General features: G+C 40.0%; 1 long non-coding RNA gene across 4 annotated transcripts; it reads left to right on the top strand.

Annotated features, from left to right (window-relative positions):
• Positions 1 to 28744: 28744 nt before the first annotated feature.
• Positions 28745 to 128197, top strand: LOC147830255 (uncharacterized). Of its 4 annotated transcripts, none has more exons than XR_015441403.1 (6): positions 28745 to 29110; positions 30293 to 30338; positions 109054 to 109369; positions 118381 to 118470; positions 119877 to 119949; positions 120036 to 128197. It is a non-coding gene; the product is annotated as an uncharacterized LOC147830255 (long non-coding RNA). The 4 variants fall into 4 exon arrangements; XR_015441401.1 differs by having other exon boundaries at positions 30271 to 30338; XR_015441404.1 differs by lacking the exon at positions 109054 to 109369.
• Positions 128198 to 144179: the final 15982 nt, after the last annotated feature.

The raw sequence follows: 144179 nt of genomic DNA, 5'->3' as shown, positions 1-144179 counted from the left end.
TTCAGCAAACAAAGTAACAAATAAACAAAAGTGGGGGAGGTGCTGATAGGTGAACCCTGATACTGCCAAAATATTAACTACTGTTAAAGCTGAGGGACCAGCAATGAGGGTTGGTGAGAGTATTCTTTCTAACCTTTTTAATGTTATAAAACCTCTATAATAAAAGAACTACAAAAATTGCCATGTAAGAGGATGAAGTCATTTCTGGGGTGTGGAGGAGCATCAGGAACGTCCTGGTGAACAAAGAGTACTTTTGGACCCTTCTCAGAGGCAGTTGCTGCCAAGAGGGGGTGGCTGCCCTTTACTCTGCAGCTATTGCTTTTGGGAGTGTAATGAGGAAAAATGAAATCCAGTCCTGTGATCATAGCAGAAGAAAAATACAGTCATTGTGTTAGGAAAATACAGTCATTTCTAATACACAGATGAGGAAGTAGGGGAAAATGATGAGAAGCAGACATTGGTCTTCAATTGCCAAAAATTATTTGAAACTCAAGCTTTGCTCTGTCCCCTCTCTCCTTTATATTCTATTCTGGCCTCCATCAATGTCTCTTGAATGTGTCAATCTTCTGTAGACCCATTTCTTTAACTAAATGTAAATATATCCATGTGTATGCTTGACCCACAAATATTCTTTTTGTTTTTGGAAATACAGATGAATGGCTCATCCAAAGCTGTGAAAAAAATCTAGATTATAGAAATCACAAACAGAGCTCTCAAAAGTGTATTAGTGATCACTGATATACTCTCAAAATTTGAGTTGTGGTATGTACCAGGCACTATGCTAGGCTCTGGGACTCTCCTCGAAAACCATGCATAGAGTTTGCAGTTTGACGATATAGTGATGGCATATCTTGTTATCAAAGAGGACCTGGAGGACCAAAGAGGGAAAATGATGACACTGTACATGTGCATCTGGAATCACATGTTTGGGAAAAGCAGATATTTACAATGCAACCGCAGAAACCAAATATTTTAGTCTCATCTCTAAACACTCGGCTCTCTTTGTTCTTTCTCTCACCTAACAGAATATACAGATGCTTACTACCTTTCAAGCAGACTGTTTCTACTTTCTGAATGCGTCACCCAGTCTGCTGTCTATGTCTTGTCTCCTTGCCTGGATGGGTTTCCCTCCTCCATACTCAAGAAGACCAACTCTTCTTCATCCTTCAAAGCCTACAGTCCAGGTCACAGCCTCTCTATCTGTCTGTGATGCACACCTTCCTGCTCCCCACAGGAATAAAACACTCTCTTGTCTATTCTCATAGTACTCCCTGCACACATGTGTCATAGCACTCATGATTTGTGCTGTCATTTTTTGTTTATATGCCTGGCTTTCTTGCTGAACTCTGAAATTCTCAAAGGCAGATTCTATGTGTCTCAGTACCGTCAGTGCCTAAGATGATGCCTGACTCACAGCAGATGATCAATAAATGTATATTAAAGAGATGAATGGATGCACGAATGAATCATACCTAATGAACCTCTCTGATGTAAAGGTTTAGTTCTTTTGTCCCCTGAGAGCAAAACACAACTGTTCTTTCTGTCAGAGTCATAGGATTTCAAAGTTAGAAGAGACCTTGGGATCATCTATTCTGTCACTAAGCTTTGGAGTACATATTATGGTGAACTGCGTTTTCTTGGTTGGCACCAAATGAATTGCCTTGTTATGCTTTGATTAAGAGAGAAAATAGGAGAGTCGGAAGCTATGATAAGGTGGGGCAGAGAGAAGCTTAGGAAAACTCAAAACTGAAACAAAGAGCCTTATCCTCCTAGGCAAAATGGCTACTCTCCTAATGACCTTGGAGTTACACTGCATATCCCTGAAACTCAGCTCCTGCTTCCTTTCCCCTACTCTTTATATTCATGGTACTTTCTAACTTCCGGATCATCTATCCAGTGCTCGTGCCCATTCTTTATTATCTTCTGGCTCCTGAGTGAGTGTTCCTTCCTCTACATATATTTTGGCCTTACTGGTTTGTTATAGTCATGGCAAGCATTGATTTTTTTGGCCAGGACATACATGTTTGAAAGCAGTGCTCATCAAACTCTTTGTCTCTGGTGAAGGACTTGGTTTTAAATTTCCAACAACTCATGGACCTACATGATGCCCTGGTGTGCATGGCCGGCGTGTGGCTGGTACCCCGCTTTCTCCATTGTTCGGGTTTCACTGGACCCAACTGCTCTGGATTCTGCTCACTGATGACTCTGCTGATGACCTGCTAGGATGCCTGCCCAAGAGCGAGTGGCCATCATCATTTCCTAGCACTTATTCCCCCCTGCTGTTCCGACCTCATTACGCAGTGGTGACACACAGGTCCTGGGCTGCTGCCTTTCTCTCAACAACCACTAAGGTTGAGGATTGACCTCAGAGTCCAGGGGCCCAGGGTTAAATTCTACTCCTCTCTTTCCTAATGGAGCAACTTTGAACTACTTCTCTTAACCTTCTGCCTCTCAGTTTCGTTCTCCGTGGAATGGGGATAATCATCCCAGCCCTTGCTGAGAGTGGCAGCGAAGAGAAGGTGAGATTCTGCATGTGAATGGCTGAGAGGCTTCCAGGCACAGATGGAGCACTCAGTAAATGTCAGCTCTTGTGTTACCACTTGACCTTTTCTCAGAGCAGAGCACTCTCTTCATCTCCGGGCTGTGGGGTTTCACAGCCAACTGTCGCTGGAGAACCCTAGACAGTGCAAGGGAGGCTTGGGGAGGCCTGGGGTGCCTCAGTCTAGGGCTCTAGCCTGCGCTCACTTTCCTTCCTCTTTTTCTCCAAATAAAGAGGTGACTGTTTTCTGCCTTCGGGAGGGAACAAGGAAAAAGGAAATTCAGTCTTAAATTTGAATAGCTAAAAATGAAAGAGTATGTTTTTTATGGCTTGTAAATTTCTGTTTATTCTCACCATCCATCTCGTAACAAAGTTTACACTTCCGGGTGAACCTCAGCTTGGCCTGGAAGAGGTAAGGTTGTGAATGAGATGGACCCACATCACTTTCCTGGGAACTCGAACTCCAGCTGTCCCCCTCATGTCCTGGGCATGGCTGTCTCTCCCCTGTGGGGTAGGCGTTGTTTCAGTTGCTGTTAATGTGCCAGGTGGATGGAAATGCAGTACCCTAAGCGATAAAAATCCAGTCTTTTCCAGCCTCCATAAAAATCTCTTGTTTAGTGGATTGTGTGTACAAACCCAGCCCATTTCCTAAATATCTGATAAATATACCACTTTGACACATTGGATGTGTAAAACATATACAACAATCAAGTAATAAAAAGGAAATACATTTTGTTTAAGGTTAATTATCTGAATTCATCTAATATTTGAGGGGTGATTGAACTAAAACTATATGCACACATATTCATACATTTACTACCAATGCATATAACACATACCATGTTCTAGCCATTTTCTAAGGTATTTTTTATGTTTTTAATAATTCAATCCCCTTAAAAGCACAGAAGTACCAAGGTCTTTTCCATTTTGAGGTGAAGCAACTGAAATGCTTATATGTAAAGTAATTCTCCAAGGTCACTCAGGTCATAAGGAGCAGAACTGGAATTTGAATGCAGATATTCTGATGCTAACACCCTTATTGTTAACTACTTTTGTCCTACAGGACTGTTAAAGCTCTGTGTAAGGTGAGGCATAACCCCCACCCCCAATAATCATTTTATAGCCAGGCAAAAGGGTGAGCCATTTGGAAGTGTGATTTACCTGCCTGGTAAGTGGTGTGATTTGGTGAGAATCTTCCTGGTCTCTTCCTGTTGTCTTCCTTCTAGTCATCACCATGGCTTCCTTCTCAGGATCTCTGTTCTATTTCGCCATTTCTCCTTTTCCTGGCATCCTCTACTTTTCCTAGTTGGTCCTATTTATTGCCCTACTCCTGCTGAAACTGACTGGAAGCAATATACTACGATATTTCTGCACAAGTGTGAGTAAATCCAGCATGCACAATGCTGGGTCAGATCAGTAAGGGTCCGGGTTGCTAAATGGAAAAAAAAAATAAAGGACAGACATGCCCTCACTGTGTCAGCTTTGTAGTATTAAGGTACAGTGACTCTCAGGACCCTATCCCCATACAGCTGTCATAGGAAAGTCCAGAGTCAGAGAATAATGCATGATGATGAAAGGGTGACCCTAAACTTTAGTCCTCCCAAACACTGGGACTGTGTCGTGCCACATGCTGACACAGCCCCAGTGCTCAGTGTAGTACCTGCTACATTCCCAGTGCTGAATATTTGCAGAATGAAGGATGCCTTGCTTCATCTTTTTGCTATGCATATCACAGGTTGTCAATACACAAATATACAATATACTGTACAGTTTAAAAGCCCCTTCATCAGTTATCTCATTTAATTCTTCCTTGGCTCTAGTGCACCAAGATAAACTCTTGCTTCCTATTTTTAAAGAGGATTTTCATGGGCAGCAGTAAAAACCCCTTCTGTTTTCCTCTTCCTTCTTTGAAGCAGGTTTGAGCTTCAATTTTAGATATGATTTTCTGAGTGAGTATCAAGTGTTAGAAGTTCTCCCCAGATGCTAAAATGTAAAGAGCAGAACATCCAGCAACTTCAGTGGATAGCAGGGACTAGAAGGGCAGGGAAAGGAAGAGAATGGGTGGATTTCTTGCTTTTTCTTGGCCAACACAACACTCAGGCAATCTGCAGAAGTGGATGTGACTCACAGACAGATTATCCACAAGACTGAGGGGACCCACAGATGGCCTTGCTGTATATCAATGGTAGAAGAAAAGGAACTTGGATATTTCCTATAACACAAATTGGAAATACACAGCTTGGTTTATTCATGAAAACATTAGTCATTGTTCTCCCTTCCACTAACTGTGGATGACAGTGGAAAACTATGATTGCTGAAACAAGTGCAGAACGTTTCCTCTTTTTGATTTTGTATAATTAGCTATGAGTACTTACTTATTATAAGTCTTACTTTGGAGTGGCTTCCTTACCCTTCAGTACCTGAAGTTTGATTAATTAGAAATGAGTTAATCTCTAAAAATTGTATATCCCCGTCTTAAAATAGATACTTTGATTGGTAATTTCAGTTGGCAGCTGGGGACTTGATTGGATCTTTTGTTCCTTGGAAGATGGAGAGTGGATCTAGTGCTATCATATGTTGGTGTGAAGTTTTCAATTCTGTCCTTATTCATCTAAGATAAATGGAAGATTGAGACTATTTTGGAAAGAATCACCTCAAATTTCCAAGGCTTAATCAAATGGGTAGAGACCTTTTTTTCCCCAGTGAATTTTTCTGCCATAACAACAACAAAAACTCAACTATAAAGAAGTAATTCCTTAACTTTAGGATCCTCTGGGTCCAGTTTTACAAATGTATCGATTTCCTTGTGATATGGTGATAAAGGAAAGAGGAACTGGAATTTTCTGATGCTTACTCTGAACCAGGAGCTATATAGGTATAAGCTTATTGAATGGTTAAAATTCTTTTGCAAATAATGAAGCAGGTATTACATAATGAGCAGAGAGTATATTTCTTGCTCTAGGGTTAAGCAGCTAAACATCTCTGATGGCATCAGCACTGGACTTCTAAGATTGCTGTGTAGTTTCATCGTACCACACTGTCTTCCCAGTACCTCCACATGACTGAGCTTGTGTCTCTCCCCTTTACCTTGTAAAAATACGAAATTATGTAAAAGTGGAATGACAAGAAGGGAGGCTGAAAATATTCTGTTCCTCTGCCTGCTCACTCAGCACAGTACCACCAGCCTTGAAAGCACGTTACAAGGTGAACTCTCAGCTCCCAGAGCTGGAGACAGCACCAGTCCCAGCCCTCCCAGCCTCTGCATCCCCCCCAGCTCTTTGCCTGCTCTTTCTCTTTCCCTTCAGCAAATCCTTTAAGCTTTATCACTCTTTCTCAGCACCTCCCTAACCTCTTCTCAGAGCACCTCAACCCTGAGCATCTCTATTCTCATCTACTTCTAGTCGTCCTGCATTTCTCAGTCTCGGAATGTGAGGTCTCACTCCTCATGTTCATGGCTAACTTTTCCCTATGTGCAACTGCTCCAACTCGTCTACCTGCAGTTCTGGGAAGCTGTTGCGTTGACTGTTCCTTCTCTCTTTTAGATTCCCAAATTTTCCTTTCAGATGCTTTCTACTATTCCACCTTTTGGCCTTCTCAAGACTCAGCCATCATAAAAATACTTGTCCCTCTCATCCCCTGTCCAACTCTAACTCATTCACCTTTACCTCACCTTTAATTCATTTGCTCTCTACCTTACCTAGAATCCATTCTCTATTTCACCTCTAACACATTCACTCTACTGACTTCAACTTGCCATTTACTTCCTCTACTTTTTCTTAGAACTGCTCTCAATAAAATGTCTAATAATTTCCTGAAATATTTTTTATTTCCAAAATATAACACATATTTTTTAGTTTTTAGCCCCAAGTCATATTTAAACCACTGGCCATTTTTTCAACAAAAATTCTGTTCTTGTGTATGTCTGAGATCTTTTCCTTCTTGAACTCCCATTCCCTTGTCCACCCTTGAATTTTAAAATTTTATTAGTACATATTTGCAGTAAATATTAATTACTCTCAAATTGATATTTCTGTCCCACTAGGCTTACAGCATCAGCGGGGACCTACATGTGGATCACTTCCTCGTCTATGGACTATCTATGTGGATGTTCTTGACATTTTCTTTTTTGATTAGCAAACCAACCTTTCACAACCTGGACTCCTAAGCTATTATCCTAAGGGTCAGCCTGGTCTTTTTTTTTAATCTTCTCCCCATTTCCTGTTCAGATTCACGGATGAAATCCAAAGTTTTACTTTATAAATATTTCTGGAAACTTTCCCTTCATCTCTCCCCCCGTCTCCAGCTAAGGAATTCTAACTATTTTACCTCAACTTCTTTACTTGCCTTCAGACTGACCTCTCAGTTTTCAGGTTTGCTCTCTTTAAATCCATTCTCCTACATTATCCTTGAAAGTTAGCTTTTCCACATAGTTACATTCTTCTTCCAATTTTCTTTTCTTTTCTAATTGCATGATAAAATACACCTCTAAATCTTAGCTATCTTAAATGAACAGTTTAGTGAAATTAAATTCATTCACGATGCTGTGCAAAAAACTCATTCATTCCTTCAATGTCTTCATCTTCTAAAATGGAAATTCTGAATGCCTGAAACCGTAGCTCTCCACTTTCCTCTTCCGTCTATCCATGCCCGCTTTTATTTTACACTTTGTCTATATAATTTTAAACTCTCTAAGTACTTTCTACAAATGGGCCCATCCAATATCTGTCTTTTGTGTGACTGCCTTATTCCACCTAACATACACTCTTGAATGCTCAATCGTATTGCAGCATGTGTCAGAATTTCTTTCCTTTTTAAGACTGAGTAATATTCCATTGGGTACATATGTTACATGTTGCTTATCCATTCATCCATCTGTTGACAGGCCTTTGGGTTGCTTTTATGTTTTGTCTCTTGTGAATATTGTTGCTATTTTTTGAGACACTGCTTTCAAATCATTTGAGGATATACCTAGAAGTGGAATTGCTAGACCCTTTGGTAATTCTATTTTGGATTTTAACAAACTATTATATTGTTTGCCACAGCAGCTGTACCATTTTACCCTCAACCTAGTAATGCACATGATCCAATTCCCCACATCCTCACCATCATTTGTTATGTCTTTTTTTTAATAGCATCCATCTTAATGACTGTGACCTATTTCATTCATCTAGTGCAAATGTTAAAAGCTCTTGTGTGACACAATGCTCTACAGGATTTGTAATAGAAGACTTGAAATATTCCAGCTGACTAGAACAGGACTTGGCAGATAGTATGCATTCAATTATGTTACTCTCCTTGAGGAGAGTACTTAGATGAAGATGAGGACAGGGATGAGGATGGTGCTCTAGTACTCCATCTACTGCCTCAGCTTCATTCCTGCCATTCTCTTGCAAGCAAGTCCAAGTGCCTCATGCTTTTCTTCAAACAACAAACCCATACTTGAGACTCCTTTCCTCACTTGCTGTGAATTTTGTTGTTGGATGGGCTGTTTACTAGAGCCTGTTTGCCCTCTGTACTGTGTTTTCAGGGCTGAGATGGTCACCGTCAGTGATTAATCCAGGTGCCTTCACTGTGCCTGACAGAGTGACTGCACATCAGATGTCAGTCACCTGAATGGGACACAGTGAAAACTCTAGGAATAAAGTCACAGACTGGGAAAGTGACAGCACTCTGAAGACAAGAGGCAAGGATGTACCTCAGGACTCCCTTCAGGTATGAAAAGACTTGGCATTGCAACTTGAAATCACTCCAATACTTTTAGGTTCTGTGACTTTTCTGTCTGCTTCAAGGACATTTTTAATTGAAACTCACTTTATGTAACTTTCATTCCTTATGTTTTTTTTTTTAATTTATTAGGAATCAAGCACCCTCAGAAAGACACATACTAAACTATTGTTAGGCACAAACACCCAAAAGGAAATAGGAATTAAAGGAATCAAGAGCTTGTTTGGAAATATATATGGACAAATCGCAGAAGAGCTGTAATCTTCAGAGGAGGGAGGCTATTAGCCAAGGAGTAGACTGCTTCCTTCCGATCCTTGGCCAGTGGGAAACTGACTTCCTTATAACTTTGCTGAGGATTGGCCTTGACACTGCCTGTGCCTTAAATTGTCCTCAAATTGAAGGGCAATAGCAACTCTCTAGGCATGATTAAGAACCGTTCAGAGGAGCAAAGTTCAGAGGGAAAATGGTTTGCGCAATACCATAAACAGTTATGGTCTTTTCGGCCTTTTTTATTTGAGATTGCTAATCAAGTCCTTGCCCTTGGATGGAACACATGATATTTGTGTTCATGCTAATCAAACTGTGCTAAATGTTATGCTCACAAGAGACTTATCCTTCTGCCAAGTAAATAGGAGTCCTTATTGGTTATCACTTCCACTACAAAGAGCTCTAAGCCAAGTACTATTGATCCAGGGAGAAAAGATAAAACCTGAAGGACTTAGTGTGCATGTTCTTTTGCTTGAGGCAACTTCTGTCCCTCCAACTGCACACTTCACAGCACCATCAAATGAACTATGCCATAGCCCAGATGACCGTAGCTGTTTCTCACGTTGCCAATAATAACCGCCGCTGAGGGTGGAGGGGGAGAAGCAGGCACTGTCTCCGCGTTGTGCAAGGAGCAGGGCCTGGAGAGCCAGACAGGTCAATTTCCACAAACACTATTAGAGTGTTTCCTCCTCTTTTCTGCTCTGATGCCTGGATATTGACCTTATCGTTGCGTATTTTGAAGCCACGTTAATAGGTGTTCACAGACTTAGGATTGTTACGTTTTCCTGTTGAATTAAACTTTTTATTGTAATAAAATGGCTTCTTAGAGAATGTATCTACTACTTCTTGCTTTAAAGTCAACTCCATATTTGAAACTATAAAGGTCACATCAAGTTTATGTTGCCACACATATAGTATAGTTTTTCCTGTCTTTTAATTTTCAAATTCCAACATCTTTGTATGTGTGTTACATAAACAATATATCACCATATCTTCTTTTTTTCTCCTTTTTAAAAATCTGGGTTACTGATTTTTGTCATTGAAATGAAATGAATAGTCCATTTACATGCAACATAGTTATTAATAAAGTTGGCCTTATTCTTATCTCTTGATATTTACTGTATTTTCTATTTGTCCTATATGTTTGCCTTTTATTCCTCCTCTCTTGCCATCTTCTGGATGAGCCAAGTATAATCTACAACTGGATTCTTTTCATTATCTTTGAAGGACTTGTCTCTACCTCTCCAGTGTCTGAGATGAACTCTCTAGACTTCTACTACAGGCAGCATCTAAATAAAGCAAATGTCTTGAGAGAAAAACTTGTTTTACGCTTTGTGCCTGTGTGGTTTTTATTTAGTGATTGTCCTAAGATGGCAGAAAACTTGTCTGTCTTTTCATTTTGGTCAGAGCCTACACAGAGCCCGAGCCTTAGCTTGCAGTCAGATTGGCAAATGTCCTCAGGGAAGAAAATGAGAGATGCCCAGTTGACTTTAGAAGCTCTTCCCTCTCTAAACTTCTAGTTTGTCCAGACCTTTTTGCCTCTGCAGCTTGCCAGTGTTTTTAAAATTATAATTTCTTGTAACTTACTGCTTTTTTCTTTTTCTACCCATAGAAAGCAATAGGAGCATAGGAGCATAGGAGCAATGCCAGCTACTACCTTCCTAGAAAGAGGTTGAAATTTTATACCTCTGGGCTACAGACACCCATCTGGGGTCAGAGGCAGGGCTTGAGTGCCTGGTTTGCATTTCTATTGGGCCCAGGGCTCAATTCAACCACAGAGATGTTCTTTCAACTCCTGTAAAATAAGATGAATGATGGAGCCCAGCTTTAGGGGCTTTGTGAGGATGATAGCATGGTGAATATGAAATATTTCATATGTGCCTTGTACACAGTGGATGCTGAAATAACCGTTGGCTACTGCAATGGCTTGGATATGGTTTGAGTTTGTCTCCCAAGGATTTATGTGTTGGGAGCTTGGTCCTCAGTGTGAGGTGTTGGGAGGAGGCAGAGCCTAGTGGGAGTCCTTACTGGCCCCTTCCTGCACTTGGCTCCCTGTGTAATGATATGATCTCCTCCTGCCACATGCACTCCCGCCATGATGTCACCTGCCTGGAAACCCTCACCGGATCTGAGCTGATGCTGGTGCCGCCTCCTTGGAATTCAAGAACTGTGAACTCAATAAGCCTCTTTCCCTCCAAGGTATCCTTCCCTAGCTATTTCAATAGAGTAACCAAAAATACATTAATATGCCTATTATTAGATAGTATTTACTATGGAAGTTAGGCCCCCAGACATCAGATACCGCTTAGAAATGGTGTGACTTTGAACGGGTTATTTAACCTCTTCTTAGCATCTTACCTCAAGGTGAAGCACTGAATCAGTAAAAATAACTCAAATGCTTTGTTTTTACTTTTGTAGAGACTAAAGTCTGAACCACGGAGCTTGTAGATGGGAACAAAGTGATTCCAAATCTTGGTCTGTAAAACAGTATCATTCACGACCAAAGCCTGTGTCATGGGTATGAAGCTGAGTTAAAGTCTCAGATAAGTCTGTAATTTAAGTGAACAAATGTATTCAGGACACTGTTCTCATTTCCATCACACGAAAACAGCTTTCCAGCAATAGCATGCCAGATGAAGTTGGATATTTTAATTCTAGTTAATATGGTAGTGCCTAATATTCAAGTATCAAAAATACATACTCTTTAATACCATCATAGATTAGTACATTTTGGACTGTCCTGCATTTGTGTATTTGTGTTGGTTTTACCGACGGTCCTTTCTTGGAAAAGCACTACCTTTTATCATTTCTTATGAATTAAGAGATCTTGTTTTATGTAATGAATCTAGGTGGTAGTTGTGGGTGTTTTGTTTTAAATGATACTATTTAGCTAAAATAAAGTCCTAGAGAACTTCTAATAGGTTCTTCATTAAAAATGCACAAATAAACCTTTTTACTCATTCAGGAAATATGAAAGTCTGGGTATATCATAAATCTTGCCTTCTTCTAAGGTTTATTTTTCTCATTGCAATTTCTTATATGTTGTAATATTTGTCATGTATCTACACATTGTGGATTTCAGTTTTTCATTTGTACTTCACTGCATTTTTGGAAGAAATTATCTGAGAATGGCACTCAAAAATTCAGGAATTTTCAAAAAAATCTTAGAAGTATTAATGCATAACATTATTGACATTTTATGTCCCTTTATTACAAATGGGAGAAACTGGGGGATAGAGTTTTAAATGACTTGCCTAACATCTCACAATCAACCTTAGGCTCTGAAGTAAACAACAACATAATGTCTTTCTTCTATTCTCTCGGCAGGGCAAATGTGGAACAAGCGTATACACCTCTTCCCCTCTCTGTAACACTTCTTTGCCCCAAATGCTGTCTCACAAAATTTCTCTTTTCCTGGTTGAAGCCTGTATCCGCATTCTGCTCTGCTTTGTCTGTCTCCTGGCCTGGGGGACCAAGCGGCTCCTTGATTTCTTTGGATGCTGTCCCCTGCAGGTCCAGATAACGACCTCCAGTTCTGGTGGGCAGTTTCAGAAGATGCACAAAAGTACCCCTCTGGTGTGCCCCGTGCCTCAGTGGCCTCCTGTGTTTTCTGTCCTTGGCAGACTGTTTATCTAGTTGGAGAGCACTTTGTGGGTTTTCCCTGTGGAATTTGAAGCCATAGCAATAAAGTCCGTTTTCAAGGGATGAGTGGATTCAATATGACTCTTTCAATGAAGTTCAGACACACAGCACTTTCTTGTCTCTTGATGTTGACAGCTGTGCTTTTCTGGAAGGACTCTCGCTTGCATGTGTTTCATTTATGTGGGCCTCACACGATGACATAGTTTTGATCACTGGAAATCAACTACCACGCTCTAGGTCCTAGAAGGTCCTGTTCTCAGCATACATGAATTTAGAGAACTGTTGATTTTCAAGCAGGAATGTCAACATGTATTTGGCTCAACCTCTTGTCCTTGAGGCTGTAAGCTATAACTAAGCCGGGTGGTGATGAGTCAGCTGAGGTTGGCCGACAGAGATTCTCCACAAGATCCAACTAAGTGGGGAGAATAAGGAGGTGAGGGTTTCTTATATTTAAATATCTTTAGCAATGAGCTTTTTTCTCCGACAAAATCTTATGTGGAAACCCAATTAAGCCCATGAAAGCAATTGACATGACAATATGGCAGAAATTGTAATTTATCACATTTATTTTACTATCAATAAATGAAAAACTCCTGAGGCTGTTTTGATTAAATAAACATGTGAAGTTGATGATCTGAGATAAAAATTATTCCAGACCAGCATCAGTGTTCAATATACTTTTAGATGTTTTTTCTTGTTTTGTTTTTCTGCATTAAGTAACTCTCCACCACCTGGAAAAACTGATGTTAAAGTTACAGTTAGGTAAAGGCTTATCTCGCAAACTCCACATTCTTTGGTTAAATTGACTAAAAGATTCCAAAAGCATTGTGTCTTTTCTAATTTGAGTCACTGAAAACATCTAGCTACTGTACATAATGCTTACCACAAATTTAACAGTCCTGGGATCCAAAACCTACAAGTACTGAAATAAAAATGTGTTACTCTGGAGCTCTATATATGCAGTTCTTATTGGATCTTTTACCCTACACTATGGGCAAAGTACAGATGGAGCTCAGCCAACCCTTCTTGGAATTTGAGTATAGTATACACAGACAATAGTGATGCATTCATTTGTACAATTTTAGACAAGCAGGTGCCTAGAGTCCTGAATTTCAAGAGGAAAAAATACCAATAAAAAACCTTTATAACTATGGATATATTGCTATGAATTTTAACTGTAGCCATAGGGATGGGAAGGGAAACTTTATTCTATGTTCTACACAAAGCTTAGCACAAGATACAACATTAAAGGGCCTTTGAGATTTTAAATTATAAATAACATATTTGTGTGTGCATTTTGTTATAGTTTTAAAAGTGGTGAATATATATTTATTTATATATCATTGGATATTTGAGTCCACCAAATATGTATATTTGAGTCAATATTGTGACACTTCTGAAGAATCCCACGGTCTTTTCCTCTCTGTATGTTCTAGACCACCTCTGCTTTCCCACCTACATCTTCTGTAATGTTCTCCTTTCTACATCCTCTGCATCACAAGCCCTTTCTCCCAAAATCCTTTGCATTAGCTCTTTTGTCCACTTGATTACTTCCCTCCTAATCTTTGGTTCTCTACTGACATGTGGTTTCCCCAGGGGAGAAACTTCCCATTAAACACTTTTTCTAAGGCTACTCTTCTTCTTTCAGCCACCAGCTATTACACCCCCTATTATTTTCTAAGATTCATCCCATACTTTTGACTTTTTATTGTTTGCCTTCTCTCATTTAAAAAAAAATAGTTTTAAGTACAGTGGTTAACTATGTGCTTCATCTTACCTGGAGATTCTTGGTACATGCCTGTTTTTCTGCATAATTATTGTTGTTATTGCCCCTTTCATTCTCAAAATTATCCCTTCAGAAGGTACTCAGAATTGAGTACAATTCTTTCAAGGCCTCAGTGTGCTCATCTACAAATCATGAATCCTTGTATACACCTCTCTGAGTAAAGGCATCAGTGATAAGTGGCCTATCATCTCCACTGTGACTAAGTCAAAAATTCATATAATTTATCTGTAATAAGACTAAATAAAATCTTTAAAAAATTTATTTAATTCTTAAAAAAATTTTGTAAATAACACTTCTGAACTTTAAACAATATTTAATTTAGACAGTCATATATGGGGTGTAAAGTAATCCCTATTTACATTTAACATCTAAGTCCCACCCCTTAGTGTATTTGTAGATAACAATTTCATGTACAATGTTTAGGAAAAGTGCAGTGTATATAAATGCACATACATGCACACAAATGTGTGTATAATCATCTTTTTAAATAAATGTTGTCATTTAATATAAACTATTATCCAATTTTTCAGTTATTCATTACTGGGGTTTATTTTATCCATTAGTATGAACTTACCTCATTCTTTTAATAGGTACATGCTATTCTGTAATTTAATTCATCCTTTACTGAATAACATACATATTATTTTACAAAAATTAGCAGTAATGTTTAGTGTGTATCTTTGAGGCAAGTGTGCTGGTTTTAGGAACAGAGAAGCTCTAGCTGATGTTCGGAATAAACTGCTAACGGAAAGAACTTGAACTTTCTAAGCTTCAACTTTCTATCTGTGTACTCGGGACAAACCTAGTTGCCTCAGAGAATCGTAAGGATTACATTAAGTAGATTGCAATAGAGTGAATTTGTGCATCTATCTCAAATTCGTACATTGACATCTAATCCCCAAAGTGTTAATATTGGAGGGAGAGCATTTGGAAGGTGATAAGACCTTGAGAGTAGAGCTGTCACAATGGCATCAATGTCCCTATAAAGAGGCCCCAACGGCGTCTTTGTCCCCCTGCCTGGTAAGGACTCATCCGGAAGATGACCCCAGAGGTGAGCATTCACCAGACACCAAATCTGGCAGTGTAGCAATCTTGGTCTTCCCAACTTCCAGAAGTAGGAAAAATAAACTTTTTCTTGTCTAGGAGTCACCCAGTCCATGGAATTCTGTTTTAATAACCTGAATGGACTAACACAAGGGTCTATTACATAATCAGCTATGGTTGGTTTCTAAACAATCCTACTAATGACGATTGCTGCTAATTTAAAGACAGCATTTCCTTGATGATGGACACAGGAAGGCAGCAGGTGTCAGTGACTTGTGCAGGGGTTGTTGCTGCTGTCGTTTTGGTGGTCAGAGGGAGCAGGCTGGGGGAGTGAACCACAGCTCTTCACCCTCCGAGAAGATCTGCCCACAGATATGTTCTGAGATCATTAGTCACACTGGAGTTTTCACTGGATACCAATTACTGCTGCTCTGCTAGTGTCCTGGAGGTAAGAGGGATGGTGCTTTGTAATTCACCTGCTGGGGAGGGAGAAACATTGCATTAGAATCTTGGCCTGGATGGTAGTGATAGAGCAACAAGAAATTGTAGCAGGAGAAGATAATATTGACTGAGAGCCTAATCAGTCCTGAGGAGTTTACCCGAAAGAGCTATTTAATACCTACATTCTGAGGTAGCGAGAGTACAAGCTTTGGCATATTCCCTCCTGGTGTGTGTCTTATTTCTACCTGCATAAAACGAGGTTTCTCTGCAGAATTTCTTCAGAGCATGAAAAAATCTTTGCAGGGCATTGGCCATGGTAAACACTCAGGGGCCTTCTCAGGGTAAGCAAAACGAGGCTCTGGAGGGCTTAGAGGTGGCTGCAGGTGTGGACATCGTAGTCCACTTCAGAGGCTCTGTTCCTCACTGCTGAGCCTCCTCACTTCCCTAGGCTTTTAGCAAATGTGAGTTGAGTGAATCACTTTCAAACTCTGCCTTTGCAGAGAAAAGAGATTAGGAAAGAAGAGTCCCCAGCTGCACGTGATGCTGGGAAACTGCAGTGTCCTCTGGGGTCCTGGGATCCGGGTGCCCATGGCCACATAAGCAGATCCTCTTCGATGCTGAGTTGGTGCAGGCCTCCTGCACTTGCCCTGTTAGCACAGATACGTGAGCGGCTGGAGAGCAGAGGAAGGAGGAGTCCACATTCCACCACTGTCGCTGTTTGGACCTGGGTATCTCCCAAGAGCCTGGTGCTCGCAGAGGCAGGCATTTTAGGAGGTGACTGGAGCGAGGGGCACCATGGCCGACTTGCTGTTGGGGTTGGGGTCTTGTCAGAACAGCAGGTCCCTGGACGCATGGCCTGGATGTGTATATGTTGCTCCCAGTACTTTCTGCTTCCTGACTTAAGCAACTTTCCTCCTCCCAGGCCCCATTGCCATGCTGTTTCTGTGGCAAAATAAACCTCTCCTCCTTTGATGTGTGTTGGGCATTTTATACCAGAAATGAGGAAAGTGCCCAATATGAGCACTTACCTTGTGTGATGATAAAATACTCAATTGAACGTTTGTGCCTCAGTTACCTTGTCTGTAAAATTGAGATGTTTTTGTGATCTCCAAATCCCCTACCAAGGTTACTTAGCTTTGTTTCAGGAGTCATCCGTATCTTACTTTTTACCCAGTGGAAGAAAAAACCCATACACCTCACTTTCTCCCATACCTCACTGACCAGTTCTGCAGTAACTCCGGAGCTGGTTTATGTATTCAGGTTAATTTGAATACAGGTAGCCGTGATGTTAACTGGAACTCCTTCTCCTCAGGGGCCTCAGATTGGAAAAGTGTTTGGAAAACATGTCTTTAGTGTGTGATACCTTAATATGGGACAGACAGGAAGTTACCCAGGCCCCTTGCAGTGAGCAGTCTCAGGGCAGTCTGTCCCAGGGATATCAACCTCGTGTTTTGGTACTGTGATGCTGCCATCTTTAAATGGTTTGCACCTTTTGTTACTATACACGTGGCTAAGGCTTCGTTACTTTGGCATCAAAACAAGAATGGTTGCTAGGAGATAGGACAAAGATGTGGTATTCATGGACACTTGTGTTAGTATGACAGGATGCTCAGCAGCACATCTACTCAAACAGCTTATGGGCATATTAGACAACTGAATGAAATGCAGATGCCAAAATGCACTGAAATGGAATGACACAGACTCCCACAGCCAAGAGACTTCAGTATGATCAGCCATTCCACCTACCAAATGTGATACTTGGATGTTCTCTTTTAGCTGAGGAGGTGTCAGCTCCTGTTGAAAGCAGCCCCTTGATAGAAGCCTTGCTCCTCATGAGAGGCTTCTGGATAATTCTGTCTTCTAGAATGAGTATTCTTGTACTGATCTGAATAATATTTCCCATATAACATTTCCCATTTATGCAGCACCCAAATCCAATCAGTTTCCACATAGGGGCTCTCAGTTCTTCCCAACTATCATCCTTGCCTGCAGACATTTCCTCCTTGATCTAAATATATTTTTCAATATTTCTCATAAGAACAAGTTTCAAATCTTGTCTTATTTAGAGAAGAGACTATATACTAAGTCCTATATATAGTACTTGTTCAGTAATTCAGCCAGCCACTAAACATAAATATCCTCATTGCCAGCTGTAAACAGGCCTTTGGGAGGATAAGGAAACAAATCAGATCTGCTGTCTCCCTGTAAGTGGCCCCAGTTTTGGATGCTTTTACTGGCTGTGTAAGTTTGGGTGAGTTATCTGAACTTTCCCAGTCTCGATTTTCTCATCTGTAAAATGCAGATCAATTTCTGCAACCCCATAGTGTTGTTGTGAGGATCCAACACAGCAACCTGCATGATACTCTTTGGAAACTGTGAAGCACCCCCAAAATATTGGGCATCTTTATTAGGGGAGAAAAGAAGATCACAAACTGTCACATGAGATAGAAAGTAATTAATATCACACAAGAATTACCAACAAGGTGATAAGATTGATGCACTGAATGCTGAGCACAGGAGGCCTCACTGGCAAATCTATGTTAGGAATGTGATATGTGAACGTCCATAAAGACAGATAACCCACAGCAGAAAGAATAATGAGGCCTCCACAGGAGTCAAACAGAAATACAGGGATCTAAGTGGAGAAATAACTTTATTAAAAATTTCATGAGGATAATTAAATCAAAATACTTTGAGGATTGCTTAAAAATAACTGCACATGTGTGCTGTCCCTGTCCCCCTGTACCCGTGCATGCTTTTCTGGTGGCATTCATGATACCCTACCCTCCATCCAACATGCACCATGTGACATCCAGTGACCTTACAAGAACTCTACAAAGTATTTTGTGCCATTGATGTTTGCCCCATCAGAATGGCCCTGGCTCTATAGTAAAACTCCTGACTATGGTTGATAACCACAAGTTGTATTTGTTTTTATGACAGGCTCCAAAGCTCTCTCCATGGAGACAGAAGCTTATAGACAGATCATCGGAGAATTTATTAGCTAAAACTGGACATGTATGAGGGTACAAAGGATGATTTTTGATAGTTCTGCTAGGAAAAATACTTGTACTTGGGCCGCCCAGACCAACTGGGATGTGGGATGTGTGGGCAGTGTGGGTGTAAGGAAACGAGCTTCAGAGTCACTGCAGACCAAGTTCTCCATTAGCCCTTAGTTTTATCACCTTGAGCAAGTTTACTGACACTTTCTAACATTTTTTATTTGCAAAATGGAGTCAGGTAACACCAACTTTAAAGTTGTGTTATGATCACTGAATAACTAGTGTGTCTAGAAGTAAGTCCCCAATTCAGTCATGACACATGTTAGGCTTGTGAAATTTATTGATTTCCTCCTTGTATCTTCTTTCTCTTATTTCCTTCCCGCCCTTCTCTGGTCTTTTGCTGGTGAAGCCAAGATAAGAGTGAGCAGACCGATGCTGAATGCTTCGGGGCCATCATTGCAATGATTTGGAGCTTCAGGCAGGTAACAAGGAAGAACCCATGAGAGAAAGTTAGTGTGGGTCAGGCCACTTTGTTTATTGAGATGTGGGCATTCTGGGAGGTACAAAATGGGAGAAGGAAAGAGAAACATAAAATTCTGGGATTAATTTAATCATCCATCCCTTCATTAAAAGCACTGCATGCACTTTAGACCTTCAACTCTGTGAAGTGTGAGAACTGTGGTAAATGCAGAAATTAGATGTGAATTCTGCCCTCGTGAGAGGCATAGACAAGTCTCAAGAATGCTAAAAGATCTTAAAATGCTTCATAAATCCATACCAGAAATGTTTTAAAAATAGTATTTCACCAAGAGTGTTTAAAGCATTTAATTATACCGAGATTTCTGCATTTGCTGACATAATTGTAGATGGACATATGCCTTTTACTCTGTTCTGTAGGACAGGAATTTCATGACAAAACATCATTATAGTAAGCTTTATCAGCTAGAGTTTATTTTCTTATCCTGGGATACTTTTATTAATGAATTTTTTTAGGAGCAAAACCACAATAGTTTATCTGCATATGGTCAGTGGCCTCCTTTGCACGGTAAAATTGAATAGTTAGGATGGAGAGCTTAAGGTCTACTCTGTATAATAGTTACTAACTAGTGCCCTAAGGAAAATTGGCTGATCTCCTACTCTCATGCTCTTTACATACTAAACACTCTGAGAAGTTTTATACTCAAGAGATATTTTGATTGTTTAACCCAGAATTGCTGTCTAGGTAGTTTCTGAGACCAGTTGCTACAATTCCTACTTCTTGCTAGTCACACCTTCTACAGGCCTCTCCTATGAGTACAGATGCATGTAATGATTTGATATTTGAGGAATAGAATGTGGAGATGTGATGGGATATCACTTTGGGTGTTTGGTTATCAGAAGGCTGTTTCTGTCTGGGGCGTGCCCTGGTTCTTTCTCATTCTAGGATCACCTGTTACTGTGTTGTGAACATATTCAGGAAACTTCTAGTAAAATCTAGACCTGCAAACAATTGCATCTACACAGTTAGAAGTGGATCTCCCAAGGCTGCCAGTAGCTATGGAAGGAAGTTTGGAAACACATTTTCCGGAACCAGTTGAGATGGTGACAGCCGATACTGACAGCCACACTGCCTCTCACCATAGACCCCGAGCCAGAGGCTCAGAGCTAAGCTGATGCCAGATCCCTGAGCCCCAGAAACTGTGAGGCAATAAGTGTTTATGACTTTAAGTTGCTTAGCACTGGACTAGTTGGTTATACAGTAACAGGTAATTACTACCGCTTTCAACGATATGCAGCCACTGAAATAGCTATTCTATATTTCCCACTTTACAGCTTTCCCCAATGGGTTACCCATTGCCTTGTCTCAAATTGCAACCCTTCAATCAACATGGCTTAGAAAATGATGGCATGAAGTCTTAAATAACTGAATCTGCCAAAACTTTCAAATTAAATGAGAAAAAAGGGAAAATTTGTTTCTATCTTGATTTTGAATTAAAACCCCAGAGAGGGTGATTTATTGTCATGTATTTGATGTAGTACTAAAGTGCTTTATTTGGGTCAAGCTTCAACACTATCATCAAAAAGAAATGCAATTCTGAAAACTCACCAGAAATAACTGGATCAGAAAAAAGTCTACCACTCTTTGTCTTGAAAGCTGTATTCCAGATTGTGGAAGAAATTGAGAGGCATGCAAAAGAGACCCATGTTAATAAGTATAATGTCTTCCCCAGATTCTTACACAAAGACATAAGATCATACATCATTATTGCTTATTAGCTTTGGAAAATATCTTTGTTCTCCTGGAGCCTGCTTTGCCTTCTTATTTAGCCCACTGCTGACTCACAGTTTTATAAAATTGGTTTTGTCTACTCATTAATCACATGGGTTAGTGCTGTATTTTTCATCTTAAATGGCCATAAAGCCTTTTGAGTTGAGTTGATGTAGAGCAGAAGGGCAGTGGCTCAGAGTAAATGATTTCTGTAGAGTTTATATATTCATCTCCACCTCTCATTGGTGCTAGAAGTTGAATAAAGTGGCCATCAATTCAATGTTATTTTTAATAAACTTATCCTGAGTACCTACACTATCCTCAGAGCTGGGAATGAGTAAGAGCTAGTGTGTGTATCAGTGAGGGAAGTTAGCCTATTCCTGGGTGGGCCCCTTGGCAAATCAAAAGAATTTGTACTTTGGAATCTAGACAACACCGGCTTTGAAAGCGAATTTTACTACTTGTTGGTTTACGAATTTAGGCAAGATACAAGTAATCTATGGCTGTTTCCACATCAATAAGAGGTGTAAAATCACGGTTTGAGAATTAAGAAATACATAAAATATACTGCACAATGATGGGCTCATAAAAGGCACTTAGAATGGTCTTTCCTTTCCTTGCTTCACTTCCTTGGTGTTACTATGCCCAGCCCTGCTTGTATGGGAGTAGCCTCCTACTTTGGCATCTTTTGGGCTCTGGTGTGACTTTTTTTTAACCTTCTAGTTGATATCAGTTGTCTTTTAAATGAAGATACAAAAGTTGATTATTTGCTGTCAGTGACTGATATACCTGACCATTAATAAAAATCCTAACTTTGAAGACTTTTACTAGTCAGGAGATAACCAAAAGCAACTTAAATTTAAAGTAGGGTTAGCAGACCTGGTCCTCACCAGTTGTTGTAAACAAATTTTCCTGGGAACTAGTCACACCCATTTGTTTATATATTGACTGCGACTGTTTTTCAAACACAATGACAACATTTAGTCATTGCAGCAGAGTCTGTGTGGCCCCAAGCCTAACATGTTTACCATATGGACAGTAACAGAACATATTTGCTTTCTCCTGGTCTAAGGAGTTGATCTATGGAAGGAACTATAGAAGCTGAACCTCTGAAGGTCTGAACTCATATAAACTTTGTATACAAATAAATTAGACTTGAGAAAACAACCAAGTACTGTTTCCCATCAGAATACGGGAAGGAGTAGTCTACCTTTTAACAGGCTTATCCACCCTGTGGCCCATGGGCCTCTTGCCCTCTTTTTGAAAAATGTTACTATGAAAATATACCAAAAAGAAAGTTTTGTTGCTTGTACATTAGCTATAAGATGTATTTTGTATGTGGCCCAAAACAATTCCTTTTCTTTCAGTGTGGCGCAGGCAAGCAAAATGCTGGGCACCGCTAAGGTGCAATTCCAGTGAAAGGAATTAGCTGAGACATGGAGGAGCAGACAGACATGAATTCAAGGACTTCGAGTCAAAGCGATGAATTTATTTCCCAGCTCCATCGCTTTCAAGGAGCATGACCTTAAACAAATGACCTTACTCTTGAAGAACTGATTCCTTAATCTGTGAAACAATAATTGCAATAATTCCTCCTTAAGAAAGTTTTGAAATTTTTGTAAAAGTTAATGAGATAAGGTACTCCAAAACTAAAGCTTCATACCAATATTATTTTTGTGATTATTGACTCATAATCGACACTCAAAATATGTTTATTGAAAGAAGCAAAGATTACATCCCTTAAGTTTTTGGCAAGTTTCTAGGCTTATCCACCATAGATGTTATTTTAAGAGTGAAGTATGGGTTAAATTCATTCTTACCTAAGACTCAATTATATTTTCTTTTCTACTCAAATGGCGTTTTAGGCTTTTAAACTTCAGGTGTACTGACAACACAGACATTTTTTTAAATCCTTGTAGACAATGTTCTACGTTTAGAAGGTTGCAGTCATGAAATGCCATTGAACTCACTCTGTCCTACATCAATGGCAACAGAACTGCTCTCCTGCAGGGATCATTCTGTCATTGATCTTGGGACAACAGCCTACCTTAGAAACCACTAGGGCCATGTTGATTAAAAGCCTTTCTAGTCTTCTCCAGCCCTGTGTGCCTGCGTCTCTGGCACCTCAGGTAAAGTCTGCCCTCCTACCTCCTGAGTCTTCTTTTGGCCTCTGGTAAGTACATATACAGTGCTCACCCACAGACATGTAGGTGCCTACAAATCCATCCATAGGAAGGCCCAGGAAGAGTCTGGTCTTTCTGCCAGGGGACTGGGAAGAGATGAAAAGTTACCCAGTTAAGATGATGACACAGAAGCAGGTCTGCCTAAGAGGGAATGTTGGGGTGAATTTGAATGAAAAAAAATGACTATTCTGGGAAGAGGCTGGCAGGATTCCCAGATTTCCCTTCTTGTGAGTGGCATTCAGTTCAATCAGGTTTCCAGCCTGTGATGTGCTCCAGCTGTGATTTGTGCCTGCTATGTCTGTGATTTACTCTGTGCCACTTCCAATCCACACATTTTCAGGGATGGTGACAAAACGTACTGGCACCTAATTTGCAGTGACTGGTGTCATTCTGACATAAAAACATCACAAAACAGAACATGCTTATGGTGAAAATTCCCTGTGTGAAAGGAGCTTGGAGGAGCTAGGGTGTCCAGGGACAGACAGTTAAGGAGACCTTCATCCAGGATCCAAGGCATGCACATCCCCTCCTTTTTGCCTCCTGCATGGACTTCACATACAGTGCATAAGTGAATATGACTGTGACCATTTCGCAGATGAGGACGCCGAGATTTGGGTGCGCAGCTTGTGCACAGTCACTTGGTAACAAGTGTTAAACCTGGTCAGAGAGCTCAGCTGTGTTCACGTGTTTCTTTCCTGTCAGATTCATCTCATGAGTCCTGGGTTGCTCTTTGAGTATCAGGAGTGTTTATTGCTTCATTCTCTTCCCAGTTAGGATTATCTGAGTTCCATCTGACAATTAGCCAATGCCAATTAAGTCATTTTCTCTTGGTGATATCAGGATTCACAATGGGAAGGAGGAAAAACACTGATCCAGTCATGACCAGCCGCAAAGCCAAGCTCTCTTTCACAGCAACTTGCTCAAACGACTCACACACCTGATTTTCAAAGCAAAGTTTATTAGGCAGGGTTTGGTTAACATTTTTCTCTAAGGGGCAGATAGTAAATGTTTTAGGTCATACAGTCTGTTGCAAACACTCAAATCTGCAATAGTGGGAAAGCACCTGCTGACTATCCACAAATGATTGTGCAAGGCCATATTCCAATAAAACTTTATTTACAAATACAACCAGCAGGCCAGAGTCAGTTTGTGGGCCAAGATTACTGACTTATCTGCTAAACTCTAGAGTGACACCAATTTTCTGTCCTGAACCCGGGAAATCTTTGTAGCTGTGGCAATTAGGATGTAAGCAAGGAGATTGCCTAAGGAAATATTTGAGTGGCACTTGGGGAAACATCTGATTGGCATCAGAACCATCAGAATGTCCTGATTCTTTGGACTTTTTGTTATGTGAAAGGGATGGTCATTGGGAGCACACAGCTAAAGCCAAGAGCAACTGCTCTTGTGAAACTAAATCTAGAGAGCACACAAGTGACAGACCTGGGCCATCAGGGCCAGGGCCCAGTTTGAACCAGAATAAAGTGCTGAAGAAATTTCTAGGAGAATCTAGAGTAAACAGAAGACTACAGTAGTGGTTGTGGTGTGGGCTTGAGTGCTCAATTTAGGGGTAGAAGTCAAACCATCTTAATTGTCTGCATGAACACCAATGTCCAACTGACTTTGAAACATGGTCTGCACTTTATTCCAAGAACGAGGGACACATTCGTTCATGTATCCAATCACCCGCATCCTCACTCCTGACTTACGCATTCACACTGCTCATATTGTTTGCTTGGGTTAGAGTCCTGCGTTACAGGTTTCTGCCCTCCGGGCACGTCGAGTCTAATGACAGGTTTAACAGTTCCCAGGTGCAGTGACATCTGACAAGTTCCCTGAAAGAAGTTCACACAAGGTGCACAGAGGATGCACAGCAGAGGGAAGTGTCACCAGCTGGGTTAGCTCAGAATGGGGGCTGATTCACATCCCAGACCTGGGTAATGATGGGACTCAGATGCAGTTCAGGTTGCTCCTCCTGTAGTTCATCCGTGAACCAGTCAACAGTCCAGGTAAACAAATGCTTGCATTTTGTATCCACTCTGTGGTAGCAAGTTCAGAGATCAGTGTAGTCTGCTCCACCAGGGTGGAAAAATGCACACAGGACTCGTTGCCTTCTTCACCCTCAGATTGCAGGGTTAGACTTTCATCTGCTCTATCCTCAGCAAGGGGGTCGCAATTTCCTGTCACTTCATGCATTTGTCAAGAAGAATAAAGAAAACTTATTTGGGGGCTTTTGCTAGATATATATCAGTATTCACATGTTTATTACCAATGTTAACATTAATTATTGACACAGTTAATGTATGCATATGGGGTCATCACTTTTAAATATTTTTATAGCTGTCATCTTTTTTCTGATCCTCATAGCAATCTTAGGAAACTGGATGAAGAAAAGGGCCAAGAGATACCTGGTGCCTTAACCAAGTTCACAGAGCTCCTTAGTGATTGGAACGCAATCTAAACCTGGCTCCCCATTTCAGACTCCTGGTTTAGAATTCTTGAGAACCTGTTATGCTCATTTCAGCCCTATTGTGCCCTCTGTGTCAGCTATTAGACGGTGTTAAGGAGGTACTCTTTTGTAAGACAATGCCAGGGTAAGGTAGGTAGAACATTGTGGACTTGAAATTGGGAAGGAATTCAACTGCTAGGGATTTACTTTGTTAGTTTCCTCTTTTCAAATAAGCAGAGTACATTAGTGGTCATAAATAAAACTTAATTCCCTCTTATACCTTGTGAAGCTATAGGAAGCTTTTGAAATTTCTGGGGAGACAGAGTGGATCTAGCAATTTTACTATTCAGGGCTGGAGATGAGCACCACAATCAGGTATACAGAATATCAGGATATCAGCATATCGGCTCCATGGATGTTGCTTTCTGTGCTAGTAACAGGAGAAAAGAAAAGGCGACGTAAGCAGAAAAAAAGTGTTCGCCTTTCCTTATGCGCCAACAAATCTTTTCTCATTGATTATGTTACTGAGACCTTGCAAACATTTCTCAAAGTATTATTTTAAGTACAGTAGTGTTATCACTGCTTTTGGACAGTAGAGGGGAAAATAGGCTTCTTGAGATGCACAGAACATTCCTATTCTCATAGTAAGTGGCAGACCTGGAAACTACAAAAGCCATTAACGGAAGTATGGATTTAGGATGAGCCAGGGACTACTTCATCTGAAGGCTTTTGGAAAAGTTCCCAAGCAAATGAAATCAATCTGTATATCTTTTTAAAATTAAGGATATGTCTGTTTTGAAAATCAAACTTTATAAGTAATGGTCTTTATTTGCTATTTCTACTTCTTTGTCTGAGAAATGTCTGTTCATTTCAGATGCCCATTTTCGGATTGGGTCTTTAAATTTGGGAGGTCTGATCTTTTTAAGTTCTCTAGAGAATCGAGATAGTAGACCTTTGTCTGAGGAAGAGCAGGTGAAGATTTTTTCCCACATTGTGGGTTGTCTCTTCACACTGCTGGTGGTTTCTCTTGCTGTGCAGAAGCCTTTTAATAAGAAGAGATCCCACTTGTTGGTTGTTTGTGCTAGTTCACGGGCAACTGAGGTTTTGTTCATAAAATCTTTTCCTACACTGATGTCGTCAAGTGTTCTACCTAACCTCTGTTCCAACTGGTTCAGAGTTTCTATTTTAATATTTAGATCTTTAATCCATTTTGATTTTAGTTTAGTACATGGTGAGAGATACAGGTCTAGTTTGAATCTTTGGCAAGTTGAAGCCCAATTTTTCCAGCACCATTTATTAAAGAGGCTATCTTTCCTCCAGTGAGGGTGTTTGGCTCCTTTATCAGAGATGAGATGGCTGAGTGTGTCTGGCGTTGTTCCTGCATCTTCTAATCTGTTCCACTGGTTCTCAAGTCTGTTTCTTTGCCAGTACCATGCAAATAAATACATGAAAAAATGTTCAACATCACTAGTCATTCGAGAGATGCAAATGAAAACAATGCTGAGATTTCACTTCACTCCAGAAAAAATGACTGTTATCATGAAATCAGCCAATAACAACTGCTGGCGGGGCTGTGGGGAAAGAGGAACCCTGCTCCACTGCTGGTGGGAGTGTAGACTGATCCAACCACTGTGGAAATCAGTATGGAGATACCTCAAAGAACTAGGACTGGAAGTCCCATTTGACCCTGCTATTCCACTGCTGGGGATCTTCCCCAAAGAATTAAAAGTATCACACCACAGTGATATATGTGCACCCATGTTCATAGCAGCACAGTTTGCAATAGCTAAAACTTGGAAACAGCCCAAATGCCCCTCAACTGGAGACTGAATAAAGAAAATGTGTTTTTTTATAAAATGGAGTACTACTCAGCCATAAAAAATGAGAAATTAGAGACATTTATAGCTAAGTGGATGCACATTGAGGTGATACTCTTAAGTGAAATAAATAGGACACACATGTGTAAATACCGAATAGTTTCTCCGGTGTGAGAAACTGAAAGTGTAAATAAGGACTAAATGTATAATAGGTAATGTGAAATAGGAAGAAAAGGGGCAAAGGGGAAGGAAGTGGGAGGCTAGGGAAAAGGATAGAAGGGAATGGGATTAATATGAGAAAATGGAAAAATAGGAACAAAATCTTTGTAAATAGGGAGGACTGGAGGGGTTGAAGGGAGGGCTGGGCAAGGGTGAAAAGTAAGAACCAAGAGAGACTATGTAAAGGTGCAAATTTCCAATGATGAATGTCATTATATTGTGTACCTAAAATGTACCAATGATTAGAATGAATAATCGATAATGTAAAATAGGAAGAAAAGGTCTAAAGGGGTAGGGGTCGTGGGAGGGGCAGGGGAAAAGAAAGAAGGGAAAGGAAAAATGATGAGAAATGGAAAAAATGGAAATAAAGTCTTTGTAAATAGGGAAGGGTGGAGGGTGTGAAGGGAGGGCTAGGAATGGGGAAAAAATAAGAACCAAGATGCATCATGTAAAGGTACAATTCCCAATGAGAAATGTAATTGTGCTGTATACCTACAATGTACCAATAAAAGAATTTAATTAAAAAAAATAAGTAATGGTCACTGTGTCCATGAGGTCTAACGGAGCGGGCCTGGGAGTGTAAAGTGGCAGAGCAGGTTCTACTGTCCCTGTGGGTTCCTGACTGAGTGACTTTGGGACTCTTAGAGAGTGTATCTGTTAGACACTCTCTAAGACTCAGTTTACTTTTTTGTAAAATGGAAACAATAATATTTATCCCCAGAGCTTACACTGTGAGAAAAACTAGTCTGTAAAGTATTATTGGACCATGGTTTGATTTCAACCTGGGCCTGAAGCTTGTTGCAATTGGACTTCAACTGAATGGACCTTGGACAAGTATAATAATGAGCAGACGACTACGTGTTGAACTCTAGTTCCTACACTTGTGTTCTGGGAAGCTTGGACGAGTGATTTCTGAGAGTCCTTCAGATGATTTAAGTCTATGCAAATTATTTTACATATCTTACGTTGGTATCTATATACCTATTATATACATATATAGTCCATAAATACACGTGATCTACCTTAATACTCACCATGCTCGAATTAGAATGTATTATCTCTGATAACAGAAGGAAGAGGTAGGGCTGGGGAAAAACAAAAAAGCAGTCAAGGTCCCAGTGCTGAAAAACATTGTTACTGGGACGTGAGCTCACCTGGGAGATCATCAGGATCCCCACACGGCCCCATGCTGCCATACTGACATCTCTGAGGCAGCCGAATGGAGGCTGGAATGCTGCCCACTCCTGAAACACCTTGGATTCTGTGCCACCTCCTCAATGATTCCGAGTCCTCTCAAGCCACGCCTTCTGGAATCTAGACAAACACAGACAATAAATAAATAATCCACAGTGATTTCCTTCTTATTCATGTAAATCAATAACTAAATATGAATTGGCTATAGGTCCTCCTGGGAGGAAATTATTGCTGGACTTTGTGCTACTCCACATTCTTCACCCCCACTGGACACCTGCGGGGCTCCATGTGCCCTACCTTGATTTGAGCCGGCCTTTTACTTCATCCACCTTTTTTTTCCGGCATCCTTCCTAACTCTTGACCTTGCAGTCTTTGTCCTGATGTTAAGCCTAACTTTTTGGAATTTTCGAGACTCTTAAGTCAAGGAGTATAAGAAGCATGTATTTTGGCGCTTCCCTGTTAAAGGAAGAGAAGCCGGTGATCACAAGGTTCATGAGGTGATCAGGAGGTAGCAGAAGTACCGGTGTAAGATTCTTCGGGCCTCAGTCCCTTCTTCTGGTAAGGCTACCCTTCCTTACTCTTCTCCTGAAGCACCTTCTCAGGGTTATGATCTGCAGGTGGCGTGCAGCAAGGAGCATGTCTGCCCTAGAGCATTAGTCAGTTGATTGACTTCGGCCTTTTACCAGAAGTGCAGTACGCTACCAGGCCAGTGGTTCCACACTTTATTTAGAAGGATTCTTGATTCTGGATTTATATTGAAAGTTCTCCAGCCAGAATCCACAGTAACAAAACTCAACATAGCGAGAAATGTTCCCGGAAGCAGAAGCAGAGGAGAACCTTGAAGAAATGGAAGGGAAAGGAGAGTGAAGTGAGGGGGAAATGTGTGGGTTAATACCTCATTCATTTGCCTCCAGTGAAAACCCTCAGAGGGCTGTGCCATATTCCAGCAAGACAAGTTTGGTTCTGAGATATCTGTCAATTTTAGAAAGAGGAAAAAATATTTTTATCCTTACTAAGATTGGGCTTTGTCCAATGCTGCATAGCTGGGGTACCCCAAGACAGAGGCATGGAAAGAAACCAACTGGTAGAGCTTCCATTCCAAGGGTACCAGAAATGAGGTCACTTTGGGAGGAGGAAGAAGAAGATTTATTAAGCACCTACTAACTCTCCTGGTCTGGATGGTCTGGGTGGCAGACTAACAAGCCTGTATGTGTAGTATTCTTACTCTCCATTGTACAGCTTAACCATTTATTTAACCTCCCAGTGCATCATAAAATGTTTACAAGGATTATATGCAGTGAGCCAAACAAAGTCATTAAATACTTCCTAGCAGCATTAGCTGGTTTGATCTCTGATAATGATGGGGCTTCTCACAGTGTGTGTGGGGGCACTTAGGGCTGCCCTATTGACCGGGGGTGCAATGTTGGCATTTAGAATTTAGCTTCCAGAAATATTTAATGTCTTTAAATACATGCAACAGATTTTCATAAAGGGAAATTCTCCATCCTATATGTCCATAGTACCCCTTTTGGGGAACAAAGCTAGGTCTTGCACCATGGGTTGTATAATTTTTATAATTACCAAGATGCTGAAGGTCAGTTATTATTAGCTCTAATCATAGATGAGGAATCTGAGATTTTTCAGTCACTTGTCCAAAGTCACTGGCACTGTAATTAAAAATGGTTCATGCCTTTCTAAAGTCCATGCTCTTCTTACAGTTCTCTGCTTGCTTGATTACAGACATCTGGGTATCAGTGTTAAAGTCCCGCAAAATGGACAAGTGGGGGTAAGTCGGTCCATTCCTATCATAATTTCAGTAGAAATATTCTAATTGGGCAGGAAAGATAGCTCATTTACAGGGAAATTATTGAAAACAAGCAGCTTCAGCCATGTGAGAATCATGTGAGCCGTGTGAGCTTCAGCCATAGCTTGGAGGGAGGGAGCTCCTAGTGATAATAACCTGTCTCTCCTCTACTGGGACCTTCTTCTCTCGGAATCACTGTGAACTCATAAAAGAGAGAACACCCCAAGAGCACTGCAAGATTCTCATGTTAGTATGCACCATCCAACTGATTTGATCTGTTTACACACATGTATTCATTTATCAAATATTTCTTAACTCTACTCAAGAGCAAGACATTGTACTAGGTATGAATACGAAGATGGATGTAACATGTTGTTTTCTTCAATGAAGTCCCATTTAAAGAGAGGGACATCTGTGAGAAAAATTGCAGCCCACTGTAAGAAGGATGATGATGAGAAGGTTTACATGATACAAATAGAGAACAAAAGCAGGAGAGGCTTGCTCTCTGGCAGGGAGTCCAAGCAGGATTTCCTGTTTCACCATTGTTTGGGACATTTTTCAGGTAAGCACCAGTGAGGGAAATGGGGAACCAGTAGTAGTGTAGGAATAAAATTGTGTGTGTTGTTAGGATGCACCATAGAATTTGGTACAAAAAAAATCTATCAAGAGCTGCCTTTTCTCCCTATGACATCTCTGTCAATATCTAATGAGTTGCTAAACCTATACAATTATTTTTAGGGTCATGGCTTGAGTTTATTTCTTTTCTTGAATCTTATATGTGGTTTCCTAAATCAGCCTCCCACTTTTTATAAATTGCATCACTAGGATGGCTTTAAAGTTATTCTCTCCCTTCTTCATTCCATCCATCACTTACAGACTTTTCTAAAATCAGAAACACCAAGGAAAAAGTACAAATTACAAGAATTGATCTCAACATACATTTCCTAAAGAATAAGAAATGACCATTAAAATTGATATAGGAGTTTATGACTCACAAGCGTTTCTTCAGATGCCTGAAAATTGATAGCCATGTCTTGAATTCTCCAAGGACTAAAGATTATAAGAAAGACAAAGGACGAATGTGATAGGAATACAAAGTGAAGAGTTCAAGATTCCAGGGAGGAGTACCAGGAGGTAAGAAGTTGAATGAGGACACTGGAAGTAGCTTACTGAATTGGGCTTTAATACTTTTTTAAATGGAAGAATATTGCTATAGGTTGAATTACACACCCTTAACATTTGCATGTTGAAGAACTAGTACCACAGAATGTGACTTTGCTTGGAAATGGTGTCACTGCAGACGTAATGAGCTGAGATGAGTCACACACTCTAATAGGGTGGCCCCCTTATAAATGCCATGGTGTCCTTGTAAAAAGAGAAAATAAGAACACAGCGGTGGTCTTCACTGAGGAAGGTGCTGTGAAGAGAGCCATGAAGAGAGGGCCACTTTCACCCTTAGGAGAGACACCTGGGCACAACTGTTCCCTCATAGCCATCAAGAGAAACCAACCCTGCTGTCACAATGACGGTGGACTCTGGCATTCAGAACCGTGAGCAATAAGCTGGTGTTTCATTCACGCAGTTGGCGCAGTATTAATTATGATTGCTCTCTCAAACTACTACAAATGTCAATAAATTACAGCACTAGGCTTTGGTTGGCTCATCAAGTTGACTGCTCTAGTGGACAGTGTTGGTATTTCACCCTAAACCCCTCTGGATTTGTTTCCTTTCTCAAGAGCCCAGCTCCTGGAGCGGCTTTGCTCCAGCTTGCAGACTGTCCTTGCAAGTTTGCCTTCTCCCTTCCCTAGTTTAGTGGCCTTTGACTGAGGACTGAAGGATGTAGGAATGGAAACCACCCAGCTCCTCTGCTTCTTAGGTGGAACCTACGCTGCAGGGATCCCATATGCTTCAAGGAGAAAGCTCCCTTCCAGGACCTCACTGAAGATTCCTTGCAGGTCTGCCCCACCCTTTTACCAGTGTTCCCGGGAATATTGCCTTGACATGTCAGGAGCACCTGTGTCCTCGTCTCTGTATCTGTGCCTGGGGATTCCAGGCTATGACTTCGCACTCCATCCGAGCACTTGTATTGCCTAAAGGTGGAGTTGAAATCAAGTCTGTGATTTCTTCATGATGAAAGGAAGTGAGGTTGGTAAATGCCAGCCAAAGGGATGGTTGAAAGGCAGAATGCAAAGATGGCATTTCCCTTAGAAAACAAAGAGTTTTTGCACAAGGCTAGAAAAATAACAAGGACAGAAGAGGCCAAGAGGACTTAGGAGAAGGTCGACACAGCCTCTGGGTCCTTGGTATACAAGAAGCCATTTGTTGTGATGAATAACATGGCTACGATCACAAGCAGGATGCAACATACATTGCAGCGACAGGTTTTATAGTTCACATACCCTGCTTCTTAGCGTGTGTTTTTATGCTTTGCACTGTGTTTCAAGAGTTGTGGCTAGGTATAACCTGTAGCGAGGAAGTGACTTTTTCACCTGAGAAATTTGGCTCGGTGTTAGTTAAATGCTTTGGAATTTAAAGTGATTTTTTTTCTTTCTTTAAAATGCCTCAATGCTGTGTTGATAAATGTCACATAGAATAGCACATGTGATGGAATGTGCAGAGGATAATGGGAGTTACTTTCTAGTTCACCTGAACCATGACTTGTCTACATTTAGCAAGAATAATGAACGTAATTTAATACAGCACCTTTGCAGAGCAGTGACTCAAAACACTCTTCCAAGTGAATATTAAAATGCTGAATTATGCAATAAAGACACAGATTTAAGCAGATAATAATAGATGGCATACAAAAGCCCACAAAGCAGCAGAGGGTACATTTAAAAAGTATGCATTATATAGTTATTAGGTTAAATGATGAAGATAGAAAGAAAAGCTGACATAGAAGGAAGGAAAACAAAGGTCAGACAGGGATTAAACAACTATTTGAAATAACAGAGGCCGGGACTGCAAAGGACGTAGACCCGGGGGCAGATGGAACAGATCTTGCTGCAGCAGTGACTCCCACATGGCTTTGAAAAGTCAACATGGCCTGTGTGAGCTTTAGTTTTCCTGCATTTGTAGAATATGACAACATGAACTGTTTTGCAGTTTTTCCAAGGAGGGTTCAGGAGATAATATGTGATTTAGCAGATCCCCAGTAAAAGTAGTTTTATTAATATAACCCTATTATCAGGGAGAAGTTGCCACAGCTGCCCTCTACTCACTCACCTGCATTCCAGATTAACGGGCCTCAGTGACATGTCCTGCCTCTCTCTCCCATGGGTTACAGTCACAAGTCATAGTAGAGCTTAGAGAAAATAAAAGTCGGCGATCATATAATCCGGTCACCTTATGTTTACGCGTTAGTTGAAGCCTGATGAGGTGAAGCAATTTGCTCACCATCACACATGGTTGGAGATGCTGCTCTGCTCTGAGGGCTCTGCCCTGCACTTTGCATGGACTATTTAATGACTCTGATGGTTTATGGGGGCCTGGTCTTACTTGCCCCTCAGCAGACTGAGATACAGGGAGTATAAAGAGAGGAAGTAGTGTGGAGTAAGTCACACAGCTGTCTCCACACCTAGGCCTGGGTGATTCCTTAGTGGAATCCTACTTCCAATCCTACTTTACCACCACTGTACTTGCTGAACTTCCGTAGGGCCAGGAAGTCGCTCAGACCTTACTTCTGGCTGCTTTTATAGGTGGGTTGCTGGTTACTACAGTAGGTCTCCTTTCCTAGGGGTTTTCTGTCCCTGTGGGGGTGGGAAAGTTGGAAGAATGCTGCAGTCAGCACCATCTCTTGTTTTGGGCTATATAGGCAGTTCTGCCTTCTTGTTTTTTTTTTTTTTTTTCAATTTCATTTACTCTCCTTCAACCCTGCACCAAGGGTTTGTCAGAAAATCTAGATTTTAATCTGTGTCATTAGGCAAGATGTAAAGGCATCCTGTGATTCAGCTTCTTCATATGAAATAGGGAGGTGTAATAATACCAGTTCTATGCAGCTTTTACAAATGCCCAATGACACATGTGAAAATGTTTTGAAAATCAAAAAGTATTGTGTACTACTCATTTTTGAGGCCTATAATGAGTTTACAAACGATCCACATGTTATGAGTGAGATGTATTTGCTAGTCCACTGACGACAGTACATTAATCCACAAAACTGATTACTTTTCTGTATTCTTAGAAGCCACTGTGGCTATGTAGGTTTTTGAATGCAAGCCAGATGTAAAATTTTGGTTGCTTTGAAATGATGGCTAAGGAAATGTTGGTTAAGAACACAGAACTTTCACATCAGGTCATCAATGTGACTTTACAAGCCAACAAAACCCTTGGCAACAGGTTCTGCCAATAAATCTACATGTCACAAAGAAACACTGACTCTTTCCGTGGAACAAGAACAAAACCACTGAACTTTCCAAGGTGGATTTGGGGCTGAAATCTCCAGGACAACCTCAATACATCTTACTCCTGTCCTATTCATTGAGGGCAAATACATTCCTTCAACTCAGCCAGTTAAGAGGCTCACCAGTCCAGAACGACCATCAGAAAGCCCGATAAGAGAGTGAATGAACTGCCCATTATAAATGTGGTCATCCCTCAGGCAACCCACCCAACATTATTCTCTCATGCAAGATGTATGAAGAATTTCTTATCTGGATTGAAAACTAGGAAGCAAATAAAAGACATAATAGATCTTTCCAGCTTCCTAGTTTCCTGACAACAATTGGGGTCGATGATTTACTATCAGAAATCCAAGGGAAACCAGATCAACTTTGGGCTGTTGTTTTCAATTTTACAGATTTCAGAGATAAAAGGCAATGTACGCATCATGTTGTCCAGTCTGCTTCTTTTACCCAGTCAATCCCAGAGGTGAGGCAAGTTGTCCAAGGGCGTGCAGTTAATCATGGCAGACCAGAATCCAGTTGCTGCTCTCCTTACTCTTTTTTTTAGTGGTCTTTCACAAACACAACATGCCTTTCTATGGATAGATCTGCATTGATGACCTAATATTTCGTCCTCAAACATGTATTTATTGAATGCTTACTGTGTGCTCAGCTGTGTTTCCAGAACTAGCTCTAGAGAAAGAATGGATTAATAGAGCAACGAAGAGCCTTTTATTTCTGCACACTACCTCATTTAATCCTTGAAGCAGCATTGGAAGTCTGAAGTAATTATCCTTACTACAAATGAGGAAATGAAAACTTGCTGAAGGTCACACAGCTAATTGAGAGCAGAGCTGTGATTGCAGTTCATGCAGACTGACTATGCATTCTAGGTCTATCACTCTACAACATGCTGACCTCCTCAATCTACATTCTTTTCCTCCCTTTTGACCCTCCTCACATATTTATTTCTATGGGGACTTATTCCAATTTGGCTGTAAGGGATGGACAACATAATAGGAATTTAAAAGGCCCTGTATCTTCTGGAGCTGACAGGCTGACACTCACAGATAGAAGACCAGAAACACATTTATGTCTACCTTTTATCTGTTTGAATAAGCGCTAAAGAAAAAAAGCAAAAGAGAAAGCCTGGCATGAGGTGGCGCTATTTTCAGTGGGGTAGAAAGGAACTCCTTTCTGAGAGAGGAAATATTGGAGAGAGACTGAACATAGAAGAGTCTACAGATAGAGGTGGGAAGCTGGGCAGAGGCCCTGGTGCTTGGACCTCATAGCACAAACATCGAGAGAGACCAAGTATAGAAGGCAGCACGCCACAGCAGATGTGCAGCCATGGGGAACACCAGTGTGCCTGGCAGGAAGTAACTACTGGGCTGTTTATTGGCTGATTTGAACAAATGTCCTCAAATTCTCTGGAACTCAGTTCCTTCCTCTGTAAAATGGGGCTAATCATAGTAGTCACTTTAAGGTCAAACAAGGATTTATAATAGGAAACAGTGCCTGGCACACAGTAAACAACAAATTAGCCCCTTTGGCATTAAGTAAAGGGTCCATCATGCCTTTAGCTTAACATCATTGCCCTAGATTCTGTTTTATATCCTCTTTTCTCTTGAAAAACAGCAGGACCTTTTACACTTTTATTTTTTCAATAAAATATGAGGAAAGCCAATAAAATGAAATCAATAAAAGTGAAGCTGTTCTGGCAGACTTGAGGGAGTAGCAGGCATGTGAGCCATCTGGTCAGCTCCACCGGGGCCCGTGGTGTTCCTGAGCTGGCTCTGGGCTTCAGAGAACACAGTTACCAGTTTCCCTATCACACAGAGCTCCTGACACAGCGATCAGTGTGAAATGGGGCTGCATATGTGATTGTTAAAGAAATGCTGAAAATTGCAAAGCAGAGCCTCTTGGCTCTTTCATTCTTTTGAGAAAAGAGATTACTAGGCCATACCACATGGAGCCATCATCCTCCTTGAGGTGGGGGCTGGGGTTGCTTATTTAGCTCAGGCTTAGTCACTAGTTCAGAACATTCTGTGGGTTTTACTGGAACTCAATATCATGGCTCATCCCAGCTCTATCACTCTAGTGGAGGCTGCCAGTGGCTCCCCAGGGGCTGCCTTAGATTTCCAGGCTCCAGAAGAGAAACATGGGCCTTATGCTTCTCCTTCGGCCTGGGTCTGCTGAGCAGGCAGTCTGTGTGCAGGCCGCCCTCAGGACTCCTTCCATCTCACAGAGCCTGGAGGGTCTGCTACTCTGTGATGCCAGAGACACCTCCATCCCTGGGAGGTCAACAAGTCACATTGTTGTTCCTTCTGTGTCCTTTAAGCTGCTGTGAAGCTGGGTGTGGTTAGCCCAAATATGGGTCTGTTGTTGATGGTTTGCTGCTCTCTGTGTGTTTACTTCAATTCTCCTCACCACAGCACTTGCCAAAACCCCATCTTTCAAAGTTCCTGAACTTCACCATGCTCAGGGAGGATTATCTTCTTACATCCCCTCCTGTGTGCCAGGCAGGGCACAAGCCTGTTCCCCTCAAGGACCTCTAATCCTGTTAATGGGCCCAGAAGGAAGAGGTCATCTTCTTTAGAAGAGACAAATGTGACCCAGAGATAGTACATAAGTCACCTAAAGTCTCACAGTGAATGAATGGCAATGTCCATTCAAACCGATTTAAACCAGTTAGAAGCAAATTCTCTCCTTTTTCCACATGATATACTCTCCTAAGACTGTGCATCCAATAAATATTTGGTGTAGAGTTTAATCCTCTGAGAAATTGTCTCATTTTAATAATTTAGGTTTACTTAAGCAAATGAATTTTTAGAGGTAGTAGTATAATTCAGCTCGTGTGTGTTTATGTGCATGTCCGTATGTGCGTGTACATGTGTATGAGAGAGAAAAAACATTTGAGTGTGTGTGCGTGTGTGCGCATGCGTGCACAAATGTGTAGGTCAGAGAAAAAGGCAAACAAAAAAGTAGACATCAAGGGTTACTCTCTTGCATGGCCTCAGCTTCCACAACTATAAAATGAAGAGTTTGAATAGAGCATTTCCAGTGTTCCTTCCAGTTCTTAGCACCATTTCTCCTTTGTGTAAGGAGAAGAACAGTGTTTTGTATGGGTTTGTCTTTTGTATCCTTCACTTATAATTAAAGACCTTTGTTTCTCCTGGACTCAAATCCCATCTTAAAGAAATATCAGAGGGGCTCCTATAAGACAGACCAGGCTTCTGGGCATGCAACCCAGGAGAGAAAGCTGTGGACTTCTGAGGAGGCACCTTTGTGTTGAGCTGGTTTCCTGTGCTGTGTTTCCTGAGGGGCAGGAGGGTTGGGGTAACTCTGGATCGTTGGTTGTTAACCCCTCCAACTCAGGCGCTGTGATTTGGGTCTCTTGGATGGATGAAGAATAACAATGGTGGGGGAATGAGACCAGACTCGATGTGACGCAGGGAAGCTGTCTGGAAGAAAGCTGGGGCTATGGCCAGGGCGGACTCTGGCTGAGGAAAACTTAGGCACCAACTGCTGAGCATGGTGGGGACTCTGAGCAGGGCCCACACTGTGCTGAACAGCATAGGCACAGATTAGAGGTGGGTCAGGAAAAGAGAAGAGAAGCCATGTAAACAGATTCAGGGAATAGAAGTCTGAGGAAGGAGCCCTGAGCCTGGACCATGAGGTCTTCGCTGTGCAGACGGAGCGAGAGCAACAGTCATCGGCGGTTCAGGGAACTGGTTCATAGCTCATGCCACACCGAATATGGCCAAAACAGGCTTGTTCCTTGCCTAATATTTTAGGTATAAACAAGATTTTAGACTTGGAAGGGATTTTAGAAACTACCACGTGTAACTGCCTTTATAAGGCAGAAATTACTTACACAAAAACCTCAAAAAATGGTGACTATTCCACTTTTTTTTCCCAGGACTTTCAAATCCTTTAAAGAAGAGTGGCCAGAGCCAGGATAGATTAACACAGGAGGGCTCGGAATGTCAGCAATGGCACTTAGTCATTTATGGCCTTGGGAAAAAAAGAACCCTGTAATTTTTATGAACCTTAATTTCTTTAAAAGAAATTGTGGTATTTTGTATTTTAGAGAGGGTGTTTGAGAATTAAATAAGGCATTTATAAAGTGGTTAGCACATGCTGCCACAAAAGAAAGTGCTTAATAAAATTTAACTTATAATATCTAAACATATCTCATTTTAATTCTGTGATTATCCTACATGGTAGTTATTCTTACCCCCATTTTATGCACCAGCAGATTGAGCCTAGGAGAATTTAAATTATGTTGATCATGGTAAGAAAACTAATGCATGCCAGAGCTGGGAAATAAATCTAGATTTATCTGGCTAGAAAGCCAAATTGTTTTTCAATTAAATCATGATGCCTTCATGTTGAGCAAAATTCTGCCTTTCAGCAACTGAGAAGGAACACAATATACTTTTAAGGACATAATCTAATATGGTCTTTGAAATGCTGTGAAAGTTAAGTGAGATAATAAATATAAACACATTACACACGGAGCATATACTATTCACTTGTACTGGCACAGAGAAAGTGTTCAGCCAATGATTGTTGAATAATTGATGGCACATTCTTTGCATTTCTGAAACATCACACAAGAAGTTGATTTCCACCCCAGCTCAGTACAGATAGGGGAGGATGTTTACCCTGTCTTCTTCCAATCTCTCTTCCCCTTTCTCCCCTTCCATCCAGCTGTTTCTCAGGTCTTTAGACTCAGGTCACTCGGGACACTGGTGGGAGAAACCACAAGGGGAAACTCACAGGCTTCTTCCAAACCCAAATTTCCCCCACCTCTGGTCACCTAGCCTCACCTCCGTCTCCCAAACAAGGCAAGTTTTGTGAGACATAACCTTAATTTTCTGCTCTCTTTCAAGAAGAGACAACTTAAAAGCATAGCTGAAGAACTTAACCCAGGTAAGGCCCACGGCAGGGAGACATTTGATGAGCTGGCAGCACATAAAGGCCACCTGAGTACCACACATGGGCAATGAGAAGTGGTTTTTCAAATGTCTCAGAAGAGCTGCCTCCTTTAAGTCTTTGTTCTGAATCAGGTATTAACCTGCTTTTTCCACTTCTTTAGTTCATTAGCCTGAGACTTGTTAACCCAAATTGCTCATTTTCTCCCCATCTTGGAAAAGATGACACTGTGATTAAGCAGCATGCATACTACATGGGGGTAATAATAGTATCAGAGGAGGGTGGCCTGTAACTGCCTGTGCAATTCTAGTATACTGACAAGGTAGAGGGTTGAAGAAAGTGGTTTCCCGGTAAAGGTGTGGAGAGAAACCAGGAAAGGCTGCCTGGATACCAAGGCCAGGCAACTTGACTTCCATCTGGAGAAAAATCTGCTCTCCAGAATCTGGGAGGCACACCTATAAATATGTTAATTGCTGAGCTTCTTTCATTTATCAGTATACATACTCAACTATCACATTCCCTAACAATACTGACTAGAATTTATTGAAAGTTTTTCTGTTGTTTTTTAAAGTTCCTTTCTTTTTGCTACATATCTGACACCATGCTGGGGTATTTTTTGTTATTGATTTTATTTCATCTGTTTAAAACTACTTCTATTTTTAGATGTGAAAATTGGAACACAGAGTGTTTTTGACTAATTAGTATTCCTAATTGAAAGACGGAGAAAACTTTCCAATATCCGTGATTATCACCAAATTAACAAAAAGCTGATCTATAAGGCATTCAGTCTTTGGAGTAATATAGATGGATGGATAATTGGATAAGAGAGATATACTTTGAACTTTAACTGAATAATATGAAAAACAAAGCCCAGCAGTGCACCGTCACATCATGAACATATAACTATATACACCTTAAATACTTTAAAAACATATATGGACAAGCTAAAGAGAAAGTCTCCAAGTTATCAAACTTACAAAATTCAAGCTGATCATGAACTGACATCATAGCAACTATGTATGGACACTAGATGCAGGCATAGGCTATTATGATTAATGGCTGAATTATTGATATAGGAATATAAAAAAACTAGATATCACAGGGGAGGAAATACAAAGTTTATAACTCAGCTTGAGTGATTCCCAACAGCAAAAGAAACAACTTCCACTGAAGATGAGTTCACAATCACCAATTACAAACCACCTGAAGAAATGGTAATCCACAGGGCAAACCACAGCCTCAACTCGATGGGCTTATAGTACATGAAGAAGTCAATATCTCAGGGCAGTGGGAGAAAGGCTGTACATTCTTTAAAATGCTTACACTTATTGAAGTGAAATATAAAAAATAATAACTGGAATTAAAGAACAATATACTATAAAGAAACACACTGGTGCATTTTGTAAAAACAAAGCAGAAGAGAAAATCTCAAGATAAATCATATGTAACTGGAAGAAGAAAACACACTGTGAAATCACATTAATTAGACACAGCAGAGGAAATATTAGTGGCTGTAGATCTGAAGAAATTACACAGAATGTGGTTCAGCAAAAATAAAAGACATAGAAAGTGTGGAAGAAAGGTTGGGAGACACGGAGGACAGAGTAAGTTTATTTGATGTGTATATGGCAAGTTACTCAAAATAGTGAATAAAGAGACTGGGGAGAAAATAACATTTTAAAAGATCATGGTTTAGCACTTTTTCAACTAGAAACATTATATGAATCTTCAGAATAAAAAGAGGCATACTGAATTCTGTGAATAATAAAACAGAAAATAAATAAACAAGTAAATGCCACCTCACACAATAGAGACACACAATGGAGAAACACAGAACACCAAACACAAAGATGTAATTGCAAATGCAAGCAAAAAGAAAAGACAGATTACCTATAAGCATGGAGCAATTAGACCGACAGAGCAATGAATGCTGGAAATTAGTGAAATAATATATATTTGGAAAATGCTGAAAGATGAACAAGAGGAATGCAAGAAGGAATAATGAACAAATAAATTAGAAAGTGTGTATGTGATTTGAACAAGGCACATTGCAGGGAACAGCAAGGTGTTCACCAATGGGAGCATGATTACAAACACAGTGGAAGTAAAATACTAATTTTAAAACCATGCAAGACGAAACACAGCAAAAAGTGTTAAGTGTGCTAAAATGCTTATATTTCCTGGGGTATAGGTAAATCCATTATTAACTCTGACACTGTTAACTCAAGATTAAATATAGTGATGCTGAAGATAATTCTGAAGAACAGAACATAGAAATTGTAGCTTTAAAATCAGTGGAACATGAGGAAAAGAACAGGAATAAAGACAACCTGGTAGATATGGAAGGAGGGTTAGGAAGGAGGAAAAGAATCACAGAAAAAGCAAGGATGTTCTAAAGCACAAAATGCTGTTAGTGGACAGAATACTGAGACCAGAGCCCACTCATTTATGGAAACTTATTGCTTAAAAAAACCACTGGGTGGGGTGGGGGAGACCACTGGGAATCAGCCAACAAATAGTGCTAGAGAAACTGAACAGCCAAATAGCAATAAATAAGTAAATAAATGAGGTCTTTATCTTACATTATCCATACTAATTTCAGGTGATTTAATGACCTAGAGGTGAATAACAAAAATTTTAAAAGTGCAGATGAAAATATAGAAAATTGTTTTCATTATCTTTGGGTAGAAAAGGAGCTTTTCAGTAAGGTACCAAAAGACCAAGCCATAAGGAAAGCATTGGTAACTTTAAATACCATGAAATTCAAAATATCGGTATGCAAAATCCAGCAACATAGAAGTGGAGAGACTCAGAATGATAAAAATTATTAGCAAAAAACCAATGGAGATAAAGATGGATTGTAAAAGACACAGCTGAAAAGTAACCTAATTATAGAAGAGGCAAACTAAACTAGGAATTTATGAGAAAAAAAGACAAGAATGGTCCATAAATATTAAGATTCCATTTCACATATCTCAACGTTTACAATAGTAAGTTTCAAAAAAATAACCAAGTGCTGCTGAGAATGTGGAGAAACGTTGGCCTTATTTATTGATGAAAGTTTTATTGAAGCTCAATTTGTCCAGCAATTTTTTGGTAACTGTAAATCTGAAAGGTGGACATGATGCCTTCACGTGATCTCTGAGGCAAAACACGTATTTTAGGAAAGTTGACCTTGTCCTTGGATCTAGAGGTGGGCTACTTGGCTCAAACATAACCTTTCAACATCCGTGTTTCTGTCTGCCCAAAGAATAGCTGCCAGAGTAGCTAGTGGAGTGATCATGTGGAATTAAAGCACTTGCTATTGCTGCCCACGAACCAGGAGGCACGGATTCTCGGTAGTCTGTGGCAATCATTTTGGGAACAGTAAGACAGGAGCTTGGTAGAGGAATTCAGTACTGAGCAACAGAATCTGAGAAATCAAGGGAAAGCAATTTTTTTTTTTTTGGTACCGGGGATCAAACTTGGTACCTTGCACTTGCAAGGCAGGCGGTGGAACCACTGAGCTAAATCCCCGGCAAGAAAGCAATTCTTGATCCTATTGTGAGTCTCAATGAGGAAGTTTCTCCTAACATTAGTTATCCCTACACTTTTTAGTCATATGAATACCCTCCTTCCCCTAAAAGACATATCTGATGGTACTTAAATCATGCTGAGTTTTGTTTATCATTTTCTGTAATTATACCCAATGCCATCCTAAGATGGGAAGGATCAATCAAGACATAAGGAAAAGAAGGTGAGATGAATATTGTGTTACGTGTATGTTGTGCTTCACTTTGAACGTGTTCCACAGTACCCGTACATCCTAAACTTCTCCCTTTTCACATTTGTTACTTCTTTTTTTTAGGCGTCATGTATTTCTTATTGTTGTAGCCATAAAACCCAGCTGAGTACCTGGCATATGGGAGGTACTTGAAAAATATTTGTTGAATGAATGTTGAGTGAGAAGGGTAATGCTGAGCTGGTAGGTATGATGAGATCAACATTTGGCAATACCCACACAAGAGAAGAAGTGACTGGGTATGACAGTCCATGCTCCCTGAGGCAGATTCTGGGAAATGGAAGTGTAAAGGGCCAGAAGAAGAGACAGAGCTCAACAATGTCATAAGAAAAGTGACTTTGGAAATGTACTCACATGTTCGAGAGGAAATAAAGTCGCGGAGTCACATAAGCATGGCTTACTTATCAGGGGCTAGGCACTATACTAAAGACTTGATTTGTACCTTACTGAATTCTCATAGTATCCTTTCAAGATACTGTGATAGAGTTGTGCACTCAGTAGGTGCTAAAGGTAGTCGGATGAACGAATAAACCCAAAGTCCCTACTCTTTTAACCTATTGCGTTACTTCACGTGAGCACAGACGGGGAGTCTCTCCCAAGTCAGAAGAGTGGAAAGCAACTGCTGAAGCAGTAAGAGCAGTCTATGCAGATGGTGCCCCACTGGTCGGGAACATCTTTCTCATAGTTCGATGTACAAAATGCTTTCCAAGTGCCACTTGATACTCCTCACAATGTTTAAATCATGAGGAGAATGATAAACATGACCTTGATAGACACACGGAGGCTTTGACTTGAAAAGTACAGAGAGCAAAGATTTTGAAAGATAATATTAATAGGCAAGAGGAAGGCAGAGGTGATGGACCTAATTAAATATAAAATACTTAGCTACTAGTAGTTAACATCATTTATTTACTGGGGGCAGGGTTAGTTGTTGCCTAGGAAGTATGTGTTTCTGTAACCACATTGTTGAGAATCTATTCTGGGGCTTGGCACCAGGGCTGAGGAAGCAGCAAATACAAGCCTAGAGCCTCCGCACAAGGAATGCAACAAGGAGCAGGACAGTACTTAAGGGAAGGGAATGTGACGGCAAAGTTAGGCTGCTAGATTCTTACTCTGTCTACAGTCTGTGAAGTGGGGATTGCCCTGGGACTGGCCTCATGCACTGAGAGCAGAAGGAAGGCCTGCCTGAGACATGACCAATGCCAGACAAACATCAGCAGTTACTCTTTTTCAGAGAGTCTAAGCAAGAGGATATACGAACAAGGACAGAACAATTTGAACACGAACGATTGGGAAGAGTAGTAAAAACAGGAAGAATTTGGGTGACAGTAGCGTTCAGTAGAAGAGGATCTGCTTGTTTTTGGGTGTGAAGAGTCTAAATGAAGCGCATATTTACATGTGCAGTGTGCTTAACTCACCTATGCCTGACTCAGGGAACTTGGGATGGGAGATTTTCCTGGACTGCAGTTTTCATAGGCATTTTCACTACAGGCTGACAGCATTGGCTTTGGAGTGAGACCATGTAGTTTTGCCTCCCTGTCCTACCAGTCAATAGAATTTGATTTTTCCCTCCCAACTTTAGCCTTGTTTTCTAAAAAATAAAAGTGGGGAGGGTAGTGGTGGTGGTGAAACAAACCCTTTGGGTTCTTGAGAGTTTTAAGGATGAAATTTTAAAAGTATTTACTAAAATGCCTGCCACATACTAAGGTATTTGTAAGAGTAGTAATAATAGTACTGTGAACATAAATGGCAGCTGCCATAGTAAAGATACTAATGTTATGTAAACATAGGAGAGTTCACACGGAAGTCTAAGTGGAGCCATCATCTTGAACAGTTTTCCATGTGGAGGGGAGTAGAGTACAGAGCGCTGGGGTTAGAGGAAAGAGGAAAAGAAGCCAGTAAGGACAGAGAATTAGCTAACAGGAGACTGGAGTGCATGATGTCTGAGAATGGAGGAGACAGGATGTTTCTCAAACAAGGAGCAGAGGAAACTTACTGTTGCTTAGCATCCAGAGAGAGGGGGACCCGAGGTCAGCTCTGGGAGAAGTTTCTAAAGAACAGGGAGGGGAGATTCAGAGGAGCAGGTGCCAGATGACAGATGCTTAGAGCAGGCTATGCACCAACACGGAAGTTCAACGGAGGGGAATGGACAGGAGCAGACAAGGACGGGGCTTGTCGGGAGGGTGGCAGTGTGGCTCTGCCTGTGCTCTCAGACCCGCTCAGCTTAGCCCGGCAGCTGGGCCCTCATGCTGTGGCCGCAGAGTGCGGACTGGCCTGCATGATGCCAGGCTCCCAGCCTCCCTGTAGCTGGGTGTGGTGGGGACCGAGGGCTGTGGCCCTGGGATGTGAGCTGAAGGAGCTGCACCAAGTTCAGGCCTGGCCCGTGACTTCCCAGCCTCCAGCTTTTTCTCTAGTTCCAGCTGGAAAAAGGACTCCAAGAAGACAAGGAAAGGGATCCACGAAAAGACGGTGCCACAGTACCTGAGTGCATGCTGCCATCACCCAGATGTCACTGTGCTGGGACTTAAGTGAACACACACTTTACTATACTAGGGGACTCGTATTCTACAGTCCTCTGCCACAGTGGTTAATCTATCCGGCCTAATATAAGTTAAGCATTGCTCTGAGCCTCTGCTCCTCCGTTTGTAAAATGGGACTGGTAATAAATACCTACCTGACAGATACCCCTTCCCTTGCTAAGGGGACCTGAACCAGGGCAGGTTAATTGGCATTGTTTTGCTTTACAGCAGCCTAGGGTCCTCGGACCCAGCCATGGAATGGTGTGTGGGTGTGTGTGTGTGTGTGTGTGTGTACACAAGACCGCCAATTTAAGCCAGCTATGGTCATCTTCCCCCTGGCTTGTGAATGGCTCAAGATTGGGCATTGGGTCAGTGAGACAGAAGGAAGTTCTGTAAGAAGTTCTTGGGACATTCACTGCCTTTTCCTAAGTGTGTGTATTAGTCTGTGCTCATTAGGAGAAGAATCTGAAGATGAAAGCTGAGAGGCTGAAGATGGCAGAATTGCAACATATGGTGCCAATCCTGGAAGCATCCTATCCCTAGAAATGTCTTAGGTGAGATGAAACCACTGTTTTTTATTTATACTATTCTTAATTGGTTCTTGTGTTACTTATACTGACTGCATCCTAATGAGTGTTCTGGTTTACACTAAGTCAGTTATGACATTCAAACTCTGAGCCAGTGGGGTAAGTCCAGAGGCTCAACCTTGAAGTGACCGTGATGATCACCATGAAAGCATAGACTGCCTGTCCCTAGCCCAATACCACAAACTTCCTTACCCTTGATCTCTGAAGGAAAATATGCATTGCTTTGGTTGTTACACACTGTGCTCCAAGAGGTTGAATAACAGACTGGGAAGGACAGCCAGACTTTCATCATTTGGAAACTCAGGCTCTCAAGGAGACTATGGATGGCACTGGCATATTTCTTTCAGAGGATGGGATATTTGTAGGATAAAGCAAAGCCTTGGGGTAGTAGTTGTCCAGCACAAATAAAGGAATTACTAGCCAGATAATAGTTAACCAGCACTCCCTCCTTATCACTAGTAATTCAAGGCAATAGGATGGAATATTTCTGTGCACGGTAAGCAGCAGGTGGGGAAGCATAGAGTCCTTCCATGATTTCTACCAGCTGGTAAACAGGGAAAGACCCGAGCTTCCTACTACCCTGCCTCCATTCAGTTCGTTCAGAAAGATGACTGTTGCTTTCAGAAAGATAATGCCAACATGAGACCATCTTTACTCTTTTCATCCTTGGAGAACCCAATAAAGAGAATTAGTGGATATGTATGATGAAGATCTAGGGAACACAAGAGGCCATTTTCTTGCCATTGAATGATGATATAAGATGTGAGAATGCCAATAACATTGTCCACATGAAGAAGTGGGCATAGGAAAGAGAAAGAACAGCACCGGCTTCTATGCTGATTTCTCCTTATCAGACTCTTTCAGGTATGATTTCTCTTTAAAATTTGCCACTCAAACAAACTAGCAAGGTAGCCTCCACTATCCACATTTAACAAACAAGGAACTTGGTGCTTCATGAAGCTGAGTGATGGATCTGAGATTCCTTCCATGTTGCTTTTGCAGCATTGGCTTTCCTTCCTCTCCCTCTCTCAGGGATCCCTGAGAACTTTGGGTGGCCTGAAGTTAAGACTCAAATAACAGTCATCCTACTTTCTGAAGAGCTGACTGAGGCACAGGAAGGTGCATTCAGGAGGAACCTTGCTATGTGCCTGAGAATACCATGCTTGGAAGGGTAACCTTGGCTCGAGGTTCTGGTTAAACTGTCCACATTTTATAAGCAGAATAAGGCAACTAAACCTCTCTCTGCTTCTGTTTTTTAAGTTTGAAAAGTAAAGAGCCTTTACAAGTGGTGGAGCAGATTGCTATGATAGCAAAATGCATATTTTCTCTTTTGTTTCATTCTGATTGACCCTTGTTTGAAAAATCAAAACAAAAAGAAATTAGCACTCTTCGCTACCTGTGTTTGTCCAGTGTACATGGTTTCATGATGATGTACAAACGTAGACAGAGGTGCCTGTGAAATATATATGCCACAAGTTCTAATCTTGCGGAACAGATTCTTTTATCCATGAGGACTTCTCTGTCTCACAAAGCCAGAAACCAGGAAACGTCAGTTCTCATAGATCACAGATCACCTTCATTCCAGAACCAAGTCAGCGATAGTTGGATGCACAACACACTGTTCTAAGCTCTCCTGGTCATGTCCTTTTAAGGAAAAATAAAACTGTTAAGATCCTTCTTGTGCTCGGAAGGGCACCCCAACAAGACTTTTGAAGTTTTCCTTAAGATGATTTCAGTTTCCTTCTGACAATATGCCCAGATTCCCTGGGTAAAAGTTCTTCTGGAACTACCCTGCCCATACACTCTAGGTTACCACAGAATCCCTCCTCCTTCCCCCAGAATGGCAGTTCTCCCTGGCTCTGGGTAGCATCCATGCACATCACGAGCCATATATGCTTTGCAGGTACTTGGGTTCCTCATTTATCCTGCAGAACAATCATGTCAGGCAGGGACTCACAGTCCCATTTTATGAATGGAGGAGCTGATTCAGAGGGTTTGGGTTAGGTGTCAATGACAATGGTACATGATCGTGTCAATGGTGAGAGTGGATTAGGTTAACCTAATCTCTCTGTCATTATCTCCTCTTTCTGATCTAACATATCCCTAAAATTATTTCAGTGTATTTCTGATTACAAGTTGATTGTTAAAAGCTTTGCAGTAAAGCTTCTTTTTACTACTTTGCATGATCTATTAAATATCCCTGCCTCAGTTTCCCCATTCAGTAAAGAAACAAAATGTAATGGGACTGAATTACCTGTGTTGGGTTGGTTGAAGTATTAATTCTTCTCTTAATCAGGATGAATGCAAATTTCCTTGTTATTTCACTAATTAATAACATCTGCTTTGAAATGCAACTGTTACTGAGTAATAAACAATAAGGCTTATAATTATGGATGACAGTAGCTGCTTCTGTTTTGCCCTTACCTCCATCCCGGTTTATCTTCCTGAGGTATAGCTACCCCTGTAGGGATTTGCAAAACATATTAGCAAAAGCTAAACAATGAGTTCCTTTCCCAAGGGTTTGGAAATTGATAACTCACCCCCACTCTGATGGCAGCACTCATACTAACTGTGCGCCTAACACCCAGGAGGAAAGGTGGGCCCTGTGAGATGCCAGCTGAGTGCAGATCATGCCAGCTGTGGCCACGTGACCGGCTCCACTCCTGGACCAACCTCCTGTGCCCAATGTCACCTGGAGCCTGAATCGGGAAGCACAAAGCCCTTGACTGGAGTCAGTGCAGAGAAAATCATCACCTGCTTGAGCGCAAACATGCAAGGCGTCTGCGTCACTGTTTGCTAAGTGGGATCAGCTAATAGTTGCTCAGCGGGTCTTCAAAGACCAGAGTGAGGCTGACGAGGTTCCTGCAGAGGCCTCTGTGTGCGGAGGCCTTGGACTTTCGATCTGAAGGGCACCGGGAGCATTTTGAGTCTGCTGCCTGCCTCTTTCTTAGACTCTGGTTAAACTGAAGCAGAAAATTTATTTTCCAGCTAGCATGAGCTGTCCAGCTCCCTGGGCCCGCCACTCCCTGGTAACTGTCGGCAGGGCTTCCCCTCTGCTTCACAAGTGACTTCCCCATAGATCACTTCCTTTGGGACCTGGCAGCTTGATCTGTCTCCTGATCCGGACTCCCAGTTTTCCGCAGCACTGATACTGTGTGACACTTGCTTGGTTAGTAGTCTGTGGTTGTCTTTCCCGAGAACGTAAGTTCCCTGAGGACAAGAGCCACATCGGTTTTGTCCACTGCAATGTTCTCCGTGTCCACAGTAGTAGACCCTCGAGGAATAGTTTTAGAGTAAGTGAACAAATGAAGGAGCGATGAAATGATTTCCCCTCATCCTACAAGGGAAATAATGGAAAACTGAATGGAATATGAAGTTACTTGAGTTCTACAGCCATTTAGTGTAGGGCAGTGTTAACATTCTGACTTTCTAACTCACAATCCAGGTTTTTTCCAAATAACACTATTTTCCAGAAATTTGGCAATTAAGACAGCCCTGGCCTCAGCTTTTCCCCAGGTTTTAAGCAGTTTATTTCTTTGGGGAACTTTATAGAGAATAAATGATATCACCTTAGTTCCCACTGATTTTATCTGTCTTTTGTGTCGCTGTCAGAGGCATGGGTGCCTGAACATTAGCTGTGCCAGCACGTTTAAAAAGCATTGATGAATATAAATGACTTTGGACATTTGCTGTTTACATCTGGAGACATATATATATATATATATATATGTAATATATAGTAAAATATTAATTATTAGAATCCCCTACAGATTCCTTGATAGGTTCTTTTGGGTATATTTTACATATATTTAGGAATTGACAGCATGATGTATGCAGCTTTCTAATCTTTGTTTTACATATACTCTAGAAACTTTCTGATGTTGCTAAAACTAAGTTTTAGGGGTTGCATACATGAGATGTGTTACAATTTTACTTAATTGTTTTCATGTTATTGATAATTAAGCTTCCATTATTTTATTCATTGCATTTCTAGGTTTTGTCCTTTTATATTCCATTGTGCTAACATTTCTGTGCTTTCCAAAAACCATTGGAGTTGTCTAAAGTCTTAGTAAAACTGCTACATATAATCTAAAAATTCCTGGGACTCAAGCTCAAAGCTTCTGTTTGAATCAGTAACTATTGACGGTTTCATTCATTTGCATTTCTGGTCTCTGAAGCTGGGTGGAATGGGGGAGTAGAGGGGTTGGGGCCGGAAACATTAGCCAATTTGAGAGCAAATAGTGGCTCTGGGAGTGTGTTTACATTTCTGCTCTATGTGTGTGATTCTGGTCTTTGTAGCAAGGAGGATGAAAAAGCAGGCCTGGCTTTGGTGGCGCCTGTGGACCTCTGCTCTTTAATGACACAGGCACAAGTTGTCCTGGGTGACGTCGTCAGGGTGACTCAGCCCCAGAGAGAACCGGCCGTTCTGCAGGGCCAAGCCTGCTCCTCCTCCCGTATGCAGTGGAGCAGGGAGGCTGCACAGGACTCCCAGTCTGAGAAGGGATTCTGTGTTCAGAGTGTGGTTGGAACTGGCAGGATATTCCAGCAGTAATTCTGGGTAGATGCTGGCCTCACTGTGTACCTCCCATAATTGTAAAGCTCAAGTCTTTTCTCTGTTTCTCCCGGGGGCCTTGCATAGTCACAATCACTGCTATTGATTGGGCACCTCTAAGACACCAGCACCAGCACTGAGCTGGGCTTTATGGCTACTGTGGGAAGCAAGCTATTTATGACATCTAAAAGAAAGAAATAACACCCGCTTAGGAAGTACAGGTACTTTGGAAGAACATGGGCAAAGCCAAGCATTAAGCCAGGCAATTTCAATCCTCAAAACAAGTCCTCGAAGCAAGTATTATTGGCTGCATTTTCCAAAAAAAGATGTTGAAGTTCAGAGATGCTCAGAGAGCTGCCCAAAGTTACACAGAGCTGAGATTTGAAACTCGTATATTTGACTTCAAAGCCCTGATATTGTTGTACATGATTGGTTCTAGGGAGGAAGTCCAACCTTCTGTCCAAGATGTACAATTGTTGGGGAGATTGTCATGGGTGAAATTGTATTAGAAGTCTCTGCTGATCAATGACATCATTCACTAGACAGATAGTGAGTGCTCGCTTTGTGCCAGGCTCTCTACTAGTTTCCACCAAGAGAGTTGAAGCGACCACATTTCCAGTCCTTTTGGAGGAAGGGAAGAAATGAAGGAGTAAGAAGGGTCTGTGTGTAATGGGGAGGAAATGCAAATAAGAGCTCCCACTCGGGTGTCCTGAGCATATGGAGACAGTGTTGGAATCCTGAGAGTTTTCAAGAGCAGCGTTTTTCTGGTGTTCCATGCCAGACTCCTAAGCCACACCTTTCTTCAAGAACTCTGCAATCTATGCTAGACAGACTCCTGTGCCTCTCTGCTCCAGCTCTCTCCACTGTCCTGCTGCCTCAGTGGTCTTTATTGGACACAACTGAGCTCTCTTATCTGCCCTGAGGCCCTTACAAGAGAGAGACATGGCATTGTCTAATTTTACCTCTAGCTCCAAATGTACCCTCAGCTCAGCCCATCCTGTGTTCTCTGCTTACATAAGTTTTGAAGTCCCATTTGGTCTTTGAATTCTCCACATCCTTTTTTAGATCTTTCCATGTTTGTATTAGTCAGTTTTCAGTTACTATAATAAATACTTAAGGGAAACAAATTATAAAGAGAAAAGGATTTTTCTGCATCATGGTTTCAGAGGTTCCAGGCCTTGATCAGTTAGTTGGCCTTGTCACTTTTGAGCTTGTTTGTGATGTGACAGTGCATCATGATGGGAACACATGGCAGAGAAGAACCATGCACTCTAAGCCAGAAAGTGGAAAAGAGAAAGTGGAAGGGGCCCTGACCTCACTGTCCCCTCAAGGGCATAGCCCCAGGGACCCAGAGTCCCATTCTGGGGTCAAGCCTTTATCTTAGAATGGTGGGCTTTGGGGGATGCATCTTTAAACCATAGCAATGCTGCCTGGTAATCTGCTTCTCCTCCAAGGCCAAGCTCAGACATCAGAGTGTGTGTGTATGTGTGTGTGTGTGTGTGTGTGTGTGTGGCATTCTACACATTGTCATAGGAAGTGCTCCTTACTTCTTCCTCTGTCATTTTGTGGTACTCGATATCTACATCAGTTCCAACCTATCCTTTATTTCACTGTCACCATTTACACACGTGCCTGACCCTTCTGCTGGGCCATGAACTTTGTACAGACTGCATGGTGTCACACTTGTTTTTGCATGTTTAGTACCTACTGGTAGCACAGTGTCTGGCACACAGTAGGTGCTCAGTAAATACCAAATGTAATCAAAACAAGAGCCTCAGAGACAAAGGGTAGGCAGACACCAATGTGTAAAATCTGTGAAAGAATCTAAATAGTCTCTAGCAGTTATTAAAGGGTAAAGAAGATGATTTTTAAAAGTAAAATAATGGTATTCATGTTGGAGTTTAAAAGATAAGTTTGGGAGTTTTAGAATGTCGCAAATAAAACACAGTCAAAAAGTACAAATGAATAATTTTCATTTCTATCTTCTAATTTCTAAGAAACTAGATTCTAATTACATATGTAATTACGTTCTTTCCCCGGTGGTTTCATTTGATGACCTTCTGTTTGAAGGGCTTACCACACTGACTAGTCATGAAAATGTGACTTAGTTAGGTTGACTTTTTGGTCCCCTAGGTTGACTTCTGAGATTGCATTTCTTCATTGGATTTCCTGCTGTCACATGCTCAGTTATGCTGCTTCCAAGTTCAGTAAAATTCTTGGTTTCTGGTCATGCCACATATAAGAGTAGGCAAGGAAAGGGAAGATGATGTATCAACAGAAGGGAAAGAAAAAATGAAGAATCACCATACTTCTGAATTATTTGTTGAAATTCACCACAAACCAATTTTTATTATTCACATCAGTTGTTTCTCAGGGGTCTTACTATTTACTGCTGAATTGATTTTAAAAAGACCTTTTAGCAATTCACATTTTGAACACAAATGTGAATGGCTATGTGTTCATACTCCTGCAGCCCTAGATATTCTCATTTTTTGAAAAAAAGGTAAAATCCCACTTAATTGCTTTAAAGATATATTTATTTGATTAGTCATGAGGTTAAGTATTTTTCCATATCTTTTTTAGCCAAGTGTTTTTTCAATTTTATGAATGGTAGTTAAAATAACGAAATAGATTTTAGTACTCTATTTAGACCATTGTCTTTAAAGACTTGTAATGAAAGATTTCTCAGAATGCAGCTGAGTTTCACTACAGTATACTTGGGCAAAACTATTCTTCTCAGATGTAAAAAGAAGTCTTGTTAATAAATATTTGCCCTCACCAGTAAATAAGTGTTCGAACAGAATCATAGTCATTGTGCTCGTATGAGGAGCTAGAGCTATATGTTACATATGTAAAAAGATTCATGACATCATTCTGCTTGTCCAGGAGCTTACAACTTCCTAGGGAAAAAAAAAATCAGAAAAATCCTTTATGACATAACAGGTGCTGGGATGGAGTAGCCAGTTGTGCTATGGAGCCTAGAAAACGTTTGTCTAAGAAACTGAGTTTAAGAAACAGTAAGGCCCCAAATCAGTGTAATGGGATGATTTTTTCTCCCTTAGGAAGCTGTACTTTGTATAACAGCCCAAACGGACCTGGGTAATAAGCCCGCATTGGCGGTTGTGTGGGGGAGGGGAGGAGGTAGAGAAGCCAGGAGGTTGCAGGGGGCTTGGCAGTGGGGTGAAGCTGCATACCAACTTCTGGGTATGGAGGATTAGTGGCTTGGCCTCCACACAGGCTTTGTTCCTCTCTGTTCTTTCTCACTGAAGGTTGGCAACATGAAAACACATCGAAGTTCTCTATGCAGACCACTGCTATTAACAAATACCTTAAAACATTTTCAGGACCCTATCAGTGCTCTCCTCTGAGGAATGTGAGGTATAGAGATAACCAAAACCAGTGACGTGGGCCTTGCATTTCAGAAGCCTAGAGGAAAATTGGGGTAAGTGAGAGGGCCATGTTGGATGAATTTGCTCTCTTAGGGAGAAGGGCAGAAAAGGAAGGTCAAATGGGGCAATCCATTGAGAGCTGACTTGCACTGAATAAGGGAAATAATAAAAATATTTCCATTGCTTCTGGAACTTGATAATTTCCCTATTCATTACCAGCAAGATGAACTTCCTTCTGTATGTTCTTGAAGCTGCTCCTCTAACTTGGTTATATACATACTCAACCAGAAAATTCACGAATTGCAATAATGATCATTGCTAAGACATAAAAATGCAAGGTGGCTTGAATCACCTGATATAATCAGGGGGATCTAAGAAGGCCCTCCAGAAAAAGCGACCATCCTGTGGAAACCTGAAAGGTAATTTGAAGTTATTTAGGGCACAGTTTCTCAATCTTCCAACCTGACAATTGGGTCTGGAGAATTTTTTTCTCCAGAGAGTGTCCTGTGTTTTGTGGGATGTTCATCAGCAACCCTGCCATTTACCCAGTAGACAGTGGTATCACTTCCCTCCATTGTGACATTAAAACTATGTCCAGTTGTCCCCAAGAGTGGCCTGTGAGACCTGCTGATACAGAGGGAAAGGGTGAGGTGCAGTATTCTCAGGGGAGGAGACCATCTGTGTGACTCTAAGACAGGAAACGTGAATCTGAGGAGCTGAACAAGACTGTGGTGTCTGTCATGGAGCTCCAGGGGGACAGCGAACCTAGGGGACATAAATATTCCAGGAGTGTTACACTGACCGTAGGCACTTCCTAGATGTGGAGATGTGGGGAGGTGAAATACGAAGTGTGCAGAGCATGCTGCTTTATGGAAGTTCTCTTCCTACAAATATACTTGTTTGAATTTTTTTGTTCCTTGGAAGTTCATTTGCCTGGTTATCTGGAGAGACTCAATCTTTCAGCAGTCCTTGAATACAACTTGTATTTTGGGACACCCCATTTCTATAGAAGTTGTATGTTTTATTGATATTATTTAATGTTATGGCCTATGGCATCGTATTTTCAACCTCTGCTCAAAAGCTGAATGTGGCCCTGGACATCTCAAAATGTGGCCCCACCACATCATAAACTTTTTTTTTTTTGGTACCGGGGATCGAATTTGGGTCCTTGCATTTGCGCAGCAGGCGGCGAAACCACTGAGCTAAATCCCCGGCCCACATCATAAACTTTTAACATTTTCATGTGATTTTTAGCCATCTTTTTCGTGGCCTGACGTGGTGGCACTTGGACTCAGACTGAATAGGCAGTGAGGGGACGGTATGCAGGAGAGGGTGTGGTGCAGCACAAACTTTACTTCCTGCAACCAGCACTCAGACAGGCAAATCAAAAACCTTTTGTTTAATGTTACCATAAAAATATTTAAACAGGAAGTTTTGTTATTTATATATTTTAAATAAGCTGGGCATGGTGGCACATGCTTTAATTCTATCACCCTGGGAGGCTGAGGCAGAAGGACCACAATTTGGAGTCCAGCTTGAGCAACTGAATCACTTAGCATTTCCCTGTCTAAACATTTAAAAAGCCTGGCGATGTAGTTCAGTGTGAAGGCCTCAAGTTTAATCCCCAGCATCACTGATAAAAAGACGATATCACAAGAAACTGTATTAAATATGTTGAGTGTGGCCCAAGACAGCTCTTCTGCACTTGGCGTAGCCAAGGCAAGCTGGATGTGCTGGGCATTTGTGTCTTAGATGCTGGAGAGGAGGCTGCAGAGGTTGAGCCCAGGGTCTCAGTTTTCACCCACAGCAGTCAGGGAGGGAAACAACGTTCTTCACAAGGTGTTTTGTGGGTGACGCCTGTATGTCCCACTTAATCCTGGAAGAGATTAAGGATCAGGTAAATCACTTATGAGTCCTTGGCAGAGCCCAGATTCCACCCTGAAGCCCTGCAGTAGGTACCATATTGTATCCTGGAAGACAGTCCGGAAGGAGGGGTAGAGAAGATGATCTTCAAGGTCCATTTACACCTTTTTGCAACATAAATTTTAAGATGCTCTTTTTTCACAGCCCTTTAAAGTCTACAGTACAACATCTATTATCAAAATCAAGAACTTGGCCTACTTTTTGTGTTTATTTTTGATGCTTTTATCTCTCTTGTCTTTGACCTTTAATTTTATTGCCAAAATACATTATCAAAAATTGCTAACCCACCTTGTCATTTGCTTACTACCATTCTGCTTTTAGAAGTTGACTCAGTGGCTGAGCTCATTCAGTTAGCAAAAAGCTGGAATACAACCCATGTCCCAGCAAATGAACTGGTAAAGGAAGATTTGTGGTTATCTCTGCTTCTCCCCACTGCAAATCACAATGTTAAGGCACTTTTAAGTGCCTAAACAGAAAGATGACTAACTGACATCTTTGAGCAATATTTTTTCTTCTAAGCTTGAGTATGGCCGGCCTCAATGATTTATTTCTGAGAACATTATTAAGAACAATGATTAGCTTCCTGGAGGTTTTAAGTTTTTATTATAGCTTTAATTTTTAAATTAACTTATTCTGCATTAAAGATGATAAAAAAAATCCTTTCCAGTCATGTCTGTAGTGTCTTTAGAAACATTAGACTGCCAATTTTCTTCCTCAACTATCCTCTGTCATATAACTAGTGCATGCATTTATTTGTACAGTGTAATAATTAAGCTGCAGTCTTCACAGTTGGGTTACCTTGATTTAATTCTTGACTCTACTAAGTAATTGTGTTAGTGTGTGTGTGTGTATGTGTGTGTGGTATGGAGATTGAACTCAGGACCTAACATACTGAGGTCTATCCATAGCCTAATGATTATTTTAAAATTAATCAAATTATCTAAATGCTCTGAACATCGGCTTCCTCATTTATAAAATAAAGATAATAATAACATATATCTTAGAGTGGTTTTGTAATACATGAAATAATGTACAGGTAGCTTCCCCAATAATGCTAGCTATTGTTGTTCTCTGTAACATATGCAAACACATACACATACACTCACACAAAAGAATAGCTACCTCAAGGTTCCTAACCAAGTCACAGACTCTTCAGGGCACATGTGAAAAACTAGAAGTCAACTGGGAACCAGGCTCTGTATTCAGTAATGGAAGATTTAGTGAAAAACTACTGTGGACTCATGAGTAAATAAAGCATAACTCCTGCCCTCAATGTGCGTGAGGTCTAGCAGAAAAGTGGACCTTAAAAATCTGAGGTACAGAACAGGAGACAGAAAGAAAAGGGGTGGAAGAGGATGGAAAGAAGTAAGGGGAGGGGAAGACAGGGAAGAGGGTGACACAGGAGTGGAGGGGACAAGAAGCAGCTGTGGAGTTTCCTTTGCCATAAAACACATTCTCTACTTTTGTGAAATGTCATGATACCAGATTAAAAATTTGAACTGAGTCAAGTTGAAGAAACTGTGATTTGAAAATAATTTAAATAAACTGAAGTACATCCAGACAAGAGAATATAATTCAACTCTAAAAAGATGAAGTACAAAACCATAAAAGGACATGGAGTGTCTTTGTCAAAGAAGCCGGTCTGTAAAGACTGCATACTGTGGGATCTAACCAAAACAGCATTTGGGAAAGGCAAAACTGTGGGAATAATACACAGATCCGTGGTTGCCAGGAGTTGGAGGGATGGACCAGCAGAGCACAGATGGTTCTTAGAGCACTGAAACTAATTTCTATAGCATTTTAATAGTGGATACATGTTACTTAAATCTGTCAAATCTGACAGAATATCCAACAACAAAGGCAGATTATAAAATGAACTCAGGATGATTGTGTGTCACTGTAGGTTCATCAGGTGTAATGTGTCCCACTCCAGCTGGGGTGGTAGTGAAGGAGCCTGTTGGGGGGGGGGGGCTTTCAATCTGTACTTTTCACTTATTGTTGTGCACCAAAAACTAATCTAAAACCAAGTCTACAAAAAAGAAAATCTGACAACTTATGCCTGTTATGTCATTATGTTGAAAGCAACAAAACAGCAGTCATTTATATTTGTGGAAGTTTTATTAAGGACTGGGCACTGTGCTGAGTAATTTATATATAATAATTCATTTAAACCTCATAACAATCAAGAGAATGTTCCTGTTATTCTGCCCTCTGTAGGAGAGAAAACTGTGACTTAAGCATGTCAAGCATCTTTGTGAAGGAAAGCAGTTCAGTGAGGAGGTCATGCGATGTCTGGAGTTAAAATCAAGAATCTAGGAAATTCTATGTTCAGAGTGAGATGTGGTACGTTGTCTTCCACCTACCATACCAGAATCCTTAGAGATATTGAGAAAGCCCTGGAATTCCCCTAGATCAAAGAGTTGTTCATGATACTTTAACTCTATGTTAGTGGAAAGAAAGGCTTGGTACTTTTGAATGATCTGGGTTAAGCAAATCACTAGAATATAGCTGGACAGGTGTCGTTCCAGCTTCAGGCTCAGGGAGCTGGACAGCCACAAATGAAGAAGGTTCAGCCCAGCTAGAATAATGACAAAAGTCATCTTTGGGGAAAATGGCCTTGGATGAGACTTAAAGGATGCGAGAACTCTCTGGGCAAAGAGAATTAATTAAAGAAGGTAGTCCGGGCTTTAGAGGTACAGCGGATGACATAAGCATGGTGATAGAAAATACCATGGTCTAAGAGAAGCCATAGTTAAAGAGACAAAGTGGATATAGTTTAATCAATTGTTTAAAGCTATACTATACATCCCAGGAAACTTCATTCAGATTACAATTACTCGTTATTTCCTAGAAAATCAAGCAAATTAATCTTCTGCTGTCTAATCCTCCACACTTGATAGATGGGTGAGAGAAGATGACATTAGAGACAGGTGTTCATAAAAGAACTGAAAAGTTGTAATCAATTCAGTAGGTTTGAGGACTAAGGAAGAAGAGGCAAAGATACTACTGTGCCATGAATGTTCATTTTGCTGTCCAGTCCACAATGCAGTTGTAATAAGAGGTAGAACCTTTGGGAGATGATAAGAGGTAGGAATTTTAGGAGGCAATCAGGCCATGAAGGCTCTACCTTCATGTATAAGAAAACTGAAATTGGATGAGGCTCCCTGGCCGCCATTCCACTGCTGCCAGAGCAGAGGAGGTGAGCTGTGGGGAAAGTGAGAAAACACATAAACAAGCCTCAAAACCAGACTTCTAGATCACCTACAGCAACCCCAAAGGGAAACAAGATGGAACACTCTGACACTCAACCACCTGGACTCCCTGAACTGGCAACAAAAGAGGATCTGGAAAAAATGAAATCAGAAATAATTTCTCAGATAACAGCAGAGATTGTGCCCATAGTGCAAGACATGATTAATAAATCTAGAGAAGACATAGATAAAAAAATAGAGGAGCTGAGGAACATGATGGAATCCCAACATAGGAAACAAATGGAATCCATAAAACACATGCAAATAGATTTCCAGGACATTAAAAACTCCACTGAAAGTTTGCACAGAAGAATGAGCCAATGTGAGGCCAGAATTTCAGATATAGAAGGTAAGAGTGCAATTAGTGAACAAGAAAAGAAAAATTGCTTTAAAATTGTAAGGGGACATGAGAAATTAATCCAGCAGCTGCTAGACGATGCAAAGAAGAACATAAGACTGATTGGAGTCAATGAAGAAACAGGAGAGAGTGCAGATGACATAAAACAACTGTTCACAGAAGTGATGGCAGAAAACTTCCCAAGGAGGGGAAAAGAACTTGACATACAGATAAGTGAGGCATATAGAACTCCAACTAGCCTTGATCAAAAAAAAAATCTACACATAGGCATATAATAGTTAGGATTACAGAAACCCAACAAAAGAACAAAATTCTACAAGCAGTGAGAGAAAAGAAACAAATCACATACAAAGGAAAGCCCATCAGAATCACAGCAGACTTCTCCATGCAAACTCTCAAGGCAAGAAGAGCTTGAAGTGATGTATTTCAAACCCAAAAGGAAAAAAGCCTCCAACCCAGATTGATGTACCCTGCAAAACTATCTTTCAAAATTGATAGAGAAATAAGATACTTTCATGATAAAGAGCAACTTAGGAACTTCATGAATACCAAACCAGCCCTCCAAAAATGTTCAGACAATATCCTAGGAAAAGACAATGAGGATCACAACCCCAGGAAGCCCAACAGAATGAATCCACTGGGCGTGACAAATTAAACACAAAAGGGGAGAATCCAACGAAAAGAAAAAGTCATGACAAAACTTTTAAAACTTTTAACTTCATCTCCCTAATGAGTGTATAATTCAATCTTGTTATTGTACTGATTAGTATTTTCCTGATTTTAGTGTTGCACACCTTTCCTTGTGCTGTACTGGCTATTTATCATTTTCTTATGTCTATTTTTTAATTGGGTTGTCTATTAATGAGCTGTAAGAGTTCTTTATATATTCTGCTCATAGGTTATATGCATTGTACATATGGTCTGTTTAAGGACTACTTTTCATTTTAAAGATGTCATTTAAAGTTGTAAATTTTGATGGAATCTCATTTACCAATTTTTTTCTTTTATACATCATGTTTTTTTGTATCCTAGAAAGCTCTTGCCTACCCTAAATTCATAAACATTTTCCTTTATAATTTTTTTAAGTTTTATACTTTTAGTCTTTCATATTTAGGTTCATAGATCCTTTCAAGTCATTTTTATGTATGGAAATAAAGGATTGAGGTTACTTTTTTATATATGAATACCATATAAATACTAGTTCTCTACTGCCATTTGCTGAAAACACTATCTTTTCCTCTGCTCTTGAATTGAGTTTATATTCTATAAAACGCTAATGTTAAATAATCTTCCAAAATTCAGTGGATCATATATGTATGGTTCTATTTCTAGATTCTCTGTTTTATTCCAATGATCTATATGTCTTTCCTTATACCAACACTGCCTTTATTACTGTAGCTTTAGAAGAAGTCTTAAAATTAGGTACTAAATGTCTTCCAACACTGTTTATTTTTCTTTTTCTTTTTACTTTTCTAGGTCCTTTGTACTCCTACATAACTTTTAAATTTCAATATCCAATTCTTCATTTATAGCAAGTGAATATTTATATATACCTTGTGTTTTCTAATCCTGCTAAATTCAAATACAAGTTCTAGGGGCTCCTAGAGATTTCTTAGTATTTTCTCTGTAGATGATCATTTCATCTACATATAAAGATTTTGCTTCTACCTTGCCAATCCTATCCTAATTGTGTCATTTTATTGCCAGACTATTTTGGTGGGACCTAGGTTTCAAACTTTAATGGACAGATGAAGAGTAGGCATATCTGCCCTTGTTCCCCACCTTAGGGAGAAAGCATTGTATCTCCTCCATTCATATAAGGTGTTTTTGCTGGAAGTATGGAGGGCATGTCTTTGATCTGTTGAGAAGGTTCTGTTCTACTTCTAGTCTCCTGATAGCTTTTACCATGAACAACTGTGGAATTTAGTCTGATACATTTTCTCCAACTAGTGAAAGGATCATATGGCTTTTTCCTTTTCTCTGTTAAAATGATGACTTTTGGGGATGGTTCTTCCAATGCTGAACCAACACTGCCATCCCTATAACAAAACCACTTTCTACATACTGCCAAAAAAATAAAAAGTAAAACTGAAATTGTAAATAAAGAACAAAATAAAAATAAGTAATAGGAAGTAGGGAGATAGACGATCTCAAATGGGAATGAGATTAAGAGATGATGGGAGAGGAAGGGGAAGAGAAGGAAGTGAAAAAATGGAATGAAGCTGCATTATGCACACTTACAGGCTCTACACGAGGAATGTAAATGTTATGAGCTGCAAACGTGTGCTAATTTAATAAAAGAGCTGGAGGGAGCTCCATAGGTCCCTGTCTGTGAAGACACAGTGCTCAAGGTCCCCTCGTGGAAGCAGGCGTGGCCCTCACTGAACACTCAACCTGCTCGCACCTGGATCTTGAATTTCCCAGCCTCCAGAACTGCAGAAATAAATTTCCATGGTTTCTAAATGCCGTCTTGGATATATTTGTTATACCAGCACAAATGGCTAAGACCAAAATCTCCTTAATCTGTAGTGTGGGAGTCAGGGGACCTCACTACTGTGAAGGAATCTTGTGTTAGGGGCAGGACTGGCTTAAGTTTGAGGTACAGCAAGGTGAGTAGGGGAGCTGCTCAGCATGCATCTGAGCACCTGAAATCAGGGAGAGTGTGAGAAAGTAACAGATATTTGGAGAGTCTGTGGCTGATAAGGGGATCAAGAGAACACTAAGTGGGGAAATTCGCTGACAGTCTGTGATTATCCAGTGACAAGGGGTACCAGCTAAATTCAGTCCAACAGGAGCAGGTGTGGAAAGGCAGGAGGATGGGGAATACCTCTGTACATTCCTTCTCCTCTGATGCCTGCAGCTGTGATACATGACTCTTCAATGCTGGTGCCCTGAAATAAATGAGCTTTTGGGTCCAGAGTAGTACTGGTGTTTTAATTACCTTATTTTAACATCTACAGTTCTGCTAATAAGCTTGGATCTATATTAATGTCTATCAGCCATATTCCACTGGTGACTCACATTGAATCAAGAGTCAAAGTAAAACCCCTGAGTTATGTTCTTATTAACTGTTACAAAGCCAAGTTTCTGTAGTTTACTCTGAAAGAGCAGTTGGTTTTGACCTTAAATGTAAATCTTGCCTGTAGTAATCTTTCTAATCTGTGTTATTTGGTTATGCAGATCATAAAGAAATTAATGTTATTTGATTTCATTGAAGTCAGGTTAACAGTGAAATCATCATTCAAACTATTTTAATTAAAGCTGTTATTTAAAGGGTCTGGTGTCAATTGTGTGGGTAATAAAATATTCTTTAATTAATTCATTCCATAAATAGGTTCTAAATATCTGCTATTTCCCAGGTACTGTATTTGGGGCTGGGTATTCAGGAGTGTAAATAGCCCAGTATCTTCCATAATGGACAATATTCTTAAGTGAGAACATAAACAGAAAACATATAAGTATAAATACATAATTGTAATCATTACAGATGTCACGAAGGGATATAACCAGAAGGAATAACCAGAGGATCTGCCTTACATGCATGTGCCAGGTTGAGCTAACTTCTAAGTGAAGAAGTAGTACTTAGCAGATCTGGGAGTCAGGTTTTAAGATTGAGTCTTGGCTGGGTGAAGATAGAGTGCATAGGGAAAACATCAAGACTGTTGTAGCCAGTGAAAGATCCTGAGGCAAAGGAGAGCTTATGTGTCTAAAGATCCAAAGAAAGGCCAAGTGATTGGATGGGATGAGGAGGGCTACCCTAGATGTAACTAGCAAGAGAAGGAGTGGGTCCTCAGGCTGTCCTTGCATGGTACATCATGTTGAAGATTGTTTCCCAGTTCTCCCAAATGCAGTAACAAGCCATTGAAGCCTTTTTGGCAAGAAAAACCTTGTTGAGGAAGATGACTTCAAGAGAACAATTGGAAAGTCACTGCCACTGTTCAGGTGAATGATGCTGGTGGCCTACGATGTGGCAGTGGGGGTGGAAAAGTGTATCATAGGCTTGGAAAGGATTTGTTTTGGAAGGTATAAATAACCAAGGCCAGGTATGGGGGTTAGTTAATCTGGATGAATGGAGGTTACACTTACTAGAATAAGAAAAGCAAAGATAGTAACATTATTTATAGGCAAATGGTATTCTCCAATATGGACAAATTTGTCCTGAAAGACTGTAAATTGGGCTAACAGTCTTGAATCTAAGATATTGCCGATAAGGCTAGAGATAGAAATATTGGAGGTCTTGACATAGAGATGAAATTTTTAAAAATGTGTGGTAAGATTGCATATCATTAATAATTCCTGCACTTAGAAATTGAATCAATGACTCAGTTGGCAAAAGTAACTAAGAAAGAAATGGAAAGATAGAAGAAAGTGCTTGGTTGTAGTTTGTTGAACACACAATGAATAGATTTCCAGAGAAATGATGTGCTAACAAGCTCCTGACAGGTCATGAAATGATTACTCTGGCATTATGAGCTTCTACTGTAGGCAGAGGTCATTTTGATAGACAAGGCTCTATGTACTCTTGCCCAGTGTTCTCACATAGTAGATACATACTGTATTTTTGCTGAATCAATGAATGAGATAGGAAAATATTTTGTTCATCACAATTTGCGAAGTGTTTTTAAATGCATGATGACACAATTATACAGCGATTAACATTATCCCCATTTTCCAGATGAGGAATTGGCCTCCAAAACAATTAATTTTCTTGCCCCAAATCAAATGTCTTGTTTTACAGAATGATCAGAACCTGTCTAGTATTCTATTCCAACATCCTAGTTCCCTTGGGATGATGGATACATGAGATTATGATATATTTTAACATATGTTATGCATGTTTCCAAGATGTATACCTTGGAAAGTATTTGTATGAGGCTACATGTGTTTATATGTATATTTATATTTCCCCAAAACTTCAAATATGCTAAGGGCAAAAGTTGTATTGGCAGCCGACTCACAAAGTTGGTGGACACATTCCTTGAAATAGAAGGGGATATAATCCTACATGTTATCAAGCTGTTGAGTGGACAGGCAGAGGCTTAGAGTATGTATCAACAGCAGCATTGAGTTGCTAGGGAATGGGCTTGTATTCCAGTGCCAATGGGGACAAAAGAACTGCCCGCTGCTCATGCAGATGTCTTACAGAGGATGGACTTACATGCCTTTGGTATGGGGGGAACTTCAGCTGCATATCAATTTTTCTAGCTACATCAACACACTAACAACACTGCAGCTGCACTGATATCTTCAGACAGAGAACACAACAATCAAAACTGAAGGAATTAGTCATTCTTCACCTTCTTTGTCTCACATGGTTCATTTGCTGTTAAGAACAGTTAACGGACTAACTCTGAAGAGACTGTCCACGCGCTATGACTTCCAGTTACCATTACATCTGTGAATTAATGTGAATTGGCCCAGAATGTGGATTTGTTTGTGGGAAAGTCAGGGCCTCTGAGATTCAGGAAATTCAAATTCAATGGATATTGTTACAATTTCGTATCTAGAAACTGCTTCTTCTGCAATTTCCCTCCTCTTATTTCCTTTGCAGATGATTTGAGACTGAATTGGCTCATAAGTTCTTTTTCTCTTTCAGACACATATTCAAAAAGAGAAAGTCCTCACTAGGACAGGTGTTTATTTTTTCCCAGAATTTTGAAACTTATATAATTCTAGCAGAGAATTACAAAATGAAACATACAAAGTCCCTTTGTGCCTCTTGGAACCTATGTTCTTAGAAGATGGAGTCAGCTACTCAGCACACTGGGTTTTTCCAAATTCATGCTCTTCAGAGCCTAGTGATGCTTTTGGAGAAGTGGAAATGCTTGAAATAAACTTCCTGTGCTCTAACCTCTGTGGGCTTCCAAAGGTTTGATAGACATAGGCCAAGTTTCCCTTTCTATACCTCAAATGATGGAATCACGAGACCATGTAACAAACCAGGATTTCTGCCACTCTGAGATTTTATAAAAAGGTCAGAAAGCACACACAGTGGTCAGCTCAGGAGGTCAGACAAAATTTCCCAGCATTGCTTGGGTACTGAGTGGCTCCATACAGAAAGGATTTTACTGATAAAATGTTTGGGACATAATCCTACCATAAGCACACATTGGTCCACTCGAGACCTCTTTTCTGGTTCTAAAACAATTTTATGCTAGGGAATTTATTTTTTATGTGACGAGTGAATATATACTAAAGTTGATTGTGGTGTTCACTGTACAACTCTGCAAATATTTGGATTATACCTTTTAAACAGGTGAGGTGCAAGATATGCAAATTATATTTCAGTGAACTTTGTAAAAATCTGACATTTAAGAAACCAGTTAACCTTATTTTATTTCATGCTTTATACATCACTTTGAGTATAGGACTTCTGGGTTGTTCCAGCAATAGGATTACATTCTATCAACCACAGATCTGGCAAAATACAACCAGTGTAGATTTGGGAAGACTTAAATTCAGACCGTGGCCATACTATTTCCTCACTGATTGTCCCAGCCAATCACAGTTGAGTGAATCTGGGCAAGTATTTAACCTTTGAAGCTCATGGAAATAGTAACAAGTGTCTCAACAATCTTTGCAGTTGGTGAGATAACAGATGAAACTTTAATCACAATGCTTGGCACACATAAGAGCCTATAATCCTCAGGTGACTCTGAATTGCTGCACTGAAAGAATCAAAATAAAAGCAAATAAACAAAAGGCAATTCTCACAATGATGAAGATTCTTATGGCATGGTCTGTGAAGCATCAAATTGCACACAAAGTAAGACTGCACATCACTGTTCACTACTTAATTCTATGAGTAGGTGTGACTAATAGAAATGCTTAAGTAACTCAGCACATGTCCTTGAATGTTTTCAGTCTTATTTAAAGCTCCATTTCTAAGGTAGTCTGAAAGTCAGACTTTTGCACTGAACTTTTTTGAGGGATAATATCCTGGAACTGAAGGTCTAGTGAATCTGTTCAAATACTTTCCTGGGGGAAGTAAATTGTTTTCTGATGATGTGAATAGAAATAACATGGCGTTCAATTACAGCATTAATGCTAGATCTGGCCATGAAGCCCAGCATTTATTTTATTTTGTATGCAATAGGGAAAAATATCTTGACTAAGGAAGCTCTTGTGGGCCAACAGGTTCAAGTTCAAAAGGAAGCCTGATTTCACTATTAAAACAAGTGAATGCATACTTTTTAACAAGCAAGGAAATGATTTTCCATTGAATTCAAAACAGAATCTCCTTACATGAGGGAAGTCCAAATCAACACCGTATTTGAAAATTAGCCTACATTTACCAGACTTCTGACCAAGGTGGAAATCCCTAACTGATCTTGCAATCACACAACACAATTTTGTCTTTGAAAAAGGTGAACCAGCTTTCTGGGAAGGGTTATCTTGTCCCAGCCTGAAACTGGAACACATTAGTCACCACCATACCACATTAAAATCTAGCAAAACAGTGGGCAAAATAAAATTTCTGGTTGGTTCTCTTAAAATTGTCAGCTTCTTGAGAACAATGTGAATCAGGAGGAGGAGAATCTGGATTCAGTGGGTGAGAACCTTCTTCAATAACAACTTACACCTCCATGTTTTTCCAATAAAGAAGGGGCTGATATGTTCTCTAGATAGCTCTGGAATCTGGAGAAGATGAGTCAGATTCACAAACTCTCATTTAAGCATTTTTCTTCAAGGCCATGAATGTGAAATGTGAAATTCAGTGTCATTCCAGTGAACAGCATCCTGGTACCTGCATGAAATAAACCTGTGTATAAAACTAACCCAAGTCCTGAATGAGAGTTTCCTCCATGGATGAAGTTTGAAGCTACTTTGTGATTGAAATCTTGGTCAATTTATTCAAAAGTCTAAGAACTATGCACTCATAGACGGGTTTTAGGAAAAAAAGATCTTGGACCTAAAATTTCACTGAGAAATTGCTCACATTTTCAACTTACATAGATTAAAAACGATGATGTCTGAATGTGGAGAAAGGAAACCAGGGTGATGAGGCCATTGTTTATTTAGCACCGTCTTTACTCACTGGAGGCACAGTGATAATTAATTTGTATCATGCTTTCTTGTTTTCCTCTCCCAACAATATGATATAGGCACCATCATCTGTGTGTGTGTGTGTGTGTGTGTGTGGTGCTGTCAAGTGAACCCAGGACCTTTGCACTGAGCTACACCCCTGTACCCCTAGCCATTTTCTTTTTTTTTTCAGACAAGGTTTGCCTAAGTAAATAAGTTGCCCGGCCTGGACTTGAACTTACAATCCTTCTGCCTCAAACTGTCAGAGCACATCACTATCTTTTTATAAAAGGACAAAGAGATAGGATGCACAACTTGTTCAAAATCCCACAGTGAAAAATGGTAAAGCCAGCACTTTTGTGTTTTTATCTCATCCATCTCCAACATGTATTTTATACATCAGGCCTAGGTGTCATTCAGTAGGAGATGTTCTTTTGAATGTTCCTGAGTGATTTTTAGCATGTCAGTCTTCATTCTTCTGAGGCAGAGCAAATCATCATAGCTAGCATCATTGAATGACAGAAACTATGCTAGGAACCCTACATTTATAACCTTCTACAGTCCCTGTAACAAGCCAGGACACCTTCTCTCCTTCATTACACAGATGGGGAAATAGAAGCTTTTGCCATGCACTGCACACCATCACGGCATTCAGAAGAGCCTGGGCTGGGATTTGAGCCCAAGTGATCTGAATCCAAATCTTTTCCCTCAGCCATTATGGTTAAATATGTTTGCATTCTTTATACATTGATTGTGCTTATTTTCTTCAGAAATACAGATCCAGTCATTAATGTAACCTCATTCTTTGTCAACATGCATGCTTTGGCTTTCTACTTTCCAAATGATAAGGCTTGATTCTAGGAATATAGTTGTTTACAATTGAATAGCTCATTCTGGTAATGGAATGTCACCAAAATGATGAACCTATGAGTCAAAGTGAGCGACTTGCCATTTATATATTTACATATCCAGATCAGTTGTCAAAAACAATTAAAGAATTTCTCAACAGGATTGCATTTGACTGAAAAGGAAGAGGCCAATAGATTGCAGGGTTGACTTAGATATGAATTCTGATGTGCCGAATTTTAGCCACAGCAGAACTACTTGGAACAAGGAATGTGCCTTGTTCCAACCTTCTCTTCACAACAAAATTCTGGGTCATCACAAGTAATATGAAGTCTATAGATTTAAAATATCCAACAGTAATGAAAATAATCTCCTCAACCCTTTGACACATTCACCAGCACTTGTCTTCAATTTATCATGAACTGTTAAAGTGTTAAGGTAGTCTTGCTAAATACGCCACTCCAACTCATTTGGAAACATCATGAAGATGTTAGTTGTTCCTCCAGTCTGTTGAAGAGTGAGGAAGGCCTACTTTTTCTTCTCCATCAAAGGCCAAGGAGTGGCCTTAGCTTTCGTGTTGAGATCCTAGGTGTACAAAGAATGATTTTTAACTCTTTCATAGAAAACAGGGATTATTCTGCCTCTAATGAGTCTCACTATTAAGATTCTTCTCTTAGACATTTTATCTAGAGCCAAGTGTGGTGACTCATACCTGTAATCCCAGGATGCTGGGAGGCTGAGGCAGGAAGACTGGAAGAGCAATCCTTGCCTGGACAAATTAGCCACATAATGAAACCCTCTCTCAAAACTTTAAAGAAAAAAATATTTTAAAAAGCTTTAAATATAGCTCAATGTTAAAGCCCTAGGTTCAATCTCCAGTACATAAGAAAGTCTTATCTAAATAAATTATCTTGGTCTGTCCTCCACAGAAGCCTATAGTTCTTCTAGCTCATTTTCTTTTTGCAAAGAACCTCAGCGACTGTCAAAACAGCCATGTTGTCTTCATGCAAATTTCCCTTCATGGTTAGCAGTGTTCTCACCGAGACCTGAGCAGGCTACTCAGGGTCACAGTCAAGCATGTGAGGGCAAAGTTAGCCTCTCATCTAAGAGGCACTTGGCATCTGGGTCTGAAGTGAAGGCAGGCCCAAAGGTACGGGGATTACCTACCTCCATGTCTGCTCCCAGGGACCAATTCTAGATGAGGAATTCCATGGAAGCTGAACAATCTGGTTCTCCTCCGAGCAACGTTTAGGACTTGGGGCCCAGGCAGATGCCCTGAGCAATGGAGCCATTCAATTTAGGACAATGAATTTTAACAAGCTTGATCACAGGCTAATTCATATATTTTAAGTAAGTTGAACAGAATTTAGATAAGCATTTATAATGCCATCCGCTACTTTTGTTATAAGTGGAAACTTCACAGAGCCTGAACCTGGGTCTCCTCCCACATTTTCCGTGCTGAGATGTACTGTCCTCACCCTCCTGTCCCACACTGTGGAGCTCACAGGTCTTGAATTCTTCCCACAACACCAGCGCGAAGAGTTCAAAGGTGACAATGGGTGATTAGCCAAAGTTTATGTGGCACAACATGGAGAGTGGGGGAGTTTTGTTTCTTAAATATAAGCTTATTTTGGTGAAATTATTTTAAAACTCTTTCACTGTGTTCCAAAAGACTGAGAAACTCTTAATTAACATAATTGTTTTTTGCTTTTCAATTACATGCGTGTACTTCGTAAGTAACGACATCATTTTCTCCAAGCTTGGAAAGGTCTCAGACCCCAAAAGACAAGAATAATTGGGAAGCTGATTCTAACCTGCTTCTCAGCTATACTCTATGTGTGGGAATTACCATTCACCCTAGTGGAGATCAAAGATTCTTTGGAAAAATGAAATTTATAGATCACAGCGGAACTCCACAGGAGCTCACATTTTAACTCCTTTCCCTTTTGTTCAGGAGCGGTAATGATTCTGGACAGAAAGAAAAAACAGTAAGCATGTGTTTCTATCCCAAAATAAGGTAGAGAAATGGCTATGTATGGCATCAGCAGTCCCAGGGTCAACATTCCACTTCCCTAATTATTGACCATCTGAACACAGAGAAGGAATATTGACTCTCTGGGCCTTCATTTCCTAAACAACCTCTGCCTTGGCTATCTCATAAGATTGTAGCTTAGAGCAACTAAAATATTATTAAATAGTGCATTAGAAAGCATGAAGCAAAAATAAGTAATATTTATTATTTTATTTGCTTTTGCTATTTTGCCCAACAATGTAAAATTCATTACATTCTCAAGTGATCAAAAGGTAACTGTTTATTCAGCATCAAACTTGCACCTACAGCTCTCCAGGCTGCACACTGCGTATCTACAGCTTCAAAGGTGGGGTGGAAGGAGGTTGCATTCCAAGACCAGGTCAGCTGACAAAGCTCCCCAGTCTGAGAGGGGGCTCTTTACTCATTTATTTTTGCTAATTCACACAAAAGGTCCATTCAGGTAAATGGGAACCTGCTGGTACAAAGGAAACCAAAGCTCTGTCCATGTTACATCAAATGCGCTTATAATATCATTTAAGTACATCTCATAGTACAGGAATTATAATCAAGAAATCTGGATTTTGGTCCTGGCTTTGCTGGAAGTCAGCAATTTTAAGCTATTTCCTTAGTCACTTTGAGGTTCTACTTGCTCATTTGTGGAATAAGGAGGCTGGTTTCCCTCTAATCTGGGAAATTAAATTAAATGCAAGTATATTTCTTTAGTACTCTGAAAATGGGGACATGTTCATCATTCAATGGATGCTCTAACTGCATCTTAACCAATTATCTGCCTTATTAAAAAAATTCCCGACAATCTGCAGTTGGTTCCTAAGATCAACAAACTAAATCTTTAGAATCCTGAAATCCCATGTAGTCAGCCACCACCTGGTGGAAATTAGGGTGGTGTGAATGAGTTCTTCATCCAATGCAAAGCCCCACGCCCTCCTCCTATCTTCTTCATCACAGTTGGTCTCCAAATTCCCTTACTCATCTTACTCAAAAATTGCTTGCTGCCTATTGTGTAAAAAAATAATTGATGTAATTATTTTAGCCTAAACAAACAAAACCATACATTACCTGACAGGATCACCCACAGGCATGTACAAGGGCTCACACTTCAATTACACTGAAAACAGTAAGTTCGTGGAATCACAAAGACTGTGGTGGGAAGGATCTTGGGGAGCACCAACTTTAGCTTTCTTGTTTTGCAGGAAAGGTGTTGAGGCTGTTAAATAGAATAGACTGGCCCAGGATCAGTGCTTCATGAGTGGCAGCACCTGAATCAGAAATCAGAACATAATGACACTAGGTGCCTTGCTTTTCCAAAGATGTCATTGTTCACCTTTGCCAACGGGCGTCTTGCCGTCCTCTGTCTTCCTTCCTAAGTTCCAAGACCTCTTGAGCTATACCTAGTATCTTTGGACAAAGTCAGAACTATCCTTCCAAAAAAACAAATGTCAGGGCACACGGCTTTATGAACAGACTATAAGTTGGCTTGCTAGAATTTCCTGACTATGCCAAGCTTGTATCTACCTCAGGGACTTGGTACTGGTGCGTGCTCTCTCCCTGTGGTGGCTTCTCCTCCTACACATCCCCACAGAAGACTCCTCCTCTTCCTTTCTATTATTCAAATGATATTGAGCTTTAATTTCTACATAGCCCTTACTAGTCTTTAGTATTGTACTTATATTATTCATTTTTCACTTGATATTCATCTTTTTTCTTTACCAGAATGTGAGTTCCATGAAAAAAAAGAGGTTTTTCGTAATTACATCTACCACAGAGTAGCTTAATACTTGTTGCTGGGTGGGTAAATGAGTGAATGTGTTCACGAATAAGCTACATATTGTGGTTTGAATAAAAAAAATCCCCTTAAAAGGCTCATGTGTTCAGAGGGAAGGCTGTTTGGAAGTGTTTCAAATGTGATCAAGGTCATCATGCGGGGTTTAACCCACGAATGAGCTCATAGCTGAATGTGCCCCTGGTTGGAGGAGGTGGGTCACTGGGGCGTGGCTTGGAAGAGGTGTTCCTAGCCCCTTCCCCTCTGTCACCTCTTCTGCTCTCTTTCTGCTTCCCAGGCCCCGAGGTGAGCAGCTTTCCTCTACCTGCCTTTCTGCCATGTTTTTTTGTTAGAGTCAGCCGGCTTCACACTGAAACTTCTGAAACTGTGAGCCAAAATGAATCCTTTCTCTTTTAAGCTGTATGTCAGGTGTTTGGTTCTATCAATGAACAGCTGACTAACACACTATTCTTAGGTTCCAGAGAGTTTCTTTTTTGCTCTTTATAAATGAAGCTTATTAGTTTGGGTGCTTCTAAAATACTTGATTGACATTATTTGAAGTCAGTTTATCATTGCTAAATGTCAACTCTCTCTTCCATTAATGTTAAATCACTCTATTCTTTTACTTTCAAATTACAAGGCAGTTCAGCATATTTGTAGCAGACTCACAACTTTCTCCTTGGGTAGACCAATAGATTTGGAAGTCTACATGCTATTAGTGCATTGTTCATTTCAAACTAGTTGAAATCTCAGCTTGTCTTTGGTATTTCTATCTGTGGATACAGTTTATATTTCTCTGTTGACAAGGGTGCTTTGAAGCCAGAACTGTGGTTTCTCGTGTCCATGGAAGTCTCAGTAAATGGTGTTGTGCTAATTACATTGTCTACTTTAAGCCTCAAATGCTGATGGATCATGGACTGGAGGGTCCCAGTGGAAATACACTGGCAGGACTTCTTACCTATTATGACATTTTCATTTAGTTCCGTCTTTATTACTTTCCTATCTACTTTCTTTATAGATACCTCATGAAAGGCATTATTATTCATTAGTAAGGACACTTTTCCCCACTCTGGCAGGGAGAGAAGTAGAGATTGCAGCTGATGACAGGGCGAAGTCAGAAGCAGTCCATGCTGGACTCTGGCCTCGGCACAAAGCCAGATCCTTTAAACAGAAGAGATGAGACAACAAGTGTACTCTTTAATTAGTTCCTACCCACAAACAGTGGTTTTCAAGGGGGAAGAGAATACTTGGGCTGTGTATACAAGTGTCTTCTTATCCCTCAGGGATTTCCTGCAGCCTAAGGGAAACTTTGCAGAGTAGAATGTTCCTGGCTTTAACTTGACTTACGTTTTAAAGTAGATGTATTCTATTTTTTAAAGACTTCATTTCCTTGGATATTCAAAAGGCTGGACTGAAAGGCCCTCAAACATAGAAAGTACACTTCATAAATATTCAGAATTTACAGAGAACCAACTCCACACTTTGGCACATATTAGGAGCTCTCTACTTGTTGGTGAATGCATAATTAATCGGTGAATGGGTGAATGAGAAAATAACATGCATCAATGTCATTCTCCAACCCTGAGTGTTTGCAAGAAGGAATTCATAAGATTATTCTATTTGTGTAGTCATCTGGCTACCACTCAGCCCACTGCCTCAGTCTGGGACAATCCGAAGGCCCCTTTTAGAAGGGGCTGAGACCTCGGTCCTAGCAGTGTTGCAGTCTGCCTTTTCCCTCTGCCCAGGCCCGCTTACACCTCTTCCTCACAGAGTCATTCCCAGATGTGCTTCCTGATACACATCCTTCATGCAACTTGTGCTGCAGCATCTCTTTCCAGGAAGCCGAACTTCAGGCACTGCCCTAGGACTACATCTTCTGATTTTTTAAATATAAAAGATGTTGCTTATCCTATAAGGTGGTTTCAAGTATTAAAAGTAAAGTGTAGAAAAATCATAAGCCTTCAGTGAATGTTAATTTCCTTTTCTTTTTCCTTCACAACTTCAACCACATCCTAAATTTCATTGCTGCCACAAAATAAATAGCAGCACATTTTTGTAGCATGAGCAATAAAGGGTAAATGTTCTGGATGTCCTTTATTTAAACTGGAAAGGGATGACATGTGGCTAAAGGTTGAATACAGAAGTTCCATGTCCTCTCATGTGGACTCTGCCAATGCAACCTGAAAGTTCACATTTGGTTGAGTTTGCTGGCAAGAAGTCTGAGATTCTTTCTTCTGGTAAAGAAAGAAATATCCAAAAAGCAAACCAAGCCCTTTGTATCTTTTAGAGGGAATATCACTGATTTTTTTCTCCTTTATCAGGGGGCCCAAGATACCTTTCATCAACATAGAAACTAGGTTGGTTACCTGATCCATTGCTGACTGTGAAAGTTTTCCTATTTTAGTAGTGCTGCTTTTCGTTTATTGTTTTGTTTTCACAGAGCTGGGGATGGAACTCAGGGCTGCAATTGCTCTACCAGTAACCTCCATCCCCAGCTCTAGGGTTCCCCTAAGAATCACTGGGTGTCTCTTTTACTTATGCTCTCACATCTGACACTTAGGCCTGCCTCCAAAGAAAGTCTCTGGGGTCTAAGACAGAAGCCCAACAAGCCCCTTCTTTCTTCCCAAGGACTTTATTCTTTTCCTTTGAGAGAACATTAAAAATATTTATTGTTCTTCCACTGCTTGAGGGACAAGCCTTGTATATTTAGATTTGATATCACATATATATATTTGGTGAAACAGCAGAATATTTAGAGACTCAGACTAACTCAAATACAATTGCATTTTCAGTGGACTGCTGTTGCCAAGAGGAAGAGAACAGTTGGATGGATCTACCATTTTTGGAGACTTTTTCATGTGCCTGGGCCTTGTATTTGGTGTTAGTCAGCTGTTATTGCAGGAAGGCTGTATAAAAGCAAAAAGATTTAAATACAAGCTGAGTGTCTGTTCTCACAGTCTGAGGGTTCACCACCAGTTGCCCATTCTAGGGTTGGCTGGGGAGAGTGTTCATGCTTCAGCTTGTAGGTCTGCGGGGTTTGGCTCTAAGAAGTGTTGTTGGTGAACATTTATGTGCATGCGTGTGCATGTGAGTGTGTGTGTGTGTGTGTGTGTGTGTATTTGGAGCCCTTTCCCAGAAGAAATATGCAACTCCTATACTATGATTCTATGTAGTCTCTACTGTTCTCCACCAGAACCTACCTGTAGTTACACAGCAGTTTCTGTCTACCTGTGCTTTTGACAGTCAGTAGGTCTTACTCATATCTGGATCCAGTACCTCCAAAATTTCATTGCAAACAGAAGGTGCTCAATATATATTCTTGAGTTAACAGATGCATAAGTGAACCAAATCTGCATAAATCTATGCCACCAAATTCTAAAAGGATTGTGCTAAAGTGATGAATGGCTGAGTTACGATTTGTAATTAGGACAAGCTTGACCTGCTGGGGCAGTTTCTGAATCCTTTGAAGTTGACATTATGCTGCACAAATGACAAATGATCCTTTCGTGTCAGCATTCGTTCTGTGCACTGGGTGGAATGGACCATTGATCTGACCTAGTGTGCTTGCCTTTTGTATTCATTCATGGGAACATGCTTAAATAATTGAGTTTTCAGCAAAAGTCCACACATAGATTTGAGCTTTTCAAAACAGGGCCTTTGGAATAATGAGAAGAAAATTATTTACCTATGAAGTGTTTAACAAGATAATGTTCCAGAAACTCACCAACTTACCACTTGGAGAGAAGTTCAAAAACAATTCCATGAAGTCAAAAGTAGGCATCCATGGTGAATCTTCAGATCAGAGGAGCCATTGAGTGAGGTTACAGAACCTCAGCTTCACAGGGGTGCATTTGAAAATGGCCATGGGAGTTGCAAAGACTTAGATGTCACTTGATTCTTCAACTTGCAGAATTGAAGGATTCTGGGAATATCATTTGATTTATTTGAGTCTCAATTATATCATTCACAAAAGGGAGGTAACAATACCTAAATGTTTAGTTGATTGTGAAGATTAAGGGGACAATATATGTACTGCCTGGGAATTTCTTGAAATTTTTTGGTGCACTACCATTTTATTTTTTAACTTCAAATCTAGCTTTTATGGAGTACAGATGAAACTACTGTTATTGTCATTTATCTTTTCTTTTGTTGTTATCTTGATTTTCTACAGAAGTACAAAATTATTTTACTGTTAGTTTACACCTAACTAAAATCTATCAGTTATCAGTATGACATGGGTAAGTGGTATTAAATTATTGACTAAGTGGCTGGAGTTCTTATTCATTTTAACCAGAAGCAATGTTTGTGGTTCACTTACTGAGTCTTTCTGAGTCCTCATTTCCTTACAGGACATGAATACAATACTTAGTGTGTATGGAAGTCCTATGAACCTATAAATTCTACATATCTATCTCCTTACAACTGTCTATTTTTTTCCCATTCATGTGCCCACCAAAAGCAATTTTCATGCCATTTACAAAATGAATGTCTTATACTAAATAGATCGTTCATCTTTGGGTGATAGGTAAACCACTGACATTAGCCAAATTGTTGCTGAAAATGAGAAAATCAGGATTAAGACTGCTATAGGGAATGAGATACAGTCATGGATTCTTATACACTAAAGAATATCATCTAACCACATACAATTCAATTGATGGCAGAAGCATAGAAAACATACTTTGAGCTAACCAAAAACATGAAAATTTAAGTTAATAAAACATCTACAGTTAGGATAGGAACATAATTCAGCCTAAGAATATTTAAATCATAAGTTCTTCTGACATATTCAAGTATGATTTATTTTATAAAAATAAATCTATGCAGAGTTTTTTTAAAGAATGCACAAATCCCATGTATTAAGCAAAGGCAATCCTTGTTTACCATTTGCATGAAATATGAACAATGTAGGAAGGAACCTTTATTTTTCCCTTAAAATAGAGTTTTATATCTTAGCCAAATCTCCTCTGAGTTCAGTCTGAAAGAACATAGAGTCTTCTCCGGCATCCTAATCTATTCATTCTATTCCTGCAAGATCTGAGTCCAGACCCCAAGGATCCATCTTCTGGTAATCATGCCGGCCTCCAACCTGGCCTGCCTGGCTTCAAGGTCATCCCCTCTCCTGTTCACTTCAGCTTTCAGCCTGGTGATCCTTAAAGACATGAATTTGACTCTCTGAATTCACTCAAAGATTTCCTGTTTCCTTGAGAACAAATAACACAACCTTTAGCACAGCACGCATTGCTGTCCAGGTGCCACCTAAACTCATTTCTCACAGCACCGAGATGGTAGCAAATGGAACTTTCAACTCGAACTTCACTGCACCTCTGTGTCTCTCTGTGACTTTCACCTTGGAAAAGAGCCTTTTCCATGTCACCACAGCTGAATCCAAGCCATCAGCCGATCAATCAAATGCATCTTTCTCTGCACAGCACCTCTGACCTCACCCCATGCCTACCATCTCCAGAACACCGTGAAAAGCTGAGTGCAAAGCTCCATTAGCCCAGCACGGACCTTTTGTTAAGCATTTAATAAACATTTGAAGAATGAACAAAGTGAATGAACTATTTAAAGCAGCAGCAACTCACTTGTCATGCACAAAAATTCAAAGGAGAAAGAAAATTATCATATAGGATGACTTGTCTGAGTGCATTGTTTCCCTGTCATATTATGTCAGGGATCAAAGGATAGCATTTTTCCTTCTGCAAATTGAAAATAGCTTTGTTTTCACTGCTTTTACCTCCCTCGTATTAAAGGGAGCTTTCATGGTCGACTTTAATATGACTTGATTGTCTCTACATTCATATCTCTTGATACTTTGCTTTTCGTTATAAGTCAGCAAGATCAAAATCTTCTCCTAATTATCTTTCCTCCCTGATGAAAAGCCTGTTGCTTGGGAACATGGCAGTTGCTCCAACAATTACACTGGTGGTAACGGCACATATTTCCATGAGGCAGGGTGGTGGTGCTGGGTTTCGAAGGATCTATGCCAAGGGGTGACGTATATTGTGGTTCAATTAAGGCATAATTAAGGTGGAAGCTGCGCTCTGACTTCTGCTCCTGTGCAAGATAATGCATTCCAAAGGCGAGTACTGCCACCCCTTCAGCAGCTACAAAATCACACAGGAACAGCCTAGTTTGAACCCTTCCAGTGTTCACCACATGAGATGGTGCTGAGCAGTCAGTCGGGCCTTATTCACTTGGAGCACATGTAGGAAGCCACTGCTTCCTTTGCCAGGTGCAAAGGGAGTCTTATGCACACCAATTCCCTCACTCCTGATGGCAGATGTTAGTACCCTCCCTGTCCAGAGGGCATAACTAAAACTCAGGAAGAGCCTGTGATATGCCCAAAGTCATGGGATCTCTCACTTACTAAGTCTATAACTTGACCAGAGTTCCTACCCTCTGCGATTTGGTGTTCTGATCTGAAAAGGAGTCAATGCCTTTATCACTGGTTCATATGTAGTTAGCTCTAATATAGACATATATACATGTATGTGCATGTACGCATGTATCTATATGTGAATATACATGTACATGTGAGTGAGATATATGATATGATCAAAGAATATAGCACATATTTAAATTGAAAATTTTAAAATCTATTATAGTAAAAGACACATTGCTATTAATCCCTCTCAAAATACTCCTCCTTGTCTTGGACACACTTATCCCATGGTGCTTGCCATACTCTGAAGCAGTTCTCGACGTCCTCTTGCATGAGTGTCTTTTCATGGCTGCCTTGATGTTCTGAAGCAATTCAAAATGTTCACAGCTATTCCTGTGAAATGAAACTATTTTGCTGTGTCTTCATCCACTTTTTCATTGGACCTGGCACAACGCAACTTGTGGCTCTTTTTCAAAGTCAAAAATGCCATGAAAGGTAAATTTTTTAATTGATTCATGGAACAAGTATATTCCAGGTGAGAGGAAGTGTTCTGAGGGGGACTAATGGTAATGTGTCTTTTATTTTAAAAGATATTTTAAAACAATTAAAAGTACACCACGTATTTTGATTAGGCACCCAGTAATTTATGAAATTATTGCTAGTTTGTCTTGTTTTCAAAGGCTTCTTAAGTAGATGTCACATTCAGCCTCCCACTTTGCTCAAGCCTAATGGCACACTAACTTTCAAATACTTTCTATCAATTCTATTGAAAGTGAATGGAAACAACCCCAACATTTAGTGGGTCCCTAAGGTTGGAGAAAAAGACCAAATGGTGGCTCAATTCTTCTGCTTGTCTGATTATCTTAGTACTATTCCAGGATATGATGAGCTTACGGGGGTACTTGGAGGAGATCACTGGGGCTGTGTTGGGAAAGCTTTTTCTCTGAACCCCCACAATGGTCTTCTAGAAGGAATTGAGCTGTTCTGGTGTGGTTAAAAATATAGAATCAAGAGTAAGAAAAATATGAGTTTATATTCAGGCCCTGCCATTAAATAGCTGTATAAATTTAAGAAAGTTGCAAGACCTCTATAATCTCAGTTTTATCATCTAAAATGGGAATGAGAATAATACTTCATAGTGATGCAGGAAATAATACCAGAGGTGAAATATGAAATATTACATCTCACAACCTGTTAAATGTCTGATATGCCAACCTCGTGTTCTCTAAAAATCAAAGAATAAATTCTAGGAACAAAGGAGGTGAAGAGTAGGAAGATATTTATTGATAGGAAAACTCCTGAGGGACAGGCAGAGGGGTCTTGAGGGGTAGTCTGGGGACCCCACTGTAAAGGGGACTTTTGTGGAATGAAACCCACATAGGTACAACGTGGGCCACAACCATGATTAACCAATAAGGTTACAAGTATAGTCACTTAGGTGTTAGTGGTCCACTTGGAAAACAAGTCAGGTAACAAGTGTGGCTGGAGAGAACAAAGACCTCTAGGAAATGGTGGGTCCAGAGGTCTCTGGTCACCCACAAAACTGACTGATGTCTGTCTAGACTTCATTAGGCCCAGTGTTTTTCCTTTGAGCAAGTTTACAGGTCTTGTCATCTTGTCTTTATCTTGAGGCCCAGTCTCTAACAGATGTGTCTCCAGCCACAGTTGTGGTGAGTTTTACATTTATCCTGACTCTCTCGAGGACCTTGCCCTATCTGACTCCCTGTAATATTTCTACCTAACTCAGCTGTCTGTAATATTAGGACTATTGAGAGGATTAAATGAGAATTCAGTTAAAGCACTTGACGTTTTATCTGTCATATTCTCAGGGTTCAATTAATAAGCTTATATCTAAGCCTCCATTTCCTTGTCTCTCCTAATCTCACCTCTATTCACACATATACACTCTCACCCACCCTCACTCTCAGCTTAGATTTTCAAATATTTTTGAGGGTGCTTTCAGGCCATGGAACAAATGAGTAAACCCATAGTCTGTATGGAAATTCCCTCTGGAATGCAATCCACCCCATCTCTTCATTTCAATCAGATTCACATTTCAAAGACCCTAGCCATGTCTGACAATTCTCCTGGCAATAGCTACAATAAATACTTGAACATCATCTCTGAGACCCGCTAAAAGCCAAGTTTCTTAGTTACCACAATTAACGGGATTTCAGAAGGTACAGAATGCTCTCAGCGAACAGTATCAGGTCTGCAGTGTCATTAGCATAAAACTGGGTTGGGGTGCAGTGGGAGAGAGTTCTGAATGAGACTATGTCACTTCCTGTCTAAATGTGAATGGACTGTACCAGAATGGTTTCTGTGGAAGTGTTTGGGTGTAACAGCTTCCCAGTATGAGTCTGTTAATGTTTCAACAGCAGGGCAAAATCAAGTGGATTACAAACTTGCTTAAAAGTCTTGATATGCAGATTTAAACACAGGGATCCAAAGACTGTGAACAGAGGATAAAAGAGAAAAAAGGAGGAAGTGAGCGAAGAGAAATAGACTCAGATGGTTGTTGTGCAAATACTTGGTAGCACAAGACCACTTTCTAAGTATTTTCTAACTGTTGAGAACTTTCATTTCCTCTTGATAGTTCCCACACTTGTTTAGCAAATATTATTTAAAAGAAAAATTCCAAATGCTTAATGAATACTCATAAATGGTACTAAAATTGAAAAAAAAAATCTTGGTTTCTAGAGAATTATAGTAGGCAATTTGAAATTTGAATAATTGGCAAGTTTTCAGATATTCCAAATTAACAGTAAAACCCTAGTTTTGGGATGGTAAATGAATCCATTGGGCTATATCTGTCTAATAACTTAGGATTCAGTATTATTGAATGCATTGCCCCTTAATATATCTCCCATACTTTCTAACATTATGAAGTTACAACATACAATTGACTTCATTAAATAATTTGAATCTTGATGCATGAACACGCTCATCATTACCACCATCAATAATACCACATAGTGACCTTAGAGTCAGTACAGTTGTCTTGTGTATTTGCCCTACACTGGTTGGCCTCAGACTACTGTGTATTAGGTCTCTCCCTCTGCTTCTCTCTCATAGATTTCTGTCTTTTTATTTCTCCGTAAAGCTCTAACTAATTACACATTGCTTTGGTTAATATGTCTACCTGAATATAGCCTTTTACTGACTTTTATCTATTCAGGTAAAACAAAAACAACAATGAAAAAACCCAAACAAAACAAAACAAAATAACAAAAAAGAAAAACAAAAAAAATCCAAGATCATCAAATTTTAAATTATTTTCTTTCCAAAACCATGGTGCATATCTACTCCAAATGTGTGTAAGGAGTTGAGGATACAGAAAATAGCACAAAGCAGATCCTTGGCTGATGAAGGACAGACATTTATAAAATCAACCACAACCTAATGTAATGCAGGCCTTGATAACAATCAGAAGAAAGTTCTTTGATGTAAATTTCAAATTCAGGTGCCCAAAGTGACTGGCCAGGTCAGAAGGAGACAGAACACAGGTTGCCCAAGAGAGAAAGAACCTTCCTCTTACGGTTTAGGCCTAATAATTTCCCTAAAAGTCTCATGTTCAGAGGTGGATTCTAGTCAGAAGAGGAGGATCCCTGAGGACATGACCTGGAAAGGGATAGTCTTATCTTTGGCACTTCATTTCTTTTTCTCTGCTTCATGGCTACCATGATGTGAAGAATTTTCCTCCACTGTGGCCTTCCACCATGTGGTTTCTGCACTGGAGCCTGTTGACCATGAACTGATTTCACTGTAACTATGAGCCGAAATAAACCTCCCCTCCTTAAAGTTTCAATTGTTAAGTATTTTGTCTCAGTGACAAAAAAGCTGACTAATACAGAAAATTGCACCAAGGGCCAGGGCCATAACTATAGCTTTTGCAACTGGATTTCAGGATGAATTTGGAAACATTAGAAGATACAGAGTAGGAAAACCCTTGCATGTTGTGAGTAGTACTTAATGTGTGATATTGGTCACAGCTCGGAAGACCAGAGAGATGATAAGAATAGGTCTATCAAAGGCCAGATTCATGAGGCTTCACTTGAGAATGAGTACTCCATTAGCATTTGTATTAGAGGCTATATGTGTTATATTTTGGCAGACAATTTATCTACGTTTTGCCCATGTTCTGATACCTTGTGGGAAATGGAGATTAAGCCCATTGGACTAATTAATATGGAAGAGGAAATTTCATTGCAGTCCAACATTCAAACTAGATCATGTGTACTGCTGGTTGCTTTTAGCCAGATTTACCACAAGAATCAGGAGCAAAAAATCAAACCCAAAAGATATGAAAATTTTTTCTGTGGCCAGAATGGAATGGAAAGCTGGGGCCAAGGATAGTTTGGTTGCTGAAAAGATTAGTATTAAAAAGAAACCAAGTAATTTGCATCAGGACAATGGGAAAGATAACTTGACCATATCCCAGAAATTGGCCAAATTTCACTGAAAGCAGACTCAAGGTATAAAACTCTAAGCTTCTTTTAAGGACTTTTCTTTGAGAAGTGGGCCCAAGATGTCTTGCAGGGCCACCCAGGAAAGTGTTTTCCAGTTGTAGCCAGCTAGGCCCTTGCAGGTAGCTGTAGCCATGGTCCAAGGGGGCATGCTACTGCTTGAGGCAACAGTAGACCTTAGCATTATTCACATGGTGCTGGTTGTATAGGCATACAAAATGCAAGAGTTATGGGATCATGGAAGCTTTCAGCCAGATTTCAAATGAAGGCCTGGGAAGCCAGGAAGTGTGCTCCTGAGTGGGGATTAAGTGAAACTGTGAGCATGAAGGCAACAGTGCAATTGAGATGCAAGGAATTTGGATATGTGAGGACAGTAGGTCATCTACTAAGGAAAGCTTCAGGGAATAAGAAGAGCCAGACCAAGAGAGTCACTGTGAGCTGCAACATTCAAGGCCATAGCAGCAGGGCCATCCAAGCCCTTTGGAGACTACTTCTGGCCATAATCTTCCCTCAGTGGTGGACATGGAGCCATAAGACTTAATGTGTGCCCTCCTGTGCTCAATCTTGCTTTGTTTTGATTCCTTTTCCCTAGCTTTTGGAATGAGATTGTCTTCTCTGTATTCTTGTATGTTGGAAATATCTGCCTTTCTTTGTGATTTTTAAAAAGGGCTCACAGTTTAGAGTTTGCTTTGAGTCTTAGAAGAAACTTTGTACTTGGACTTTTCAGCAATTTTGTTAAATTTTTTCATTAGACTAAAGCATTTTGCATGAGATGGATATGAGCTTTTCAAGGGCCAAAGGGAGAATGCTATGATTTAAATCTAAAATTTCCCTTAAAAGTTTCATGTATTTAGAGGTAAGTCCTTGTCAGAAGAGGAAAATCACTGGGAAGATGACCTGCAAGAGTATATTCTTGTCCCTGGCTCCTTCCTTCTCTCTTTGATTCATAATTTCCATGGTTTATCTGCCATGTTCTTTCACCATGCCTTTCCTACCATGGAGCCAGATGAATATAGACTGAGCCCACTGAAATTCCAAGCCCAAATAAACTTTTTCTTCAAGTTTTGGGTGCCAGATATTTTGTCTTGGTGATGGGAAAGCTAACTAATACTTTCTGTGGGGGAGGCTGTGTCGTTTGAGTCGGTACTCAATTCCCATCCATTTTTGTCACAGAAATATGGGGAGTCCAGGGTGGCCAAACCTTCATTTTTCAATTGTGATTTTTTTCATTTTAAAAGCCCTTGTCATGTTTGATTAAGACCTATCTGTTTGAGAACCCTGGATATAATGAGAATAATGGGAAATAGATGTTTAATTGTGACAGCAAGGTCAAGACACATATTTCATCTAAATTGAGCCTTAAGAGATGAGCCTGAACAGTTGATGAAATAGGCAATTACATCCCATATTCTTAACACCCTCTGGCACAATACATATCTGATTCATTTCTATATCTGTTTCTTCTTTCGTTTTTCAGGGGCAGGGAATGCATAACTTTTGAATAAATTTTATAGGCCTCAGAAAAATATTCAAATATGTACATAAAATGTAGGATATACTGGGTATAATTGTTTGTTCTTTTTCTCTTCATTTATTTGACATAGAAATATTCTGTGTAAGATACTATTTTAGGTATTGGGGATATAGTTGCTAAACAAGCAGAAGAAGCCCTGTCTTGGCTGGGGATTTAGCTCAATGGTTCCACTGCCTGCCTTGCAAGCGGAAGGACCCGAGTTCGATCCCTGGCACATATAAAAAAAAAGCCCTGTCCTCCTGGCACTTATATTCTAGTTGGAAAGACTCAATCAATAAACAAACATCTATAAACACAATGAGCTACTTGGATTTATTCAGTGTATGTGTTTATAGAGTTTGCTTTGTGTCTGGACTTTCCCAATAAAAATGTAAGCATGTTCATTCATATGAAGTGATTGTCATGGTGATAACAGAGAAAGAGGCAAGGTTTGTGGAAAATATTATTTATAAATATAAGAGTTTAGGCAGGATCTTAACATTTCAGTGAGGAGCTGAATTTTAACAGAAATATAAAATTCATATATATTTCCAAGGGAAGGACATTCCCGATTCAGGAAACTGCCAAAATAGAGGTGGTTTAAAGGTGTTTGGAGAGCAGGGAGAACAATGCAGCTGGAGCATACTGGCCAAAAGGAGAACAGGAGGAAATGAAGTCAGAGAGTTAGACAAGGCCCTGTCAGCGAGGACTTCCTGCCCATTTATAGAGCTGAGAAGCCACTGGAAGCTCTTGAGCAGAGGAGTGACATGATGTGGCTTACATTTTATGAGGATTGCTCAGGATGTTGTGTTAAGAATAGGTTATTAAAGGGTAAAACAGGAAACAGAAATTTTTCCGGAGGCTCTACAGTTAGCCAGGAGAGTGATGAATACACTGGACAGTAGTGAGACATTAAGAAATGACTGGTCAGATTCGGGATCTAACCTGAAGGTAAAAGGGTCAAGATTTGTTGATGAATTGGATATGGGGTGTAAAGAAATAGAAAGGTAAAGCATGATGCCAAGATTTTCCCCTGGCGTGGAAGGGTGAAGTTACTAGAGAGTGTGATGTGGAAGCTTATGACAAAAGCTAAATAAGTAGAGATAAAGTGTGATTTTTGTCATACTGAATTTGAGATGTCTCTTAGACATCCAAATGGAGTTGTCAAGTAGACAAGGACATTTGTAAATCTGGTGTTTTGGAGGGATAACTGTAGTTACTATCAGCATGTAGATGGTGTTTCAATCTTTACAGGTTGCTTAGTTAAATGAAGAGTAACTTCAGATAAAGAGGAAAGTTCTAGGGATGGAGGCCTTGGGACACCCTAGCCACTGTGAGTATTGGAGACAAGAATAAAGCGAAAGATGAGATTGAGGAGGTAGAGAAGCCAGGAGAGTGTGCGTGAAGATGGAGTTGAAGAAGGTAGCTGCTATCACTGTGTTGAGCACTGTGTGCAGGTGGACAGTAGCTGCTGTCTGAATAAGTGATGCTGGTCAGTGTCCCTCATAAAATTGTTTTGTGGAGACTAGATTGAGGAGAGTTCAAGAGAAAAAGTGAGATCAACTGAAAACAGTTTTTGAAAAGGAGAAATTATATGCATGTGTGATCAAGAAATGAAAGCATACTCCTGGTTGGTAGGAATGAATCAGTAAAGATGGAATATAGGAGAAAGGAAATGTCTTCAAATGATGTTCTTGAATTGAAGAGAGGAGGGTATCTTGGGCACAAGTGGAGGGAACTGTCAGATTTGAGTGAAGTCAGTTCATCTGCATTAACATAAGGGTTTCAGGACACATGAGTTCAAACACCAACTGGTACAAGTGGTAGCATGAGTGTGAAGTTCCCTTCTGATTGGTTCTAATTTCACTGAAATAAAAAGAAAAATTAAAAATGTTTTTTGAAATAAAAAGAAAAGAATTTCATTGAAATAAAAAGACAAAGAGGAACTTATATTCCAAACATTGTTTTCCAAACCAGTCATTCAGAAATTCTATCATGATTTTGTCAGATCTTTGTGATCCCTGTATTATTATTTAATGTTTTCTTTAATAATATATACTTTTGTGTGGTAATAAACTTGAAAATAATTTTTATGTTGACTTAATTGAAAACCAGTCTCAGTTGCCATGAATAAAAGGTAACTGTTCAGTCCAATACAATTAAAAAAGTTAAATTTAAACTAGATACCTGGTGTATCGAAGTCTCTAAGACTGAATTTGCTCTCTCCTCAGTTAATAAAAGAGGAATATCAAATGTAAGGGAGTTTCTAAGTCCAGATAAACAAAATCTTAGACTTTCTCCTTACAGCCATCAGCAGCACTGAAGGAAGTGAGACAGACTTCAGCCACATATTCCTCATTCTTATAGTATGCATCACAGAGGGCCATGCAGGTGCTGCTCTCATCCTTCTACTAATGGGCATCCTGTATTTGAAAAAATGTAAGTCCAGTGAGAAGATAGTCATACTAACAAACAAATTCAACATACGTACCTGGGGATAAGAAGTAGAACTAACTAGGTATACGTCACAAAAAGCCTTGAGAGCCATATTGAATGAATTCATCTTCCATTTCAAAATAAAGGCACAGATCAAGGCATGGTTTAGGATAATGGCTGAGGGAATTGTGTCATCACCAAATTGAAAGCTAAACCTTTGAGAAGATGTGCACCTATGGTGACTGCTTTACCATTCCATTCAATGGCAGATGGCCACGGAAGCATCCACCACCTGAGGAGTTACTGTCACTCTACACAGAGGCTTGTTAGGGGAGGTCTTGGAAACCTACCATATGTGTCTTAACTGTTATGACTTTCGTTCTGTTCTAATGAAAAGAAATGGGAAAGCAGAGAGACAAGTTAAGAGGAATCGGATCCTACACAGACTAAACTAAGGTAGTGAAAGTTCAGTTGGAAAATAGAACTAAAGAACATTTGATTGTGGACATGGAGGAGTTAGTAATGGATGGATTAGGGAAGTATTTCAGGAGAAGGATTATCCTAAGATAATGGAGTAGTTACCTATTGAAGAGTACGTGGAATAGGAATTATGATTTAAGACAATCTTTTGTAATCAAACTTTGTATTTTAGGGAAAAAGAGGCCACTGCATCGTATGTCTCATAAAGGCAGGAATAGCATTTGTTGTTCTATATGCATTAAATATATGAAAGCTGCCCCAGAATCCTGCATGAATAGAGAAACCCACACCAGTGCCCCTTATAGATGCAGGAGCCTAGCCCAGGGGCTACTGGGGAAATACTCCCATGTGCTGCACTTGCCCGAGGACAACCCCAGAACCAAGAGTTTCATCCCCTGTCCATGCCCACCCACAAACTCCATTCCTGTTCTGTGTTTTGTTTCCCCTTGATACTGGACACCAGAGTTGCCAATCAACTGAGCAACCCATTCATACAGACAGCCAACAGCCCAGGAGGGAAGGTGAGCCCCAGGCAGTCAACAACTTTGGGGAGAAATAACTGGTCTGATCCAGAGCACTGGCCCCAAACTACCAAACTACAAAAAGTGTGGGGTTTTATTCTGAAAGTGACTCCTTCATGGGAAGCTATGGTAAGAGAAGCCCAGTGCGGCACCTGCAGTTTTGCCAGAGAGTGTTTTATCAGGCTCCATTTGGGAAGGGGCTGTTTAAGACACAGTCACAAAACAACTCAACTTCAGGATGTCCGGCGCTACCTTCCCACAGTATCTGAGAGAGAGCCAGCCTTGGGAGATAGCCAAGAGAGGCTGTGGCTTAGACATGATCCCCTGAAAAGTCTAAGCCCAGCCCAGGAAGGACATGGGCTCTGCCTCCAGTCATGGAAAACCAAGTCCAGCAGGTGTGATGTTTAGAGGAGGCTGGATCTGAAAGTGTTGGTGTTAATCCACTGGTCAGCTTGAATCCCTGTCTCATGGTTTACATCCAGCAGACATCAGAGGGCTGACTGCTTTTCCCAGCTACTCGGGTCAGCAAGGACATGTCTCCACTTGAGGGGTGCCAGGGCAGTGGCGAATGGACAGAGAGGAGGCAGGAACAGCCCGCAGGTCATAAAGCTAGCTGGAGAAAAGCATGACTTGCCAGATTCCAAGACTGCAGATCCTGGAAAGAGACCACTCATTCAAAAACACAGAGGAATTTTCTTGATTGACTCAATTTTTTTCTTTCCCTTATTTTATTTCTTGCTATTTTCCTCATTGACTTTTTGAGGTCTGGGGTTTATTTGCTGTTTTCTTGTTTATTCCTTTGAACTATTGTTCATTCTTTTTTCTTTGTTTTGCTCTGATTTTTCTTTTTTCTTCTTTTTCTTGGTCATTGCTTCCATTACTATGATCTAATACTATTAACTTGCTTTTGCTCCTCAACAGAATCCACTGTCTCACTTTTCTCTCTTCCTTCTGATCTTGCATTGATTGATATTTCAAATTTTACTTTTTTCACTCTCCACACCCCACTCCCTCTATCTTTGTTAGTGTAACCATTAAGCTTTATGATTTTAGGGGTAGTTAACTCTATGCTATTAGTGTTGGAAACTATTCTATTGTTAGTGGAAGAAAAGTTGTTCTATTTGGTAGATATTTACCATAGGTTAATATTTGGTTTGTTTTAGTGCTTATACTATATTATAGGTCTCTTTTCTATGGATAAGAGTGGTACATTATTGGTTCTTTGGCTATGTCAATATCCAGCCTGTCTTTGGCTGTATTATTGTTGCTCATTTTATTAAGTATAGCCCAGGTGACGTAGTTGTTGGAGCCTATTGGTTTTCTCTCTATCCCTTTCTGTCATTAACAATACCATGGCCCATTCCTGAGGACTGGGTTCTACACTGCAGCCCCCCCACCCAAATAAATAGTGGGATTAGATTCTGGGACCGAAGCAAAGACCTACAGTTAACCACACCCAGAGGGCATCACAGAAAAGAACACATTGACCAAAGAGAACTCCATACTAGCAACAACCCCTTCCACTAAAATAGACCCACAAGCCTCAGCACAAAAAGCAAACAAACAAAAAACAGCAACATGAGAAGACAAGGCAACAAAATGTCTCCAAAAACTGCCTCACAACAAAGGCATTGAGAAGGTGAAAATCAAAAGCTACACAGTTGAATTATGGGAAAGAATAATAGAGAAGTACAAATAGACCAGTGAATGCATAAAAATGTTCAAGTCACTGGCCACTAGAGAGATACAAATTAAAACATCACTGAGATTCCATCTTATCCCAGAAAGAATGGCCACCATCCAGAAATAAAAAAAAACCAAATGCTAGTAGGATTGTGGGGAAAGAGGAACACGACTACATTTTTGTTGGAAATGTAAAATGGTAAAACCAATATGGAGCTTCCTCAAAATATTAAAATCAAAAATTCCATTGGATCCAGCTATTCCTTTTTTAGGTATCTTCCCCAAAGAGTTAAAGACATCATATTACAGTGATAGTGCATACCTATGTTTCTAGCAGCACAGCTCATAATAGCTAAATCTTGGAAATAGCCCACATATCTATCAAGGGAAGAATAGGCAAAGAAAATGTGGTACTATACAAAATGAAGCACTACTCTGCAATAAAAAGGATGAACTTGAGTCAGTTTTAGAAAAATGGATATACCTGAGATCATAATGTTTCATGAAATAAATGAGACATACAAACATAAGTACCACATGATTTCTTTTATATGAGAAATCCAAAATATAAAAAAGAGAGAAATAAAAGTTAGACAATAGAAAGTAGGAAGATAGATCTTTTTTCAAATAGGGAGGGGATGAAGAGATGCAGGAGTGGGAAGGTAGGGGAGAGTCAGGATGAAAAAAAGGAATCAAAATGCATTATGTACACCTACCAAGTCTCCACAAGGAATGTAATAACTATATAATAAAAAGTGAAAAGCAATACATAAATGCTTGAAAATGTTATAGTTCTTGCAGCATCAAATTTTTCCAGTTTGAATTTGATCAAACTGCCTCATTTATTCCATTACAAAATATTTATTGAGAAATTCTTCATGCCAAGCATCTTGCTATAGATAAACTTTACGATCAAATGGAAGCATTCTGTGTTCATAGATCTTTCCATAAGATCAGATAGGATTTAACCAAATAACTACACATAATTTTAAAATTGCCAGCGAATCTGCATGCTACATTGTCATGAGTTATGGTCAGGAAAAGACAAATGTGTTCATTCATTATTTCAATAATTATTTTTTGAGCCCTATTGTGCACTGGGTACTCTTCTCAGCACTAAGGATGCACCAGTGAGATATAGAAGGGGTCACACAAAGGAAAGGAAGTCACAGGTTTAGAAAACTTAGCCTGGAAAGGAAAGACTCCCTTGCAAAGGGAGGGGAAGGTGAGTTTTAAATAAGTACACAGCAGAAGTCGTAATCTGCCTTTTTTCCCCTCCATCTCAAAACTGAGCACAGCCTTGTACAGAAACAAAGGTTGTTATGGCTAAATATGTAAAAGACTTTATGTGATATATCATCTAAACCAGGATCTAGAGCCCCGCAAATACTCATTCCTAAGTGAATGGATCTACTCCCTATCGTCATAAGATGTGCCACAATCTTGTCTAGGCATGTATACATTTTCCCTACATATTTCCATCCAACTTTAAAAATAAACAATCCACCCCCCCCACTCACTCTTAAAATGCGAAGTAATCTTTGCTTAAATTAACACATTTTGTACTTAGGCTTGCCCTTGTTCATTCACCTCTTCTACCTCCATGGTCTGAAAAAAGTCAAACTTGCTATATGCTCTTGTTTTGTTTGTTCCGAGCATTGCCTGAGCTGTGTAGAAAACATTGCAAGGAAATTCGGTGGTGGTTTCAGGTCGGGATGGAAAACAACCTGGATGAATCACTCTGTGTGTGTCCTGAGAGCATCCACTGCTGGGAGCAGCAGATTGAAAAGCACATTGGCCTGTAGAGTGACCTTGGTAGGACACTTAACCTCTTCAGATCTCAGTTCAGTCATCTATAAAACAAAGGGAGTGCTAACCTTCTGTGAACTCTTAGAAAGTTAGGAGTGGGAAATGAGTTAATATTTGGAAAGGCCTGTGTGACCCCTGGAGCCAAGACATTATCAAAGTACAAAGTAAATTGTAGGAACTGTTTGCTATCCCATTAGCAGCTCAAACAGTACACTGGGCTCCTCCTGTCCAATCCTAGTAAGTCTGGTGTGTAACACACACTTGCTTTGTTCCCCAGTATGAAAAGGCGATTGCAAGAGTTGGGACTCTGACTCCTCAGGTTCATATAAAAGGGTTCTGCAGGACACTTTCTTAAGGGCCCAGATAGCTTTCTTCGCATAAGGATGCCCCACCCCTATCTCTTCATTGGACCCTGGAAACCAGATAAGGTTTGGAGCTTGAAACTTGACCTAAGACTAGAGAACTTTTGTGACTTTAGCCAAGTTACTTTGCATCCTTGACACCCTGTCTTTGACATGTAAAGTCCGAATCTTCCCCCTCCTCCTCCTCCTTCTCCTCCTCTCCTCCTCCTCCTGTTCATCGTTATGCCTTTTTGGCTATATTGTCTTCTGAATATATTTAAGTAGCCAAAATATATAAACTTTTAACTCTTACAATGTTAGTCACTCTATTAATATTATCTTTTAAAATTCCTACAAAACTTTATGTAGTCAATTAGTACCCTAAATTTCATGTAAAATGAAGATGTGGAAGGTTGCATAAATTTTCTGTATTTATAGTTCTCAAGGGCAGAAGGGCTAAGCTGCCACACGATCTGCCAGTGCCCAGCCTCTCCTCTCTTAGCTCTGTTTCTCTTTGCACATACACACCTGGCACAGCTGGCTCAGCCCTCCCTCGTGTGATATGCCTGCAAAGCAAATATGCTTTGCAATTCACAAAGAATTATTGAAATGATACTGTTCAGACTAATACATTTCCTCAGACAAAATGACTCCATCAGCTCTTTGTGTAAGACAACAAACGAGACATCTGACATATTTACCTATTTAGCACTGGATAGATACACAAAACATCTTTTCTAGAGAACTAGAAAGAAAAGAATGAAGAGTAGTTCACGACTGTATCAGGCCAATGCTGGCCTCTCCTAGACTTAAGTCTCTTTTTACCTATTAGCTTACAGTGAAAACCAAATTATAGATATCATATCTGCAATATATTTATAATTCCATGCATACAATGGATAGACATTGGAAGGTTGGTGGAGTGATGGTAAAGGGAAAATGGAACTAAAAACATTTAGATCCTGATAGTCCATTTTCAACAGTCTTCTCACATTTTTTAATCACTAACCTGTATTTAGTACAAAATTGCGTTTCACACTCCAAGTTCGACAACAGTGTTTGACAAATTAGTTGAAGTAGAAAGCTGATATTCCTTCTTTTCCTAGTTGCTTGAAAGGAAAGGCTGAATTTGATTGCATGTTTATCAGAGAGAGGAAGAGCCTTATATTTAAGGACTGATAGTTCAATGAATGACATAATTTTGGCTCTAAGTTTATATTTTATCTTTTTGGGGGATAAGAAGGACAGGGGAAAATAATTCTTGAATCCTCATTAACACTTGTGAATGTAGTCTCTAATAATGTGTGTTCTACTGTGGTGGGCAAGAGCAAGACAAAAAGAGCAATAATACGGGAATCTAACCACCTCGGTCATTAGAAATTCTAAATGCATTGAGAGATGTCTTCTGCAACAGTATTCAAGCTATGTTTGGGATAAAAACAGAGGATTCCAACAATCTAAATTACTCTACATTACCTGCTCAAATGTCTCAAATACTGTATAACATTGGCTTTCACAAGGTAGAAACATAGAGATAGAAGCATAGTGTTTTTCATGCCAAGAGGGAACACAATACCATTTTTAAATGGTTTTCCGATCTTTAAACTTAGACATTTTTTTTCACAGTCCGTGAAGTATAACATCATATGACCATTAATTTCACAGACTTTTCAATATTCATAAGGAAAAAATTTAAATAGTTCAGGTTATCTCTTTCACATATCTAGTAAATGTAGCATTGTGCTGAAATAATCCTTCAGATGCTGAATAGGGTGTTAGGTACAATAGCAAACTAAAGATGTTGGACCTGCTGTCCAGGAAGGATAAATATCAGTTCCCAAGGAGGCCTTACACCTTTCCAACCCACTTTCAAGGTAATTTTAATTATAAATTTAAGAAAATCTCACACATTAATTTTAGAGTTTTATTCTTCAGGAAAAAAGTAATCTTACCATATATTGTACTAAAATTATACTCCAGAATATAAGTTGAACAATGTCTTTTCTTCAACAATGCTTTTTCATTTGTTCATTCCACAAATATTTAATGGGTACCTACTATTCAGTTACAAGTGCTGTACAAGTGCACCAATAAATAAATAGAAAAAGCTCCTTCATCCATTGAGCTTCTATCCCAGTGGTGGAAAGTAGATGATAAATAAATAACAAGATTTCAATTAGTGGAAAATTCTAAGGAGAAAACAAAAGAGTGATAGGAAAGAAATGGCTGGCTCCATTTTGAGTTGCAAGAAGGAGGTGATGGAGCCAAGATCTGATGGACTTTGCCTGGAACAGAGGGTAGCAGGAGCCTGGACCATTGTAAATTCCCTTAGGCAGAAAGGAGCTTGGCATGTTGAGGGACAAACAGTATCAGCATACCTGCTCTTCCAAAGCATGAGCTACTGCAGTAACTGTCTTAGCATATGAAACATCCCTGATCTGATACCTCTTGTCCCATCTCAACAGTCCTGCCCTTTTAATCATCCTGTAGTTGTACTGCAGTAACTGGAGACTCTGGAGGGATGTATGAAGCTGCTAGTGTCTCTGTTTAGCAGTAAGCACCTTACCTGAAATGTGTTTATTTATTTTGCAACCCAGTGAATGCGACTCATCTTCAAAGATAAATCTTCTCTTTTACTTCTCTGAATCACAGCAAGGGAATGATTAACTGCCTAGATTATCCAGACTGCTATTACTATCAAAATGTTTTGTCATTTCTTTTATAGCCTATATTCTAATTGAGTATTTTTATCTTTTGTTCTACTTTGACCTAACATAAAATTCAGCCTAACATTTTGGATTGCACACTCTAGAGAAAAATGAACCTATCATGTCTAGTACAAAAATATATGTTTGGGTTGTAGCTCAGTGGTAAAGTGCTTGGCTAGACTGCAGGAGGCCCTGGGTTCCCTTCACACACACACACACACACACACACACACACACACACACACACACACACACACACACAGAGAGAAAAAATTTTTAAAAAGAAAATGAAAAATATGGGCCAACACTCCATAAATGATTTTGTCTTCCTTCTTTTCCTTCCTTCCCATCTTCCTATTCATTCTAACTAAATTTAGGCAAAATCCGTGATACTTCCTGTTCCTTGTTTCCTCAAGCCATCCTGTTCTGACTCGATCATACATGCCTTATCAACCCATCTCTAAAAGTGGTGCTGCAATCCCCCCCCCCCCTTCAGCAAATACCACCTTGGAAGTCTGGTCTTCTTTCTTCCCTTGTATATCAAGAAATTTCTCCCGAGGGCCTTTATATCCTCCAACCTCTAAGGGATACTGTCCCACATCAGCCTATCTATACAACATCCTTCCTTCATCCTTATTACATCACCATCTATTTCCCACTTATGACTTAGCAAACATTTTGTTTATTAGTTTATCATCCACTCTTTTTAATTTTAATAGAAGTTCATTGATAGCAGGCACTGTGGATACCTAATACATAATTATGTCCCAGCAATCAGAATCACATGTGACACATGGAAGAGGTTCAGTATGTACTGGCTGAGTTACTGCATGGGTGTACAGTTCTTTTTTTTTTTTTTTTGTACCAGGGATCGAACTTGGGTCCTTGCGCTTGCGCAGCAGGAGGCAAAACCACTGAGTTAAATCCCCGGCCCAAGTGTACCGGTTCTGAGCACTTGTGTGTATCAAGTCTGTGTTAGTCTCTCTTTCCTTCCCTCTTACTGAGATCTTTCTTTCCTTGGTTTGCATGTTTCTGGTAACTCTTTTTTTTTTTTGGAGATTTTTCTTCAGTGCAGTGAGTTAGAAATATTTGAAATACCCCAGAACGGAAATCATGGATCCTAGGTGGAAGAGAATTAGCTATCTGTGCCCTCATAAGAGCTTCTAACCTGTGTACTCATTTTATATCCACCTGGATTTGATAATAAGATGAATGAATGTGTTAAATCAAATGTATCCATCAATTAGCACTCATTACAAGGTATTACGGTTAATGATTTACATGCCTCTCCTACTACACTCTGAGATTTCCAGCAGCAAGCACTGAATCTTATTTATTCTTTGTTCCGAGTCTTCATCTAGGAACCAATGCAGACATGCTAATTTTTTTCTAAAACAGCATTCATAGCAATTCACATATATATGTTTTTCAGAGCATGTATAAATATTCTGATTTTTCATATAGTAAAATCAACAAGACGGATTACGTTCAAAGTAAATGGCATAGACAAAACTGATGTGGTTCATGGATACATGGCCCGAGTACTTCCTGGTTCCAAGTCCTATATTCCAGAGGAAAAGCACCATTCTTGGGAGTCATGCTGAGTCATGCTGAGTCATGCTGAGATGAAATCTTCCAACCCGTGTCACAAGGCAGCAAACAACAGATTGAAATAAATGTGAGCTTTCATAAAGCTGATGTTTTATCTAAAGAAGACACAGACATATACTGATGTGACAGCAAGGATATCTGTGTATTCTGAGATTTTTGTTGGCAATAAGGATGTGAAGACTGCCATAAATTTATCTGCCAGTTGAAGTTGCAAACAAATATTCCCACCTGGAGAATGGTCCCCTAAGAGTAGCAGTTGTGGGTCAGACCTGAGAGCACATGGAGGCCAGCCAGTGTAGCCATTCTTCCTCATCCTTAGAACCATGGGAGTAATACTTTTCAAATAATTAGCATATAGCACGTAATGGTTAATGTTATTTAACTAGCCTGGGCTCTGGTGTGCCCAGATATAAACCTGATAAACCCGGAATAAACCTTAGTTCTGATTGTGTCTGTGAGGATATTTCTGGAAAATATCATTCTAATCAGGACACTAAGAAGCAGGGTGCTCTTCCCAATGTGTGTAGGTACCACCCGATCCACTCAGGCACAATTAGAGCAAAAAGGGGCTGAGAGGGAAGTTCTTGCTCTTGGCCTAATTGAACTGGGACACTGAACTTCTCCTGCTCTCAAACTTGATACTTCTGATTCTCAGGGTTTCAAACTTGAACTAGAACTTATGTCATCAGTTCTCTTGGTCTCAGGTCTTTGGGTTCAAACTGAAGCTATACCACCAACTCTCCTAAATCTCTAGCTTGTGAAGGGAAGATTGTGGAGCTTCTCATACTCAAGATAATTCCCTTCCCTTCCCTTCCCCTCTCTCCTCTTCTCTCCTCTCTTTCATTCTGTTTCTCATGAGAACATCGATTAGCATTTCTAATTCTTGAATACTCAGTAAACATTATAGATGACATATGTTACCTGAAACACACAAGTAGCCAGAACATTTCTAATTCCCAGATTCTTGATAAAATCTTCATTTAATTCCTTTAAGACATTTGGGAATTAAGATAAAAAGAAAGATCATGAAAAGTCAGAATCCCAACATTTATGGACTATCTCTGTCAGAGAACACTGCTTCCAACAACAGCTCCATGGCTGTAATGGTCTTAATAGCTTAGGTAGCACATTGGGTCCTCAGCTCATCCCCAACTTTAACATCAGTTCCCTATAGGGCTTATTAGATTGCTGCTGTGTTTCATCTGTCAGATTCCATCTGTATCTAAATAGCCCATATTCTTGACCTTTTATCATCTGGGCTGACCATGTACTCCTCTGGCCTTCAGGAAGCCCTGGTGATGTTTTCACTGCGGTTTGCATGCAAAGGTCAGAAAGCCAGCCTGGGAAGACCTCCCATCTGGTCTAGGCAATTCTCCCTTCTCATAAACTGTTGTGTTAACCCAAACAATGTGCAGTGGAACCAAAATGTAAAATGTAAAATAATAAACATGATAAACAAAATGCAACAAATATATTGTTTAAAACAGATTCTGTTTTGGGGACTCCCATTCCTGTTGATGACTGGCATCTAATTTGTCATTCCCTTCAAGTCTAAAGCAGTCTCCTTCTTGTTCTGTTGTCTTCTTCTTATTTGGAGAAATAATCTCTAGATTTAAATTTCAAGTTTCCTCTTAAAGCCATATCTCTAATTTGGTAAGTAGTATCTTCTCACTGCATCCTGCTCTGAATGACAACCAGACAGAAAGGGAAGCTTCTATACATTTGGAATGTCTTATCTCCTTAGTGTGTGGGTGGGAACATTTTGGAATAGTTATCTGCTACTCAAGTTAAGTTATTTTGGAAGAAATGATTCCTAGTAACTTCTGGGGAAAAGGCCAGCTTCCTGGGAATCTACTTTGGCTCTTGCTAAAGGGGGACATCCTGAACTCTAGGTAGACATCTCATTTCATCCCTGAATTGCAAATGCTACTCTGTATCCTCAGATACTTGTCCCTTACTATTCATAAAATCAGCCACCAGCACCCCAGTGGTTTTCTAAGGGATTCAGGAGGCAGGAAAGTAGAAATGACAGACACTTTCAAACTTTTACTCTGCTTTTCATGCTACTAGTGCATGCTACTAGTGCTTCAAGGGCCTCACTTCGGAAGACAGTTTTCACTTCAAATGGAAATGGGAAACAAATGCCCATCTATCTTCCCATGTACCTCACTGATGAGATTTTTGGAAGTAGATGCTCTGAATACCAAAAGACCCAAATAGAATCCTTTCTCTACCTTTGATTCCTTCAACATTCTTCTAATTTTGGTTTTATCCGTGGGATAGAAAATTTCTTCACCTCCTCTTGAAATAGGAGCTTCCTTGGCCATGTGTTGGATTCTTTCATTCATAGTTTAAAGTAATATTCAATTTCAAAACCCAAGATTGGCTTCTTCTATATAAAAGGAGATATTTGAATTTGAAAATACTGTTTCCTCACAAAACCAAGCCTAACCAAAACCAAACTCAAAATACCTGTTTGTAAGATGCTTACAAGGAGTTTACATTCCATTCCAGAGGCTAAAAGTTGAATATTAACTAGTTTCCCTTCTTTTCTATAACTCTAATCTTTCCAAAGATAAGTGGGTGCTTCTAGCTGTGCAGAGAGGGAGGAAACATTAGGAGGAGGTGGTGATGTACTCCTGTAATCCCAGCACCCCGAGAAGCTGAGGCCCCAGGGGGATCCAAGTTGGAGCCCAGTCTTGTCAACTTAATGAGTTAGTGAGACCCTGTCCCAAAATAAAAAAAAAAGGCTGGGGGTTTAGTTCAGTGTGAAGTCTCTTGGGTTTAATCCACAGTACTGCAAAAAATTCTTGAAAACTATAAAAATCATTAATAGACCACCAAAGGAATAGCGAAGTATGTACCCACGATAATTTAACCATTTAATTTGACAATATTTGTTATACCACAAACCTTTCATGTGATGTATTTCCTTTATGAATTTAAATGTAATGTATTTCAAATAAATTCAATGCCATCACAATCAACAAATATTACTGAGTATCAGTTACATGCTGGGCACTGCAGCAGGTTGTGGGGTATGGACTGAGGGTGTGCCAGTGTTCACTGGCTAAGTCACATTCCATGAGCAGAAAGAGATTTTAAGTAAATAAACTACTTGAAAGTAAAAACAAAAGTGCAGTCTGATCACTGCAAAGAATATAGAAATAGTTGTAGCAGAGATCTTTGACCTTTGTAAGAAAAGATACTGTTTTGCATAGAGAGGGTACTCAGTGAAACATCACCTGGTGTGCTATGGGGTGGATTCTAAATGGTGACTCAGAAAATGCAGAGGAAGAGGAGGCATTCTGGGCAGAGCGGGTAATGTGTAGAAAGAACTAAAGTTTGCCTTGGGAAAGTGGCATTTGGCTCGATTCACCTGTGTACTTACAGAATGCTGAGCCTTAACAATCTAAAGAGGACAACACTCAGCCCCTCCTCTCAGAACACCAAGTCTGAACACCAGAAATGGGAGACCAAGTAAGTTTACAACTGAAATTGCTACACTCCAGGTCCTGTGGAAACACATCAGATAGGAGAGTGGGTTACACAGTGAAATTTCTAGGCAGACTCCCCTTCCTAGATCACTCCCTGCCTTCCCTAGAGCACTGAGTCCTGTAGGGAAAGCAGTTTGGAATGAAGTGGCCTCCGTTAGAAGCAGAAGAGATCAAGCACAGACATCTAGGAAGATGTAGCTGGACTGTGGAAGAGTGGGTGGACACAGCCCCCACTGGCCAGCCTTCCTGATATCCGGATTCTGTGCCCCAATCACTGCCCATCTATGGAGTCATGGAATTTTTTTTTTTCAGAACACGGAAAACTCAGGAGATAAATGTGTGCTGTTGAGCTAAAGAATTAATAAACTTTGTGGAGAAGAATCATTTGTAGATGTCTCATTGGTTAGAAAGCCACTGATTTGGCATTTGTGGCCACTTAGGCTTCTATATCTTCAGTTTCTATAAAGACAGCACTGTAGGCATGAATGTAGGAAAATGTCAGTCTCCACAAGAAAATTTAGTGTATTCTGTAGTTATTTAGTAGAATAGCCCAAACTAGATTCTTTTAGACTCTTATTTTCAATTTAGCGCTTTTTCCCCTAGTTGATATTTCAAGGTGTTATAAAAAAGAAGCATACAGGTAACTCATTTCCATGTAAATGTCACATATAAGCTCCTTATGTGTAGAGGAAATATGTCATTACTTTTACACAATTTTTCTATCATAAATATATGTAGTTTTTTCACATATATAGAATTATTTAGTCTTCAGAACTTTGTAGGCTATGTAGTGCTAGTCCCCTATTTTACTGAAGAAGGAACTGAGGCTCGAAGAAGTTAAGACTCTTGGCTAAGATCCTGCATCTACTAAGACTTGGTCCATTATGGGTTTCAAATCTTGGTCATTCACCATCACAGAATTGCACAATACAGCGCTTTTCTTGTTCTTCTAGCAAGTGAGCTTAGTATTTGGAAATGCAGTGAATAATCCTAGGCTGACGATGTGTGACTGAAGCTGCAGAAGAACTCTCTCTCTGGGCACCAGAGTCTGCCTGGTAGGAGCAGCCTGAGTCTGGGAGACGCTGAAGGGATAACTCAGGAGGAACAGCACCCTGGGTAGAAAGCAGACACTATCCCAGAGCAGCCCTGCAGAGGCTTGAGACTGGGCCCTGGAGGGTAAAGAAGCAGGGGCAGAGGATGTGCCTGCAGCCTGGGACTTTAGGAAAACAAGCTTTTATGTGTGTTGTCTTGAAACCCAGTGTGGTCTCCAATAGAAATGGATATTGTGGGTTCTCTGAGATGTGGAAAGTAATTCAGAACACTAAGGAAATTTGCAAGGGACAAAGAGGTGAAATTGCTGAGTCAAAGGGAACTTCCAGAGGGGAAGGTGTTTTATCACTTTCCAAATCCATGCTGTACAAATTCCAACTCCATGTTAGAGCCAGGGTCTGACTTTGAGAAGTAGGAGGAGATGCACAGGGCTTGGGGAGGCTAATCCTGAAGCAGTTCTTCACAAGTATATTGGTTATAGCTTCATTCAAAATTAAGAAGAATCAGCCCCAATCTTATTAATCCTTTCAGCAACACAAATGCCTTGGGCTTCACCAAACCCATATTTATTTCAGGACGATTTAGATACTATGTCTTGTGATGTGGACATGCTATGCAGAGAGCTTATCCATCTTTTATCTCATGGAGCTGACCAAAATCTTCTTTTCAGCATTGCACAGGCTTCTCAGATGAGAGTTACAAGGAACACAATTTTCTTTCATTGGTGTTACTTTCAATGAGGTTGGAAGCTCTCTTGGGACCTAGTTAAGAGGAGTTCTAGTCCTGGATATGCCCACAAAAGTTCCTGTGATTTGAAAACATTTGTTCCCTCTCCATAGACCCAGCTACCTTATTCATAAAGTGAAGCTCCTGAAAGAAGCCACACATAAGAGAACACGGAGTGTAAAACACTATTTGCATAAAATACTGAGCATCTCAAATCCACATAGACAGAAAGTGAGTGGTTTCCAAGGGCTGGAGGGAGGGGGCAGAGGCTTGACTGAGAGTGGGGATAGTGCTGCTTTCTAAGGTGATGAAAATGCTCTATAGCCAGATAGAATGATTCCACAATTTTGTACTAAGAACAACTGAGTGGTACATATTAAAAGGGTGAATTTTTTGGTATGTTTATAATATTTCAATCAAAAATACAAAGGACTTTTCTAACAGGTTTTACAAAGTTTCATAAATGAGTTTTTTCTATTGTTGTTGCTTTTTTCCTGGAACATTAAGAAGGAAAAACCAGTTCTGGTTTTATCTTCTCTGTGCTCCTGAGCTACAGGCCACAATTATTGCTGCTTCTCCAGCTGCCGGTTTTCCCAGCAGCGAGAGCTGGATAATTAATTAGCAAATTTGCAAGGTAGGCAAAATGGGGAATAGGAGAAGACAGTCTTCCCAATTTTGGTCTTAAGAAATGAAACATAAGGATATTTATTTCAGTGGGCTTTGGTCCCATGGCAGTGAGAGTCTGAGCTTGATTTCAAGTGATTTGGCTGAGATGCAAATAGCATTATATGCAAATTTCCCCAGCATCTGAAGACAAATCACATTCACAATTGGTAGAAAGTGAAACAACATCTATATTTAACCACACAATCACTTATTATGCTAAAAATACCCTCTTTCAAGACATTTTTTTCCAGTGGTTGGAAAATAAATTTGCATTATGCCCTCTGTGGCAGTAATGATCAATTGTAAAGTTATAGCATAAAATTTTAATCTGCTATTTTTTCCCCTGCTAAGCAATTGGTTTCTGAAGGTAGACAAACAGTGCTTCTGTCTGTTGGCAGGCATTTGGGCAAAGGAGATCATTTTAAACATTTGTTTTGCTCTAAACCTTGAAAAACCCCAGAATAAGTATGCATGGTGTTCTCTGGCTGCGGGCTATGCAGGGCTTACGGGGTATCTGGGGACAGGGACAGGACAAGGCAGTGGAACCTGGGAAGCGTCCCCTGCTTTCCTGACCAGCATCCATACAGGGATCAGGCAGTTCAGAGGAGGCATCGCTCAAGCTCTCTGTGGCTATGGAGGCTCAGCACTGAGCAGCGGGCAGGCAAAGTGAACAGAGGCCTTAACATTCCCCACTCTCATTTAGCTTTATCTTCCTTCTGTGGTGATGGAAGTAATCAAAGCAACTTTATGGCCTAGAACCATGCTGTTTTTCGAGGAGTAGTGATATAGTTGAGATTCTAGATTTTTCGTGAGCAAAGGCGAGAGATGAAGAGGAGGGCGGGCGGAGATTACATGATTTCCCAAGGGCAGGCAGGATGCCTGTGAGGTGTGGTGGGGTTACTGGGGCAGTGCCGGGTGTGGGGTAAGTAACATGTGTGCTAGCATCCTGCGGGCTTAGAAGCCTTTAGAACACTGGTTTCCCACGTTTGGGAACATGAGCTACACATGAGAATCCTTAACTCGTATCTTCTTATTCGAAGCCTATCAAGTTACTAAAGCTTGTGCCTCTTGGTTGCCCATTTATATATAAGAAGCTTCTTCCGACAGACACTGTACTATTCTTTCACTTTCTTTGAAATTGAAAATGTTTTGCCTTTTTTGCATCTCTTCTGGGTAATCTTGTCTACTCTTCTAGCTCCAGGAATACATATAGAATCATATAATCTGCATAATTCAGCTTAATTCCTTCTTTCAGATAATACACAATTCCTAATATCAGTGATTTAACAAAAATAGATTTATTTCTCCCTCCCAGAACAGTCTGCTGTGGGTCAGCTCACTATTCTCCAAAGAGGGATTCTAGTGCCTTGAATAATTTGACACAGCTTCATACCTATAAATAACTACTAAGCTGCAGATTCTGCACCTCCTACTTCTTGGATGTAGGGAAAGGGCAGACTGGGGTTCTTGTGGGAGATTTTGAGAACCACGACTGGAAGTAGCTTCCTTCTCTCATCTCCACATTCTCTTGGTCATAACTAAATATAATCTAGGTGAAGGGAAAGCTGGAAATGAGGTTGTTCTGTGTTCCCATGAAGGACAAATGGGGTAGGATGGGATCATGTCAGTGTCTGACTATTCCTTTCTAGTCCCTAACAATTTTGCTCTTCCTTTTAAACATGAAATAGGTCAGTCTCCTTCCAACTGGAATAACATATCTTTCTCAGAGAAGCCAGGTCAAATGCTGTGCAGGCCTTTCTACTGGGTCCAGGCATGTCCTCTTTGTCTAACACTCCATGACGATGAGTGATGACCTTCCCCAATCTCTCTCTCTGGGTGCCATCCTCACTATACAATAGAAGAGGGCTGGGATGATCACAGAATGAACTCTCATTTTTAACAGAGAAAAATGAAAGACACAGAAACAACTAGTTACAGTGGCATTGCGCTGCCCTAGCCAAATCTCGCTTTAGGACCAATGTCCCAGTCCCCCCACTGCCAAGCAAACTGACTGCAAACGGTTTGCCACTTGCTGCCCTCCGGGAACACAACCTGAAGGGAGCTAACTTGATCAAGACAATGGCCCACTTGTGGCAGCTTCCATTTAATTATTAATGTACAGAACAGGCACACAGCCCCTTTGCCTCAATGGGGACAATGCTGAAGGACTGTCCCATCCCACGCTCCTGCAGCCTCATCTGAGTCTGTTGTTGCAATCACTTTACAGATTCAACATTTCCCTCCACCTAATCCTGCTTTCCTCACTCTGTAGAGGTGATGTTTTCTTGGAATTTTCCAAGTAGCCTTTTGCACATTTATCTTAGATCTAAGTCAGTTTCCTGGGCAACCTGAACTAGGATACTGGTCATAATACTTTGAGTTCTTTTTCAGGGTCTGACTTTGATCACTGGTGGAAGAATTCCCTGTTATTTCAGTCCATGATCTGTTGTTCCCTTTTGGGGTCTTTCCCTTTGTCTAGTAGTCTTTATCTTGGACATCTTAAATGAGTACTGGAGAGTGTACTGTTCTTAGGGGATTTAAGACTTGTCTCATGCTTCTTACATGTTAGGCTCCCAAGTATCAAAGTCTTTTCAAATGAGTTTATGATTTATTTACAAACTTAATTCTTTCAACACCTTCCTGGTTTCTGGTTTCTGTATTCTTCAGTCAATTTCATGTCCAATAAACATATCCTGAATCCTTTCCTAGGCATAGTTTTCAGACTTGCTTTACTTCTTTGCTTTTTCACATCCCCCCTCTCTATCGTAACTAAAGGTACCTTGAGGTGATCGGAATAGAACTGGATTGATTGAGTCATAATTCCACATTGCTCTGACTAATTCTTCCAATCGAGGAGTTTTTCCTGGATTTTACACTTCAGAGTCTTTAAAACTCTCATGTAATACTTTGGGGGGGGGCAGTTAGAATCTATTGATTTTTCCAATCCTGAAAAAATTGGACCCTGTACTTTCTCTTTTTTATTTCTAACGTATCTAATTCTTATTTACAAAGTATCTAATTCTTCCTTGAACTATTGCAGAACCTAAAGCATCCATCAATAACTAACACACAACACAAGTGTATATTCTTTTTCTGAGCTTTTCTGCTGGAGCTGTTGGTTGACTAAGCGTAAGATCTGCATCCCAAATGCCCACAGGTGTAAATGAAACTAAATTTCTGAAAACTTCAAAATCTACTGACCTACTTTTCCAGTCCGCATCAGCATTCTTGATGCTCAATTAATGCTTAGCCAATGTCTTTTATTTTAGCATTTGATTATGTCAGTGTCTCATTTCAAAACATTAAATTCTATATAAGGTTACATGGCCAACAGCTCTGGCTTCTCAGTAACTTAGCACACAAAACGTTTGAATTCTTCCTCATGTTAGAGCTTGCTGCAGACTGAGTTGCTTTCGTAGGAGGTTTTCCTCAAAGACACAGGTCCACACATCTTTAATCATGTGAGTGCCATTTCTGGGTTTTGTCTTTGCCCCTTGGACAGGGAGAAATCATGAGTGGAAGACCTGGAACAGAATCTAAAGGTTGGATCGGATGTCTTAAATGAGTGCTGGAGAGTGTACTGTTCTTATGGGATTTGAGACTTGTTTCTTGCTTTTTACAAGTTAGGCTCCTGAGTATCAAAGACTTTTCAAATCTTCTACTCACATCTGCTCACCTCCACCTGTGATGTGGGGCCAAAAAAGATTCTGTGAAATCTGATCTTCCTCTGTCTTGGGAAAAGGAAAAGGGACTGAGGAATATCTAGTTAGTTTCATGATTCTAAATCCATGTCTCTCTAACCTATCTGTTTCTCTGAATAGAAAATATTTATTAAATAATTTATAAGATTTGGATGGCCTTTCAGTTTAAAAAGTGCTCTTGTGAGTCCCATAGGCATTAATCCTCCACACATCCTGTGTGAAATGTGTTTTTATTCTGGTTGGTAATGATAACATTGAGACTTACAGATCTAACCTGTAACATGTATAAAGCGTCTGCAATACACTAAATACTCTGCTGACATTAGTGACAGAAAGTTGAGCCCTAATAGGTGTATTTGATTGTCATAACTGTGTGCTAATATAAGAAATAAATATTAACTAAAAATAATATTTGTAAATGTTTATTTACAAATTAGATCCATGTTCTCTTACAAAGATACATAAATTGTGCAAGAAAGTATACTTTAAAGTAGCCTATAAGATTTCATTTTGAACTGATGATAATATCAAAATATTAGACTATGATGATGGTTGCATAACTGTAAATATACTAATAAAATAATTTGATAGACAAATTTTTGGCAGCAAGTTAAACATCAATGAAGATGAAAGATATAGTGCAGGGACAGAATGCAACATCATTCACACATGTCAATGATTCATGTAGGCTCTAAGTCCTGCAGGAGTTCAGAAAAGTGAGAAATTGCTCGGCGTTTTTGTCAGGTGTTCTGTTGGTTTCCCTAGGTTTAAGTATATATACCAGTAACATAGAAAGATAGTACTTGAAGTGAAAATCAATGCCAACCCATTAGCTCTTCATATTTAATTGGATTCTCTTCTTGGGATGCAAATGATAATGATGATAGAGCAGAAGGCACATGCTTCCTTGACGACTGCTTCATGCACAGAGCTAGACACTGGTGATGTTTATTTTTTCTACCCTATTAATCTATTATGTTTTCTTTAGCAATAGAAGAGACCTTGCAAGTAAAAATAAAACAAACAAAATGTAGCCTGAACTGAAGGGCTCAAGAAAAGATTCCTTGGATACCTCTAAACCTGATATCTGAAAATGGATTAGGCTTAATAAGGAAAAAAAGAAGAAAACAGGTTGAGCAGAGGGGCTGAGTGTGAAGGAATACTTCAGAGACTAGAAGAGGCCAGTGCAAGAGAGGAGTGAGCACACAGGAAATCAGAGTCCAGGAAGGCCTATGTTGTGTCAGCCAGTCAGGGCAAGAATTTTTATTGTTCTTCCAAACAATGGGAAACTATTGAAGAGTTTTAGGGTGAAGAGGCTCAGTTAGTGTGGGGTAGGGTTTTGTTTTCTGTAGAGTTCATCTGTCAAGTGTAAATGCTTGCCTACATTTACCTTCAAGAGGTTGAGTCTGGATCTTGATCCCTGCCGACCTGGCCACGGAGACTTCGGGTCTCTACCAAGTGTAAAGTGCGGCTCGGCCAAACCAAGTCAGCCAAGCCAGCGTGTAGGGCTGAGCCTGGCCAGGTCTATGCCACCAGGCACTGAGCATTCCCAGGGTGCAAGACATATACTCAGAAGCGTGCATAAACCAAGTCAGATTTCCTCCGTGTGCCCAGAGTTCGGGGCTGTGGGCACTGAGGCCACGTGGATCAAAAGGCAGAGATGTGTTGACTCAGTCGCAGACTCAACACGCATCTCCAAGGGACCAGTGTCACCCTGACAGCTGTCAGTCCTTTCTCTGGTCTCTTCAGTTTCCTCCATAGGGTCTTCACTGCCTGTCTGGTGGCTTAGTATCACAAGTTAAAGCCAAGCTTTCCAAATCTGCACCTCAATTCTGGCTATGCCTGATATGTAGCCTGTTCAGAATGGTGTGGCTGCATCTGTCATTCTTAGTTGGCACCATGGCTGATAAAACAGTGCCAGTGCGAAACCACCGACTTTCACCATGGATCCCGGACAGCCTTCCATCTGAGAACATCTTTTGTAAATTAGCTCGGCTTAGCGTTACAATGAAGTTGAAGCAGAGATTTTCTTGACATTGGATGAAACAGTCTGCCTCCTTTCCCTCTGAGGCCCCAGTGTGGCCTGGCAGATGGTTCTGATATGATTTGGCAGAATGTAAGACGGGTGCGGGGAAATAATGGAAATAATGTACTAGAGAAAAGCTCTGTCAGACTTCTCTGAATTGATGCCCTGCATTCAGACAGGCAGTAGGGGGTTTTCCACTGCTACCCTAGCAGTCCTGGGAAATTCTCCAAGGCTGCCTGGTGACTTTACCTCTGCTTCATGAATGGGCTCGGTGAGCTTGGGGACTATTTTTTCTTCATACCAAGTTCAGAACAGGTGGAAAGCACATGCACCTTCTACTTACAAAGACCCTGTAGTGGATACTGCAGTAGGAACTTTACACATGAGGTCACGTTTAATCTTCATAACAAACCTTTGCAAATGTGTGATTGTCCTCCTTTTCTACATGAGAAACTGAGTGTGGGGATATCTAACTCTTAGTACAGATTATACAGGTACATAGCAACAGTAGCTCTCTCTGCTATGCTAGCATTTGAATAGGCAACACTGACTCTTGTCATAATAAATGAAAAACCTTAGAATTGAAAAACTTTAGAAGAGAAATTTTTACATGTTTTGCCAAAATTATCAGTCAAATTAGGTAGAATTAGGCTTCGGTAGCTATCTGTTGTGTTTTCTCTTCTAACATTGCCCTTTCTAATTGTTTTAGGAGGAGGAGAAACTCATCCAAACTGGGGTGCAAATGACCTCATTCAAACTTCAAGATTAAGCAAAAAGAACAGGGCTAAGTTGAAAGGAAACATATGGAGATTTGCCAATCGCAGTGAGAGCCAAGTTCTCGTCCAAGAGGGCCACCTGGTCCAGAGGTGCTGGGCGGCATCAGACCATAAGCCCAAGCTTCGAAGTACAGGACCCAAGTCAGCCACAGCCATACCATTTTCCAATTTCCAACTCCGGCAAACACAGTGCTCCCTGAATCAGTGTCTAGATGAAACTATGAATGCCAAACTCGGAGGAACTTTATGGTGATGCTTCTCACAACTTCTCTTTCTGTCTCTTATTCTTTTCCCTCTCCCCTTCCTATCCTTCCTTCTTTCATTCATGAGTCATAACAGCCCTTGTCCTGCTACATTTCTAGCCACATCTTTCCCTAGTCTGTTTTGTCAAGCAAGACAATACCAATTGTTTCCTAGCCCAGTAGGGACTGTCATGTATCTGCCCTCCTTCATTTTCTCAGCTGGGGAGGTTTTCATCCCATGTTGCCTTGGTGACATTTTCTTCATCTTTCAAGATATAATAGAAGTGTTACTTCTTCATTGCTTTCTTTCGTATCCTCCCCCCTAAATAGAATTGATTTCTTCTCTTTTTTTAATCTCTCAGCCATAACATTTATATACTTCTATGATCAAAGATTCTAGCTTCAAATGATTTCCTACTTACATGTGGTGTTTCATACATAATCATATCTGCTTCATTAATAAAGCAATGCTGTCCCAAGATACTTTATAAGAAGGGTTGATGTACCTCAAGTGAGATAATTTATTCTAATACAAAAGCCAGGGGAAGAATCTTATTGTAACTTTTGTAAACAAAGGAAACAGTATGCTGCCTACCACTAGATTTCCTCCTCCCTTGTCTCACATGCTTGTCCCTCCCACACTGGAATCTGTGTTACAGAGGGAAACACAATTGGGCACAAGAGTGAAATAAACTGTTTTAATATGCTCAAATTGATTGTATACAATGAAATTATAGACAGTTGGTCTTCACCAAAAGCACAATGTATTTGAAAGGCACTGAAGCCTGGTACTCATCAAAATCAAGAGAGGGAACCTTACTACAGAGGCCAGCAGCTGAAAAGATGGGCTCTAGAATGTTTTCAACTCTATACCCATTCTGTTCCACTTTATGGCTTCGTGGGGACATGTTACTCAACACATACTGTCTCATAAACTGTTTCTCATCTTCTCTCCCTCTCTATGTAAAATATCACGTGAGTCATTTGTTGTATGTTAAGTAGGGATAACATTTTCCATCTACCTCTTCACGGCTTGGAGGTTGATCTTGACATATTTGCAAGTGACCATGAAGGGAGGGGTGAAGGGGTAGAACAAAGCGTTAGCTTTCCGTCTTGGTGACGAAATAATGGAGAAAAACAATGTGTAAGGAGGAAATGATTACTTATCTTGTGCTTTTAGAAGTCCAGTCCATGAGGCACTGTTGTTTTGGGGTCTGTGGTGAAGCAAAGCCCCATGGCAGGGCCCACTTGGTGGAGGGTACTGTAGTTCTTTACATCATGATAGCTGGAAAGCAGAGATGGAGAGAGAAAGGGCTGGGGTCTCCTTATTCTCTTCAAGGTCACATCCATCATGATCTAAATTCCTCCCATGAGGCTCCATCTCCTGAAGGTTCCGCCACCTCACAGTAGGCTGTACGGGGATGCATAAGCTTTTAGTGCATGGCTCTTTTGGGGAGATTCATGGTCCAAACCACAACAAACAGTGGTGCTGTTGAATAACAGGCCAACCATTTCTTAAACTCTGACTATGTGTCAGGAAATGGGATAGGCAGAAGATAAGAAGTCAAAGAGATTATAACAAGGTATGCAAACTTATTAAAACATTATGATAACAGCAATAAAATTTTAGTAAGATCCAGTGTGACTTATGCATGCCGAGCAGAAGTACCATGTGGTAACCTGACTCATGACATGAGCTTGGTAGGTCATATGTTAAGGAAGAGAAAACCAGATCAAAATGGAAAAAATCCACTTACCAGGACCACCCAAATAGTTGCTGAATTTTCTGGCTCCTACCCATAGTCCTTTGCAGAGACAACCCTGGATTCTCAACCTTCTGTCCAGACAAATAATTTGTAAGGAAAAAAAGTATCAAGGAATACAGTTAGCTGAAAAGCTGAGATTAAACTCTCTGGAATTCTGCTACCTCTAGAGTCCTAGTCTCCCTCTACCCTTACCAACTTTTAATCCATTTTTAATTTTATAAATCAGTATATTTTTGAGATACGTGATAATTGCATTCTTTTTGGAAGAATTGTTACATATACATATTGCATCCGAATCCGAATCCTCCTTCCTCTCCCATCCACAGATCCCCTTACAAAACTTTTATTCCTTTAGCAACACAGAAACCAAAGGGAGAGCATTAAAGTCAGAGAAAAGAACAAATACAAAGGTTAAAAGCCATGCTAGTGTCAGGGTACTTAATGCCAATGCTGACAAGGGCTTCACAGGCACAATAAGCAGAGCAGGAGGAAATGAAGACATACTCTAGTGAACTGTGGACAGTCTTGTCTAGTGCAGGTCGTGGAACACTGCCAAGTGCAGAAGCGAGCTAAGAGCTAAACCGTCTTTGACACATGGACCCATTACTGCCAGGTGGAAATAAAAGTTTATTCTTACTTTTAAATGAAAAGTGATGAAACCTCATTTTCAATGCAAAATCTTCTGCTTTTATCATATTGGTTCGATTGTCTTTTTTAAACACTGAGCAAGTGAAACTATGGCTGCCTTTCCCATTCTTCTTTCTTGTATTCTCATTTATCTTACTTATTAAAATGTGATTAATAATTTCTATCTAACAAGATTGTAAAGATAATATTTGGTATTTAGGAGTTGCTTGATTTAGGTAACATTAATGACATGTATATTCATTAGTGATTAAATAATGAGTATATGAGTAAACTACTTAGAAAGGCTTCATCTTAGAGGTGCTCAACTGGAAACCTGATGTCCTCTTGTCCAGAATACTACTGCAGACATTATTTCTTCAGATTTAGCATGAACACAATCAAAGTCAGACTAAATTCTCTTTGCAAGATTACTTGACTGCTCATGCCTGCCTAGTGTAATGGGTTAAGAAATTTTCTGTGTCAGTAGCTAGGTTCAGTGAAAGGGAGATTTGTGACTAGTTAATAATACCTCCCAGTGTCTTAGAAAGTAAGAGTGTTCACACACATGCAGATCTGCTAGCCCTGGGACAGATGATTTCTAGGACCCTATCCATCCCTGAGAGTTTATAAATAAGATTTAATCAAATCTGACCTCTCCGTAAAATTTTGCTATTTATTCTAATATCTACATTATGAAGGCCAGTGTCAAGGAAATATCAATCAGTGGAGATTTCCACATGATAGACTGTTGTATTAACCAGCTGTGTCTGTTCTTATTCTTAGGCTGCATTCAGATCTAGGCCAGAACAGACTGATTAACAAAGTTATCTAATGTCCTGATTTTTTGCTATGCGTGCTGAATTCATTTTGGTTTAATTTGAAAGACACTTACAAAGTTCTCTTCTATATGTGAGATGCTGAGGACCCACTGAAGAATAACACTGGACACCTTTGTTAAATGTGCTTGATGGCATTCCCAGGGACAGGAACATGGGTGAAACAAATAAAATGTAAGGGAAGTAGGCAGTCACCGAAGTTGTCTCCACTTCTTCTCAAACTTTCCTACTGAAATTGAAGAGAAAGATTGTCTCCAATCTTCTGCTGAATGCAGAATCCACAAAAGTAGTTTTAAGGATTCTTGTTTTAATATTTTAAGAAAATTTTTATAGATCTTATACAATCATGTATATATTTTTAATTGATAATATTTTCACCTTGAAGCCTTCCGTTGTAACTGGTAAGTGGAAAAGTGTGCAGCACCCTTTCTGTGTACTCTAGGATGTTTGCACACCTAGACACCTGCAGACTCAGCCCAGGACATAAAGGTGACTGGAGGAGAGAAGCAGTTAGAATGGGCATGAAGAAGTCTTTAGTCCTGACCTTTGCAAAGAAAGAAATGAAAGTTTCCCAGCTGAATAGACCTAGTAGAAGGAAGGAAAGACAATCCGTTCAGAGGAAAGTGTCTGCAGGAAGACATGGAGGCAGTGAATAGCTCAGTGGACCCACTCCAGGAAACTGCACAGTTTTGTCTGTTGGACATGAGGTTTTCAGATTGGGCATGGTATGAATAAAGCTGTAGCATGAGGAAGAAACCAAAGTGTGCAATAAACAGCTCTGTTAGAAATATCACTTTCTTTCTAAGTGTGTATTTTTCATTAAATTTTTTTTAATTGCTCATTTTTTTCTTCTTGCTTAACTTCCTACTCATGGACCACAAGTCAGGTCGGGAGGAAGTGTATTTTTTTTCTCCACTCATATACTACACTTCAAAACCAAGTCATCCATGACAGACCTCTGCGTGGCTTGGCCACCTCTCAAAAGTCTCTGCTCACTGGTGATCAATGGTCCTTCTGGCCTGGGAACTGAACCAGAAAGGGAAGAGCTGCTGCTGAAAGAGGAGGCAGCATTGTGGTGAGAGCGAGACCAGAGTGCAGGCTGAGGGTTTCTCCTTCATAAAAGCATTTTGCTGTGTAGGGATCACTCATGGAATGACCCCCACAGGGGTGACAATGTCCTCCATAGGCCATTAATGATCTACCCTGTGATCCTTTTGCAGGAGTATTTACAATCCAAAGCTAGACTGTGCTGCAGAAAACCAGTTCTACTTTGAGGGTGTGAGGACCCAAAACCTTTGAAGGTACCTTCCTTCCATTGCCACAGGAGTCCTCTTCTTACTTTCTGGTCCTGATTCCCACTAGAAAGAAGTTCAGGAGATTTTCACATGCCTAGGATTAGAAGCAAAATGCTGCTCTTCCTGAGGACCAGAAAGACTTTAGAGAACATACAAAGTGTTCCTCATCCTAAAAGTCTTCCATACATATTCCATGGATGGAATCTTTGGCTATATTTATAGATTCTTTGGGATTATGTTTGGATCTGATGCAATCTGGAGGTTGTTGTGGCAAAGAGAGTGCTGAGAGTAATGAGAATTGCTAGGAAGAGTGTTTCCACAATGCTGACTTTTGGAAATACACTGTACTGGCCAGAGCTACTATGTACCACACCTTTGCTTATACACTGTTCTAGGTACATTACACATTTCATCTAGTTTGGTTTATAGATGCTCATTATAATCTCTTAAGGACTACACGCTAATTCCCATTTCAGAGCTAGGGGAATGAACCTTCAGAGGAGTTAATTGAATTTCCCAAATTTAGAACAAAGAGTACAGGTTTCCACTTACCTTTCCTTAGTGTCTTTCATAACAGCTCATTCGATGACTCTCAGTCCTCACAGTTCATGGTGACTGGGTTTCTTCTGAACCTCTGTGTTATTTGTTTGAGCTCTGCCTTTCCCTTAAGATGTGAGCATAGGGTCACCACTTGTAGGCAGTCCCACGTACCCTCCCAGGTCTATGACAGCTGTCGCTACTGTGGCTCTGCAGTATAGGGCTTCTCTCTCTTGATGACTGATGGTGGTACTTGGGTGATTTACCCTGAGGTCCCAAGGCAGTGATCCAGGCCTTTATTGCCTTATTTCACACAGAATACCTGGCAGAAAGCTGGTCCTCAATGACTGGTAGCTCACTTCATTCCATCTCATTGTTTACATTTGTGTAAGAGCTGAGGCATTAGAAGTGCATTCATATAGTCTGGCTTACTTGATGATATGCAAAAACAGATATGATCAGTAAAGTGATGAACTTTGAGAGCGAAGCATCACAATTAAATGTAAGTACTGTGGATTAGCTAGAAGAATTTGACTCTACAGCTGATGTGTTTCCACATATACACATGCAGCACCATAGAAATACTGTAAATGTCAAATTACTTGAATGAATAGTTAAGGGGTAAATAATATCATCCCTGAACTACAGCTCCTTACAGCATCACCCATAGACTGGTAGAAAGGCACGTACCGGTCTTTGATGTGTGATGGAATGTTGTAAATAATAGGGTGTTTGTCTTCCTTTGGCCCAAAAGAAAGCAGAGTCCTCTCTAGAAGTTCATAAGTGATATGTCCTTCTAGCTGAGTTTTTAAACTTTTTATCTTTGTGTCTGCTTCTGTATATTAAATTCAGCCATTTAATATAAGGATGCTTATATATGAGTCCGTTACACAGTGCGGGAGCTTCAAGCCTAGCAGCAAGCACCACCCGCCAGTGAGGGTCCCCTTTGTTACAGGCCGAATTGTGGCTGTGAAAATCTCACCTTGAAGGCTTCATATCCAGTGCCTCAGCATGTGACTGCTTGGTGACAGGGACTTCCAAGAGGTGTTTCGATTAAAATGCCGCCCTCAGGGGTGGGTCTCATCCAGATGGACTGGTGTCGTTACAAGAGGGGAAATTTAGACACAGGAACACTGCAACAGCTCAGGTGTCCAGGGAAAAGCAGGAACTCAGGAAGGTCTGCAGGCCGGGAGCAGAAGCCCCACAGGAACCCAACCCTGCTGGCAGCTTGACCTCTGACTTCGGACCTCCAGGACTGTGAGAAAATAAATGTATGTTGCTTAGGTCACCCGGTCTGTGCTACTTTTTATGACAACCCCAGCAAACTGGCAGATTTTGGTTGGTCCACTGCTGTAACAAATGCTCAAAACTATGAGAGCGACTCTGGGGCCAGTGAGTTGGTAAAAGACAGAAGAGCTTTAGGGACATTGCCTTTAGGAGACAGAATGGTAAAACTCAGACAGAAGTGAGGAACATATTGAATGCCTGAAAAGCAAGTCTCATTATAAAGTGGCAGAGAACTTCGCTGTTGTTCTAGTGTTTTGTGGGAGGCAGAAATTAGGATTGGTGAACTTGAATATTAACATAGGAGATTTCTGGACAAAGTCTTGGAGATGTGATTTGGTTTCTCCTTGCATCGTATAGTAAAGTGCAAGAAAAGCATATACTAAAGAAGTATTGCTCATCAAAAAGAAACATATCTTGAAGATTTGGAAAATGCTTTCCTTCTTCTTATTGAAAAGAATAAGAAAATATGTTTTAGGGAGAGATCCAAGGGCAGGGCAGGTAATAACTTAATAAAGACATTAATAATGTAATCAGCCATCTCAACAGAAGCTGGGAGAGAGATGGGGTTATTCCAGCAGAAAGGCTATCCATTTGGCTGGGTTCACTGGTGCAAGTCTGTAGTCCCAACTGCTCAGTAGGCTGAGGCAGGAAAATTGCAAATTTGACCCCACCTTAAGAAACTCAGTGAATTAGCCAGACCCCGTGTTAAACATTAAAAATCAAAGGAGTGGGGATGCAGTTCAGTGCTAAAGCTCTGGGTTAAATCAGATGAAAAAGAAGAATGTGTGGAGGGAGACATGCTACCTGTTTAGACTGAAAGGGCCAGAGGCAAAAATAATAAAAGATGTCAGACCTCTTAGATTCTACAGGATAGGCAGAAGTGCACTCCATCGAAAACACGCATTACCCTTTAGGAATAAGGGATGAAGAAGACCCCAGAGGAGGTGCAGAGACCAGCAAGGCTGCCACTGCTGTCAGGGCCAGGATGTGGGTAGGGGCTCTTGTGTCACTGGTTTCAGAGCAAAAGGCTACCTGCTGTGCCTCAGTAGGCAGAGCTGTCCCCATCCCTGCAGGGAGGCAGGGCTGGTGCTCCGGGGCTGCCGGCAGGCAGAGTATCAAGCTGTAAGATTAATCTCCAGGCACTTTCCCTGCCAGGTCTTGGGCTTTTCCGGAACTCTGGGCTCTTTCTAGGCCTGGCCCACCATTGTATTTTGGAAACAGCTGATTTTTTTTTTCCAGGGATTCACAGCTGGAGTGGGATTTTGCTGTAGGATGAATATCATGCTGATTGTTACCCAGAGTCAACTTAGACAATGTGGTTGTCTTAGAGTTAATGCTGGAATGGATTAAGAATTTTAGTGTGCTAGGATGGAATGAATGTACTTTATATACAAAAAAGGTGTAAATTGAAGGGTCATTGAAAAGAACCCTTTAATTTACAAAATTTGTAAAGGTAGAAACAACTAAGACATACTGCATCCAACTTTCTGTCATTTCTTGAACACTAGAGAAAAATTTACAGCAGTTAAATTGGAAATAGGAAGTTAGCTTTATCCAAAGAGCCAAGTGACAGGATGGTAGCCTAAGAAAAATAGTGTACAAGGAATGATAAGATAAGTTATGGTAGATGATATATCTTCTCGTAGTTATGTCCCTAAGACATTTTGGGAAAGTAGGAGATAACTCTGAAATCAGAGTAATTATAACATGAATTTGTAGCAGATGAAAAAGACGGCAAGGGTCATCGAACCTGAAAAAAATATATCTACATGTACATAGAGAGATAGGTGTGTATGTATCTGCAGATATGCATGCATTCATATGTAACTGTGTATTCATATGTACTGCATATGTGATCCAGCTGTGTATGTAGCCCAGCGAGTTGATGACTTTGGTGGAAATATTTCCAGTTTTCAGAAACTTGCCCATTTATAATATATGTTTGACTTATAATCCTATGTTCGAAATATAGATTCAAAAATATATTATCTAGAAATACTCATTACACAGAATAATTTGAGAACCATTGGATTTCACTAAGGAAGTAAAAAGTAGATCTTTGTTTCTCCTGTAAGGAACTTATTTTTTGATCACACTATTTAATTTTTAAAATTAACTTGTATTTTGAGATACTGTGGATTTATATGAAATTTTCTTTTTGGTTTTTTGAGGCAGAGTCTCAGCATGAACTTTAAGCTGAACTTGAACTCACTATGTAGTCCAAGCTGGTTTCAGACAGCAGTGATTTCCTGTCTCAGCCTCCTGAGTCCTGGTATATGCAATTGCAAGAAATAAATCAAGAGAGGCCATGTAACCTTTACTTAGTTACTCCAATGGTAATTGCTTCCAAAACTATACCACAAACTAAAACTCAAAATATTGACATTGATACAGTCAAAATGAATGAAACATTTCTGTCTCATCCTGGATAGCTTTGTCGTCCTTTTATGACCACATTCACCTCCTGCCACACTTCACCTCCTCTGTAACCTATGGCAACCACCAATCAGCTCTCATTCCTATACTTTTGTCTTTTGAACAATGTTATATAAACAGAAGTGTGTCATGTGTAAACTTTGGGACTGGATACTTTTTCTTAGAAAGATTACCCAGAGATTCTTTCAGATAATTATATTTATCAATAACTCATTCATTCATATTTTTTTTCAGTACTGGGGATCGAACTCAGGACCTTGTGCTTTCCAGGCAGGCGCGGTGCCACTGAACTACATCCCTGGCCCAACTCATTCATTTTTACGGGTGAGTAGTATTTCATGATATGAATAAACCACTATATAACCATTTACTCATTGAAGATTGTTTTTCTTCCAGTTTGGCACTATTATAAATAAAGTTAATATAAATATGTTTGTACAAGTTTTTGTATGAGCTTCTTATGTGAGTCTCAATATCTCTGAGATAAATGTTCATGAGTATAATTGCTAAACTGTACAGTAATAACACCTTCAGATTTGTTGTTATTTTATTTGATTTCTTAACAAACTGACCAACTGTTATCCACTTAACATTCGCACCAACTGTATAAGTAATTTAGTTTTTTTGCAACCTCATTTTTATTTTTATCACTTTTTAAGAATTGTAGCCATACTGATAGAGGTGTAATAATAGCTCACCATAGTTTTAATTTATATGCCCCTAATGGCTAATGACATTGACTATCATTTCAGGTGTTTATGTCCCACCTTGATGTCTTCCTCAGCAAAAGTTCTACTCAAATATTTTCTCATTTAATTGAATTTTTATTGTTAATTTTTCAAAATTTTTAATATTAGATTTATATCAGTTCTTTATCAAATATATTACTCATAAATATTTTCACTCATACTTTAATCTTATATTTTCATCCTCTTAACAAAGTTCTTTCACTGTTCAAAGAATTTCAGCTTATTAGTTTACTTTTAATAGGTCATAGTTCTGGGGTCAAGTTTTAGAAACAAGTGCCTAAAACAGTATCAAGATTTTCTTCCAAGTGTGCTCTAAACATTTTAAAGTTATATTTTCTATGTTTAAGTCCACTTGCTACTTGAGTACAATGTTGATATGTGAAGTCTGATTCTTGTGCTGAGAAGTTGGCTGTTTTTGTTATTTTGTTTTTTGTCTGTGGATGTCCTGCATTTCTTCCTCCATTGAACAGCATCACCTGACTGTGAAAAGGCAGCGGAATACTAGATGCTGGTTTTTTCTGTTTATTCAGTCAGTCTCTGGATGCACATCCCTTCGCCAATGCACAGTCTTAATTATGAGAACTGCATAAAGCTTTTTGTAATTAAGTAGATTGATTCCTCCCACGTTACTTTTTCCTACACAATTCAGATAATACTGTTTATATCTAATAAAATACTGCCAGAATTTTCATAGGAAATGAGTGAGTTGTATATGAACTTGGGCAGAATTTCCATTTTTACTTTGTTGAATCTTCCAGTCTATAATTATGATGAATCTCCCCAATTATTTTGACTTTCTTTGATTTTTAATTTGCATTTTGTAGTTTTCATAAGTCATGTACATATTTCACTGTATTTATAATTATTTCATTTTGAGCAATTATAACTGGTATTAAATGAGGTGTGATGAAAATATATGCTGAATGTTTAAATTTTGCAAGTTATCACAGTAAGAGACATATTGCCATTAATCCTCCTCAGAATACTTCCCCTTACTTCAGACACACTTCCTGAAGCAGGACTGGAAGTCCTCTTTCATGAATGTCTTTACAAGGTGAGACAAAAAATACAGTGAATGTTGCTGCCTAGTACTATCTAAGGGAAGGCAGGATTATAAAAACATTGCTGTTTTTTCCTCAGGAAACACTGCTGGAACAATCTACTTGAGGAAGACGTGTTTGGATCCATGAAAATAAGGGGGAGAAGAAGTGATGATGTTGTGATGATGGTGGTGAATTATTGAGTCTCCACGTTTTTAGCAACTAGTAAGAAAAGAGAACTAGAAGTCATTTTATTCAGTCTCCCCACAATATTTCATCCTCCTGATTTGCTCTACTGATGTCTAAGATCCTTGAGCCCTAGATCTCTGGCTAAATTTACAGACAGAATGAACCTTTTGCTAGGATGTGGTAGAAATATTATCTGGTGCTAAAGAAAAGGCCATGGTCATAATAGTTGTATAACTCCCTCTATGTAGTGTCTCAAAAAAATCCCTTATTTTGGACCTTATTTACTCTCACATCTGATGGTACATTATATTGCTACTTTTTGAGACACTGAGTTCTTCGAGATAAGTCATCTTGCTCCTTAGTAGTTTTCCTCGCTATAGGTACTTTATAGGTACTTGGTATTCACTTTCTTTGCCTTGTCATTTCCTCCATTCACTTTCAATCATTCTGAAATTTATAGTTAGCTCTTTGTTTTTGCTCTTCTCTTCCATTTTTTTGTGTCTTTGGAATTCATAGCTTTGTTTCCAAAAGGAAGCACAAATAATGACATGTATATCTATTCAGCCATGTGTAAGCATAGGCTATTCTAAGTTGTTAAAAGAGAATAATTTGCTTTTTTGCTCTTTGCTATTCTAAAATTACCTATGTTGGCATTGGGTTAGAAAGAATGAACATGCATTTTCCCCCAGAGAACTTGCATGCCACTGGAATGTTGAGAAATTCTTCTGTTTAGTTTGACCAGTTGAAAACCTTCTGGATTAGAAAAAAACTTCAGTGTGATTTCTTCTTTAATTGATGTAGATACTAAAACTGTAGAGCTTCAATTAAAGGCAAATGATTAACTCCACCTTCCACTTAGGGTTTTAGGGCACAAACTTGATGACAGGGCTGAAAATCATCCTATTCCTTTTATTCTAGCTGATCAATCACTGAGCTAGGTTGAATTTTTTTATGCCTTAAGTCTTTCCGCTTTTTGCTTTTTCCATAGCTACCAGTGAAGTCTGACCATCACGTTTTCCTTAAATTTCTGTCAAAGATATCTGAACGATTTCCCTCCTTTCACACATTCTCTACCTGGTATTCAGAGCCATTAACTTAAATCACCAAAGTGTTCATGTCATAATCTTAGAGAAACTATCCATAGCTGCCCATTTCTCCCTACTAAAAAGACAAAAACTGTCTCCATGGCTCATGGTGTCTGGTGTGGACTGAACTCAGATAATTTCTCAATTTCATCTTTCCCTTTGGCCCCTATTACCTCGTGCTCTGTTGCAAGATATCTCCAGCTCAATCTTCACTCACTGATTTTACCTGAAATTGCTGAGTCTCCCGCAGTTCCACCCCTCACATACTTAGCATTCAAGGTAGTTCCCCAGTAGAGCAAGGGGTGTGGTCCAGGGGAAATTCTGAAACATTTGCAGAAATCATTCAAACCCCATCTCCACCTTTTGCAAATTGTGTCACGACTTCTAAGTCTCTTACAAGTTCTTAGGGGGTTGTAAGTTTGCTCATCATGGGTGGATTTAATCAAATAGTGGATGAAAATTATTCAGCACAGTGCCCTGCAAACAGTTTATATTCAGTACATAGTAGTTCATTTCTTCACTCTTCTTGCCTTCCTCTAAAACCTTCACTAATGATTTGCTGAAGACGGGAAAAATTAGTGGGAAAAATTAATGCCCAGCAAGAGACACTGCATCAATACAAATAGACGGACAAAGCTTTCTTCTCAAAGTTTAATTATATACTTTTAAAATAATTTCTATAAATGCAATGATTTCTGAAATCCATTACAAAAAAAACTATTTCTGAATTTCTTTTGAGGATTTTCATTATCTTTTTCTTTATAAAATTCCCAACCAAGTGTATTTTATTTGACAATCTGCAAACCTTGGAGATTCTTGAAGGAATGTTATCTATAAATGTGAGGTCTGTAAATGTTAGAGGGCAAATGGAAAATGTTAGTGGTAACAGCAATGCTAGTATTGGCTTTTAAATTTATAGAACACATTTGTTTTCAAAGCCCTACCTAAATTTTCTGCAATGGCCAATTTTAAAAATGAGAGATTTCTCAGATGCAGTGGACAGAGTATTTACATCATGGAGAAGTAAAGCCAAAATGTATATTTTTCAAAGCCTTTCCAGAGACATTTTCATCTGTTAGACTTACACTGAGCCTGACCCGAAGAGGAGTCCCTGAGAATTTTCCTCAGCAATCCCAGGGCCTGAGACGTTTCATCACATGTCAGCCTCAAAGGAGGCTTCATGTTCAAAATTCATGGTCAAAGAGGATTTTTACCAAAAAATATTTCATTCTCCAAGTCACAGCAAGCCACATTTTCAACTGCAGATGCTACCAAATGTCTCTGTCCTGCTCTCTGCCTGCTTTTCAGGATGTCACAGTGCCATATGCTCCTCCAAATGCTTCTGCGAGTAGTTATCAGTAGCTACTGAGAGTAGTTATCAGTAGCTACAGTACAGACTTGCATCAATTATTTTAGATTTGGTTGATTCATTTACAAGACTTCACACTACCTTTCGTAACTGTACAACCTAAACTTAAGAACTCTGATCTCAGATTTGTATTCCTTCTCTATTCCATAGTACCTATGACATACAATATGCACATTTTTCTCTTCTCAGAGTGTCAATATGCAGTTCTTTGCAAACTCTAAAATGACACAGTTTAACATTCATATTGAACAGAGTTGAGCAAAAGCCAGGCTTTTTCATGTTCTGTTTTTAAAATTAAATTATTTTAACATTTAATTATATTATTAATTCTTTTATATAAATTTGTATTTATATGTTCTTGGAATTAACTCAATCCCAAGAAAAGGTTGAAACTGCTCCCACCAAAAAAATTAAGAAATTATCCCGTTAGTATTTTGGGTAATTTCCCCTTATTGGTCCCTGAGTATACAGAAAATATAAACTAATTTTCATATTTTAATGTTAGTTAAATGAAGGCATCTGCAGCAAAAGCATTAAGTACAAGATGGATTCCAAATTCACTACTGATCATTTATCATGATTATTTAGTCTTTTCTTCCTTCTCTATTAATACTTTAAACTTGCAAAGCTCCAGTGCTATGACACAGTATAGGATGGAGGAGGAAGTTCACGGAAGATTGGTGACCGCAGGGCCCCTCAATGGGCCTGGGGGCCTGGCCTCCTCCAACAAAGTGGAGCTCAGAGACTCAAAGAGAGCAGTTGGATCTTCGAGGCCTACAACTTTCCTTTAGTCTGTACAATTTTTCCTCCTCACTAACATTTTTTTTTCCTTTAAAGTGTACCTTACTAGTCACATAAACTTTATTATATTCAATAAAAAAAATTAACCATAAAACCCCTCAAAAACTCTTACAGGCCACAGAGATAGCTCAGATCTGATCACTGCATTCTCGTTTCTCAGTCTCTATGAGACCAGAAGATGTAGCTCAGAAGAACAGAGCAAGTGGGGAAAACCCGGCTCCACAGCTAAAGCAGCAAAAAGCCGTGGGCTAGATTAACGTGAAGTGAAAAATAGGGAGGGACAGAAAATATTACACACGTTGAGAAAATTACCCACCAAGTTAACGGGTGTTATATTCAATTAAACAACATAATTATATTCCATGTTATTTTACAGGGGAGCAGGCCCAAACAGGAATATATATTATTAAGATGCTGGTCTGTACTTAACAGATATCTCCTCTCTGTGAACCAGAATCCTCCCTAAATCCCCAGAGGGGCCAACTGGCTCTGATCTCGTAAATGAAAGTTTGCAAAAGTGATTTCTTGACTCAGGTCTTAAAAGAAACAAAAGTAAACAATTTGTTTATAATGACAATTCAGATCACTTATTAAACACTTGTACAGTATGTGACAAACATTATTCTAGGTACTTTGTATGTAAAGTCTCTTTTTTATAGCTCTAGAAATCTAGAGGTAGGTTAAGTTACCTCCATTTTATAGCTGAAGAAATTGTGTCATGGAGAAGTGAAGCCGTTTATCTTTCAATGCTAAATATAAATTTCCAAAGTTATGTCCGTGCTTAGTCCACATTTACCCCACACACACCAGGTCCCCAGGTACACTGGTAGGAGGGGCTGTGATTAACACTCAGGTCCTCATCACTATGCAATAGCAAGGAAATGCAATTTAGCTTCAGTTTACCCAAAATTATTGCATACATTTACTCATCGGCAGGTTCTGGCTTTGCACAGGGAGAAACTTTAGTGGGTTACAAAAGATGTTGATTTTGAGGTATTCACAATAACACAGTAAAGATGGATGTGGAAATGTATAATTTCAGTACAATGGAGCAGACCCTGTGAGTGGTGTGTGGATTTTGCCCAGGTCTGTGCCTGACCACCATCATGACGCCTGGGACACGAGCCCTGGTCTTTCCTAGAACTTCTCACTGTGGGTTCCTGGGGAAGCCCTGGAGCTCAGTGTTTGGTGCTTCAGACTGGAATGAATACTCATGAGAACTAGAGCACTTTAGTCATTTCCTTCTATCACAGATTAACTTTATGTCTCTGTGCACACTTCACTTAATTTATTCATCTTTAAAGTTGTTCCTGTCAACTCTTTTGTCAAACTTGCTCTGATTCCATTTTGGCTATTTCACAAATCTACAAAAACCCTAGTAGTAGGGATTTTCTCTGTGTCTGTCTGCAGTCTGAAGCTCCTGCTACCCTGCAACCCATTCTCTGCCATCAGAGCTCTTCAAAGTACTTTGAAGATTTCCTTGCTTGTTTTGCTTTTGCTTGAAGAGGACATTGATCTGAATGAGCTTCCTCAATTCCCTCAGAAACTCCAAGTCCACTATCCAATGTCTCCCAATACTTCAAGTTCAGAATTGTCTTCTGCAGCCTTCTGAGTTCTAGCTAATTTTCTGTTTCAGGCTTATCTCTCACATTTAGGAGCTCACTATGTTTCTTATTTCCTTACTTTTTGCTAAACATGGACTATTTGATTAACTGGGGAAGAAAGCCAAATGTGTTATTTGCTAGGTAAATAAAATATGGGAGAAGAGATTATCCACAGCAGCTTTCCTTTTTAAATGGGGCTTTCCTCGAAAAAATGTTCCATACGTGTTTGTACATGTATGTTCTCTGTCATTTGAAATCAGGGCTCTGATTGATGGGAATTGGCTGGGTGGTCTCTGGAAGGCCACTTGAACTCTTGATTGGCATGTACCCATTTTTAAACCAAGTCAGGAGAGGAGTCTTTGAAGTTTTATTTTAGCTGTAGCATTTAGTGATTGCATTGTTTAAAATTAGGATCATTTCCTATAAATTTTTCTGAAAGCTTCAACCTGCCTTCTACCAGTTCTCACCCAACGTAGACTAGATACAAAGGAATACAAATTTGTAGCCTTACAGAATCTCTGAGTTCAAAAAGTCTATCAAGGTGACAGAGCCCAACCCCCTAAGGTGATACCGGAATCCCTTCTACAACATCTCCACCCTGTGGCCAACCCATCTGCAGGTGAGCACCGCTACTAGACCTCTGATGGTGAGCACCGCTACCAGACCTCAGGACTTCTCCAGCTAACCAGTTCCTTTCTGTAACTGTTATGTTCTTTCTCCAATTATTCCAAAAGCTTCTGCCTTCCATTTTCCACCTATTCTACTGCTGAGAACTTAAGAAGTATCAATCCTTTTTTGTATAACAATCTCCTAGCTATTTGAAAATGATGCCACAGTTTACAGTCATACCACTCTGAATGCACCCAACCTCATGTGAAAATTAGATGCAAATATGCATGTCTCCAAGACAAATGACACAGTTTTTGAAACATCCCTGCTGTAGGATGGTTCTGAATGTGTTTCCTATTCTGTTCGTTTTCTTCTTCTTTTGACACATGTTGGCAATGTCCATCTTGCTGGCTTATAGGACTCATCAAATGTCCTAGGTAATTTTTGGTGACAGAATTTAAAAATTGACTTTCAAAGAGAACCCAGAATAACCTGACATGAGATTATCGTTGTTATCTGAACAAAAAAATGACAGAACCTTTTCAAAAAGCTGACTACTAGTAAGTGTTGGATATTTAGGGTTTTGCCTTAAATGTTTTAATGCAAGTAAACCGTTTAATGGTTTAAGTTACTTCTGTAAGACTGGTATCTGGAAAGCTGAAGATTCCAAACATTTTTTTTCCAAACTCAAATCTAATGATATCCCTCGAGTGACGGAAAGATTTCAGACATGACATGAGAAGAGCTCTACTTCGACAAATTAAAGGGTGGCGTGAGAAAACTGGTTTTCTAGTTGGTTTTCAAAAGGAATTGCTTTGCTTTTTTAGATTCTGTAAAGAGCAGCCTCTAAAATTGGGACCACCATACAGAAATGCCATAAAATGGTAAAAGGCTTTCATGGCTCTTTGTAGACGTGAGAATGAATCTGTAGGTTGATGTATGAACATTTTTCTCTTGAGCAAGTTACATCTTTCCCATAAGGGGCCTTGGAGAGGGGATTCATCTTTAGGTAACTGGATAGTGCTTATTAGCTCTGGGATGGTATTATAATAAAGTAGCCCACAGCAGCTCCAGTTTCTGAATAGGCCTTTTGCTCATATCTTTTTGGTTAGCAAAGTCTCAGTTGCTTTTTTTGGAATGGAGTAAACTTAGAATACCTATTATTTGGACCATCTATTCCACGCCACACCCAACAATGCCTCCATTATCCACAACTATCCACCACTGGTCACCTACCATAGTAGATCTACAATTTTTAAAACGTCAGGCTTCCCAACGATAGTTTTGCTCAACATGGTCATTGATGCAGTCAAACTTTATGGTGATAGCTCCCAAAACACTGCAAGACAGAGAGCAGTAAGTCCTGGCAGTGTCTTCAGGGGAACCTTGTAATGATCCGCAGCAGTCACAATCCGGGGAGGTGGGGCTGTGAAAGGTTTCCTGCATGAGAATTCCTGCATACACGAATGGGACAGCATAGGGAATGCTTGTCTTGGTTTTCTAAGTATCCTTCTTGGCCCCATCACATCCTAGAATGCAAGTCAGCCTGAGTTCTTATCCAGCTGAAAATTTCAGAATTTTGGGGGTCTTCTATGTAGAGTATCATATCATCAACAAATAATGACAGTTTAAATTCTTCCTTTCCTATCTTTATTCCTTTTATTTCTTTCTCTTGTCTAATAGCTGTGGCTAATTTTTCCAGAACTATATTGAACAGGAGTGGTGATAGTGGGCATCTTTGTCTTGTTCCTGATTTTAGCATGAATGTTTTAAGTTTTTGACCATTTAACATGATGTTGGCTATTGGTTTTTCATAGATAGCCTTTATTAGCTTGAGAGAAAGACCATCTATTCCAATTTTCTGTAGGGTTTTTATCATAAATGGGTGTTGGATTTTGTTGAAAGAACAAGAAGGTAGAGACATTTATAACTAAATGAGGCCATACTCAAGGGAAATAAATAGGACTCGTGTAAAACTGAATAGTTTCTCTGGTGTGAAAAACTAAAAGTGTAAAAAAGGTTCAAATGGTATAATTGATAATGTGAAATAGGAAGTAAAGGAGGGTAGGGGAATGGAAAGAAGGGGAAAGAAAAAGTATGAGAAAAGGAAAAAATGGAAACAAAGTCTTTGTAAATAGGGACGAGTGGAAGGGGTGAAGGGAGGGTGGGGAAATGGGGAAAAAAAGAACTAAGATACACCATGTAAAGCTACAAGATCCCAATGAGGAATATAACTGTATTTTATACCTAAAATGTATCAATAAACTTAATGAAAAAAGAAAAAAATTTCAAATGCCTCCAGTCCTTGATGGGTGTCAACATTGTGATCCTGGACAGGCGTAAGGCAAATTCTTTGGAGTGATAGCCATTGGCCCCACTTAGCTACATTCTCTTCAGTATAGCCTGATACCCTTCCCAACAAACAAAGAGTGGCCCCAAAGCTTCCCATCACTGACCCCTTTCAAGGTATTCTTCCCCTCTGTGTCCCATCACTAAACCCAGTCTTCCTACTTCTCTGCCAAGCAGATCCAGCTGGTCATGATTGCCACACAGGGAAACATATGGAATGGGCTTTTGAGTAAGGCAGCCCTGGATCCACAGCTACTTCTCACCCGTTTGACATTGTTCAACTGCTCTGTGTTTGGCTTTCTTCATAATAACTTCTATGCTGAAGGACTGCTGAGGTTTATACATCATATAATATACATGTAAAATACATGATATGATACATACCATATCTCCCCAGTGTATAGTAAGTCACCAATAAACACGATTGCTCTTACCAAAACTACTTCCATTATTATTATCATCACCACTACTGTGGAAGAGACAAGGATGTGGAGGAGACTTTGGGTGTAGAACATTCCATAGTCTTGGGGTTAGAGAGACAATGTGTGTTTCACTTAATGATTACCTCGACCATCAGTACATTCAAAGATAGAGAGTACATTCAAAGATACAAAGCCACAGAGGATTTGTGTCATGGCTGGTAGCAGGATCCTCTTCACCTCCTCACCACACAAGCACACGCACATGCACACACACACACACACATGATCTGAAGACACCACCATTCGTGTCTCTCCTCATGACTCCAGGACTTGAAGTCATTCCTTTAGCTAGAAGCACTGAGCCCTGTCAGTTCCCTCTACAACTGCACATACAGCGCAGACTTGATATTCTGAGTGCCACTCTCACTTTAGTATGAATTCAGCTGATGCTCAGGATGCCCTGGTTTGGCAAAGGTCAAGGTGGGAGGAAGAGGGGGAGACCCCTGTGAGGTGTAGATGACAAGGAAGGGGTGTGGTCTCTGAATGCCAAAGGCAGTTTTCACCAAGAAGGGCATGAGAGAGAAGTGCAGGTGACCTGGAGAAACAGTAATTCTCTGTGGTGAATCACCTGTCTGGGATTCCCCAATCTGAAATGCTCACCGGAAACCATGAGCTCTTGAACACAGAGGCTGTGTGGGAGTGGTGACCAGGAGCCCTGACACCTGCACCCACCTCCTGCAGCTCTTATGCTGTGGGACCCAGGACACTGAAACTCCCTCTCGGAGCCCATTTCTTTGATTAGTCATTGGAGTATGTGTGACTGTGTGTGTCTGTGTGTGTATGTTCACACGCTTGGAGTGGGATTATCTATGTTGACTATCTGTCCTAATGTGAGTCTGCAATGATGGAAGAGGAACAGAAAGTGAGACAGACAGAGGGAATGAGCTGAGGTACCAGGCCATCAGGAAGGAAACTCTAACAAAGTTCCGTCCTTCTGGATGCCAGGCACAGTGCTTGGTCCAAAGAACAGGATGCTGAAAAAAACAAAAAACAACAAAAAAAACCCCAAAACAACAACTAATCAACCAACCAAACAAACAAATAAAACAAAAACTCCACATTCTAAAGGCATGGGCAGTCTAGTAGGTAGAACAGCATTTAAAAAAAGAGCCCACAACCCTATAGCATAGTGTGAAAAATAGCACAGCAAATCCCAAGGGAAAGGTAAGCCAAAATGCTCAGTGCTGTACACTTGGCCAAGGGCAAAGGGGAACCCGGAGGCTGCCAGAAGATTCTGGGTGGCCACTTCCCGGTGACATTTCCTTCTGGACTTCACATGGGCTCAGCTGCGCCAGGTGTTGGAAGCAGCATAGACCTTCTAACTGCTTCCTCTATGTAAATTTACATCTTCTTCTGATAAATAAGTCTCTGGTAAGGGAGATCCATTTGGGTAAAGGGATCATGCTATACAAGGCATGGGGGAAAAATATTTGAACATTAAAACTTTAAAAATTATTGCAGTAAAAACACACACTGCGTTTACTCCTCAAAATCTCCCTCCCCCACTTCAAACAAATTTATTGCATCATTCTTGCCACTTTCTGAAGCAGTTCTGGAAGTGCTCTTTCACAAGTGTCTTTAGTTGCATTGTTGTGGTTGCACTTCCTGAATGGATTCAAAAATACTTATCTTTCATGGTCATTTTGACTTTGGAGAAGAGCCAGAAGTTTCATAGTGCCAGGATGGGTGAATAAGGTGAATGAGAATACGCCATAATTTTTTTATGAGCTTGCCTTTCGCTTGGATGGCACTAGGTAACAGCATTCACCATGTTTTCGATTGGAGCTCATAAAGACACTTATGAAAGAAGACTCCAGAACTCCTTCAGAAAGCTACAAGAACAGTGGAAAAAGTATGTTCAAAGTGAGGGAGAAGATTTTCAGAGGGATTCAGGGCAATGTGTCTTTCACTGCAATACACTTTAAACTTCAAGAACACACCATATTTTCCCATCACCCTTGTCTTCTTTTTTTATTCAAACACTTTGCAGTGTGTGATCATCGCATTCATTGTGGGGAGTTGGTACACATACATAACACTTCTTAATTGTCTTTTCATCCCCTTCGTCTCTGTCTCTTGGTTGTTCCCTTTCCTTTTGCAGAAGATATTCCTAAAGGAAAAACACAGTGACAATTTAGTAAGATTCTGAAATTTCTAGAAATTCCTAAGCCCATGATAATTATGTCTCATCTACTTCCTCACAATGATTAAAGACAATGATAATGGTGATCATGGCAGTGACAGAGACTAGAATGACAGAGAGGATACTGATGCTATTAAGTATAATTTAATAAGCCTTTATTATATGCCAAGAACTGTGAGCACTTCTACTGTTCTACTTTTACAGATGAGGATACTGAGGCACAAGATGGAAATAAGATCACACAATTTTAAGAAAAAAGGAAGCCTGTTCACATCTAGATCTGTCGAGTGCAGAGTCTGAGCCCCTAACTGCTCTCTGACTGCTCTGTCTGTTGCTTCATAGATTTTCATTGTTGGTGCTGTGTGCTGATGTTCAAGACAAGCAGGAAACGGGTGGCTGGGGAGGCTAAGCTCCGTTCCAACAAAGAGAATTCTTTTCTGAATGGCAGAGTTAAGTGTGCTAAGTATGAAGAAGAGAGAAAATAGGTCAAAGATCTGGAGTCAGCAGGTGAAAGTAATGTACCATTAGGGCACGCAGGAGACTAAGTGACCCAGCCAGGGAGAATTAACGTGGCTGCTGTTGGGCAGAGCAGGAGACAGCTGCTCATAAGAAGAAAGTGAACTGAACAGCTTCCCCACCTGCTGGCTTACCCACCCTCCCAGAGAGACAAAGAGGGACAAGAAAATATATCCTCTGTGATGACTCCCGCTTGTGACTGCAACCTACTTTTCAAGGACTCACTGTCTCTTCAGTTTATAACTCCCCTTACCCCTTCTAGCCCCATCCAATCTGTGTAGAATTCATGCGATGATTTATAAAATTCAATTAGCCTTTTTTTGCATCAGCAAAAATTGAAAATTGCAAACTGTCTTTCCCTTCTTGGTAGCTTCCCAGGTGCAGGTGAGTTGGCACTGCAGATCCAATGTGGAAGAAAAAGACTCCCCTTTACTTAGCTCAAGCGAAAAGGGAGACAGGTTAGCAATCACCTTCTCTCTAGTCTTCACCTGGTTCTGCTCCACATCTTCCCTCTGGAAATTGCACAGGAAGCATCATCCCTCTGAAGATTTGCTTAATGAGATTCCCGCCAAAAAAAGATTGATCTAGAGCTTGAAGATGATTGAAACAGAGAATGTGGGGTTCTTTGGAGGCTTTGGGTTTTTCTTAGCAAAGTGCTATATATAGATGCAACTTTCAAGTTGTTATCTACAGTGAAGCACAGCTTCCTGCTTTCTTTGAAAAATGGTGCTCGTGCTTGCAAGCAGAGTCCGGGCACAGAGATACTTGCAATGAGATCAACACCAGTTGTCCTTTTGAAGGCCACCAGTGTGGGGGAAATGGAATCTGCTTCCCTTCTATCATCCTCCATGCCCCCTTTCACCCCATAATCTTCTATATTCTTACTCTGAATTGCTATTTGAGTAAAGTAGTTACAAAGTTCCATCGACTAGCATAAAAATAGAATCAGTATCTACCTTACCCATCATTGCCATGGCCATCTAATGCTGAGTGCCCATGTTTTCATTGGCTTTGAATAAACAGGTGCAGAGTGAAGAACACAGAGCTTGCACACAGTGGAGGGCACACTCACATCCCAACACTGTCCTGGGGCTTGATGATCCTGCCTAACTTCATCTTGTTTCTCCATCTGTGTATGGGGGTGGGAAGGTTTTCAAAGATACATAGATTCCTTAATGTTAAGTCACTTGTTAGTAAGAACATAGAGTGAATTGAACACCATCAACAAAATTTATTCTACATCTATGCACTGAACGCTGAGTAAAGATTTATTCCTGCAAAGACCAAAGTCGCATTTTTCATGCATTTTTTTCAAAATGTGTAATTTGCATGGGTGAAAAGTTCTTAAAATAACTGAGCTTTTATTGAAGTAGTTTCGTTAAAAAAATCAACTACTGGTAATGTTAACATTTATCACTTGGTTAAGGTGTAATTGCCAGGTTGTTCCATTGCAAAATCACTAGTTTTTGATTTGCTATTATCAAATAATTTACAGAGAAAACATCATCAAAAATGGGATGAGATGACATTGTATGTCTCTGAATGAGATGCTCTGGCATTACTTTAGTGGTGTCCCTAACTCAAGTGCATAAAGTGAATATAATCATTAGGAAATATCAGGCAAAACCAAAGCTGAAAAGCTGTCCACAAAATTAATTAGCAGCTGATGTTCTTCAAAAGTATTAGTGTTATGAATGACAAAAAGACTGAGGAGTCATTTCTTAGTAAAAAGAATAAGAGACACAGCATCAAAAGGCAATATGGATCCTGTGTTGGATGCTGAACCAGGAAAAATTGTTGTAAAAGTTGTTATTCTTACAGTTAGTTTAATTTTATTATGATGGAATGGTTAATTAAAATTTGTTGTGCCAGTGTTAACTTTACTGATGTTCATAATGGTGCTATGAAATGGAAGTGAATGCTTTTCCACTGTTACGGAAGTTGGTGCTTTCACTCTTAGAAAGTATAAGTGGAATATTTTAGGATGAAAGGACAAGATATCTGATTATAATAAGCTATTTCAAGATTACAATAAGCTATTTCAGAAAAAAATTTAAAAATATACATATATATGAATGAGGAAGAATGATACACTATTTTTGTCAAAATTTTAACAACTGTATATGAGATTTTTTCTGTAATACTTTCAAACTTTGTATAACTTTCAAATTACTTCAAAATTTAAAAACTTGGACCAATCAAATTAGAAAGTAGTGCTTCAGGAGAGAGAAGGAGTTCAACTACAAAATCAAACTGCTACCTTTCTCCATAGGTCAAGGGAATGGAATGTGGTTTCCGTAGTTTCCTTGTCTGAGATGCTCCTGTTGCTGACACAATCTGCACATGGACTGTGTGGTTTCAGCATCTCTATCACAGATGGTGACTGAGGTGACCCTGAGATCCAGAGAAGATTTCAGCGCTTATTTGAGCTCTCTCCCATAAAGTTTTGAACAAAGACATCTAACAAGACCCTTAAGGATCGTATAGCTAATCAAGACTTTTTGAGCATCCATTGTTCTCAGTGTCTTATGGAACACACACTTGCACAATGTCTCTTCATTCAAGGTGTTTTCAGTTCCAAATGGGTAGCAGTCATGCTGTAAGTAGTCATGGTGCAGAGAGGCAGGAACAGTAGAGATAGACAAGGGATGCCAAGGAAGAAGGAAAAGGGAGAACAAAATTTCATCATAAAGACATGATATCCCTGCATGAGTAGAACTGTAGCAGATGGAAAAGGGCCTTTAAGACACAGAAAAACATGGTGGTCTAAACAATCACAGTCTATTTGCACAAGTTCAATCACATGGTGTTGATGGAATGTAGAATGTGGAGTTAAATGGAAGAAGGAAATATTTGAAAGAGCTTTCATTGAGCAGATTGTTTCCCATTCGGTGCTAGGAAGTCTGAACTGATTTCTGCATTTGTCTTATGATCCAGTGCCAGACACCTGACAGCCCCCAGTCCTCCCACTGATGGTCATCAGCACCATTTTTCTTCAGCATTAGGATGGACAGGCTTAAGATGCCTTCCCTCTGCATGAACCGAGAAGCCCATCCATAGCAATCCCTATTAGCTCTGTGTGGATGTATATCGAGGAAGAGCACAAACTCCCCCAGTCCTTGCTTGTCCCAAGTTTTTTTGCCTGGATTCTTCAAACATTTCAGAGAAAAGTTTTGCCTTTTCCTTATTTGAGTCAACTCTAGGGAGGACACTAACCCTCTTTCTTTCCTTTGATTCGAGTTTCAGAGACAGGGTGGTAGTTTCTGTTGTTACTTGTTGGCTTGTTTTTGGCTAGGATGCAGAAAACCACTGGATATCATCAGTAAAGTCTTAATCTCTCAGAATTCCACTGCCACATGTCTGAAGTAGATTTTCTCACTGATGGGAGTCTTCTTCATGAACTTTTTTGGGGGGGATACTAGATATTAAACCTAGAAGCACTAAGCTACTATTTAGTTTTTATTTTGGGACGAGTCTGGTTAAATTACCCCAGCTGTCCTCAAACTTGGGACCTCCCTGCCTCAGCCTCCAGAGTAGCTGGGATTGCATGAATGTGCCATCACGACTGGCTCCTCATAAACTTCTTGGCTGCTAAATTGCTGAGACGCCTACTCTTTTCATATACTCTCCTTATTCTTCCCATAATTCAAATCTCTCCTACCTCTATTTGGGACTTTACATGAAAAATTCTTGGTACTTTTCTACTTTCATGTACAGAGCAAAATTTTTCCCACCAAACTCTCAGCTCTATCAACCCTTAAACATGTATCAAAAGTTTTCTTTTAAGCAAAAGGATCTCTATTTGGGGGTCTCAACTTGAGATTGAAAGAATTGGTGGATGTTTTGAAACTAAATCCTCCCTTTTATGCAGTTCAGCTTCTGAGCCTGGCTTCATTGGTATTGGTAGGGATGGAAGCAATGTAAAGATTACCTTCCCAGTAGTATGCATTATTTTACCCCATTAAAGGCAAATGTGGTTACATTAAATGATTTATTAAAAAGAGTATTTTTATTTTCACTATGTTTTTTTTTCTCTAGGAAAGAAGGGCTTTGTGAGGAAACATACAAAGGGACTGAAATCAGTCAAATTTGGGTTTTTACCTTGACCTGCTATAACAAGTTGATTGACTCAAGGCCTAGTTTTTCTCCCTGTGAAGTAGGAGAAGAAATATTTACCTTAGATGGTTGTTGCAAGTATGGGGGATAATGAACTTTTTAAAATTTGTTTTATGCAGAATTTATATTTGGTAATATATTCACAGTTAAGTCCAGTTACTTCAAAGAGCCATGATAATTACAGCCACCTGTGCTAGTTGCTGAGCTATCAAACACTGCATCTGGTGTGGTGCTTATATTATTTCACTTTCTGTGTAGTAATAAGAGTCAGACATTGTGTGTTCATTCTGTAATTGAGGAGTCTGAGGCATAGAGTCGTTAAGGTGATAGGGAAAAAACACAGAAAGGAAGTGGTCTGCCCAGTCCAACAGCATGTACCATTGTTGGTCATCACAGGAATCTCTCCCTGGCGAATGACATCAGCTCCCAGTTCACCAGGCAGTGTGCTGCGATGCCTGCCTAACACACCTGAATTCGTTCCCTGCTCTCACCCTCCATGACTTTCTCCACAGTCGAAGTTTCCCTTGTCCTCACTTGGATTTCTCCAAGAAACTCCTATCAAGCACCCTGCTTTTCATTTCATTCACTGCAACCTGGTTTTCTAGGTAGGAGTCAAAGCTACATTTCAAATTTGAATCTGATCTAAACCCTCTAGTGGCTTCTCAGAGCATGTAGAATACAACACATGTGTTGCATTCTACGTTTAGACGTAAGGTCAAAGCCCGTAACCGTGATGTACAAGGCTCTGTACTCGCTCCATCTTACATGCTGTGCCTTCTTTCCCTCCCTCTGTTACTTGGCCTTGGCCATGCAGAAGATTCGTTCCTGCTTTTAACATTTCCATGCTTCTCCCACCTCGTGGTCTTTGTATTTAGTTGTTACCTCTGGCTGAAATGGCTTTTCAATGACTTTTCCAGACTTTTTCATGTCAGGCTCTTAATGCCACTTAGTTTCTAACAAATGTTACCAAGATATCCTCACCCTGCCCTTCTGTCACTTACTACTATGTGTGATGAGCTGAGTCATCTCTTTACTTATTTTCAACAGGGCAATGCAGTCCAGAATGTAGGCTTCTCTACACTTAAAACTGTGTCCAGCAATGTAGGCGCTCAATGATTATTTGTTGAGTGATTTTTACTGAAAGGCATTTATGGGATCTACCTGGAAATCGAGCACACAATGTTAAATAGGAATAACATTAAAGTGTTCTAAATATTTAACCTGCTACATACATTTTGTGAGTAACAAGTTCATGAAAGATACTTCACATATACTGATTTATTATGTCAGCCTTTACGTTGGAAGCTTAAAGTAAAACCTGACATCTTGGAGATACATATTCTAAAGATGATCATTTCCTTGTTGAATTTGAAAAAAACCTCTGCCAGCCTACAGCTAAATACCTCAGCACTGCCTGACCAGCTCAAAGGCAGGGTATTTAGTACTTGGCAGGACAAACCATTTCACCTGTGGGCAGAAGAGCCAGCTACTGTCCCTTATTATTAATAAGAACACAATGGATGTTACAGAGCAGGTTAAATGATAACATTCAGTAAAGTTTTACTAGAACACATCCCTGTCTGTTTGCTTATACTTCAGTCATGGCTGCTTTTTCTATAATGACAGCATTGAATAATCGCAATTGTAGACCTTATGACCCAGAGAAGTAATATAGTTGCTATTTGGCCTTTTATAGAGAAAAGCTACAGACCACTGCTATGGAAAACACAGAACTGAGGAGGGTTATCACCTCTGAGTATGCTTTCAAGCTCTATTGCTAATTTAAATACATGACAGAATCTCCATAAGTGTCATTTTATTATAATTCTTTTGACTCGTGGTTCTTTCTGCAGATCTTTTCCACTGCAGAGATACATTATGCCTGTACGAATTGATAATCATAAAGGGTAACTGCTTGTGTGTGTATATTGTGCATGTGTGTTTGTAGGCCGTGGTCAGAATTCTATGTGTAGCGCTACACTGACTACTGAAATTTAACGTAAAATGTTACTATTTTACATGTGCAAAGATCATTATAGCATTGAAGATTAAATTTGGACAAAATTACTTACCATAAAATGAAATATCAAAACCATGTCACTTTAACAGATGATTCAATGCCAATATATTTTTGTAATATTTGCTGTTGCATGTTCATTTTCATAGATTATTTTCAAGTGAATAAGCATGTATGTGGTATGGGTTTTCTTTTGAGTATGACCTCACAGGTAACTCTTATTTTCATTTTATTATTGTGATCCTGGCTTCATTACAGTCAGAGAAGTGAAAAGATGTATACCTGTGGCCACTTTAAAGGGTTATTCCAATCATAGACTTGTGCATCCTCTTCAAGATAGGATGGGTTTTCTACATCAGTAAGTTCCCTCTGGAAAGCTAATCTAGCTCTGTGAAGTGACTGGAAAGCCAAACCATTCTGTGAAGAAATATAAACCCTCCACATTCATGTGTGTGGGGATGGCAGCCACGGCTCCTACCACTGGAACTGTGGGTTCCCGTAAGCCAGGGAAGGGGTGTGTGTGGTGGAGGAAGGACAGGCAGGAGGTGCAATACATGCTTCACTTCTGTTTGGCTACTCACCAGCTTTAGAACCTCATCAAAGACACTTAACTCCTTGATCTTCAAGTTCCCCACTTTGAAAAGTAAAGGGTTATTTTAAAACTGCAGTTTTCATACTTTTTAAAGCAGTGAACACTTTGATGAAATAAAATCGCTGTTGTACCCTGAAACTGAACCAGTATGAGTTGGCCTGACCTAGCTGAAGCCAGTGGCCACTGCCCACCATTGACTTCTGGCAGGAGCTCCGGAAGCTCTTCCTCTGCACAGCAGAGTGCTCTGCAACCAGCTGGAGGATTGCAGGAGTTGCCACCAAGTTATCCTTTGCTGCCCCAAAGAAGCGGTGAATCTGTGGATAGGTTACAGTATGCATTGTTAGTATATGCAGTAATGTATTGGATTTGCTGAAAAATGTGTCCTCTTGCAAGTGTTCCTGTTGCAGTATTATTTTCATTATTTATATGCTATCCTAGGGATAGAGATGGAGGTTCAGTTTTCTTGAGCCCGTGCCCTGTCAATGAGGATCACCATAGATGCAGTAGGGACTCACTGTGTTTGAGTTGTGTGCCTTTGGACTTTCATACCTGTCTCCCCTGTACTTGAGTTCTACGAGAGAATGATCTTTATCTTTTTCTTTTCCCAGTGCTTAGAATTGTGCTTAGGAAGAGAAAATTCCTGAAAAACTGTCAATGAATAAATACAAATGAGTGGTTCTAGACGTGTTCTATTGTCAAGTGGATGCAAACCAAGTGAGGAGTTATCAAAGAAATTTGAGAGTAAGACAACTTACTGTGCAATCGGTGACTAAAATCATTCAGCAGTGTCACGAGCTGGAAGACGATTTCTGCATTAATGGTACTTGTCACCTGTGGGTGCCTAGCTGTAAATCTCAATTCCTGAAAGACTGAGCACCTATTCTCTAAGTTTTCTCCCAATGCTGATATCCAATGAAGCTATGATTAACTTGCCTCAGAAAATGAACCCATGAAAGCTTTTTTCAAAAAAATTATTCAAATAATTATTGTAAATCTCTACTTTTTGAATCCATCTATAAACTCCAAAGATACTCTCTAGCATAGCACTTCAAAGACCATAGAGTAACCTCAGATGATCTTAGACACTGACCACATGTTCCTTACCAACCAAACAAGACCCCTCACCTTGCTGTGTGTCCTTTGATTTCCTGTTCTGGGGTGCTCAGTGACAAAGAACCACCTGAAAATGTTGACTCCTGATGACCACTGTGACCTTAAGCTATTGGTGGGGAACTTCCCAGCGTTGGGCACCAATGTAGAAAGCGATGAGGTACTTCAGAAACATCAGAGAAAGTCTGCTAAACAGATAATACCTGTCAGGGTTGTTTGGGGAAAAGCAACCAAAGGCTACAGTCCCTGATGTACCAGCATCAGCAATTGCACACCAAGTATTCAAAGAACTGGAAGGTTTCTTATTTTTGTGTAACTTATATAAGGTTGATTCTGATCCCCAAATCTTCTAGACAGGAAGAAAAGCTCATGATACATCTGCTTCTTTACAATACAAATGAAATCCTGAACAGTGTGAAAGAATATTTTTGGAGTAAACTGCCAATATTTCACACTTCCTTTCACTCATTTTTCTTCTGTTCATGTTGGCATTTAGGAGTTTCTAAAGTTTTCTCTTCCCTTTTGAAAGATCCACATGTGGGGCTCTTTAACTCTCTAATCCTTACTAGGTTTGATGGATATTGTGGTTTTTCCAGCCAGTAATAACATTGGTGTCTCGGTTCACAAACTCAGTCTCTCCAGGATTCTGATCAGAAATCAAACTGGATGAGATCCAAATCAAGATTTCTCATAAGGCAAACATTGCATTTGAATTGGCTCTTGTCCAATTCAATTTGTGGCCAGAATGGTGGAAAGAATCAAGTTCGTGGCCCAAGGTGTCACTGTATTTCCTTGCATTTTGCTGCAAACTGAATGTTCTGGTGTGCTTCCTTGTTCTTGATGAGCATCCCAGATGAATTTAAATCCAAGGAGAACCACTTACTAGCTGTGAAATGACTAATAAGTATTTTTCCTGTCCTCAATTATTATCTGATCTGCAAATGGAGGTTGTCTTGAGGGTTCGATGAGATAAAAAATTTCAGCGTTTGGCAAAGATTGACTAGATAAACCTTAAGTACTACCATTATTATTAAAATTGTACACTAGGTAGAGCCAACAAATTTAAAACAAAGGCATGGGACTGCTTTTTAGTTGCTAATATTAATTTTAGTTGAGGGTTTAGATCTCCTAGCCTAAAGGTTGGTGTTGAGCACACCAGGGTTGTGTGACTGTTTGCAGGGTTTGGGAATTCCCTAATTTTAAGCTTATGAGAAAATCATCAACCTTATATATTTCTCAAGCTTTTCTAACCTCAGGTTTTAAGCCCCATAATCAGACAGTTATTGATAAGAGATCAAGTTAATACATTTTTGAGAAATTCAAGGGAGAAAGCGCTTTCATCTTTACTCTGTCTGGCTTTCAATCATTTTCTTGCAGATATTGAGACCTGACACTAATTTCACAGCATTTAGTGTGAGAAAGAGGATTCCAATACTGACTGTTTTAGAAAAAGCCCTACAGGGGCTCCTGGGTGTTGGGCCATTGTAGTTTCTAAATTAATCATTGTTAATATGTATATATCTGCATTGGTTTCATTGGCCAATGCGTGCATTACCCCTCATCAGCAGCTCTGCAGCCACTTTGCTCACTTAGTCATTCTGCTCACAAGGATATTACAGGTTTGGTTTTGCAAGATCTTGGCCTTTACTTCCAGTAGACCTCCAGTCACACAGATCTTCCATTGCCCACAGCTATTTCATGAACCTAGCAGATAGTCTATCAATAATAACTTCAATTTTTGGCAAACGTTTAGTAGCACCTACAACTTTAGATGGGCTTTGTGCTGTGAGTTGAGGATGCATGCTCTGAGATCCCACAACTATTGAGGCTCACCTTGAACCCTGAGGGCACAGACAACCATGGTTCAGTGGTGCAGTTTGAAAATCTGTGAGTGTTCCTGGAGGTCATTTGGATCACATGATGGTGAGAAAGGTTGCTTTCTAGATTATTTAGATCACTATGCTCCAGCCATTTTCCTAGCCTTCCTCTTTTCTTACTACATTTTAAGATATATGTGTATATCTCCATTTTCCCATTTCCGCTCCATTCTGGGTTCCATTGTTACCACTCTCCTGGCAGTGATTGTCCAGGAAATTTTAGATATATCCAAAGCACCACTTCTATCTTCTCTTGACCTACCACTTCTCCTTGGTCTTTGACCACCACTAGCCACTACATTCTTGAGTCAATCAACCTTTAATTTTGCAGGGACAATGTTCCTCTCTCTCTACCTGCATCTGTGGTCACTCTTCCTCATAACTGTTCTTCTACTTTATATGCAAACTTCTGAAAGTTCAGGGCTCCTCAGGAAATCTCCTGTGTCTTAGTTGAGGACTTCTTCCTTTGTCATATTTATTGTGCCCAAGGATTCAATAACGCCTCAAAAGCTATGACTTCCAAAGTAGTATTTCCAACTTAAATCTGTTTTGCTAGTTCTAGATCCCTTCCTGAATATCTAGTCACTGATGTGACATTTTTGCATGGAGGTTTCACAAAGAAGTGCAGCCCAGTGTATCCCAAATGACCTCATACCTTTTCTCCACAAATACTCTGCACCTAGTGATTACCCCAACAGGTGACATTATCACCCACCCATTGCTTATGGCTATTGCTGTATCTCACTTGCCTCATACGTGCCACCAAGGGAGCTCTATCTGCGTTACCTATTTTCTATCTTCATCACTAGCGAAGTATAAAGGTTTCTGTTCATTAAAGAATGAGTTAGCCATACAGCTTTCATTGAAATGAGTCAAGCTTCTAACAGGAAACTTGGCATTTGTCCGTGGTTACCTTACTGCTGTATTTCTCCAATGTGCAATAATGCCTATGAGATAGTTTTAATGGAATGAGTAAATATGTTACATCTATTATTATGTATGTTCTTAGAAATTCTCTAGGAATGTGTTTAGAGAATGTCAAACAAATAAATAGGTAAATGAAAATGTACATAAGAAAAGCTTGGCTCAGGCACTCTGGCATTCTCCAGGTTATTTTCTAAAAGGAGAACCCTGGTAAGAAAAATGGGCAACACAGCATGAAAACTAGGAACAATGTGGACAGTATTCAGGGGTTGCTTTCAACACATTGCTGCTTGAAGAATAGCACATTTCCTGGCAATACGACACAGTGGGAAGCATGGTGGGATTTCTGAACCTTTTTACCCAAATAGACTGAGTCAGGTCCACAGAACTTTCTGAGACCCAGAAATAGAATGTAGTGTGGGGTCCACAAAGGAATAATCCCAGGTGTTGTAGTCAGGGTTTGCAAGGGAATTAGATTTAATAGAGAAGACATAATTTATAGGATTATTTTATGATAATTACTCCAAAAGTCAAATGCAAAGGAGTACAACAGACTACCACACACTAGAGGGCCAAAGAATCCAGCCAAGGGCCTGACTCTCACAGCATTGTCCCACACAAGTCGAGCTAAAGAGGCCTAGAGTCCACGGCAATGCCCCCTATGAATCCAGCCAGTGGCCTGGAGCCCACGGCAATGTCTCATGTTTGTCCATATCGAGGATCTGCACCAGGAAGGCCCAAAGGCCAGTGGTGGAAGCTGGAAAACCTATGCCAGTGGGATGAAGGATTTGTACCACCAAGCTGAGGGATCTATACTGGAACCAGGAAGTGATGCTCATGGTGAAGATCAGAGCTCCCCGATGAGAACGGTAGCTGTTCGTAGTGACAGCGAGGCCCTGAGCTCCTCCTCCAATGAGAACAGCCAAGTTCGCATCAGGAAAACCAGCCACAGCAAGCTTTTCATAAAAAATCAACTGCCCTGATCTTCCCCTCCAGTTCTCTTTTTGTGGCTATTGTCAACAATCCTCAGGTAGATCTTCCACACCCAAGCATGCTGATTCAGTTCAACTGGGCGTTACAAGTTGACCATTAGTTAATCCACCACACCAGGGTACTCAGCACCATTGCTGCCTGTCACAGCATTAATCCCGAGAGCCAACCTACACCTGCATTGCCACGTTCATGTAATTAATTTGCTGAAATGATTTTTCTTTTCTGGGACAAGGGTACGGAGCACTCAAGAATGCTAGAATAAGCCAATGTTAGCACATCTGGGGCTTTTCCTCACACACCCTCAGAAGTGCCAGATGTCTCCCTAGGAAATAGAGTTCTCTGAATTGTTCTTTTGTCATGGGCTACTTGATGGTAGAAATAGTCACACATACTTTGAAGAAAGAAGGTTATAAAAAATCAGCCATCTGCTTGTACCTACCTAAAAATTAAACTGGTAAGACTTCTCTCTTCCTTCTACAATCCCCCCTCCCTTCCCTTCCTCTCCTTCTTTAAAATTTGCTGGTTGTATACAGGAATGAACGAATGACCATTCTCTCCACCCTCCACTTTCATCCTGAGTGAGGAAGAAAGTTATTGGATTTTAATTTCACTGTTAGGAAACATAAGTGTAACCCTTGGACACGACTTGGGAAGAAAGGCTTGAGAGTAGATGGCCCTCTTTTGTGTCTTGAGGCTCCTTACAAGCAGTGTGGTCTTGAATAGTCTCGGTTCTCTACACAATGAGTTTAGATATTAATACTTCTGCTGCTCCATTTTGATCAAAGAAACACACTGTGCAGTATGTGACACATAGTGCGCAGTAGTAGAGTATTAACTATTTACTTGTCAATTATTTTACTTTTGATAGTTCAACAGTAGTTAAAAATGTTCCAGCAAGTGAAAAGTTTTGAATTCTTTAGCCATTTAATAATTTAGTGTCCTCTCCCCTCAGTTCTTTTCCCACCTCCCCTCTGAGTCACATCAACTTTGGAGATGGAATTATTCAAAGAAAGCCTGAGTTGCAGAGGGGATCCAGTCTGAGAAGGGGTAGATCTTGTTCATCAACTTATTTATAACTCCCAGGTTTAACTTTCTGTTTTACTGGCACACAGAAAATACTATTGAACTTTTACCATATATGAGGCCCTGTTATACTTTGAACTGTGTCTACCTGCAGTTCACATATTAAAGTTCTGACTCTGGGACCTCAGGATTTGTCCTTGCTGAAATTGGGTCACTGAGCATGCAGGGAGTTAAAATGAAGTGATTAGAGTAGGTCTTAATCCAAGATGACCATGTCCTTATTTTAAAAAGAAGAAGAAGAAATTCTGACACAGAGGCCAATTCTTTACTGTGTGAAGATGAGAATGATGCTTCCAAGGACAGCAGCAGTCAACACTTGCCAGAAATCATAAGAAGCTAAAGGAGATGCATGGAACAATTTTCCCTTCCCCATCCCAGAAAGAAC

The sequence above is a fragment of the Heterocephalus glaber genome, unplaced genomic scaffold (assembly GCF_053883595.1).
Source record: "Heterocephalus glaber isolate CG9 unplaced genomic scaffold, H.glaber_assembly_v1.0 deba00000281, whole genome shotgun sequence".
NCBI lineage: Eukaryota > Metazoa > Chordata > Mammalia > Rodentia > Bathyergidae > Heterocephalus > Heterocephalus glaber.
This window is presented reverse-complemented; position numbering and strand designations above follow the sequence as displayed.